This window comes from Haliotis cracherodii, unplaced genomic scaffold (assembly GCF_022045235.1).
Source record: "Haliotis cracherodii isolate W230 unplaced genomic scaffold, xgHalCrac1.p SCAF_13, whole genome shotgun sequence".
In the NCBI taxonomy this organism is placed as follows: Eukaryota; Metazoa; Mollusca; class Gastropoda; order Lepetellida; family Haliotidae; genus Haliotis; species Haliotis cracherodii.
The window spans coordinates 37,175,908-37,290,833 of NW_027266268.1; the positions used below are offsets into that span (position 1 = coordinate 37,175,908).

Sequence of the window (114,926 nt, forward strand, 5' to 3'; positions counted from 1 at the left end):
GCCAACTGTAAATATATTTTAAGCTAAATATGCAATAATTCTAAGCACGTGCATTTTGAATCACGTGCAAGAGTTTAAATGAGGCAAGGATATCGTAGCACGAACTTAAAAATGATTCTCATTTATTACGAATGTACAGCGTGGAATTTCCATGCAGCACATTTGTGAGTTTTCATTCATTTATTGATTTATTTTAACTTAAGGTGTTATAATTGATTACGCAGTATTTGGTTACTTTGATGCTGTATTTTAAGGCAGATAACGCACACGTACCTGGACATTCGTTATAAATAGACCGCCTCCGTGGTCTAGTGGTAGAGCGTCCGACCGCAGAGCGGAAGGTCTGGGGTTCGATCCCCGGCCATGTCTTTGTTGTTACCCTGTCTGGCGCTCGGCATTAAGGGGCTAAAACAAGGACTGGTCGGCTCGGAGTCAGTATACTGTGTCTGAGTGGGGTATTCATGTTAAACTGCGGCATGGTATCTCAGTGCGCTAGCACTATAAATCGGCATCAGTCCGGACTAGTATAGGCAGGCACATAGCAATATTCCAGCTGAATGACGTAGGTCTGTAAATAATCGAGTATGGACAAGACAATCCAGTGATCAATATCATGAGCATCGATCCATGAATTGGGATACGATGACATACATCAGCCATGCTGAGGTCAGAGCCTGACCTGGCGCATTATAACACTATGTAAGCAGTATGTAAGGCGTATGTAAACAGTATGTAAGGCGTATGTAACCAGTATGTAAGCAGTATGTAATCTATCAACATGGTGACGTTGCCCCGTGAGGTGTATACGTAGTCATGTAAAATCATTAAGGAACAGACTATATATGTATACTTTGTCAATCCTTCTAAATAGCATGAAGGGGGCACGGGTGGCCCAGTCGTCTAAGACGCCGCGATTCGCTGTGCAGAGTTGCGTCCCTTGGGCGCGCCAGAAACCTATGATTGTGGTTTCGAATCCCGGTTCGCCCCAATTATGTTTCTAGGTTTGTCAGCACCATGCCCATGCTTGTGGGTTTCACCGAAGTGATAAGCGTATGAGACCCGCATCACTTCGGACTTTCCTCCCACATTAAGCTGACAGGCCATGATATAACTGGGATAATGTTAAACCCAACTCACTCACTCTAAATAGCATGACGCAAACGCTGGATCTTGTTTCATAAAGAAATCTAAGCGATAAAACGATTGTAACTTCCATGCCCTAACATTGACATTCAGCTGGAACTGGAGCCAGGTGATATGATGAGACATTAACACTTATCTTTAAACTTATAAGAAACTACTTGAATACAATTCGGCATTGGACATTCGAGAATTTATGATTATATACAATAAAACGCGACATAAACAACGGGAGAACTCGACCTTGACACACCCCAAGATAGCCAAATCACAAAATTGCCGACATTTAAAATTTTATGAGTCTTTATTCTCAAGGGTGCGGCCCTTTACAAAGGGGGCTCAAATAGATGCATTGATGGCCGTTAAAAGTTTGAGTTTTATTTCAATGATTCAAGAGAATACATGTACATTAGATTCATAAAGGTGAAATCCAAGCCCTCGTTGGCTATTTAACGACGGACTCCATTGACATAAGCCGGTACTCGAGGTGGAGTGTTTACCGGGGCTGGGTTCTGAAATATTACCCCCCGGGGTAGGGACATACTTGGCACCGTGCACATAAATACCTTCATTGTTTAACAAAGAAAGAAAATATTTGTTCATCTCTCACAACACATTTTGAGAAAAAATAATGACTTGGAACTAAATATTTCACCATTTATGTTATTTCATAAAGCGTGGTAGTACGGTCAATTATCGATTTGTGTATGTACAAATATATGATAGTGTTTATATGTTATGCTGTTTATATATACAGTCATGCGTGTGTCTGTGGGCGGCGCATGGATATTTTCATATATTGGTGCACGCAGTAAATATTGACCTTTGAGAGAGGTAGTGTTTTTTGGGCCTGTGCATCTGTCCAACGAAAATAACGGTAATGCGTGAGGTTTGTGTTTTAAGCAACATGACGACAATATGTTTTATTATACATTAAAAAAACTTATATAATATACTGTACCAGGGGTACGCTTCAACGAAGTCTGAAAATATCTACCAAGCTTGTTTGGGGGACAGAGACCGAGAAACAGGTCATGATATTTTTTTATGACTCAACTACATGTAGTTTATATTGTATGGTCTACTCAATATTAAGGTTATCCCGGGGCTTCGATGCATCCCAGAGGGTAATACATTCATTCGTAACGCCGTGCGACCGGGTTCGACTCTTTACTTTGATACAGTATCATCCCTCACGATAATGAATAATGTTGAACGTTTCGTAAAAATAGCTCTCTCACGAACTGACCTATTCTCTCTCTCTCTCTCTCTCTCTCTCTCTCTCTCTCTCTCTCTCTCTCTCTCTCTCTCTCTCTCTCTCTCTCTCTCATGATCAAGAGAGAGGCTTACGTGTTTATCTGTACAAGAGCAACCAATCGGATACTATGTGGCGGGATCACGTACAAACATGCGCAGTTGAATTTACGTGCAACACGTAGGAATACGCCCCACCAGACACCATTCAAATTATCCGTGACAAACATGTGAGTTTTTATACACACGTCTCTTTGTATGACAGAATGTTGTTGCGGCTTATTTCTTGCAGTATTACCGTTAGTTCTGTCAGTGTTTCATTCCTACCGTCAAAGTTGGATGCAATGTCACTGCACGGCGCCAGCCGCCTTGCCTTATTTTTTCTGGGTTTGAAAATGTTCCAGGGGCATGGTGACATCGGGGACTGAGTAATCGTTTGGAAAAACGTAAACAAAATTTTAAAAGAAATCTTATCTTTGTTTCATACATGTATAGTGGTAGGGGTACATACGAAATATTTAGTTAATTACGATAGTATGTTTTAAAACAAACCTAACTGGACATTATTACACAAAAACCTTTATGTTTGTCCCGGACAATGATCGAAGGGAGTCAAGGTCTGTCCTGGCGAAAGGCGGGAAACGTTGACCGATTTTCCGTGCAGGACAGCGTGAATAATTGACGTGTAAGACAACGTACAGTATGATTAGCATTTGGGAGGTAACTCTTATAGGGAAGTATAGTTCATGCTTATATTAAACAAAATACACACTCACAACGTTGCGAGTGTAAAATTTAACAATATGTCCATGTCTCCACTGATCTCGTTTGTTATGGGTGTGAGAATATTACACGGAGCATGGGGATGAGTTATCGTTGGAAAGACCTAAGCAAAATTTTGAAAGAAAATCATAAGAGGGAGACATGTCCCAGACCGGTTTACCTGCCCTAGAGCGCTTGCGCTCCACGCCTGCAGCCGGTAGGAGGCAAAAGGCAGGGTACCAGTCTAGCTCAATCCGACCTTTTTCCCCAATACAGCCTTGGGTGGTGAAACGTTGACCCATTTCCGTAAAGCGGGTCTGCCTGTTGAAAGGGTCGGGGACAGGCCTACAGCATATCGCTATGCCGGAAACGTTGACCCAGTTTCCGTGTAGCGAGATATTAGCACTTTTGGACAGTGTGAATATTTGATGTGTCAGGCAACAGGAGTAAACATATTAGCATTAGGGAGGTACCATTAAGTAGGGAAGTATGGTTCATGGTTAAAAATAACAAACGCACTCACAACTTTCAGGGTTACAATGTCTGCATGTCTCACCAGATTTACTTAGTACAAAACAATATCACAACAATGGAGCTATTACTTTGAAAAGATTAGTTATGAATTTTACCATATTTGTACCACTGTCAGCAGCATCATGTATACCACTTGTCAACTTAATACCCCTTGTTCCTTGAAAACAATAACAAATGTTTCAGGAAGTCATTGTTGTGAAAACATATTACTAGTTTTGTTTTCTACTGTCATATTACATTGATATACGGGGAACGGGTGGCCCAGTCGTCTAAGGTGCCGCAATTTGCTGTGCAGAGTTGTGTGCCATGGGCATGCCAGAAATCTATGATTTAAGGTTCGAATCCCGATTCCACCCATTAATGTTTCTAGGTTTGTCAGCACCATACCCGTGCTCGTGGGTTTCACCGAAGTGGTAAACGTCTGAGACCTGTATATCACTTCGGGCTTTCCTCCCACATAAAGCTGGCACGCCGTGATATAACTGGAATAATGTTAAAAGCGGCGTTTAACCCAAATCATTCACTCACTACATAAATATACAGATTGAATTGAGCCATATTCTTGTTCCTGATACTGAAGGCACCACAAACAAATTACAATTTGTTTTATCTTCTGGCTTACACATGTGCGCTTTATGACATGTATAGGTAGGTATGCTACAAATATTCTTTGCGCCGTGTTGATCCTCAGGATCAAAGTTATCTTATACGATGAACAGTGATATTTGACTATTGCTGTTTGTGGTTTTGTGTAGCAAAGCGTTCATAAAATCAGAATGTCAAGGGAGATAACTATATCTTTCAACCATGTCAATATGACAATCTTGAATGTCTCGGAGCAAATTCAAATAAATCACCAGCTGTTGTTTTTTGGCAATGGAGGGGTTCACTGTTCGGATATAGTGTTTGCTTGTAGTTTAAAGAATTACACCGAGTCCTTCTACATAACATTAAATCTTTCAATGAAATCACCTCTGTGAGCCTTTGACCAATTTCAAGTGTTTAGGGAAAAATGTATTTTTATGGCCCACGAAACGGCAACTTAATCATAGATATGGAGGTCACAAGAGTATGTGTATACAGATATATATACCAAGACATATGTTGTCATAGTTACAGGAAACTTTGTAACAATTTGACTACTTAAATATCTCTGCTTCACAATTCGTTTTTATTATGTACATTTTTAATTCCATATTTTTTAAACTGCATAGTTTTCACATGGGTTGACATCATTCAAGTACAAAGGCTGTATTAAGGATGTATTAATCAGCAGTGGAGTGGATTTGTAAAAATATTTATTTTTCAAACAATGCATGTCAACTGGACCAACTTTTCACCAACTTGCTATGGTCGCATGTGGAATCAGCATTTGCTTTGAAATATTGTCAGGCTCCACGTTATTTTTTTAATGATGATGAAAGATAAAATCATAAATGACTATATACTATTAATATTTATAGGGACATTGTTGGGCTAGGAAAACCGAGTAGTATTTACGTTTTGTAAATATTTTTTGAATAGCAGCTTTTCGATTGATCCAGTGTGGGGCACAACCCCCACCTCCCCCACCTCCCCCAACACCACCACCACACCCCACCCCACCCCACCCCACTAATACAAAACACACATTCTATCACCAAATAGACAAACACGTGTAGACAGTTGATGGTCATATTTAATTATATGCATGCCGTAATATCCTTATGTTTCAGAGTTGAAACATAAGAATGGCTGAAGGCACGCACTCCTTTCCCCCCGACTTCGTGTGGGGCACAGCTACGGCGTCATATCAGATAGAGGGAGCGTGGGACCAGGGCGGTAAGTGTGTGCCAGATACAGGGGACCAGTACGGGGAGAGTCTAAGATAGAGGGGACCAGGGCGGTAAGTGTGCGCCAGATAGAGGGGACCAGTACGGGGAGCGTCTAAGATAGAGGGGACCAGCGCGGTAAGTGTGCGCCAGATAGAGGGGACCAGTACGGGGAGTGTCTAAGATAGAGGGGACCAGGGCGGGGAGTGTGTGCCAGATACAGGGGACCAGTACGGGGAGTGTGTCAGATAGAGGGAACCAGGGCGGGGAGTGTGTCAGATAGAGGGGACCAGTACGGGGAGTGTGTCAGATAGAGGGGACCAGGGCGGGGAGTGTGTGCCAGATACAGGGGACCAGTACGGGGAGTGTGTCAGATAGAGGGGACCAGTACGGGGAGTGTGTCAGATAGAGGGAACCAGGGCGGGGAGTGTGTCAGATAGAGGGGACCAGTACGGGGAGTGTGTCAGATAGAGGGGACCAGGGCGGGGAGGGTGCGCCAGATACAGGGGACCAGTACGGGGAGTGTGTCAGATAGAGGGAACCAGGGCGGGGAGTGTGTCAGTTAGAGGGGACCAGTACGGGGAGAGTGTCAGATAGAGGGGACCAGGGCGGGGAGTGTGTCAGATAGAGGGGACCAGGGTCGGAGTGTGTCAGATAGAAGGGACCAGGGTTGGGAGTGTGTCAGATAGAAGGGACCAGAGCGGGGAGTGTGTCAGATAGAGGGGACCAGGGTGGAGAGTGTGTCAGATAGAGGGGACCAGGGCGGGGAGTGTGTCAGATAGAGGGGACCAGGGTGGAGAGTGTGTCAGATAGAGGGGACCAGGGTGGAGAGTGTGTCAGATAGAAGGGACCAGGGCGGGGAGTGTGTCAGATAGAGGGGACCAGGGTGGAGAGTGTGTCAGATAGAAGGGACCAGGGCGGGGAGTGTGTCAGATAGAAGGGACCAGGGCGGGGAGTGTGCCATATAGAGGGGACCAGTACGGGGAGTGTGTCAGATAGAGAGGAGTGTTTAAGGTGGAAGGGGTCAGGACAAGTAAAGTAGGGGTGACCGTTGGTCTGGAAATCACTATTGAGATAACTATTGATATTGAAAGAAACTATTGTGATAACTATTGGTATCGTAAGCAACTATTGCGATAAATATCGATAGTTTTCAGTGTATCATTTCAGATGGATTTTAGAGTTGAATTAAACTTTGGAACTGAAGTTTCCTTTGAATGTGATAACCATAAGACTTCCAAACACTCGATTTTCAACCCACGTTTGTTACAAACTCCTCTTGACTGTCACCCTTCGCCATTTCACTTTAAGAAAGAGCGGTTGCTAAGCATCAAAGGCAGTTAACTCTTATCCTCACGGCTGCCTTCGCGAGCGTGTTTCGGTGACTCAATCGCATAATATGGTAAATACTAGGGCTGCAACGATACAGGAAGGTCACGATACGATACGCATCTCGATATTCTGGTCACGATACGAATCTCGATACGCAATGATAAAAAAAGACTTAAAGCATGTCAAGATTGAACCTTTCATGATTTTGGAACAGTCAAAATTATTTTAAAATAACAAGACTACTGAAGTTGTTAAGCTTCAAAGTGGAACTTTCTCAAACTTTCCTTCAAAACAATTCAAAGGTCAAACACCAGAAATAATTAATGTGCTTCAAAGAATTTTTATGCAGTGGTCGAAGAAATTGTACCTGAAATTATTGTTTTATCAGAAATAATATATTCCAATATCGTGTTACTTTAGTTGCAGCTTTTACTATATATATATATTTATAATTATAGGAACCACAAGCGCAGCATTTTGGTACTGGTGATTGCTGTTACAGGATATTTTTACGTGTGGAACAATTTGACCAGTCACCGTAGGGACTTTTCGCGCTGCATGTATTTCGATTGCGAAAACGTTTTGTTGACATATATCAGCCAAATTGCCACAAATATGACTTTTAACGAGTCAAAGTATGGCATTTTTAATTATATATATATATATATATATATATATATATATATATATATATATATATATATATATATATATATATATATCCATTCTCTAGCAACTAAAGTTCGTTTCAATGCGTCAAAAACTGTAATCTGACCGTGGTTGCTGTATCTCTTCACACACGATTTCACCTAACTTAATGAAAACAATATTAAATGAAATTTTGAATAAAATTAATAAAATATATAACAAACACAAGTCCAGATATACAATGAACACATTTTAATAACATATAGTATAATGGTGGTATTGAATTGCGTACGTCAGTTCGGATTTGCTGATTGGTATTTCCGGTGTTATGTGCTTGCGGGGATCAGCTGATAATGTTTTCTGAGATTGGGAAAACATCCATCAGTGTAAATCCTGAGCTTATTAAAAATGTAAGTACGTTTTATGCGTTACCGCGCGCTGTAACCAAGTTAGCGGTGTATTGAAAGGCACAATAGCGAGGAAACGCTGTACTTGAGATTTGCGTTCGTATCGTAGTCGTATCGATAAATGGGCCCACGTTTATCGTATATCGTATCGTGGGTCAAGTATCGCGATGCATCGGAATATCGGTGTATCGTTTTACCCTTAGTAAATACAATCGAAACTATCGATATTCCTAACTGAAATCGATACTATTGATCGGTAACAGATTTAACAATCGATTTATTGACTTTACGTGCTAACCAATAGCAATATATTGATATTTCGATTTATCGTGACGCTCCTAGAGTAGAGTATCAGTTGAAGGGGACAGGGCGAGAAGGGTATTCTCAATGTGCAGATGTATGATGTTTCAGTCTGATTTGGCGGAATCCACCAGGTTTGGCATCCGTTGGTTTTCGAACCCTGGAATCGTGAACACGCGGAATATGTCCGCCCTCTCGGTCACTGTAAGTACTTGTTCCTATTGTTCCTAATTTAATTTCTTGCCGTTATCCCAGGTAAGGGCCTGAGTATTTGGGACGTGTTCACCCACGACGGATCCCTGATGCAGGATAAGGGCGCATCCGGGGACGTGGCGTGCGACAGCTACAACAAGTACCCGGAGGATATTGCCCTGATGAAGGACTTGGGGGTGAGTCTGACGCGGAAGAGGAGGGGAAGGAAGAGGGGGACTGTAATGGTACATAAACTGGGAGACAGCGGCTGTGTTAATAATACAATGGAAGCAGACCAGTGATATACTTACCTGCGTTGGCAGGCTCACGTCATGCTATTTTACGGCCTATGCAGAGGTTAACTTTATCGAGTAAATCGACCAGACAATCCAGTGATTGGCATCATGGTATACGCTGACACTCAATCAGTGCAGTCACCGAATCTGACCTACCTATCCACTTAGTGGCCTCTCGGCTGCTGGATACCTATATTTTAAGCTGGAATTAAATGGGTTTTTAACATTATCGAACAACAGCTTGATCGTTCCATGGTGGCAAAATACTAAGATATTTAAAACAGTCAGATCTAGCCGTAACTGAAAAATTGTGCGGCGTTAAACAACAAACGAATATAAATATTTCTTACCATCCCTCTCGCACTCCAGAACTTACCCCTAATCCACTCACTCGTTCTCTCACTCTGTCACTCCCTCCGACTCTAGGTATCCAGCTTCCGGATGTCTCTAGCCTGGCCGAGAATCATCCCTGACCCTATCTCCGGGGAGGTGAACGAGGAGGGCGTGGCCTTCTACAACCGTGTGATCGACGCTCTCCTGGATGCGGGCATAGAACCGTCCGTCACGCTGTACCATTGGGATCTCCCCCTCACCCTAGAGGAGAAGCTTGGAGGGTGGGCCAGTGAGGACATCATACCATACTTCGTCAAGTATGCTCAAGTCTGCTTTGACAGATTCGGGGACCGGGTAAGGTTACAGCTACACTGCCACTACAGCTCCAACTACAGCTAATACTACAGCTACCACTGAGTGCGAAATCTGCACTTCCGGAAGCGCTCGTTAAGTCTCCAACATCACCATTACGATGCTATAGTATAAACCAGACACACAAATTGTTGGAGTGCAGAGTGCACTTGTCCAGTTTCTACCAGGGCTAACATGTATAAATAACTTTGTACCTTTGCAGGCAGACTAAGTTTTATTTATTAATTTTCACAAGCTACTATAGGACTGTCCAATGGTCACGCATTCTCGATTATCCGGTACTATCTCTCAAATCTGTTTTGATAATTACTCTGGGCCCGTAGATTTTTTTACACAGCCTCCAGCGCTTCGATCTCCGAGTCCTGCCTTTTTAAAGAAGCGGCCCGCGGTTGCAGCAGGGGTTCTGAGTATTTGTACTAATAGAGTAGAGACGTTATACCCTAGATAAGAACCCGTGGTGCAATCTACCAACAGATGGCGCTGGGTCCTTTTTACGGGCTTGGCGGAAATAGCCGAACGTGAGATTGCCCGTGGTGATTACAATCACTATTTTGGTTTGGAGGTCAACTCGGGGCTTTGACCTGAATGCATGTGTGGCACCATACTGAAACGAAATGCATCGTTCACTCCACTTAACACAGCCAAAGTTGTCTAACACTGTCAGCTGAAATGTTGTTCATAGCCAGCAGAGTAGCTGGGAAGTGGTGTAGGGGAGGTAACTCGTGTAAACCTCAACCCGTTCGCAACTTAACCTGGTAACTGCGAGTTTAAAGCCGATGTAGCATTATTTCAATTGTAGTGCTGCTTGTCAGCTAGATGTGGGAGGAAAGACCAAACTGATACAAGTCGGAAGTGTTTGCCCTTTGGGAAAACCACTAACACGGTATGGTGCTGACAAAACAATATTCGTGACCAGGTTGACCAACCCTGCCCACCAAATTCCAACGTCTGTGATGACTCGGCCATCTGTGTCCACAGAAGTTTGGATGATGCTCCCGTTTGCTCAGCATCACTTTCTCTTGTTCCAGGTCAAGCTCTGGATCACTTTCAACGAACCCGACATCTTCATCGACCACGGCTACGTCCTGGACTGGCACGCGCCGGGCCGAGCTGACTTCAAGGATATCGGGCCCTACCCCGTCGCCTTCAACGTCGTGCGGGCCCACGGCAAGGCGTACCGACTGTACGACGAGAAGTATAGAGCTACACAGAAAGGTACCGACTGTAGACGAGAAGTATAGAGCTACTCAGAAAGGTACCGACTGTACGACGAGAAGTATAGAGCTCCACAGTAAGTACCGACTGTGGGACGAGAAGTATAGAGCTACACAGAAAGGTACCGACTGTACGACGAGAAGTATAGAGCTACACAGAAAGGTACCGACTGTACGACGAGAAGTATAGAGCTACACAGAAAGGTACCGACTGTACGACGAGAAGTATAGAGCTACACAGAAAGGTACCGACTGTGGGACGAGAAGTATAGAGCTACACAGAAAGGTACCGACTGTACGACGAGAAGTATAGAGCTACACAGAAAGGTACCGACTGTACGACGAGAAGTATAGAGCTACACAGAAAGGTACCGACTGTACGACGAGAAGTATAGAGCTACACAGAAAGGTACCGACTGTATGACGAGAAGTATAGAGCTACACAGAAAGGTACCGACTGTATGACGAGAAGTATAGAGCTACACAGAAAGGTACCGACTGTATGACAAGAGCTATAGAGCTCCGCAGGAGGAACCGACTGTACGACGAGAAGTATAGAGCTACGCATTTAGGATCCGTATCAAGCTGTTATATATCTAACTTAGACCACGATGATATAGCTGTGATATGTCTAACTTAGTCCACAATGATAAAGGTGTTATATGTCTTACTTAGACCACGATGATATAGCTGTGATATGTCTAACTTAGTCCACAATGATAAAGGTGTTATATGTCTAACTTAGACCACGATGATATAGCTGTGATATGTCTAACTTAGTCCACAATGATACAGGTGTTATATATCTAACTTAGACCTCGATGATATAGCTGTGATATGTCTAACTTAGACCACGATGATATAGCTGTGATATGTCTAACTTAGTCCACCATGATACAGGTGTTATATGTCAAACTTAGACCACGATGATATAGCTGTGATATGTCTAACTTAGACCACGATGATATCGGTGTTGTATGTCTAACGTAGACCACATTGATACAGATTTTATATGTCTAACTTAGTCCACAATGATATAGCTGTGGTATGTCTAACTTAGTCCACAATGATATAGCTGTGGTATGTCTAACTTAGACCACGATGATATCGGTGTTATATGTCTAACTTAGACCACAATGATATAGGTATTATATGTCTAATTTAGTCCACAATGATATAGGTATTATATGTCTAACTTACACCACGATGATATCGGTGATATATGTCTAACTTAGACCACAATGATACAGGTGTTATGTGTCTAACTTAGACCACAATGATATAGGTGTTATGTGTCTAACTTAGACCACAATGATATAGGTGTTATATGTCTAACTTAGACCACAATGATATCGGTGTTAAGTTAACAATTATATCTGATGTCATTTGTCGGACAATAGTATCACTGTTGTACGGCATGGATCATTGCTCATGTTATCAACCACTGGTTTGCAATGTCAAGGCTGGATAACGGACGGGCTTCTGTAGTAGAGCCAGAGTAGAAAAAATATACATTAACCCACTCTCTCTTCCACGAACCAACAGGCCGGATCGGCATCACCTTGAACTGTGACTGGTCGCAACCTAAAGACCCATCTAACCCGGCTGACGTGGCGGCCCGACTGCGCTACTTCCAGATCAAAATCGGACTCTTCACCAACCCCATCTTCGTCAACGGCGACTATCCAGAGGAGTTAAAGGAGCGAATCAACAGTCGGTGTGAGCCGGGCAAGTCTCGTCTCCCCCAGTTCACAGAAGAAGAAAAGGCTTATCTTAAAGGTAGCATTCCCAACAATTGCACCACGAGAAAGGTGTTATATATATTTCATTTAACTTTGAGCTTGAGAGGAAAGCAATCTTTTATCGGATGCTTCGTGGAACGGATGTCTGTTGCTCCGCTGCTCTGCTGCTCTGGCTGTCGGAGCACAGGAATCATTGCATATATATTTACTTCTCTGTCTCAAAAGTAAAAATGAGTTAGACCGTGTAATGATTTGTTTAAAGGCTACTGTTGAGTTCCATCCGGGATTCGAACCCACACTGTCAGGGTGAAGCACCAACTCGCCAAAAAGTCAGCGATCTAACCCACTCAGCCACCGAGGCGTGCCTTGGAAACGCCAGAAACCTATGATTGTGGGTTCGAATCCCGGTTCGCCCCGATTATGTTTCAAGGTTTGTCAGCACCATATCCGTGCTGGTGAGTTTCACCAAAGTGGAAAAGGTCTGAGACCTGGTTCTCTTCGGGCTTTTCTCCCACATTGAGCTGACACTCCGTGAAATAGCTGGAATACTGTTAAAAGCGGCGTTAAACCCAACTCACTCACTTTCTCACTATATCCACAGGAAGCAGCGACTTCTTCGGTCTGAACTACTACACGACCCGACTTGTCGCCTATAAGCCAATGGAGGACAAGCCTGGCTTTCTGGGAGACAAAAGCTTTGAAGGTTTAACAGACCCATCATGGCCACGGTGAGTCTAGTGTGGACTTGAGATTGAAATATTGGTAATATAGCTGTCATATTGCTGACTATTGTGTGACAATGAAGGCGTCAAAACCACCACCATATTCAGCAGAAATCTCTGCTAAAAGCAGAGTCCATTGTACGATTCTGACTGTGCCAAGAGCATGTGTTTATGAATCACTTCGCAAAGTAATGAGCATGGCCTGCCTCACTGGTGGCACCCGTCACAAACACATGCAACGACAAAAACACAGAAAGGTATGGTACAAGTCAGAATAGGTACAATGTATCTCAGTGAGCTAGCATTATAAAACCGGCATCATTCCGAGCTTGTACAAAAAGCTCAATTACAGATATATACATGCCCACACATTAGTGCAATGATCTTGAATGCGACGTTAAACCCCATTTCAACCCAATGAGCCAGTCCTCACTCATCCCAACCCAACCCACCTCGCATTAGTAACATGAAACACCTCGACCGCCTCACCTCACCTCGTCTCGCCTCACCTCACCTCACCTCGTCTCACCTCATCTGGCCTCGCCTCACCTCGTCTCACCTCGCCTCGCCTCACCTCACCTCGCCTCGCCTCACCTCACCTCGCCTCGCCTCGCCTCACCTCGCCTCGCCTCACCTCACCTCACCTCGCCTCGCCTCACCTCACCTCACCTCGTCTCGCCTCACCTCACCTCGCCTCACCCCACCTCGTCTCGCCTCACCTCACCTCACCTCGTCTGACCTCGCCTCGCCTCGCCTCACCGCACCTCGCCTCGCCTCACCTCACCTCACCTCGTCTCACCTCGCCTTGCCTCGCCTCACCTCACCTCACCTCACCTCAGTAGTAACATTTAACACTTGCACCCCAGGGCGGTATCCAACTGGCTGTACTCGGTCCCCTGGGGGCTACGGAAGCTGCTTGGGGCCATCAAGGAGGAGTTCGGTGACCCCGACATCTACATCACCGAGAACGGCTTCACCACGGAGCCAGGTGTGCTCCAAGATCCAGACAGGATCAAGTATCTCCGGGAACATCTGACAGAAGTATCAAAAGGTGCACGTTGATTTATTTCATTTTTCGTTGGTTGTATGAATATCCCAAATTCATTGTTGACAGACCCGTAGAGATCCGGGGTAGAATAGGTCTTCAACCAACGCTTGCCGTAAAAGGCAACTATGCTTGTCGTAAGAGGCGACTAACGGGATCGGGTGGTCAGACTTGGTTGATGCATGTCATTGTATCCCAATTTCGTGGATCGATGCTTATGATGTCAATCATTGGATTGTCTGGTCCAGACTCGATTATTTACAGACATCCGTCATATAGCTGTAATATTGCCGAGTGTGGCGTTAAACAACAAACAAAACAAAAAACACCATTGCTGTTCAAGGTGTTATGTTGATCCTGATGCCAGTGCTAAGTCCCCTGTGTCTCTATCCCCAGCCATCATCGAGGACCAATGCCGTGTCCGGGGGTACTACCTGTGGTCGCTGATTGACAACTTCGAGTGGCACCAGGGCTACAAGGAGAGATTCGGCATCTACAGCATCGACTTCTCCGACCCCGCCAGGCCCAGGACACCCAAAGACTCGGTCGCCTTCTACAGACAAGTTGTCAAGACAGGGAAAGTATAGCGATGCGTCGGTGCTCGGACATTTTACCTTTGAATTGACCTCCAGTTCTACGCAAGACCAGGACGTATATATATCGACGCTGGCCACATCGTTTGTGCACGTGATCGGTCACATGACCCACCAGTTTTGAAATATTTCTGAAGATCTGCAAGCGGTTGTAGATTCCGAGCCGATAATCAAACAGACATACAGACTGAATTTATTCAGTATTTTTAGGCTTCTGGCCTACAACATATATCACAGTAATTTAGTATGAATCATGCTTAGTATTGAAGCAGCTATCATGGATTTTGTTTTGTTTGTTTTGAATCATGATAGTAGTAATAACTGCTTGAATAAACATGGCATTTACAGTTCACATTTACAGTTTACATATATAGTTTACATAGATATTGGGGAATGCCTTATCTTATGTACCTGACAAAGGAAACGTCAAGGCACAGCGCTATATCATTATCAATATCAACACAAGCGTTATTTGAATATAAGACATCAATGCATGAGAATAACCAGTCTTGATTATCCGCCAAAACAGATTCAATTTGGCGAAAAAAGAAAAGGGCCAGACAGCTGTAAAAACTATTTGAATGGACCACTGGAATCCAGTGATGACACCTGGTGTCTCTAATTTGTTACATGACATGGTCAACATTCTTGTACAGTTTGATACTGTTAACGTTCCATTGCTACATAAAAGCGACAATACCCTTTCCACATTCATAAGAAATCTGCTAAAACCAGAGTCAATTGTACGATTCCCACTATCATTAGCATGGAATTCATCCTCCACCTGGTACATGTTGTCAGCATCACAATAGATACACATCCTATCAGTGTCGGTGGAATGACTCCAATTTAAAACTATTTCATCTAAAACGATACAACACGGTTCTATGATATGACGGAAGGTCTGAAGAAAGATAGCTTTCAACATTCAGCATTGACTGTCCTTATAATTTACATTTCAAAGAAAGTTCTACAACAGGACAATCTTGATAGCGACAATGAGACAATATTCAGCAATATTCCAGCTATATGACGTCGGTCTGTAAGTAATCGAGTCTGGACCAGACAATCCAGTGATTGACATCAATGACATCGATACACGCAATTTGGATACGATGACATTCATCAACCAAGACAGCGAGTCTGACCAACCGATCCCGTTAGTAGCCTCTTGCGACAAGCATATTTGCCTTTTACGGCAAGTAGCTCCAATGTAAATGGGTAGATCTACAAGATGCTTCTGTCTTGCCTCATCCCATGAGCAACACAGATGATGTACAGAGATTCCATTCATTGTCCACGTATATCTACATGACACCAAAACAGATACCATCAAAACTGTTTTCAATATTGTCCGGTTTGATTCGGATATGATTTCAAATGGCACTGTACTATAACTGTTAGCCATGTGTTTTATATGTGTGACCGACAGTCACTGGACGTGCTAGATGAATCTATTGGGATTCTTGATCGTGTAAAAGGTAATCATTATATACAGTGTCCTTCTTGTCCTGTGACGAGATGTTCTTTGTCATCATGGTCCGAATTCTGGAAGCTGTACAGGGTAGGCAACGTCCTTTCATGGACCCAGGAGCCGTGTCACAGTGTCAGATAACACACCCAACCGACCCCATCATGCGTCCGTATGCCACTACCTCGACACACTACATCAATAGGTTAATTTGACAAGCCACCTCGACACTCCACTTAGAAACACAGCCTGGACACACGACCTCGAAAAGTAGGGCTCGATTCCCCAGTGAGAAACACCGCCTCGACACGCCGACTCGACACACCACCTTGCCGCACCACCTCGACACATAACCTCGACACATCACCTCAATAAGTAATCTCGACAAGCTACTCGACACTCCAATTTGAAACAACGTCAAAAAGCCACTTCGACAAACCGCCTCGAAATACTACCTCAAACACCACCTGGCAGTGACACCGCTATAAGTTACCACGATCAACCACCGTGACACACGGCTTCGACAAGTAACCACCTTACACCACCTTAACACGCCAGAAACCACCTTCCGGACCACCTCGACACATTGCCTTGCACTAGTCCTTCTTCCTCTGAAGTTCGGCCCGAGACGTCAAGACCAGAAGAACATCAATGCTTCAGACATGGTGACTCGACTGAAGATGAGGGTACTTCAAGGTCACAATGGAGGGTGGTTAATACCTGTATGTGTGACCACCAAGGCAGATCTAACTGTGAGCTGGATGATTTAGAAGCATGCTCACACTATCGATCACTGGTCACCATCAGCCAATAGCAAGACTGAATATAACAGAACAACTGCTAAAGACATAGCTGAGGCTTTCATTGTACCACATCCCGATTATATCTCAACCGTCATGTGTGCATAGTTGACTGGTAAATATAGGTCTCCATGAACATAGTGCAACTTGCCACTCGCGCATGTGCAAAGCTGATAGTCTGACATCACATGATGCTCTCTGTCACCATATTTCACGGTGCCAGGAAGAAAGGAACGAGTGATGACCTGACACTCCATCTCCGTCTTCCGCGTAAGCCTTCTCCTCCCCAACACATATTTTATACTCTGGAAACTCCCCATCCGAAACTCCGGCATCCTCGACACTTCCACAACTCCCCTTAAACCACACATCTGGCAACGACAGATTTGCACACCGGTCTTCACTGTCAAAATCAGAGCCTCGTAGGGAGAAGTTGCTTGCTCTTAGCTCTTGTTTCTTGCTCATGGAATCGTTTTCTGATTTCTCATCAACGAGCGAGGTGTTGCGGACATAGGCACAAATCCCATCTACTGATGATGAACTTGAGAAGTCCACGCAAATGTTGATACTGTTGTCCCGCGAGACATCATCTCCTGCGATGACGTAGGTCAAGAGGTCTGTACCCACTGTCTCGTGTGTCGTTCCCAACTCAGTGTTGGACCCGATTGTCTTAGCTTCATCACAATGCCGCACCTGTGGAAAAAGGTAGTGATGTTATTATATCAGTCAGTACAATGCATACACTGGTCATACTGATACAAGGCGGAGGGGTAGCCTAGTGGTTAAAGCGTTCGCTCGTCACGCCGAAAACCCGGGTTCGATTCCCGACATGGGTACAATGTGTGAAGCCCATTTCTGGTGTCCCCCGCCGTGATATTGCTGGAATATTGCTAAAAGCGGCATAAAACCATACTCACTCACTCACTCACATACACTGGTCATCCTAATACAGGACGGACGGGTAGCGTTTGCTCGTCACACCGAAAATCTGGGTTCGATTTCTCACATGGGTGCAATGTTTCCTTTTCTGGTATCCCCCGCTATGACTTTGCTGGAATATTGCTAAAACAGCATCAAAACCACACTCACTCACCCATGGTAATATATATAGGGGGTGAGGTGAGGTGAAATGGGGTTTATCTTCGCGTCCAAGATTATTGCACTTATATAGCGACGTGCATGTACCTGTGTGTGTTTGTGTGGCTGTACTAGTCCCGACTGATGCCGATTTTAAGTGCTAGCTCACTGAGATACTATGCCGTAGTTTAACATGAATACCCCACTCAGACACATTATACTGACTCCAAGCCGACCAGTCCTTGTTTTAGCCCCTTAATGCCGAGCGCCAGACAGGGTAACAACAAGTACCATCTTCTAACGTCTTTTTGTATGACGCGGTCGGGGATCGAACCCCGGACCTTCCGCTCTCCGGGCGGACGCTCTACCACTAGACCACGGAGGCGGTCTGATATATATAGGAAACACAAAGTATTACCTTTATTGTGTTAGCTGTGGCGGTCTTCGGCAAAGGGTTCATCGGAGGTAGAAAGCGACCCTGTTCTGGGTTCAGGTGGCCCTGGACATACAATACACATCTTGTAAGTGAGATTGAGTGAACCGCATCGTGTTATAAAATGATGATATAAACATAAAGAAAGTACTCTAGCAGTAATAACATCCATGCTCAACACCAATTTTTGATCGATGTATTTCTTTCTGTGTGTCACAGTCGCAAAAGGCGCCGCAATTCGGTGTGCAGGGTTGCGTCCCTCGGGCACGCTAGAAATCAAGATCGTGGGTTCGAGTCCCGGTTTGTCCCGATTATGTTTCTAGTTTTCTCAGCACTGTACTCGTGCTCGTTGGTTTCACCAAAGCGGTAAACGTCTGAGACTGCATCACTTCGGGCTTCCCTCCCACATTCAGCTGACACTTATATAACTGGAATGCTGTTGGCGTCGAACCCAGCTCATTCAACGACTAAACCAAGCCCTTATCCCAAGTATCCCAGTACTAAGGAAGTTTTGTATGAATTACATGTTCTGCCAATAAATACATACCGTGTTGTTTATAAATGTTGGTAGTTGGATTTGAATCTTGGCGAACCATTTCTTCCTTCTGCAGTAGTATATGGAACTGAAAGCATACATTAAACATATCGTATATCGTTCCCATCCACAACAGCAGCATAAGGGACGAAACAGTACTTAGTATTGTGTACTTCCAGTATGAAGTATTGGACATCACAATAACTTCATGTACCTGATGAACTCCGGACGGGCATAGGTTTAAGGTTGTTGGAGACCAGGACCCACTTGCACAAAGCGATCTTAGCGCTAAGATGATCGTAACTCCCATACATTAACATAGGCTTACGATAGTCTTAGCGCTTAGATCGCTTTGTGCAAGTGGGCCCTGGAAAGCTGAGTGACTTGAGTGAGTAGGGTTTAACGCAACTTTTAACAGTATTCAAAATATATGGCGGCCGAAGATATATAGGTCTTAGACTTTACCCACCTTGGTAAAACGCATAAAGACAGGTTTGCCAGGCTGCTGACCAACCAAGAAACATCATTAGGAAGAACAGGGATTCGAACACACACTCATATGGTTTTTTTAACACTTATTTGGCACAGAGCTAATTGCGGCGCCTTCGATGACTGGACCAAACGTGGATGGTATTGATTGTAATGGCCATTGGGCTAGTAAATACAGAATTGACTGAAGCAGTTGGTAAACCACTTTTAGCGTATGACAGTGAGTTAGTGAGTGAGTTTTGTTTAACGCCGCATTGCACAGTATTCCAGTTAAATCACGGCGTGTCAGCTTAATGTGGGAGGAAAGCCCGAAGTGATGCAGGTCTCAGACGTTTACCACTTCGGTGAAACCCACGAGCACGGGTATGGTGCTGACAAACTTAGAACCTAATTGGGGCGAACCGGGATTCGAACCCACAATCATTGGTTTCTGGCGTGCCCAAGGGACGCAACACTGCACAGCGAATCGCGGCGCCTCAGACGACTGGGCCGACCGTGCCCCTAGTTTGTCAAGAAAAACCCTGGAATGTGTGTCGGACGACCAGGCTTTGTGGCTTGCCTTGCGTGTCATGGCACCCGATAGCGTGGAACAGTGAGTTTCAATCCAGACCCAATTCTTCAGGTCTTAGACGTTTACCACTTCGGTGAAACCCACGAGTACGAGTATGGTGCTGACAAACCTAGAAACATACTCGGGGCGAACTGGGATTCAAAGTCACGATCATAGGTTTCTGGAGTGTCAAATGCACGCAACTCTGCACAGCGAATAGCGACGCCTTAGACGAATGGGCAACCCGTGCCCCGTCAATGAAGGACATTCTCCGATAGGTAAACAAGGTTGAGACTTACGTTATTAAGATGGCGGCTGCCACTGTGGAAGAACTGACTGAGACTCCAACAATTACTTCAGACGGAACGAGAGCTGCACAACAAATCAGCATCAGTTATTCATGGACATTAGTATGCTTTGTCACCGTGCGTTTCAGCATCGAGACTCTTGCGTATGTTTTGTATTACACCTGACATGCTCGCACGCACGCACGCAAGCACGCACGCGTGTGTGCGTGTGTGTTTGTACAAGTCCGGATTAATGCCTGTTTGCTGAATGCTATACCTTCTACCCCACTGAGAAGGGCGGCAATATGCTAACTATTATTATCATTATTATTATTATTATCATTATTATTATTATTATTATTATTATTATTATTATTATTATTATTATTATTGTCCTTGTTGTCAAAATACCTATCGAGCCCGGGATGGTGACATTCCTTGTAACCCAGGGTCCTTTGACGCCTCCCCCTACAGCTCTGACGCACACAGTGTACATGGTGGATCCTCCCACCTTCAGGGCAACGGAGTCGCTGTAGCGCTTTGCCGTCACGTTCACAGCTGCAATGGCAAATATCGGCCAATACCAGTATCTCATACGTCAACCGATCACGTACACAGGTGGCGTTGCTTGTCAAATTTTCTCCAACAGGATTCGAGACGAAAGATGCATGCTTATTGTCAAGATCGACCAATTTCAATTTGATTTTGATAAATTAGTTTATGTCCCTTCTATCTGACTCCTAAGGTATCTAAGCAACAAAAGTTCGTTTATTCAACTCATGACGTAAAGATGACGTCGATGAACACTTGGAAAAAGTTATGTGCTTTTGTTATTTACTCGAAAACTCGTATTCGCGATATTATTATGAATAAATATGTATTTTTCGGATTAATATACAATTCACACATTAGCTATTTTAAAGCATTTAGTAAAATTAAGTTTTAAAGAGACATTTCCTCAAGGTAGCGCTCCTCACACACACACACACGCACGCACGCAAGCACGCACGCACGCACGCACGCACGCACGCACGCACACACACACACTAAAACTCTCTCATGTACATGTACGGCCACTCTCACACACAACACAATCTCAATCACACACTCACACACACAAATGTGCGTGGTCTACCCAAAATAAAATCACAAACACGGTATGTTTACCTTTAATAATTTACTTTAACAACCAAATCATCATGTTTTCATGGTACGAGGGCTGGCTGAAATGTTCTAAGCCTAAGTGGGATGTCTCGATCGGATTGAAACAAACTTTTGCCACCAACGAGTACAATCATTTAATGAATCATAGACATAAGAACTGCAACTGTAGTGTTATTATTGTCTTTGTACCAGACCATCTTGTGAACCTTGAAATCACCAGAAATGGCTGTAGGGCAGTCATCCAGTACCTGCAACTGAAAGGGCTAACTCCAACACAGATACATGCTGACATGGTCTCCACTTTAGGGCATGATGCCCCTTCCATTTCCACTGTAAAGAAGTGGGCTGCGGAATTCAAGCATGGCAGAGAGAGCCTTGACGATGACCCGCGTCCAGGAAGGCCTTCAACAGCAACCATTCCGGAAAACATTACCCTGGTGCATGACATGGTGATGGCTGATCGACGATTGACCACTCGACATATTGCCAGGGTTGTGGGCATCTCTCGTGAGAGGGTTGAGCACATTATCACGAACGAGTTGGGAATGACAAAAGTTTCTGCAAGAAGGGTGCCAAAGCTCTTGACAGCGGATCAGAAACGTGTCAGATTCCTGACGTCCCGTGACAATTTATGCCGTTTTGAAGCAGATCCCGATGATTTTTTGGCCCGATTTGTAACCATGGATGAGACCTGGATTCATCACTTTCAACCAGAAACCAAAATTCAGTCTAAACAATGGAAGCATCCGGAATCACTAGCCCCCCAAAAAGCCATGTCAGTTCCTTCTGCTGGAAAGGTGATGGCTTCAGTCTTTTGCGATCCAAGGGTATTCTGCTGATTGACTATCTTGAAAAAGGCCAGACTATCAATGGGAGATATTATGCTGACCTACTGAGACAGTTGCGTGAAGCTATTAAAGAAAAGCGACGGGGAATGCTCACTAAAGGAGTCCTGTTCCACCAAGACAATGCTCCTGTTCACAAATCGGTGGTTGCCATGTCAGCGATCCATGATTGTGGCTTCGAACTCATTGACCATCCCCCTTATTCTCCGGATTTGGCCCCGTCAGAGTTCCACCTGTTTCCCAAAATGAAAAAGGAACTAGCCGGTCGCCATTTTCCTAGTTATGATGGCGTCATTTCCGCTGTGAATGACATTTTTAGGGTGGCTGAAGAAAATTTCATCTTGACCGGCATCCAGGCCTTGCAGCATCGCTGGCAAAAATGTGTAAACCTGGAAGGGGACTATGTGGAGAAATAAATGAAAACCATCGACTTGGTACGGGTCTTTCACAGTTAGGCTTAGAACTTGTCAGCCAGCCCTCGTAGGTAACATTTATGGGAGAGGAATTTCTGTTTAATATTTTAAAAAGTGAGTGGCCGACCCAGAACACACACACCCTCCCGGATCTCCCATCGGTTTCACTGCCGTGCACACAGACACGCTTACACTCTCGCTCACACTGGCTCACATTCTCACACACAGACACTCTCACACGCACACTCACATACACACTCACTCACTCTCTCACACACACTCACTCACACGCACATTCACACACACATTCTCTCTCACACACTCTCATACGCACACTCACATACACACTCACTCACTCTCTCACACACACTCACGCACACGCACATTCACACACACATTCTCTCTTACACACTCTCATACGCACACTCACATGCACACAATCACACAAACACACTCATATACACACTCACTCACACGCACATTCACACACACACATTCTCTCTCACACACACTCTCACACGCACACTCACATACACACAATCATATACACACTCACAAACACTCACATACACACTCACTCACACGCACACTCACACACACACACACTCACTCTCACACACACTCACATACACACACATATATACACACTCACGGACGCACACGCATATACACACACTCACACACAGATATACATTGCCCGAGATACTCACGACGAGTGTTCTCACAACGTCCCGGCTCACTATTCCCAGATGTAACTGCAATATTAATAAACTCTGGCCTGCCATAGTTCACCACACACGGCACGCCCCACGTCACCAACACCGATGTCCGCGTCACTGTGCTCACGACGACGTTATTGACGAACGGAGCTGTGAACAATACAGGGGAAATAGAACACGGGTATGTGATTGATGTATCGTTTCAGAGAAAGAGGAGAGAGAACTCCCAGTGTTTAATAGCGATGTCTTTCACAGCTGATTTATGTAGTTACCCTGAAATTATTTTGTCAATTGTTTTTCATTTCTGCTGCTCATTTGACTCAAATCAAGGACAAATGTAACTTATCAGGGGCCAATCTGTGTGTTGCAAATACTGTATAAAACATGTATCACGAAGATACAATCGTTTAATTTACGTCATAAAATGACATCACGTTAAATAATTAAAAATGTTCAAGGCGACACAAGATCAAGACTACCTTAAGACAATACATATTACGCCACTAGATTTTTCCACTTCAGAACATCTTATGTCTTCATCACATCGGACTCACTCACTTATATTCCGTCGTCTTATCACAGTATATTTGTAATTCAATGAGGTGAGATGAGGTGAAATTACAAGATGATTGCACTTATACAGCGACCTGCATGTGTGTGTGTGTGTGTGTGTGTGTGTGTGTGTGTGTGTGTGTGTGTCCGGGCTAATGCAAGCGTTATAGTGAATACCACCGAGATACCATGCCACAGTTTAACTAGTCCGGACTTAAGCATGTATTTTAGTGCCAGCCCAGCGAGATACCATGCCGCAGTTTGACGAGTACGGACTTAAGCATGTATTTTAGTGCCAGCCCAGCGAGATACCATGCCGCAGTTTGACTAGTACGGACTTAAGCATGTATTTTAGTGCCAGCCCAGCGAGATACCATGCCGCAGTTTGACGAGTACGGACTTAAGCATGTATTTTAGTGCCAGCCCAGCGAGATACCATGCCGCAGTTTGACTAGTACGGACTTAAGCATGTATTTTAGTGCCAGCCCACCGAGATACCATGCAGCAGTTTGACTTGGATACCCAACTCAGGCACAATATCCTGACTCCGGGCCGACCAGTCCTTGTTTTAGCCCCTTAATGTCGAACGTCAGGCAGGGTAGCAACAAGTTCCTTCTTTTGACGTCTTTTGGCATGACGCGGTCAGGGGATCGAACATCCGACCTTCCTCCATCCGGGCAGGCGCTCTATCCGCTAGACCACTTTATCAATTACATTATTACCTACATTAACCAAACTGAAATAACACGAACATCCATGTAGGCGGTCTCTTCCAATGAGACGTCAGTCAAACAAAACACACTATATACATATGATGACATAAAAGTACCTTTGAATTTTTGGAACTTGCAACGATTCCATACAATTCCACTATTTATTCCGTCCGTTTCCATGGAAACCCCAAAATGCCAGAGGCATGTACTGCAGGCGGTGAAGGATTTTTCCCCGACCGCCACCTCAACGCCGTCTCCTGCAGCATCCTCATCAACCCTTGCTTGGATACTTTTCTGCAACACGTACATCATGAAATAGATTGATACCAGATCTTCACGGACATAAATCATTATTACGTGTGACGGATTTGTTGATTTTCGCTTCTTCTAAACGTAATCCAGTGAGTCTGATTTCTTCTGGAAAGGGTCATGATTTACATCCGGGTATGTTATCCTGTGGTAAATACTTGTGGTTTCCAGGGACCCCAGCTTCTTTGACAGGCATTTAGAAGTTGGAGAACTAAGTAAGGGTAAGATAAGACATATGGATTGACCCCAGGTTGTCAAGAAAACCACTGGAATGTGTGTCGGGTGACCAGGCTTTGTGACGTGCCTTGCGTGTCATGGCACCCGATAGCGTGGAACAGTGAGTTTCAATCCAGACCCAATTCTGTACAGGCTGCCCTGAAAGACCTGGAATAATGCCAACTGAGGAGTAAAAAAAATGTTCAGGTCCTTTACTCAGGTCCAGGGTCAGGTGACGGTGCCATAGCTCAGTCTATAGTTCTGATGTGGCGAAATCGGCCTATGTTGTTCTAGGTTATCGGCCACAATGCCTTTACGATAGCGCAATGACCAAATAAGGATATGTCTACATACAACCCAAGGTGAAGGTCTCACACGTATGTCACGTGATGTGTAAACTTACGTCGTCGTATGTCATTGTTGGCGTACGTGGTAAACGTCTATTCACTTGAACAAAACAATCTTAATGTACTGAAAAACTTTGAAAACGTATATTCGTAATTTTGAATAAGAAGTATTTGCTGCTAAAATTGATTGCTGACCTTCGAGTTAGAGTTGATGGTGCGTTGCTTATTGTGTATCAGTAAACTTTATCGAACAAATGAAAATCTGTGTTAAATTACACGGCTTCAGCGCGATCGTCTTAGTTTAAACTGCTATACTTCAGTACCCTGGACTGTAGCATTCCACATCTCTGTAGAAACGTATGACAGTACATCTTCTGCGGATTGAGCCCCCAACCCTCTCCACCTCCCACCTCCCTCTATTTGGACTCCGTCTACCCACGCTCGTTCTCTCTTTTCTCAAAATGTTCTGTAGCCCCCTTCCTCACCCCTCCCATCATCTACCCTCACCCACAACCATAGCACCCCTATGCAACCACCCCTCCCCAACCACCACCCCATCCACGCCCCTACCCCACGATTTGGGCTTCGTGCCTGTTCTCTCTTATCACATTAACTCGGCCCCGTCCTGTATTCATCCCCCAAATACACCCACCCTCATCAACCTCATCCCCCTTACCGAATTCCAGACCCCACCCCATCCCGGATCCAACGATCATACATACCGCTCCACCCCCTCTCCATCCTCTAGCCAGCTCCGGGGGCACGGGTGGCCCAGTCGTCTAAGGCGCCGCGATTCGCTGTGCAGAGTTGCGTCCCTTGGGCACGCCAGAAACCTATGATTGTGGGTTCGAATCCCGGTTCGCCCCGATTATGTTTCTAGGTTTGTCAGCACCATACCCGTGCTCGTGGGTTTCACCGAAGTGGTAAACGTCTGAGACCTGCATCACTTCGGGCTTTCCTCCCACATTAAGCTGACACGCCGCGATATAACTGGAATACTGTTAAAAGCGGCGTTAAACCAAACTCACTCACTCACTCACTCTAGCCAGCTCCAACTCTACCACGACGCAACAATCTTACAATCTTGTGTCCTCGCTGTTTCTTTCCTTATTCAGTCACACCCCCACCCCCCACCCACCCCAACCCCCCAACCCAACCACCCTCCCTCTTGCCCTCCTCCTTTACCCCCACCCAAGCCCCGCTTCCTCTGTTAGTTTTGGTCTACTGAAACCAGCTGTTGCCTTCATTGTAAATATTCCGGTTACCGAGATATAGGATCACGTCAACAAATGTTTTTGTGCTCTATCGTCGCAGCGGGTTGAGTCAATTTACAGTACGATGTACTCTGTCATGAAGCGTTGGATCAAATTTGAGATGAGCTTATCTTTGTCAAGCAAAATAAACAAAAAATGATGCAATGTATAAATCTCAACTTACACATCTACTCCATCCTCTGTCTCGCTCTCCTACCCCCTACCCGCTTCGTCTTCCCCAACCGTCTACATGTACAAACATGTGAACCCATCCAACTGTCACCCCTATCTTCACACACACACACACACACACACACACACACACACACACACATACACACACACACACACACACACACACACACACACACACACACAAACACACACATACACACACACACACACAAACACACACACACACACACACACATACACACACACACACACACACAAACACACACACACACACACACACACACACAAACACACACACACACACACACACACACACACAAACACACACACACACACAAAAACACACACACACACACACATACACACACACACACACACACAAACACACACACACACACACACACACACACACACAAACACACACACACACACACACACACACACACACGAGCTTCTACCTTATCGTCTACTCTGGCATTTACTTGAACCCCAACCAGCATTACTCAGTCTATCTTACTCATCTAACCCCATCGTCTACCCCTATCGTTTTCTCAAACCCAATCCTCTAACCCACTAACCATTCAACATATGTATTCGTATCTTTCACCATCCCATGCCATGTTGAGATTCAGAGTCAGAATATGAAACTTAGTCTACCTGACACATTCAGCTAGGTCACACATTGCAACTGCCTGACCCTCATAGTGACCGGATCTTTCGACTCGCAATAGTACTGGGCCTGGCCAAGCCAGACAACCTCCCCGCTCTCCCGTTTCCCTTCCCTGCCCTCACCTCCACTCCCCTCCCCTCACATCCTCGCCTCCAGTCCCCCCCCCCCCCAACCCCCACCTACACCCCCACCCCACCCAACTAACCCATCCCCCGACCTGTGGTCCGCTTTGAACAAACATACTTTGTGAAAGGTTATGCTCAATCTCGCAATGATTGGGAATGAGGGTGGTTTATCCATCTTATCGACCTTTGTGATTTTTCAATACTTCCGGCCAATATATATAAGACAGTTACTGACCTCACAAGATACATAGCCTGGACTGGTAATTTCGCCGTAGCACCAGTGTAGTCGTACTGTAGATGTCGCCCCGTCGACGACCGCATCCCAGTAGATGTTGCAGATACCAGTACTGTCGAGGACGGATTCTACCCATCGTGCTGTGTTCTGTACTGAAATGTGTCACACAACGGTCAGGTGCTACGTTCACGAAGGTGCGTTGTGTATAATCACCCTATTGTGTCTACAAGACGACTACATCGTACACGACATCCACACAGCGTTTGTACTAGACAAGATCGTGCACAACATCAACACAATGTTTGTGCAAGACGACTACATCGTGCACGACATCCGCACAACGTGTGTACAAGACAACATCCTGCACAAAATCAACACAATGTTTGTACAAGACGACTACATCGTGCACGTTAACACAACGTTTGTACAAGACAGCATCGTGCACAACATCAACACAATGTTTGTACAAGACAACTACATCATGCACGACATCCACACAGCTTTTGCACAAGACAACATCGTGCACAACATCAACACAATGTTTTACAAGACGACTACATCGTGCACGACATCCACACGGCTTTTGCACAAGACAACATCTTGCACAACATCAACACAATGTTTTACAAGACGACTAAATCGTGCACGACATCCACACAGCGTTTGTACAAGACAACATCGTGCACAACATCAACACAATGTTTGTACAAGACAACTACATCATGCACGACATCCACACAGCTTTTGCACAAGACAACATCGTGCACAACATCAACACAATGTTTTACAAGACGACTACATCGTGCACGACATCCACACGGCTTTTGCACAAGACAACATCTTGCACAACATCAACACAATGTTTTACAAGACGACTAAATCGTGCACGACATCCACACAGCGTTTGTACAAGACAACATCGTGCACAACATCAACACAATGTTTGTACAAGACAACTACATCATGCACGACATCCACACAGCTTTTGCACAAGACAACATCGTGCACAACATCAACACAATGTTTTACAAGACGACTAAATCGTGCACGACATCCACACGGCTTTTGCACAAGACAACATCGTGCACAACATCAACACAATGTTTTACAAGACGACTACATCGTGCACGACATCCACACGGCTTTTGCACAAGACTACATCGTGCACGACATCCACACGGCTTTTGCACAAGACAACATCGTGCACAACATCAACACAACGTTTGTACAAGACAACATCGTGCACAGCTTCAACACAATGTTTGTGCAAGACGACTACATCGTCCACGACATCCACACAACGTTTGTACAAGACAACATCGTGCACGACATCAATACAATGTTTGTACAAGACGACTACATCATACAGGACATCCACACAGCGTTTGCATAATACGACTACATCGTGCACGACATGCACACAACATTGTACAAGAAGAGTACATCGTGCACGACATCCACACAGCGTTTGAACAAGACGACTACACCATGCACGACATCCACACAGCGTTTGAACAAGACGACTATATCGTGCACGACATCCACACAGCGTCTGTACACCATACCAACACCGTACACGGCATCAACACATCGTTAGTACAAGACATCGTACACGGGGTCGAAATTGCTCTGATAATACTTGAACTATCATCATCGGCGACAGGGAGCAGGGTTGTATAGAGTTGCGTCCCTTAAGCGTACCAGAATCCTGTGTTCGTGGCTTCGAATCCCGGTTCGCCCTAATCATCTGTGTATGTTTACCAGCACCATATCAATGCTCGTGGACCTTCATCACTTCGGGCTCTCCTCTCACTTCCAGCTGACACGCCATGATACAAGTGCAATGCAGCTCATTAGGGAATTAAAACAAACAATCCACTCATTCCGCATTGGATACACCATAAAGTACAAAAGCATGTTCAGTCCATTCAGTATACGAACATAAAACTGACTCACTCTTAGATACAGCAGGTATATAGATCTGGGCTGTGTCTACGACGTCGGAGTAGCCCACATCCGTCCAGGCCTGCACCGACATCAGATACTTCACAGACATGCTGAGGTGGGCATCGACGAGTGTCGACACACTTGTGTTGGGGACTCTCTCTTCAGCCACTAGTGTCCTGTTCGTCCCGGGTTGAATCTGACGGACCTGCACGCTAAAACCTCTGATGATCCCGTGCTGCCGGTCACGAGGGATGGCCTGTGTGCACAACATGACATGAGAATGGGGGGACCTGGGTGTGTAATAAAAATATATAAAATAAATAAAATATGTTATGGTCTCTGGTACGTGGTACTGACTCCAGCAGAAACCAATCGGTATATGGTTTCTGATACATGGTACTGACTCCAGCAGAAACCAAATGGTATATGGTCTCTGATACATGGTACTGACTCCAGCAGAGACTAAAAGGTATATGGTCTCTGATACATGGTACTGACTCCAGCAGTGACCAAAAGGTATATGGTCTCTGGTACATGGTACTGACTTCAGCAGAAACCAATCGGTATATGGTCTCTGATACATGGTACTGACTCCAGCAGAGACTAAAAGGTATATGGTCTCTGGTACATGGTACTGACTTCAGCAGAAACCAATCGGTATATGGTCTCTGATACATGGTACTGACTCCAGCAGAAACCAATCGGTATATGGTCTCTGGTACATGGTACTGATTCCAGCAGAAACCAAAAGGTATATGGTCTCTGGTACATGGTACTGACTCCAGCAGAAACCAAAAGGTATATGGTCTCTGGTACATGGTACTGACTCCAGCAGAAACCAAAAGGTATATGGTCTCTGGTACATGGTACTGACTTCAGCAGAAACCAATCGGTATATGGTCTCTGGTACATGGTACTGACTTCAGCAGAAACCAATCGGTATATGGTCTCTGGTACATGGTACTGACTTCAGCAGAAACCAAAAGGTATATGGTCTCTGGTACATGGTACTGACTCCAGCAGAGACTAAAAGGTATATGGTCTCTGGTACATGGTACTGACTTCAGCAGAAACCAATCGGTATATGGTCTCTGATACATGGTACTGACTTCAGCAGAAACCAATCGGTATATGGTCTCTGGTACATGGTACTGACTCCAGCAGAAACCAAAAGGTATATGGTCTCTGGTACATGGTACTGACTCCAGCAGTGACCAAAAGGTATATGGTCTCTGGTACATGGTACTGACTCCAGCAGAAACCAATCGGTATATGGTCTCTGATACATGGTACTGACTCCAGCAGAAACCAATCGGTATATGGTCTCTGATACATGGTACTGACTCCAGCAGAAACCAATCGGTATATGGTTTCTGATACATGGTACTGACTCCAGCAGAAACCAATCGGTATATGGTCTCTGATACATGGTACTGACTTCAGCAGAAACCAATCGGTATATGGTCTCTGGTACATGGTACTGACTTCAGCAGAAACCAATCGGTATATGGTCTCTGGTACATGGTACTGACTTCAGCAGAAACCAATCGGTATATGGTCTCTGATACATGGTACTGACTCCAGCAGAGACTAAAAGGTATATGGTCTCTGGTACATGGTACTGACTTCAGCAGAAACCAATCGGTATATGGTCTCTGATACATGGTACTGACTTCAGCAGAAACCAATCGGTATATGGTCTCTGGTACATGGTACTGACTCCAGCAGAGACTAAAAGGTATATGGTCTCTGATACATGGTACTGACTCCAGCAGAGACCAAAAGGTATATGGTCTCTGATACATGGTACTGACTTCAGCAGAAACAATCGGTATATGGTACATGGTACTGACTCCAGCAGAAACCAATCGGTATATGGTACATGGTACTGACTCCAGCAGAAACCAATCGGTATATGGTACATGGTACTGACTTCAGCAGAAACCAATCGGTATATGGTACATGGTACTGACTTCAGCAGAAACCAATCGGTATATGGTACATGGTACTGACTCCAGCAGAAACCAATCGGTATATGGTACATGGTATTGACTTCAGCAGAAACCAATCGGTATATGGTACATGGTACTGACTCCAGCAGAAACCAATCGGTATATGGTACATGGTACTGACTCCAGCAGAAACCAGTCGGTATATGGTACATGGTACTGACTCCAGCAGAAACCAATCGGTATATGGTACATGGTACTGACTCCAGCAGAAACCAATCGGTATATGGTACATGGTACTGACTTCAGCAGAAACCAATCGGTATGTGGTACATGGTACTGACTCCAGCAGAAACCAATCGGTATATGGTACATGGTACTGACTCCAGCAGAAACCAATCGGTATATGGTACATGGTACTGACTCCAGCAGAAACCAATCGGTATATGGTACATGGTACTGACTTCAGCAGAAACCAATAAGTATATGGTACATGGTACTGACTTCAGCAGAAACCAATCGGTATATGGTACATGGTACTGACTCCAGCAGAAACCAATCGGTATATGGTACATGGTACTGACTTCAGCAGAAACCAATCGGTATATGGTACATGGTATTGACTTCAGCAGAAACCAATCGGTATATGATACATGGTATTGACTTCAGCAGAAACCAATCGACATATGGTCTCTGATACATGGTACTGACCCCAGCAGAGACCAAAAGGTATGTGGTCTCTAACTTCAGCTTCCAATGATTTGAACTCAAGTTCAAGGCCGTTGTGTGTGTTTCGACTCTGTTTTCGGCTCGTGTCGGCGACCATTGTTGACAGTGGCTTTAGATGTGGATCAAGGCCGATATTTTTTTCGATTTAAGTGACAAGTGGCAGAATGGTCCATGCAATAGGAGAACAGCCTATGACCGATGTTAATTGATGCGGGATGTCATGTCACTGTAGATAGCAAAGAGGGAAAATAATTGTGGCCATTGTCTCTCTGCCTCCGCCGGACCGTTCCGCAATTCACAGAGCGAATAGAGTTACTTCCCTTTATATACCTACACTTGTAACTAAATCCCCACTACGTACAAAGGAATACTTAAAGCTTAAGCAAATAATTAATATGCTCTTGAACGCTATGTGAACAACTTTTCAACAAGACAAAAATTGTCCTCCTGACACCGCGTACACATAAGGGATTAATGGACTGTACTGGCGTACATTAATTCACTGCCAGGTACCTCTCTCATTGTAGTGAGTGGGTGAGTATGGTTTTACGCCGCTTTTCGCAATATTCCAGCAATATCATGGCGGGGGACACCAGAAATGGGCTTCACACATTGTACCCATGTCGGGAATCGAACCCGGGTCTTCGGCGTGACGAGCGAACGCTTTAACCCCTAGGCTACCCACCGCCCTTTCTCCTTGTACAGATAGTTGGATTCTAAGACGATAAATGGTAACAGCTCAACCTGTGTAATCTATCTACAGTCCTATAATAGCAAATTTCGATGTGTGTTACGATTTAGATCACAAACACCACCCACTTGGGTTCAAATTTAAACAATCGTATTAAACAAAACAGTCAGTTTGTTTGTTTGTTAGTTTGATGTTCAACGCCACACTTAGCAATAGTCAAGTTATATGACAGCGGTCTGTAAATAATCGAATCTGGACCAGAGAATCTAGTAACCTATATCATGAACAACGATCCACGCAATGGGATACGATCAACCAAATCAGCGAGCCTGACCACCTGATCCCGTTAATCGCAAAACAGTAACTGTACTTGTAACTGTGTATGTATCGAACTTGAAACGATGCTTGCTGATTTTGTAAACCTCAAACATGTTTTTTTTAAACTAAAAGTCCTTTCTATTTTTTTCTTTTCTCTCCTAACTAAACTAAAATGCTTTTGTAAAGTATTATTTTCTCTGCTTGTTGAACTCAAACCCTTTTGTAAAGTATTCTTCTCGCTGCATACACTTTAACCCTACCTGCCAGTACACTCCGATCTTCCTCCACGCACCTGCTGGTACTGAGGTGAAGGACCCAGCTTGTATTACGGGCGGTGATGGTCCTGAAGATAAAAGGCCTCAGAAGGAGTCATCTTCTCAATTAAAGGATGCGACATTGATATTCGGGTAATCGGAATGAGCATTAATCTACGACATTGATTAATCAATTAATCATCCAACGACTCAATAACTAATGGGTACGTTTGTGTTGTGTTGTCAATCGATGCACTGACAAAAACGATGATTAATGCATGTCATGTCAGAAAATGAATAAATCATCTTGTTATCTGACACTATTGTGCATGGTTGTGTGACTGTCGTTTCACACTTCACTGTATGTAGTGACGGGGAAAACGCTACCTCAACAAGTGATTATCTGTAATCAAACCAGTTCAACAACGATCGTTTTGAATAAAAGCAGCCGATCAATAAAAAATTGTCAAAGGAAACAAAAACACAGTTCGTGTCGTGTGAACGGAAAGGGTTCATGATAAAGGTGTTTGAGATAATACAATCTTTATTAATTAATCTTTATTAAAAACAACGATTATTTAAAACCACGACCTCAAGAAGGAAAGAACCATAACTCAAGAAATGATCTCCTAAAGAGGTATACAGCAATTAATGATCACCTAAACAGGTATACAGCAAGCAATGGTCTCCTAAACAGGTATACAGCAAGCAATGATCTCCTAAACAGGTATACAGCAAGCGATGATCTCCTAAACAGGTATACAGCAAGCAATGATCTCCTAAAAAGGTATACAGCAAGCAATAATATCCTAAACAGGTATACAGCAAGCAATAATCTCCTAAACAGGTATACAGCAAGCAATGATCTCCTAAAAGGGTATACAGCAAGCAATGATCTCCTAAAAAGGTATACAGCAAGCAATGATCTCCTAAAGTGGTATACAGCAAGCAATGATCTCCTAAAGTGGTATACAGCAAGCAATGATCTCCTAAAAAGGTATACAGCAAGCAATGATCTCCTAAACAGGTATACAGCAAGCAATGATCTCCTAAAAAGGTATACAGCAAGCAATAATATCCTAAACATGTATACAGCAAGCAATGATCTCCTAAAAAGGTATACAGCAAGCAATGATCTCCTAAACAGGTATACAGCAAGCAATGATCTCCTAAAAAGGTATACAGCAAGCCATGATCTCCTAAACAGGTATACAGCAAGCAATGATCTCCTAAAAAGGTATACAGCAAGCAATAATCTCCTAAACAGGTATACAGCAACCAATGATCTCCTAAACAGGTATACAGCAAGCAATAATCTCCTAAACAGGTATACAGCAAGCAATGATCGATCTCTAAACAGGTATACAGCAAGCAATGATCTCCTAAAAGGTATACAGCAAGCAATGATCTCCTAAACAGGTATACAGCAAGCAATGATCTCCTAAACAGGTATACAGCAAGCAATGATCTCCTAAAAAGGTATACAGCAAGTAATAATCTCTTAAACAGGTATACAGCAAGCAATGATCTCCTAAACAGGTATACAGCAAGCAATGATCTACTAAAAAGGTATACAGCAAGCAATAATCTCCTAAACAGGTATACAGCAAGCAATGATCTCCTAAACAGGTATACAGCAAGCAATAATCTCCTAAACAGGTATACAGCAAGCAATGATCTCCTAAACAGGTATACAGCAAGCAATGATCTCCTAAAAAGGTATACAGCAAGCAATGATCTCCTAAACAGGTATACAGCAAGCAATGATCTCCTAAACAGGTATACAGCAAGCAATGATCTCCTAAAAAGGTATACAGCAAGCAATAATCTCCTAAACAGGTATACAGCAAGCAATGATCTCCTAAATCGGTATACAGCAAGCAATGATCTCTTAAACAGGTATACCACAAGCAATGATCACCCAAACAGGTATACAGCAAGCAATGATTACCTGAACAGGTATACAGCAAGCAATGATTACCTGAACAGGCATACAGTGAGCAATGATCTCCTAAAGTGGTATACAGCAAACAAAGATCTCCTTAACAGGTATACAGCAAGCAATGATCTCCTAAAAAGGTATACAGCAAGCCATGATCTCCTAAACAGGTATACAGCAACCAATGATCTCCTAAACAGGTATACAGCAAGCAATGATCTCCTAAACAGGTATACAGCAAGCAATGATCGATCTCTAAACAGGTATACAGCAAGCAATGATCTCCTAAAAGGTATACAGCAAGCAATGATCTCCTAAACAGGTATACAGCAAGCAATGATCTCCTAAACAGGTATACAGCAAGCAATGATCTCCTAAAAAGATATACAGCAAGCAATAATCTCCTAAACAGGTATACAGCAAGTAATGATCTCCTAAACAGGTATACAGCAAGCAATGATCTACTAAAAAGGTATACAGCAAGCAATAATCTCCTAAACAGGTATACAGCAAGCAATGATCTCCTAAAAAGGTATACAGCAAGCAATAATCTCCTAAACAGGTATACAGCAAGCCATGATCTCCTAAACAGGTATACAGCAAGCAATGATCGATCTCTAAACAGGTATACAGCAAGCAATGATCTCCTAAAAGGTATACAGCAAGCAATGATCTCCTAAACAGGTATACAGCAAGCAATGATCTCCTAAACAGGTATACAGCAAGCAATGATCTCCTAAAAAGATATACAGCAAGCAATAATCTCCTAAACAGGTATACAGCAAGCAATGATCTCCTAAACAGGTATACAGCAAGCAATGATCTACTAAAAAGGTATACAGCAAGCAATAATCTCCTAAACAGGTATACAGCAAGCAATGATCTCCTAAAAAGGTATACAGCAAGCAATAATCTCCTAAACAGGTATACAGCAAGCAATGATCTCCTAAACAGGTATACAGCAAGCAATGATCTCCTAAAAAGGTATACAGCAAGCAATGATCTCCTAAACAGGTATACAGCAAGCAATGATCTCCTAAAAAGGTATACAGCAAGCAATAATCTCCTAAACAGGTATACAGCAAGCAATGATCTCCTAAATCGGTATACAGCAAGCAATGATCTCTTAAACAGGTATACCACAAGCAATGATCACCCAAACAGGTATACAGCAAGCAATGATTACCTGAACAGGTATACAGCAAGCAATGATTACCTGAACAGGCATACAGTGAGCAATGATCTCCTAAAGTGGTATACAGCAAACAAAGATCTCCTTAACAGGTATACAGCAAGCAATGATCTCCTAAACAAGTATACAGCAAGCAATGATCTCCTAAAAAGGAATACAGCAAGCAATGATCACACAAACAGGCATACAGCAAGCAATGATCTCCTGAACAGGTATACCGCAAGCAATGATCTCCTGAACAGGTATACCGCAAGCAATGATCTCCTGAACAGGTATACCGCAAGCAATGATCTCTTAAACAGGCATACACAGATATAAAGTATTGAATAGCACGCACCAATTGCAGATACATAGCCCGCATGGGTCATCCTAGCACCGACACGCAGAGCCTGCAGATAGGCAAGGATCGCTCAAGCAGATAAACAGCAAGCAGTAAATACATCAGCAGGTTTAGTGCGAGCTTGTTCCATCCAGGTACATGTTAAATATGGAACAAGTACGTAATACCTTAAGGTACGTGCATAGATTCATGCATGGAACACAGAGGTGAGGTGAGGTGAAATGGGGTAAACGTCGCGTCCAAGATTATTGCACTTATATAGCGACGTGCATGCACGTGTGTGTGTGTGGCTGCTTGTACTAATCCGGACCGATGCCGATTTATAGTGAGTAGATAACTTTGAATAACTACCCATCCACACATCCACATTTGATGACGTCACAAGTGCACCTAGTAACCTCACGTGACTGATGACGTCACATAACCTTGACCTTTGGGGGGGGTGTTGTCAACGTCATTGCCTCATTAATATGCAGAATAACTCATTAATATGCAAATGTATGCATGACGTCACAGGTCAGTTAGGTTAATAAAGAGTCAACTGACCAAATACAATCATGCAATTAATGACTTGACCATTCGTTAACCGTATAACACGGGATAGTAATGAATGTCCCTATATGGACATGATACTACGACCGGGCTTGGGTTGGGTCTTGACTCACGCGGAATGGAATGTCATTGTGAGACCATTTTGGCGGGAGAACATGTGGTGAACATTTGAACCTTTTGCATTGATGACATTTCTCTGTGCACATTAGGTGGCGGGCTATGTGTGGTAATATTTAAAAGCCCAGGAACAGGTTCATGTAGAAAGATTTCCCGATATTCAATTACATTCATTAAGGGTCAACTGACCAAATACAATCCTGCAATTAATGACTTGACCATTCGTATCTAAAAACAAGATGGCGGACGTTGCCATGAACGCTCACGGGCTGTCACGTGTCCTCGGTTTGAATCTCGCGCCTGACCTACAAATCAGTTCTATGAGGCCCCATTCCACATCTCAGGCTACGTTGATCCATACCTGCAATAACTCATTCATTGTGAAATATAATCATGACGTCACAGGTCAGAAAGAGTAATGAGAGGTCTGTTGTTCCAATGCAAGAAGGAAATGTGTTAATGAGTCCTTCATTAAGTGAGAACAAAGCGTAGTAATGAGTGTCCCTATATGGAAGTGGCTACTACGAGGTTCAAATGTGATTCACGGGGAAAGGAATGTCATTGTTAGACATATTCCATTGACGCATGTATTTCGTGTAGTAATGACTGTCACATGTGGCAAAGAGGGGTGTGAGTTGAATTTCCATAGAAACCACATGTCCAGTTCTTAACTCTTCTAGTGTTACCTCTTATAAGTTCCTTTTAACATTCAGTTGCCATGACAACTATATAACAAAATAAGGGTTAACAGTCTTGACTCCTAGCTAGAGGTCAGCTCGGAGAAATATAGAGTTGGTATCGCGTAACCCGTGTGTTGAAGACTGTAATGTATGCCGGTCTGGTCTAAGACGTTTTAATACTGTAAAATTCTATTCTTTTTTCTAAAAGATGTTTGAGTTCAAAATGTCGGTTCAGTTTCCTATTTCAATGGAAAAAATACTCGTTTAACCCATACCCAGAATCATTTTCATGAGAAAAAATAGAATGAAATAATGTAGTTGAGTGGATAACTTCTGAGAGATAAGATTACTTGAGCATTCATTAACAAAGAACGATGGATAGTAATGAATATCCTTATATGGAAACTTAGGTCACCAATCCCTCATTAAAATGCCAGATAACTCATTAATGTGTAAATGTAGAAGTGATGTATCAGGTTAATTAGATGAATACAGGGTCAACTGACCAGATGCAATTTACTTACATTAACAAAGAACAATGGATAGTAATGAATATCCTCATATGGAAACGTGACATCGCAAGCGAAATGGAATGTTATTGCGACTGAATTTTGCCGCCTTTTTGCACCTTTTCTCCATGCTCGTTCGGGGGGCTGCGTCTGCTGAGATTATCAGCCCAGGAATAAGAGTGTGATCTATGTCAATATGTGTTATAAAACTCAACGGTCGTGTTGAGGGACTGACATTTTCACTCTAACCTTGCTGACAGTATTGAAGACTGAATGAATGAGGAGAATGGAGGTCACGTGCTGCTGTGTCAGAGTCGTCTTAGGTGAGTAAAAATTTTAATCGAAATATTTTTACAAATTATTTACTGATATGTAATTAGTTACATTGAAATCTTTTTTCTTTCTTTCTCATCTGTCTACCTCTAATGCATATTTGTGTAAAGCATTTTTGTAATGTTACGTTTGCATTTGTACACCATGCTTTTGACAAAATAATTCAGATTATTTAACAGTTAAACTTAAAACAGATTTAACTAATCCATTTGTAGAGTTTAATACCCAACAGAAATCAGATATAATTCTTCTTCTTTTTGTTGTTGTTGTTGTTGTTGATAAAACATCACTCGTTAAACATTTTACAAAGCAAGAAATAGAATACTCATAGTGATTTTATGAAAATTTACTTTTTATGAAATGTAACAAAGTGATTTCTGATACACACTATACTTTGTTGTGCGAGCGGCGCACAACTTTTGGGTACATGCTATGGCATTGCGATTCCTTGCTGTAGATGTTATAGTCTGTTTCTGCATGATGTATGATGTGTATGGAAAAAACCCTTGATTTTATTTATCATTGTGTTATCATGAGTCCAACGAATTCTCATTTAGGAAAAAAAAGAGTACATGTACAAATTCAATATTCCCTTTGTTCAAGGATGTGTGCACCACAAATGGCGTCCCATTGAAGAACCATCATATTGAAGAGACATAGTGATGTAGTTACCTTTACCTATGTGCTCTTTAATAAAGTCAGACATCGATCAATGTATTCTTATATTGTCTTTTTTTATCTCTTTTTACAAAACAGTTACGATTAATCTTAAGGTTTTAAAAAGGTGTTCTTAGCATAATGTTAGTTAACCATTGTCATGATAAATTTCTATGACTCGAGATAAAGTTAGAATATTCTGAATTTAGCATGATTAGCTTTTTAAAACCTTAAGATTAATCGTTTGGTGTATTGTGTCCTCTGTCAGTGGTCAGGAATATAACCCGATGATCAATTCAACGCAAGCTTCACCAAGTACATATTCGCTGGGGAGTCACGTGATCACCTTCTTTACAACGCTCAATGGGCATAGTAATATTTCCATATTTAGTTAGTGTACTATGTACACAGTTGACGACGCATCTAACAGTAGATCATATTGCTTATATGGTAACAAGTGAGGTTTATTTTACAACAGTCCGAATGAGTTGGTATATGTTATACACATAACACCTTGTTTTGTCAGTGTCGCTGTTTTGTGAAATACTGACTAGAGAGCCTCCTGAAATTGAGGTCACCACATGCCATTTATCGTGAGCCTGCTTATGAATGGAGGGGGTTGGTTAACCAGTGCTCCACTCCGTTGTAGAAAGTTCACATATGGTATGAGTTACTATACACATGCTATTCAATAAAGGCATGATGAATACTAAGAATATCAGGATCTAATTTTGTAAAAGAACAACACTAATTATATGAAAAAACACCAATTCGCCTGTGTGAAATTTACAATCATATCCTTTAACTCTGCATAGCACGAATTTGCAAAATCATTGTGTAATATTTCATGGTAGTTTTAACTTCAAACTGACCATGTAACCATTGTTTGCTAGATACATATTATAATACCGCGATAGCTAGCCAACGGAATGGTCGTTGCCTGTTAACTTGGAAGTCAATTTGATAATTATTGGAAATTAACTGAGAGCATGGGATGTTAGCTGGAAACTTCACCTCTGTGTGTTATAACAAAATCAAGTGGGAAACATGATATTCGGTGGGAGAATACTGTGTTTTGCACGAGAAATTAAAGTCGGAGAGAGGATGTCTTCCAAAGTATGTGTCTATTATGCCTGATTCAGAGTATTTTTAATTACAGGTGCAACCAACGAACGACTATTTCACGAGTTGAAATTCGAGCATTTTACTTCAAACACTGCCCGAATGCATCTGACCCTTGACCTACTTACAGTATGAGTGTATATTCGTGTTAATTTGCAGTGATAAGAATAATTTTCGTTAATTGTGTTTATGTCTAATATCTTCCAAAGAGTATGTAGAAGTCAGGAGATCATCTCAGCAACATGTGCATGATTTTCATGTGCATCTTTCCCTAGTTTAGTTATCGAATAGCACTTGTACATCCGTACATACTTTTTTGGATTTAATAAATATATCCATTTCGATTTTGAACGAAAAGACTAATGCGAGTTCGTCTGCAAGTCGGAAAATTTTTAAAATCCATGCTAAGTGTTATACATTGTATTTTACCAAATCAAATTTCTTAAGTTTATTGATACCAATTATTGTATATTTTTTTCTATTATTTTACCATGTCACATCACAGCGTTCATTACCTTTAACTCAAAACCTCTTGCAGCGAATATCACAAGGTTGATTGACTGTTTTGTATCAGGTTGGGTATATGTTAAAAAACAAACAAAATGACAATACACTCACATCAATAATATTTATTCGTTGCGTGTATACAAACGTGATTAAACAATAATATTTAACACTAAACCGTTTTACAAAGATTCCAATTTTCTAACGTCTCCGGGCACGCAAGATTCTCATTTAAATATAGTTCTAAAAGTTTAACCCCTTGAGTGCCAAGCTGGACATTTGTTCGTTTTAACAATCAAATTTCAGCCTAAATAGGCTATTGAAAACCTATCCTGTGACAATTTGTTGAAAAAAGCTCCTTTTTTGTAAATGCTGACGTCAGAGCACCTCGATAGAAGTTGGATAGATATATGATGTGAATCTGTACGGAGGGGCGGTCGGATAGCTGATTGGTTAAAGCGTTCGCTTGTCACGCCGAAGACCCGGGTTCGATTCCCGGCATGGGTACAATGTGTGAAGCCAATTTCTGGTGTCTCCCGCCATGATATTGATGGAATATTGCTAAAAGCGGCTTAAAACCATACTCACTCACTCACTGTAGGTTCACAGTTCTCGTTGAATTGAAGTGTTAACAGTGTGGTTTTACTATGAACAAGTTCGTGTTAGTAACTGTATGACACTAAAAAAAAAAATAACCAAAAAAACCACAAGCGAACTGTCGTGTGATCGGCTTGTAGAGATAATTGCTTTCCAGAGGCATATTGACCATATGTATGACATCATAGAAATATGAATTAAAACAACAACAAAATGTAAACTGTAATGAAGCTTTTATTAACAGCACATGGTGTTGACTTTACAAGTGTAGAGTTCGAGTGATTTCAACGATTTACAAAATGATTAAAAACCTTGACGGCTCAATGATTTTAGAAAAGTTTTAAGTGTTTAATCTCGACATGAAATACACCACTCAGATGCACCTGATGGAGACGACCATCTTTGTCACATTTATAGATGTTTGCGTCCCGGAGGTCCCAACTTGACCGGTCTCCTGATGTATACGACCAGGCGTTTCTTTGACGCCAGGGAGCTGTCATTTAGAGAAATCTGTTTTGACTTAATGACAGGTCCTGTTTTCAATACATGGATAAGTCCAAATCTTCTTCCTTTACCTCGACTCGGTGACCGATTCTTCCGTGTCATTGCTTTGGGTAACACAAAATCTCAACTGAAGGGTTGTAACACGAGAGCAAGGTTTTTATTCTTGCTCGCTCTGCTCGTCATCGCCATCATCGGCGGCTGAGATAGTTTCAGTGTCACTATCTGCTTCAGGTATGTCTACACGAGTCAGAATGTCTTTCATCACAGTTTTCGTGAAACGAGCGATCTTGTTTTTGATAATAGATTGATCAGTGCCAGGATCCATATCGCTCAGGCTGTCTAGGATGGGTTGAAATAGAGGCGCCTGTCTAAAATATTGGGAGAACTCTATGACACTTTTGAGACTGTCGGTCAATTCGCTTTCCCACATCTGTTTCATTTTTCTGTCAATCCATTCTTTTGTTCGACCCTGTTGTCTGTACTTTTTCCTCTTGAGTTTCATTGCCTCGTGCTTGATGTTGTACACACGATTCCAGATGCGTTGTAAACCAACATTTTGCCACTCCTCCGCATCCACGTCGGTGTTTGGCGGCTTCCAGCTACGACGTTTGACAGCGAGACCTCCACCTTTCTGTTCAGGAAGTCGTTCCTCATCGTCGTCACCGTTGTCGTCACTCTCGTATCTGAGACATTTTCTTTTGCATTTCAAGTTGTTGTTTGCTGGACACCATGATCTAATATGTCGCTGTAGATCGTGCATATTGTCTATCAATACGCCGCAGTCAGTACACGCAGTGGCCATGGTAAAAGGTCCTGTGTCGTCACTCGAGATGGATGCTGTTTCAACGTCGTTGTCGTCAGAGCTTAGAGACCTTTCTTTCGAAATGTGATCAGCACGAATGTCAGGAGCTGTCTGCACGTCTAATGCTAGAGAGACATCTTTTACCCGTTGTTGTTGTTGTTGTTGTGAAGCACTGTGATCAGGTTGATTGTCGCTGGTTGTCAAGACGTTGACATGTAATCTATTCTTCTCACTTGTACCGGGTTTGAGATCCACTGTAAGGTGTCCATGAGGGGTTTCAACAGCCCTTTCATAAAGAGTCATAAATTTACCAATGTCTTCAGGAAATATTCTTCTGGCGAATAACTTCACCTGCTGTCTGTCCACTGGCGAATTGAAAAGTGTGACATAATGAGAATTTAGAGCAATGTCCCTAGATTCCTTACCTCTCGGGAAGAGGTTTTGCAATAGCAAAAATATAATGACATTTTTGTGGTGGGAGGTTTGGGTAAACAGACGGGAAATCCGATTGTCATTCTTTGCTTCAGACAAAAAGTCATCCAACACCATCATGTTCTGATTACAGGCATCGAAGAAGTTTTCATCTTCGAGATTGTAAGGTATTCCTTTCACAAACCGTACTTGAGGTAAAGTTTGAAGAATGCTATCGTAAAGCGTTTGCCACACAGTATTACACCAGACAATACAGTCAGGCAGGGGTTGAACGAATCCACGACGTAATAGGTTGAAGACAAACACCGACTTTCCACATCCACTGGGTCCAACAACGATGCTATTGGAGGGTATAAGGAACTTGAATTGTCCGTGTCGCTGGTGTTCCCGAGATGAAAGCAAACGTGGAGATATTTCCTGATGAGGAGGAGGAGGGTGTTTATCGGGAAGAGGAGGAGTAGGAGGAGTAAGGTGTTTATCCAGAGGAGGAAGAAGAGAAGGCGAGTCTTGAGTTGATCTATGCACCTGCTTCTGATGTCTCTGTAGATTATCTTTTCGCGCAAAACTCTTGCCACAGTCTGGACAGTTGGTAACCTCCATAGTGAACAAATACAAGTGCGCGATAAGAGGGTCTGAACCATTCTTTAATACCCTTCACCCATGCAATGCTTAAAGACAGCTTGGGTTCATTTCACAGCAGCTTTTTATTTTCGACACAGGTTTCCTGAGGAGTAGGTGTAGGAGGAGGAGGAGGAAGAGGAGGAAGAGGAGGTGTTGGTTGTGGTGGAGGGTGTTTATCCAGAGGAGGAGGAGGAGGGTGTTTATCCAGAGGAAGAGGAGGAGGAGGAGGAGGAGGGTGTTTATTCAGAGGAGGAGGAGGAGGAGGTTGTTTATCCAGAGGAGGGGGAGGAGGGTGTTTATCCAGAGGAGGAGGAGGAGGGTGTTTATCCAGAGGAGGAGGGTGTTTATCCAGAGGAGGAGGAGGAGGAGGAGGAGGGTGTTTATCCAGAGGAGGAGGAGGAGGGTGTTTATCCAGAGGAGGAGGAGGAGGGTGTTTATCCAGAGGAGGAAGAGGAAGAGGAGGGTGTTTATCCAGAGGAGGAGGAGGAGGAGGGTGTTTATCCAGAGGAGGAGGAGGGTGTTTATCCAGAGGAGGAGGAGGAGGGTGTTTATCCAGAGGAGGAAGAAGAGAAGGCGAGTCTTGAGTTGACCTGTGCACCTGCTTCTGATGTCTCTGTAGATTATCTTTTCGCGTAAAACTCTTGTCTCAGTCTGGACAGGTGGTAACCTCCATAGTGATCAAATACAAGTGCCCGATGAGAGGGTCTGAAGCATTCTTTTATTTCCTTCAGCAATGCGACGCTTCAAGGCAGGTCGGATTCGTTTCACAACAGCCTTTACTTTCGACACGGGTTGCATTTTCAGTATAGTCATTTTCGCTTTCTTGGTTGTCATCTTTTTCTTCTTAGATGCAACCAGTCTCTTCGGTGACCCCTTTGATGCCATTGATTTTCTCCAACATGTTTTTCTCGACTTGGTCTTGCTATGCTTTGTGAAAATGACTGTAGGTCCAAATATATCCTCTGAAACTCTCTTCATTTTGAAAACGGACGTCTTATCTGTCAGCAAGGTTAAAGTGTAAATGTCAGTCACTCAACACGACCGTTGAGTTTTCTAACACATATGGACATAGATCACACTCTTATTCCTGGGCTGATAATCTCAGCAGGCGCAGCCCCCAGAATGAGCATGGAGAAAAGGTGGAAAAAGGTGGCAAAATTCAGTCGCAATAACATTCCATTTCGCGTGCGATGTCAAGTTTTCCATATGATGATATTCTTTACTATCCATTGTTCTTTGTTAATGTAAGTAAATTGCATCTGGTCAGTTGACCCTGTATTCATCTAATTCACCTGATACATCACTTATACATTTACACATTAATGAGTTATCTTGCATTTTAATGAGGGATTGGTGACCTAAGTTTCCATATAACGATATTCATTACTATCTATTGTTCTTTGTTAATGAATGCTCAAGTAATCTTATCTCTTAGAAGTTATCCACTAAACTACATTATTTCACTCTATTTTTTCTCATGAAAATGATTCTGGGTATGGGTTAAACGAGTATTTTTCCATTGAAAAAAGGAAACTGAATCGACATTTTGAACTCCAAACATCTTTTAGAAAAAGAATGTAATTTTACAGTATTAAAACGTCTCAGACCAGACTGGCATACTTTGCAGTCTTCAACACACGGGTTTTGCGATACCGACTCTATATTTCTCAGAGCTGACCTCTTGGAGTCAAGACTGTTAACCCTTATTTTTTTATTTAGTTGTCATGGCAACTGGATATTAAAAGGAACTTATAAGAGGTAACACTAGAAGAGTTAAGAACTGGACATGTGGTTTCTATGGAAATTCAACTCACACCCCTCTTTGCCACATGTGACAGTCATAACTACACGAAATACATGCATCAATGGAATATGTCTAACAATGACATTCCTTTCCCCGTGAATCACATTTGAACCTCGTAGTAGCCACTTCCATATAGGGACACTCATTACTATGCTTTGTTCTCACTTAATGAAGGACTCATTAACACATTTCCTTCTTGCATTGGAACAACAGACCTCTCATTACTCTTTCTGACCTGTGACGTCATGATTATATTTCACAATGAATGAGTTATTGCAGGTATGGATCAACGTAGCCTGAGATGTGGAATGGTGCCTCATAGAACTGACTTGTAGGTCAGGCGCGAGATTCAAACCGAGGACACGTGACAGCCCGTGAGCGTTCATGGCAACGTCCGCCATCTTGTTTTTAGACACGTGTTGTTCTACGTTTAACGAATGGTCAAGTAATTAATTGCATGATTGCATCCGGTCAGTTGACCCTTAATGAATGTAATTGAATATCGGGAGATCTTTCTACATGCACCTGTTCCTGGGCATTTTTTTTAATCCTACCACACATAGCCGGCCACCGAATTTGCACAGAGAAATGTCTTCAAATCAAAAGGTTCAAATGTTCACCACATGTTCTCCCGCCAAAATGGTCTCACAATGACATTCCATTTCGCGTGAGTCAAGACCCAACCCAACCCCTGGTCGTAGTAACATGTCCATATAGGGACATTCATTACTATCCCGTGTTATACGGTTAACGAATGGTCAAGTCATTAATTGCATGATTGCATCTGGTCAGTTGACCCTTTATTAACCTAACTGACCTGTGACGTCATGCATACATTTGCATATTAATGAGTTATTCTGCATATTAATGAGGCAATGACGTTGACAACACCCCACCCACTCACCCAAGGTCAAGGTTATGTGACGTCATCAGTCACATGGGGTTACTAGGTGCACTTGTGACGTCATCAAATGTGGATGTGTGGATGGGTAGTTATTAAAAGTTATCTACTATAGTGCTAGCTCACTGAGATACCATGTCGCAGTTTAACATGAATACCCCACTCAGACACAGTATACTGACTCCGAGCCGACCAGTCTTTGTTTTAGCCCCTTAATGCCGAGCGACAGGCAGGGTAACAACAAGTACCATCTTTTAACGTCTTTTGGTATGACGCGGCCGGGGATCGAAACCCGGACCTACAGCTCTCCGGGCGGACGCTCTACCACTAGACCACAGAGGCGGTCATGGAACACAGACACCTGAGCACATACAACACAGTACACACAAGCAGAGAGCAGAACCTTCAAACAAGAAGCAAGAAAATAGCAAGAATCAGCAGTGCTGGGAGACAACACAACATGAGCACTCACTGTCTTCAGGCATGAACACTGTTGTCGATGTCGGGTCACTGGTGTACCCTCCATGTAGCGGCCGTGACGTCACCGACACCGTCACACTGCTGAAGGGGGGCACGTCGGATACGACGACCCAGAATGTCTGTCGGTCTATACGTCCCGGAACAAGCACCTGAATAAAAAGGGGAAGCCAATAAACAGGTGCACCACAGACGTTATAATGTGATTGATCTACCCTACATTGTCCTATATGTATATTTTTCATATTGAACTCACACGGAACAACAAACGAACGTCTATTGTACATTTAACAATTAGAAATAAATCTGAAATAAACACTATTTATATAAGTACAAAAGGCGACGACATATTTGTTAACACTGAAAGTAGTACCTATCTCACGTGTGTTTAGCCCCTGGATGCCACAGGGACGTATATGTCCCTCCTCTTCAACCCTCACTTTGAAGTCGAATAAAATTCAAAATACATCACGCACACAGATACACTTCAAATGTTTGAATAATGTGGGACATTCCCTTTTCTGTGATATCATCCACTGGTATTTTAGGCCAAGCAAAAGTATTGAAAATGACCTCTGAAAATTAGGTACATCGTAAATGTCGCTATTTTTTACACATTACTAAATCACCACTCACGGCGTTATTTACAGCATGTTTTGACATCTTAATTTGGGATATTTACACAGAGAAATGAATTTCAAAAATAGCATATTAGTGATCACGAGTATCTGTCTTTTATGAAATCACCAATGATCATTCCAAAACGTCGCCGATAACCCTAGAATCGTTTAGAATGTTTTGGAAAATAATCCTCGCACAGTACTTTTATTGGTGTACGATAAGAAACGGAGAAATTTACTGTTTTTCAACGCAGGTTTAATATTTGCAGTTAAAGTTACACCATCAAATGGGAAATTTAATATTCTCCACCTCTGCGTAATTTTATAGCCAGAGGCAGATCCAGTGCCGCGTGAGGCAATTCTCGCACATCCTTCACTTTTCCGATCTTAGGATAATGTGCGTCAGAAAGAAAACCTCGGCATCAAGAGGGTTAAGAAAAATAGTTTGCTCTACCCCTATGTGTCGTGTAAAAAAGTATAGTTTTCCCAGGACTATTATAGTTAAAGCACGCGGGCGATTGCGTTACTATAGTTCAGGGAGAAACCATAGCTTTCACACTACCTATGGCGGTAGAGAAAACTTCGTTACATTTCTAGGATGTCGAACTAAAGACTAACATTTTATTGTATCGAAGATACGTTGAAAATCAAATGTGTAATAAGCGACGTCGTAAATTGAAAATCCTCTAACAGGGCTAACTGACGAGTTATAACCCGCAAATGCCCCCAATCTTACATTAAGACACTGAGACAACTTGCGTTCTAAAAATAACAAAACACCCATAAAATAGTTAGTTCAGGGTTAAATAGGTCTTATTATCGGTTCATAGTGCTACTCTAAAAATTCCAATGCAGCAATAAGTTTGATTAAATTGTAACTTATATAGATTTCGTCAGTCTAATCACCATTTTACAAATGTATTGTGGGGCCTAGCTAACCCATGTAAACATAGCCGACATTCAGAGTCGCTGGTTCTTGCGAGTTGAGGTGTTTTCTGTCACTTATATTTCCACCACTAAGACTTCAGCAACGGCAAGCCATGAAATGGAGTGCTTAACGAATTGAATACACGACGTCACAGACCATAAAGTCTATGACTATGTGATCCTGCCACCGACGTGAATCGACAGTTTGAGATGTGATATGACATCTCCGTGAAACGAGCATGAATGAGAAAGACTGACAGCGGTCTTTTTGTTTGACTCCACATGTTGCAACAGGTGTACGCGTGGTTTGAAACATTTCAAGGATTAATCATTCCTGATTTCGTAGGGCACCATCGCTCACTTGGCCACCTTTTCGGCTCCTGTGAGACGGACACCGTGGTTTGTGTGTCTTTTGAATAAACCCGCGGCATGAGAGACGGTTGACACCATCTTGCCATATATCTTCCCAGGAAAAATATTCCAATCATCCATGACATTGACGATAGATTGTTCCTAACTGTCGTTTGTTACAATGAGGTATCAAATTTCCGATTGATACCTCTAAACTAAGCCTTTTCACACACAAACGTGCGTATGTATACATCGATAACCTACATATCAACCCATGAAAAAATGGCTGCCGAAAACCTATTAGAACTGTACACGGCCGCGAAAGGAACATTATCGGGTGTTTTGGGTGACTTTTTGACGTCCCAGAGCTTAATCCTGACTGGTCGGGTCAGCTGCGTATTTGTCCCGACAAGACCTGCTGCTAGCCTGTGTTAATCGCCTGTCACAAGTACTAACGCTGTGCGAGGCCAACAGTTAAACAGTTAATGGACCCGGGAAGATCCAGGGTAGAATAGGTCTTCAGCAAGAGGCGTAAGAGGCGAGTATGCTTGTCGTAAGAGGCGACTAACGTGATCAGGTGGTCAGGCACGCGGACTTGGTTGATGCATCTCATCGTATCCCTATTGCGTGGATCAATGCTCATGATGTCAATCACTGGGTTGTCAGATCCAGACTCGATTATTTACAAACCGCCGTCATATAGCTGTAATATTGTTGAGTGTGGCGTTAAACAACAAACAAACAAACAAACCGTTAATTGCTCACTTAATTATACTTGCGTATATTGGTTTGGCTTGTTTGTTATTGCATCGTAGTAATAAATCCAATGCGCCTTAATTAAATCTACATGTCTATTCCTATATTTTTCGACTTCACGTGTGTGTATTTATGCCCGCTCTGATGCTATTAACGATTACTGTCTTCTTGTGACTGGGCTTCTTACAGGGTGTTACGCTGGAGTGGGTGGTCTAGTCGTTAGTTAAGCCCCATGACAAATATCATACCCATCTTTTACTCATATGACAGCTGAACATGATCGACTTCAAAAGGAGTAAATTGTCCGTACAAGATATGATACTGAATTTCAAACTGCTACATTTTATACTATCGCTCATCTACCACGTAGACTAACATATAGTCTCTGAAATGAACATATCATACAGAAAATAAAAATCTAATAAAAAGGGAGCCCAGTGATTCTCTTCATTTCAGTAATCTAGACTTGCCAAACATTATAGACTTGCATGGGCTGTATTTGATATAAATGTATCAGGGTCTGTAATACAGACTAATCTACCACGTAGTTGACATGAATACGAGGAAATCATTGCGTGACTACAGATCCTGGATACGTAGCGCAGTTCATTAAAAAAACCAAATTCACAATGCCTCAGTGCCCGATATCGAAAGATAAGAGATGACATTGCAGTCCACCTGCTGTGAGCCAGCTGTGACGGTGTACTGCACATCGACACCGGAGAAGCTGGCGTCAGTCCATGTCACATTGAGACACGTGCTGTTTAGTATCAAAGCTGACACATTCTCTGCTTGATCCGGCTTCACTGAAATTAAAACCAGGAAGGTCAGACAGAATTACGTTTTAAAGAATCGATCTGAATGGCCAGTCGGCAGCTTGAAAAACCACATTTCCTGACACAGGGCAATTAGCAGCTAGGCATCGTTGTGTATAGACAAGACAGAGTGGAATGCCAAATATATATGTCGGTTACGTGGCGTATGATCCACATTCACCTCGTAAAGTGAGTTGGGTTTAACGCTGCTTTTAACAGTATTACAGTTTTATCACAGCGTTGTCAGCTTAATGTTGGAGGAAAGCACGAAGTGAAGCAGGTCTCAGACCCACGAGCACGGGTATGGTGCTGACAAACCTAGAATTATAATCGGGGCGAGACGGGATTCGAACACACGACCATAGGTGTCCGGCCAGCCCAAGGGACGCAACTCTCCACAGCGAATTGCGCAGCCTAAGAGTTCTGGGCCACCCGTGCCCATATCACATGAACATTTTGCTCATGTTATCAGGATTCTGGTTCTACTCGGCCAGACGATCGAATATGCGCTTTTTGTCCGGTTTAAGAAAATATTTAAACTCGTTACTATTTCTGAAACTAATAAAGTATGGAAAATGTGGACAGACAGACACACACACACAAACTCAGACACAGACACACACAAACACAGACACAGACAGACACACACACAAACTCAGACAGACACACACAAACTCAGACAGACACACACAAACACAGACAGACACATACAAACTCAGACAGACAGACACACACAAACTCAGACAGACACACACACAAACTCAGACAGACAGACAGACACACACAAACTCAGACAGACACAAACACAGACAGACACACACACAAACTCAGACAGACACACACAAACTCAGACAGACACACACACAAACTCAGACAGACAGACAGACACACACAAACTCAGACAGACACACACAAACACAGACAGACACACACAAACTCAGACAGACACACACAAACTCAGACAGACACACACACAAACTCAGACAGACAGACAGACACACACAAACTCAGACAGACTCAACCAAAGACAGACACACACAAACACACACAAAGACACACACACATACATGCATACATACACACACGCACGCTGGCACGCACGCTGGCACGCACGCACGCACGCACGCACGCACACACATATACATACATACACACACACGCACACACATACACACACTTGGCGAAGTTAACATGACATACTCTATAGGATTACGTTCAGCGGGAAGTTGGGACAAAGGGACTCTCTTCCCCGAGAACCAGCGCGGGAGGAACTGATTATGATGGATTCAGTTAAAGACATCCGTAATCTCAGGGGTTCCCTTTGTGCTGCAGCCAGTCTGTCACGAAATAAACACTTTTTAATTGCTCATCATTGTGTTTCTAACATTATGCCCGTGTAGCCGTGAATGCACACTGTGAAGATCCGAGTTACAACTCATAGAAGCCATGCTTGTCGTAAGAGGCGACTTACTGATGCATGTCACCCAGACTCGATTATTTACAGACCGCCGTCATATGACTGGAATATTGCTGAGTGTGGCGTCAAACAACAAAGAGACAACCAATTAAATACAAGATGCCAGATGCTTTAAGTGGGATAAGGAGCGCTGGGGTAACCTTGCGGTTAAAGCGTTCGCTCGTCACGCCGAAGGCCCGGGTTCGATTCCCCTTATGGGTATCAAGTATGAAGCTCATTTCTGGTATGTCCTTGTCCTGATATTGCTGGAATATTGCTGAAAGTTGCGTAAAACCTTATCAACCTACCCACATAATTACAATATGTTGTAGCACCGTCATGGGAATATACAGATTTATGAGGTGAGGTGAAATAGGGTTTAACGTCGCGTCCAAGATTATTGCACTTATATAGCGACGTGCATGTGTTTGTGTGGCTGCTTGTACTAGTCCGGACTGATGCCGATTTATAGTGCTATCTCACTGAGATACCATGCCGCAGTTTAACATGAATATCCAACTCAGACACAGCATACTGACTCCGAGCCGACCAGTCCTTGCCCCTTAATGCCGAGCGCCAGACAAGGTAACAACAAGTACCATCTTTTAACGTCGTTTGGTATGACGTGGCCGGGAATCGAACCCCGCACCTTCCGCTCTCCGGGCGGACGCTCTACCACTAGACCACGGAGGCGGTCTACAGATTTATGAACTTACCAACTAGAATCGGTTCCACTTCAAACGTCCTTGTCGCGCGCCCAAAGCGGTTGGTGGTATTCACGCGGAATGTGTGACGCAGAGCAGGGAAGAAGACGTTGGTGTTTCTGTTGTTGTTGTTGATGAGAAGAATACACTTTTTAGAACTGTTACAAATAGCGTACACTCCGCCCCGACCGCTGTCAAATACAAACATAATTATTGAAATGTTATTGTGAAATTATGGTGTTATACTTGATTCTACCATGAATTTGAAAAATATTTGACGGGATTGATCAAACAAATTAAGGTATCAAATCCCAACAACCACCTCTAGATTGAAACAACCGAAAAAAGTATTTCTAAGTTATTGTTCGTAGGCATGTTTCAACAATTGTATCTACAACTAGAGGATACAAAATAATGCACGTTCGATTCTAAATTCAACTTAACGCGGTTTAATCTAAAGGTAACCCATAGCTCTAAATGCAACATGTATTAAGGAATTCAATTTGTGTCTAGTTGTGTTTTCTTTGTGTGAAAATGAGAAAAACCTCGGAAGAAAACATTTTTTGTAAAATAAAGTCCGACCGACCTCATCAATTTTTAGGAAAATGTGCATGAGCAAAATAATTGTGCAACCAAACGACCACACTCATTTTGTTCGGGACCACATTATTGTGCAGCAGTTTTTAACAGTCCTAAGATGCAATGGCAACGACGTTCATCTAACAGTCCTAAGATGCAATGTCAACGACGCGCATCTAACAGTCCTAAGATGCAATGGCAACGACGTGCATCTAACAGTCCTAAGATGCAATGTCAACGACGTGCATCTAACAGTCCTAAGATGCAATGGCAACGACGTGCATCTAACAGTCCTAAGATGCAATGGCAACGACGTGCATCTAACAGTCCTAAGATGCAATGGCAACGACGTACATCTAACAGTCCTAAGATGCAATGTGAACGACGTACATCTAACAGTCCTAAGATGCAATGTCAACGACGTTCATCTAACAGTCCTAAAATGCAATGTCAACGACGTTCATCTAACAGTCCTAAGATGCAATGTGAACGACGTGCATCTAACAGTCCTAAGATGCAATGGCAACGACGTGCATCTAACAGTCCTAAGATGCAATGGCAACGACGTGCAGCAGTTTGGCCTCTGCGTGTGAGTCGAGGGATCACGAAGGCGGTTATCTCACCGGAAAATAATCTGCTACATTATTGGTCTAACAATGGGTTGTTTATGTGTATAACATTGGCTCAGCTGTTATGACATATTCCAAACTCTAATGTTTATGTCACACGGGCAATGTATGAAAAGGATGTCATACATCAAAATAAATTTTAATTTTTTTCTATATTTTATCAAAATTTAATGCATAGTGGGCCTATGTCTTATATAATAATATAAGTGATCCAGCAAGGAACATATCGTGGAAATATTTACGGACATGTGTAGCGTAACAATACTAATCTGGGTTTCCTTGTAACAAGATATTTATCATACATGTGGTATATATAGCACCACTGACAAATAATGGATTTTCTTCATATATCACTGGGAAATGCAAATGTCCATTTGCAGTTTGAAGCACTGATGTCAAAGGTTTTTTTGTGTTCTTGGTTTTGTTTTTTGAAGCGAAACCGCCTGATAAAACACATATGACAGCTGTATTCATCATGTTGGGCTTTCAGGGTTTGTATTCACTGTCTTCCTCAATAAACCGTGAACATACACAGCCTTATTGCGATGTCATAGTGCCGTGAATATACACAGCCTTATTGCTATGTAATAGTGTCGTGAATATACACAGCCTTAATATGATGTAATAGAGCCGTGAATATATACAGCCTTAGTGCGATGTAATAGTGCTGGGAATATACACAGCCCTAATGCTATGTAATAGTGCTGTGAATATAAACATCCTTAATGCTATGTAATAGTGCCGTGAATCTATACAGCCTTAATGCTATGTAATAGTGCCGTGAATATGCATAGCCTAGATGCTATGTTACAGTGCCGTGAATATGCACAGCCTTAATGCGATGTATTAGTGCCGTGAATATACACAGCTTTAATGCGATGTAAAAGTGCCATGAATATACACAGCCTTAATGTGATGTAATAGTGCCGTGAATATACACATCCTTAATGCTATGTAATAGTGCTGTGAATATACACAGTCTTAATGCGATGTCATAGTGCCGTGAATATACACAGCCTTACAGCCTTAATGCTATGTATGAGTGCCGTGAATATACACAGCTTTAATGCGATGTAAAAGTGCCGTGAATATACACAGCCTTACAGCCTTAATGCGATGTATTAGTGCCGTGAATATACACAACCTTAATGCGATGCAAAAGTGCCATGAATATATACAGCCTTAATGTGATGTGATAGTGCCATGAATATACACATCCTTAATGCGATGTAATAGTGCCGTGAATATACACATCCTTAATGCTATGTAATAGTGCCGTGAATATACACAGTCTTAATGCGATGTCATAGTGCCGTGAATATACACAGTCTTAATGCGATGCCATAGTGCCGTGAATATACACAGCCTTAATGCTATGCAATAGTGCCGTGAATATACACAGCCTTAATGTGATGTAATAGTGCCGTGAATATACACAGCCTTAATGCGATGCAAAAGTGCCATGAATATATACAGCCTTAATGTGATGTGATAGTGCCATGAATATACACATCCTTAATGCGATGTAATAGTGCCGTGAATATACACATCCTTAATGCTATGTAATAGTGCCGTGAATATACACAGTCTTAATGCGATGTCATAGTGCCGTGAATATACACAGTCTTAATGCGATGTCATAGTGCCGTGAATATACACAGCCTTAATGCTATGCAATAGTGCCGTGAATATACACAGTCTTAATGCGATGTCATAGTGCCGTGAATATACACAGCCTTAATGCTATGCAATAGTGCCGTGAATATACACAGCCTTAATGTGATGTAATAGTGCCGTGAATATACACATCCTTAATGTGATGTAATAGTGCCGTGAATATACACAGCCTTAATGTGATGTAATAGTGCTGGGAATATACACAGCCTTAATGCTATGTCATAGTACCGTGAATATACACAGCCTTAATGCGATGTATTAGTGCCGTGAATATACACAGCCTTAATGTGATGTAATATTGCCATGAATATACACCGCCTTAATGTGATGTAATAGTGCCGTGAATATTTACATCCTTAATGTGATGTAATAGTGCCGTGAATATACACAACCTTAATGCTATGCAATGGTGCTGGGAATATACACAGCCTTAATGCTATGTCATAGTGCAATAAATATACACAGCCTTAGTGTGATGTAATAGTGCCGTGAATATACACAGCCTTAATGTGATGTAATAGTGCCGTGAATATACACAGCCCTAATGCTATGTAACAGTACCGTGAATATACACAGCCTTAATGTGATGTAATAGTGCCGTGACTAAACACAGCCTTAATGCTATGTAATAGTGCCGTGAACATACACAGCCTTAATGCGATGCAATAGTGCCGTGAATATACACAGCCTTAATGCTATGTAATAGTGCCGTGAATGTTCACATCCTTAATGCTATGTAATAGTGCCGTGAATATACACAGCCTTAATGTGATGTAATATTGCCGTGAATATACACAGCCTTAATGTGATGTAATAGTGCCGTGAATATTTACATCCTTAATGTGATGTAATAGTGCCGTGAATATACACAGCCTTAATGTGATGTAATAGTGCCGTGAATATACACAGCCTTAATGCGATGTCACAGTACCGTGAATATACACAGCCTTAATGCTATGTAATAGTGCCGTGAATATACACAGCCCTAATGCTATGTAATAGTGCCATGAATATACACAGCCTTAATGGGATGTAATAGTGCCGTGAATATACACAGCCTTAATGCGATGCAATAGTGCCGTGAATATACACAGCCTTAATGCTATGTAATAGTGCCGTGAATATACACATCCTTAATGTGATGTAATAGTGCCGTGAATATACACAGCCTTAATGCTATGTAATAGTGCCGTGACTAAACACAGCCTTAATGCTATGTAATAGCGCCGTGAACATACACAGCCTTAATGCGATGCAATAGTGCTGTGAATATACACAGCCTTAATGCTATGTAATAGTGCCGTGAATGTTCACATCCTTAATGTGATGTAATAGTACTGTGAATATACACAACCTTAATGCTATGTAATAGTACTGTGAATATACACAGCCTTAATGCGATGTAATATTGCCGTGAATATACACAGCCTTAATGCTATGTAATAGTACTGTGAATATACACAGCCTTAATGCTATGTAACAGTACCGTGAATATACACAGCCTTAATGCTATGTAATAGTACTGTGAATATACACAGCCTTAATGCTTTGTAACAGTACCGTGAACATACACAGCCTTAATGCTATGTAATAGTACTGTGAATATACACAGCCTTAATGCTATGTAACAGTACCGTGAATATACACAGCCTTAGTGCTATGTAATAGTGCCGTGAATAAACACAGCCTTAATGCTTTGTAATATTGCCGTGAATATACACAGCCTTAATGCGATGCAATAGTGCCGTGAATATACACAGCCTTAATGCTATGTAATAGTGCCGTGAATATACACATCCTTAATGTGATGTAATAGTACTATGAATATACACAGCCTTAATGCTATGTAATAGTACTGTGAATATACACAGCCATAATGCTATGTAATAGTGCCATGAATATACACATCATTAATGCTATGTAATAGTACTGTGAATATACACAGCCTTAATGCTATGTAATAGTACTGTGAATATACACAGCCTTAATGCTATGTAATAGTGCCGTGAATATACACAGCCTTAATGCGATGTATTAGTGACGTATGTCGATTTGAGTGAGGTAATGAAATAGAGTTACTGTTTATAACTGATGATATTCACATGATCTCTTCTCCATGCAATGAACCCTACCACTGCGTGATATTAAAGCAGTGTGTGGAGTAGATGACGCAAGCCAGTGGGACATGTTTCAGGAGAAATCTTGCCAAATGAATGTAATTTAGGGCTCACTGGAAACAGCCCGTTTAAACTAACGGCCATAAGTATTCGAGGGCGATGGAGGAACTTCGGGAGTACAAACCGTGAAGTATTGACGACGGTCTGTTTGTAAATGTTCAGCTAAGAGATCGCGATGCGTGGCCTACCTGTTTTTGTACTCTATCGTCCATCGCGTCTGAAGCTTCCTTGGTGTCTCGTGCACGTGTGCGTCACACTCAAGTCTAACCTGGTTGTAGGAGACGCAGCTGATGTTGTACGCCGCAACTGGAGGTGCTGTGAACACAGCAAGTAATTAATACAATCAGTTTCCCTTGCAGTGTTTTATTAGTTTAGAAAGGTCAGGCCCATGCGCAAGTTTACTATGTGGATTCACATCTACAGTTCGTGCAAACTCCTTAAAGTCACGTCCTTGAAATGAAATATATAAATCAGTGGAAGTGAACTGGCTATTTGATGGCTTTCGAGCAATATAAAATTATCGATATACCTGACGCTCATGTTAAACTATTTGACCAAATTACCTTGTTTTGACTTTACCAATCCTAGCAGAAATTCCGATTCATATGCAGAAAGAAAGAAATCAGCAAGAAGGGTACAATAGGTGCCCATGGGGACGCCTACTTCTTGCCTAAATGTGTTTACTCAAAATTGGAGGTCGTCACTAGATAACAGTACACGTTACGACGTCTATAAAACCTTTAAATATTGTCTAACACCAGAGGTTTACCTGCATACTATAACAGACAGAAAAATTAGAGACAAATTTATTAAACTTAGGCTAGGGTTAAATGATTTGATGTGCAACAGGGGTCGCTTCTCCTCTATTCCTAAGGATATGCGTTTTTGTCCATTCTGCGAAAACTATATTGAAAAAGAATTACACTTTTTGTTTATATGTCCAATTTACGACAACCTAAGATTGAAATATATGCCTGATATCACTAAGAACCACTATTCCATGAACAAAATATTATCTTTTAATGGTATCCCTAGTCAAAAATTAACTAAGATATTACAATTCATCTCTCAAACTCTACAAATGCGTAGTAAATTACTTAGTAAATCCGATATGTCCAGAAATAATTAGTTGTTTTGAAACTTTCGCATCTAGATCAGGAATATCTATATTTTATTTTTGTCTGTTTGTTTCCACTAGAAATGAAAATACATTTAAATTGTCAAATTGTCCTGACATGATGAGTATATTACTGATAGATCCTTTTGTATTGAACGTCGTGCTATGGCTGAAAGCCTTTGCGACGTAAAACTTCATGTTTCATGAGGAAGTCCAGGATTTCACATATTCCCTCGCTTTCTCGAAGTTAACACATCCTTCACATATTCCCTCGCTTTCTCGAAGTTAACACATCCGAGATGTGTGAAATCTTGAATAAAGTCCCCCTCATCTATCTTGAAGTTTACCCACCTGATAGCTACATTCAATGAAGAGAAATGAGGGTGATTATTGCGATAGAATACAAGTCTCGAAGCGAAATGCATGTTCCTGGAGAATCAATAATTGTCAGTCTTCTGGAAAATAGACCGGGACTTCTTCGTCCATTCACCGGGGATGTTAGAAACGACTGGTGTTTGCTTCCGCCTACCGCACCGTCAGGCTTATATATCATGATGTATACTACTCAACATTTGATAGAGATATGTGTGTCCAGGTCGGTGCTGAATGTGCTGTTTGCTTTGATATGTTGCCATTTGGTTATCTTAATATTGTTTTGAAATTGATGAATGTTCAGCTTTTGGCTAATTAAAACCATCCAATTGAAAGAATTCATTTCCCACTATCTCACGATCAACTCAAGACACTGGGTGTTTTGTTTACAACCTAAAGTTGGAATATTTATTTTGGATGATCAAGAGAATATCAACCTCGGTTTTTTTATATCAAATATATCAACCAACACTCAACAGTATAAATTAAAAACTTAACGACTCGTGTTGATATTATGATTACGAGAGACTCGGGTGAGATTCTCTTTAAGTTCAAAATGCATTACTTCCTTACAGTTTGAAACGCCTCAGTTGCTCCGTCACACGTGTGCTTATAAACCCATAGATTACGTTTTAATGGACCATGTTGCACATTTGATATTTTTTATCAGAGGAATAAGTCATCCCGAAAAACAGCAGGTGTTAAAAATTCATTTGCGGGGAGAAATACAACAGCACCTCAATGTGATGTATTTTAACGTTGTTCCATTCAACGCTGTCTTTATTTATAGCTTGTAACTACTTAACATGAATACGCTTTCTTCACATCACAGTGCGACACATTACCGTAGAAACCATAATAATACCGACTATTACTGTAAAACGTCGTGTTGTCTTCACAATAAGAGGGCGATTTATTTTCTTAAATCTAAAATAATTTTACAGCAATGTTTAAGTTACTAACGACTATTAAATCCAATGGATGAGGAGTACAAAGCTCAATCAGCCAAACAGGTGACAGAAGCGGCAGGTGAGAGAAGGGCTAGTTCGAATTTTGGGTACAACATAGTTGGTGTTTCTCGACAATGTGTTACAATGTGCGAAATCTGATCTCATTTCTGGTGATATTACTGGAACGTTGATATAAGCGTCATAAAACAACACTCACGTACTGACACTGTGACGTCATATAGGTTGCTTCACAATGAGTTGTTTGAAGTTATGATGTTATGTGGTTTAGAACTAAACTCTTTTTGGCCTGCTTCGATTTTCTTTGGGTGAGGGGTCACGGGTGGCCCAGTCGTCTAAGGCGCCGCGATTCGCTGTGCAGAGTTGCGTCCCTTGGGCACGCCAGAAACCTATGATTGTGGATTCGAATCCCAGTTCGCCCCGATTATGTTTCTAGATTTGTCAGCACCATACCCGTGCTCGTTGGTTTCACCGAAGTGGTAAACGTCTGAGACCTGCATCACTTCGGGCTTTCTTTCCACATTAAGCTGACACGCCGTGATATGACTGGAATAATGTTTAAAGCGGCGTTAAACCCAACTCACTCACTCACTCACTCACTACTTTGGGTGACGGCTTATGTTTCTTTAGGATGCCGCTGACAGACCTAGAAACATAATCAAGGCAACCCGGGATTCGAAAGCAGGATGACAGGTTTCTGGCACACCCAAGGGACGCAACTCGGCAATTAGATGAGTGGGCCACCCGTTTCCCCCATTATATAGACTTTCTCACATGACGTGTAAGCAGGACGTTATGGTAAGTATGGTATTTCTGCTTGTTATGCATACCATAGATCAATTGTAGCATACTTACCACCAACAAAAATCCGTTTTATAGCTAGGGCGGTGGTATTGGTGACGCAATACAACTTCCCCGCGTCGCTTAGAAACAGTGACGGCACCGACAGCGTTATAGTGGCATTGTCCTCCACCGACGTCGTACCACGCTCCGCCGCTGATGTAGGCTCAGACTCGAAGCGGAGGTCGTAGACAGTGTAGTCATTGGTTTTGAGTTGACACTTGAAGACAGCAGGGTTGCCAATGCTGTATGCAGTCGCACTGGCTGTTATTACTGGAAACAAGACGGACACTTCTACACACGACTAACAATGTAATACACAAAGTGAGATTAAGTGAAATAGCTATGAACGTCGCGTTCAAGCTTTTGACGCCTACAGAGCGACGTGCATGGCGACCACACACCCACCGCCTGCTGTATTACGTATATTATTTAATTGTCCTGTATTAGGAACTTCTGTCAATCAAAACTCAGTATTTCAGGGCTCACTTAAGAGGTGCATGTTGATATAGCGGGTTAGAAGAGGTCTTCAACAACCCGTGCTTGCCGTAAAAGGTGACTATGACTCGGAACAGGCGACTAACGGGACCGGGAGGTGAGGTTCGCTGACGTGGTTGATGCATGTCATCGTACCCCAGCTGCATCATAAAAAACAAGTGGCACGGGTGGCCCAGTCGTCTAAGGCGCCGCGATTCGCTGTGCAGAGTTGCGTCCCTTGGGCATGCCAGAAACCTATGATTGTGGGTTCGAATCCCGGTTCGCCCCAATTATGTTTCTAGATTTGTCAGCACCATACCCGTGCTCGTGGGTTTCACCGAAGTGGTAAACGTCTTAGACCTGCATCACTTCGGGCTTTCCTCCCACATTAAGCTGACACGCCGTGATATAACTGGAATACTGTTAAAAGCGGCGTTAAACCCAACTCACTCACTCACTCATAAAAAACAGGTTCCATCCTGGTCCAAAAAGTTGAAACATAGATCCATTAACTGGTCTAAATACCTACAGTCTCAGATCTCAGATCATGATTTTACTTGAATTGATGATGTAGTTCTGTAATAGGAATATGTGCACATAATCTTGAAGTTTGATGACGTCACGCCAAAGAAAGCATTACAAATTACACATAGCACAGAGAATAGTGATGTTATATTGTAAGGTATCGAATGTGTTCTGAGATCGCTGTTGTTTAGAAAAGTGAGGGTTAATCAGACACAAATTTAACAAGCACTTGGTGCATATAGACATAAATATTAGGTTGCACTTTTCAAGAATAGGTTGCCCTGGTGCATGAAGACATAAATATTAGGTTGCACTTTTCAAGAATAGGTTGCCCTGGTGCATGTAGACATAAATATTAGGTAACAGTTGCTCTTTCCAAGAATAGGTTGCACTGGTGCATGTATCAGTTACAGTAAACAGTTAGTTGTTCCACATATTTTCAAATCATAAATTTAGAATTTGTGGAATCTTCTGATCAAAAATAAAAAAACTGACATTTGAATACAATTAATGCCTGTTCAGATTGTGGTGCCATGGTGTCTTTGCCACCATTCATATGAGTTAAGAAACCAAGGATGTTTTTTTCATACCATGAATCAATCTCGACATGACCTAATATTTTATTTTTTTCAAATTTTCTCAGTGCCCCCCTGATTAGCATTATGCTGTAAAAACTGGTTGATACGTTGTTTCCATGAATGACATTGATGGAGGAGTGCCTTAGTATTGTAAACATACTGAACGGGTGTTATATTCTATTTAATACCCCAAATGTAACTTGAAGAGCTACGAGTATAAACAACGAGTATAAGCATAAACAAACAGTTTCAGTGCCCTCTGTGGAGTAACTGTGAGAAAGGTCAAGGTTACAACGGATGCAGACCTAAATCACAGAGGAAGTCAGAGATGCCATGGCGCTGTAAAACAGAGTTTCCAGTTTAACGAGGGTCCACAGTCAGTCAGTCTGATGCCTTGAATGATTGAAAGGTGATGTGTGCACATTGTGCAAATATCTGAAATATGTGCTCATATTTTACCCCTGGGGTCATGAATATACTCATCATACCTGCTTCGGTCTTCCTGCGAGATATCATGAGCCCCAACCATGGACAGCCTATCGTGATGATGATGACGGAGGTGACGACAGAGCGACACATAGTGGACAGACACGGAAACATCTGAAAAAGAAATTGCTTGAGCTATCAATTAACATTTTTGGAAAGCATTTCCAACTTTGACTTTTACTGCAATACCCGATGCAATAACATATCTTAATTTGTATCATGTTTCCGTGGCATTTTTGTCAGGTGAACAATTGACTTGCCTTTGCACGTGTTTGTGACAAGTACCACTGGTAGGGTTGGATACGCTCACCTTTTCTCGAACACCCATGTCGGAGACCGGAATTAAATTAAAACAGAAATGCAAAATGTTTGTTTCTTATTGTGAAAGCATGTTTAGTTTATGAAACCCACACAGACAAAAACGATATATGAACTAATTTCTAAAGCAACTATGAAAGATTTGTTTTAATTTTGAGCAAAGCAACCCATATTGGCATTGCTACTATGGTTTCAGAACCATTGGTGCTGAGAAAAGACTATTTCGGCGCATGCGCACCATTAATCGAAGAAACATATTATCAATATGTCGCATTGTCGCGTTATTGCGAATATTATCGCCTTTTTTTACACATTTTAGATGGGGCGACAATGCAACAACGCGACACATTCTGACCTTGAACAATGTCTCTTTTTCCCGTTGTCGCCCTTTGGTTGCATAAAACAAAATGATTCAAAGCGCGACAATGCGACAACGCGACAATACGACAACTGGCCAAAATGTCGCGTTGTCACATTGTCGCGCTTTGGTTAGATTTGACACTTTTTGCTTACTTTTGTTAGGGCGACAATACGACAATATCTCTTCTAGGATTCCATAGTTTTGCACTTCAATGAAACCACGAACTGGGATACGATATGATCATCAACACAACGGTTCATTCAAAGATTTGGTGCAGAATCAGGTTCTTCTCTGTGCAAACTAGGCATAGGATGTCTTCACTTAAAACAACACATCCGAGGTCTCAAGCATAGAGCGGGAGGTCCGGGTTTCGATCCCTGGAGGCGTCATACTAAAAGACGCTAACCAATAGCACGCGTTGTTACTCTGCCTAGCGCTCGGCATTAAGGGGATAAAACAAGGACTGGTCGGCTCGGTGTCTGAGTGGGGTATTCATGTTAACCTGCGGCATGCTATCTCAGTGGGCTAGCACTATAAATCAGCATCAGTCCGGGTATATGCAAGAGTAACATTATCACTGTAAATATCCATCCAGATTATATACCCCCGGGTATTTCCATAGACACATATCCCGGGAAAACTGTCCTGATGATACATATCCAATGACAATTTCACAAAGGGAAAATATTTTGCAGAGGCATGAAATATCCTATTACACAAGAACGGCGTATATACGAGCAATAAGTTTCTTTCACCTTACCACCTCACTATACAGAATGAAGTGATGGCTGTAGCGAGACCTATTCTCTCGCCCAATCATCACATATTCTTTTCCCACAGACGCTGTAGTGGTGACATGTTTGGAATACCAAACTTTATATACACCAGTTCACGCCGATGCATGGAGAAGGGAGTACGGGGCATGACGCCTGATTCCTGTACGATTCTTGGCCACTACTTACCTCTCGGCCTCCGCTCTCTCCACAGCACAGTGTTCAGACGACAGCACTCCCTGCCAGGATATTAGATAGAACGTTGATCACACCATCATCCTGCTCGACGGACCATCACTCCGCGGATTACGTTACGTCCAACGCTTTGTTAACCGACGTGAAACTCAGCCACGTGGGATACCAGGACCCACATAAATCACACATACAGCGCAGTAACATGATTCGGCTGTTGACACGCAGAGTGTACGTGAATTAGCGTGTATCCATTGATTTTTTTCAATAGAATGTCGAATCGGTAAATTTCTTTTTACGACCTATTTTCCAATTCTACCCGCTAATTTTACTTCAGTTCGGCAAAGACACAAAAAGTGTCTGTGGAAGGAGGAACTATACCACTATTTGCAAGTACTTACTGCAAATTATAATAACACATCCTTCCCTCACACACACACACACACACACACACACACACACACACACACACACACACACACACACACACACACACACACACACAAACACACACTGTGTGCAATGGACAACCTGATATGTGACCAGGGTGCAAGAGTGACCGGTGTGCATGAGTGACCAGGATGCATGCGTGAACAGGGTGCATGAGTGACCAGGATGCATGAGTGACCAGGATGCATGAGTGACCAGGATGCATGAGTGACCAGGATGCATGCGTGACCAGGGTGCATGAGTGACCAGGATGCATGCGTGACCAGGGTGCATGAGTGACCAGGATGCATGAGTGACCAGGATGCATGAGTGACCAGGATGCATGAGTGACCAGGATGCATGAGTGACCAGGATGCATGCGTGACCAGGATGCATGAGTGACCAGGATGCATGCGTGACCAGGGTGCATGAGTGACCAGGATGCATGCGTGACCAGGGTGCATGAGTGACCAGGATGCATGAGTGACCAGGATGCATGAGTGACCAGGATGCATGAGTGACCAGGATGCATGAGTGACCAGGATGCATGAGTGACCGGGAGACATGAGTGACCAGGATGCATGCGTGACCAGGGTGCATGAGTGACCAGGATGCGTGAGTGACCAGGATGCATGAGTGACCAGGATGCATGCGTGACCAGGGTGCATGAGTGACCAGGATGCATGCGTGACCAGGGTGCATGAGTGACCAGGATGCATGAGTGACCAGGATGAATGAGTGACCAGGATGCATGAGTGACCAGGATGAATGAGTGACCAGGATGAATGAGTGGCCAGGATGCATAAGTGACCAGGATGCATGAGTGACCAGGATGCATGAGTGACCAGGATGCATAAGTGACCAGGATGCATGAGTGACCAGGATGCATGAGTGACCAGGATGCATGAGTGACCAGGATGCATGAGTGACCAGGATGCATGAGTGACCAGGATGCATGAGTGACCAGGATGCATGAGTGACCAGGATGCATGAGTGACCAGGATGCATAAGTGCCCAGGGTGCATGAGTAACTGGGGTGCATGAGTGACCAGGATGCAAGAGTTACCTGGGTGCAGGAGTGACTGATGTACAAGAGTAAGGTGGAGTTTTCATGAATAAGTGTGTGTGTGCATCAAGGCGTAAGGTCATGTGAGTGTAAATAAACGTTAAAAAGTCTCAGTTTTATATCATAAGTTTTAAACTTTTATCGACGAGTGGTGATATATTTGATATCTAGAGAAACGATCAAGGGTTAAATTCTATTTATAATCCAAAGTCATTCTTCCAACCTTTTCAGTTTGTAAACAGTAACAACCAGTATCTTGAGTGTAAAAGGGCGGTCGGGTAACCTTGTGGTTAAAGCGTTTGCACGTCACGCCGAAGACCAGGGTGCGATTCCCGACATGGGTACAATGTGTGAAGCCCATTTCTGGTGTCCCCCGCCGTGATATTGCTGGAATATTGCTAAAAACGGCGTAAAACCATACTCACTTGAGTGTACAAGGTACAGTTTGGGATGATAAACAGAGTTAAGAGATCGACCAGCTAGAGGTAAGAGCCGACCAAACTGATCACGTGGTCAGGTGCTGTGATTTGGTTGAGTGCGTGGCCTCGATCACTGGATTGTCTGGTCGATCATTTACAGGCCGCCACCATTAAGCTGAAATATTGCTGAGTGCAATAAACAAAGAAACGAAAGTTATGCACGAAATATTTATTGTTGGTACATGTGCGCTTCGTGTATTATCCACGTCGTCACAGAGAGGTCAACTTTACCCACTGGACGACAAACTCTGCCTCGTCTACGACACCGTCGTCTGTGGAGAAACATAACTACATCACCAACAGACATCATCTCTTTAAAACAGTAGCTCACCTATAAGGGTAACGCTATTTTCAGGGCATTATCTTTGCAGAAGCCCAAGGTCTCCTATTAATTGCCCGACGAAGGAGGGCTGTTGAAAAGACCGAGGGCTTCTGCAAATGATGCCCTGAAAAATAGCGTTACCTATGTAGCTCAAATGGTTGGAATTTGTTATCAAATAAATAGAAACAATATCAGTTTCGAAACATTTACTGCAATCAAAACGAATGCCACTGACCCATTTTACAAATATGGAAATGCATAGAACAAACCAGATGACGTCACTATTGAACATGACGTCACCTATCCCTATCCTATGACGTCACCTAACAACGGGCGTGATAATGGCCCGTCGTCAAGAAATATGATAATTCTATCCATTTCAGCTATAATACATATTATACAACATAGAATCATTAATAACTAACTGACTTAATGCAAAACGCCAATGCCCGAGAATAATCAGCCTCGATTATCTGCATATCTGCCTAGATTCCATTGGGCGTAAAAGTCAAAATTAAATGAATGGATGAATGAAATTCAGTGATGATACCAGTAGACTACACGAGTTGCTCTAACGGTAGCACATGTCACCTCGAAGATACGGGGTAGAATAGGTCTTCAGCAACCCATGCTTGCCGTAAAAGGCAACTTTGCTTGTCGTAAGAGGCGACTAACATGATCGGGTGGTCAGGCTCGCTGACTTGGTTGATACATGTCATCGTATCCCAATTGCGTGGATCAGTACTCATGATGTCAATTACTTGATTGTCTGGTCCGGACTTGATTATTTACAGACCACCGTCATATAGTTGTAATATTGCTGAGTGCGCCTTTAAAAGACAAACAAACCAAACCAAACATGTCACTCACACGATTCGTGTTTGTTTAACACTGCACCCAGCATGATTCCTGCAACAAGTCGCTGGTCTGTAAATAATCGAGTCTGGGCCAAACAATGCAGTGACACGATACAGCTATAAATGTTTTGTATATTATACAACCATTATTTTGCATCTTCATTTTTACTTATTAACTTTAGACTTTGCATGAATAAAGTCCTCGCTCTGTGACAACTAACGACAGCCCCCTGTGAAGATCCGGGTTAGAATTTGTATTCAGCAATGCACGCTTATCGCGCTAATTATACAAACACGAGTGTGTTCATGTCCTGTAATGTATACTCTAGTCTAGGTTGAAACACTGCTGTGAAGCTGTTTGTGAAACCATCAGGAAAATAAGTCATAAAAAGATGTAAACCAAAAGATAAATAACATATTGTTTTCGTCGGATTAATTTAAGTGAGTGAGTTTGAGTTTTAACGCCGGACAGTATTCCAGTGACATCACGGTATGTTAGTTTCACGCGGAAGGAAAACCGAAGTGATGTAGGTCTTAGGCCACTTTGGTGAAACCCACGACCACACGAGGAAAACAGTTAGTGGTTACTGTGAGGAGGTATCCATGTCTGTGAGACGTACACGAGGGAAACAGTTAGTGGTCGCTGTGAGGAGGTATCTATTCCTATGAGCCGTTCATGGGTTTTGTAATCCTTTCGCTTCACTGCTTAAAATATATAGCTAATTATACGAACACGAGTGTGTTCATGTCCTGTAATGTATACTCTAGTCTTGTGTATAGTCGAACCTGGCTGTCCTTAAACCAGTTTACATTACGCAGGGAAAGGTGGGGTTCACTCATAATTAAATCACTGGAGTGTGGTATGAAGTTCAGAATAGCACACTACATGGTAACAAGTCGGAGACGATATTGAGCGGGTCAAAAGAGATTTTTCTTGTCTTATGTATTCAATGAACTTTATGTACAACTACAGTGAACCTTTATAACGAACTCAAAGGGACCACTCGTTATAACCGTAGTTCGTTATAAGCATATATACAGCATATATACAAAAAATGGCCGGGACTAAAAATATGGACGTTATATCGGTCTGTTCGTTATAAGCGTGTTCGTTATAAACGTAGTTTACTGTATGGGCAAACAAAGTCGCGGTGTCTCTGTACTTGCATATGGTAATTAGTTAGCAGTAATCGAGAATGGTGCATGTAACGTTGATAAAACAAATGTCATCCTGACGTCCTGCGGATAAAACCCATGGCATCTTAACGTCCTGTGGATTTAACCCATGTCATCTTAACGTCCTGCGGTTAAAACCAATGTCATCCTAACTTCCTGTGGATAAAACCCATGTCATCTTAACGTCTTGTGAAAATGACACAAGTCACGTGAACATAACACAAGTCTTGTAAATGCCTTTAAATCCCCTATACAGCCAAGAAGGTGAATTGTTGCTATGAACATTTGTAATTTGTTTTAGTCTGGGTAATACTCCATTATTATATTGACGATGTCATGTTACGTATCGGGGCAACAGTCGGCAGACTAGAATAAACGTTTCCTCTGTGATGTCTTATGTCTGCTTTATTCTTTTCATTTACTTTTTAAGAGTGAAATTGAATATTCCTCCGAAACATACATATCCATTACGATGTAGGTATTTTCTATATCAAATTACACATACCAAAATATCCCCATGAACTCGAGCTCACGGACCGCCTCCTCGGTACAGTGGATAGGGTACAGGGTACAACCACACATGCAGGCACGCACGCACACACGCACACACGCACACACGCACACAGCCGATCGCGCACGCTGCTTATAAATGCAATAATCTTGAACGCTAAACCCCAATTCACCTCAGCTCATCTCGAGCTCAAGTATCACGACATGTGAGAGGATGCAACGTAATGGACCCGTCAGTATCTGTATTATGGCCTGTTAGTAACAGTTGTCTCGAACTTTGGATAAATCGACTTATATATATTCGATTATTTTCCTTTGATCCACGTTACTGTGGCTCTAATTCCTGGTGTTTGAACTTACCGTTTCTATCAAACATCTCAAATATATACTTGAGATCGCCGTCAGCGGTGATCCTGTCGTCCTTGTTGACGTCGATCTTGAAGAAGAAGGGGACTGCGTTGACAAGAGAACCAATGTCATTTTGGTACCACGTTAAGAGAAACTCGTCACTTGTCACCTGACCGTCACCTGATAGAAATACACATGTATTTTGTGTAACCTGACAGTTGATATGAAACTCACACGTGGCCTTTAATACTCGTATACCTACAAGATACTTTGTACCATGGATATTGATTGTACCAATTGGATGTCTGGGGCATGGGCGGCCTATTGTCTGTAGCACCGCGTTGCTATGCAGAGTTGCATCCATTAGGCGTGACAAAATCCTATGAGATTGGGTTCGAATCTGATCGCGATTATGGGTTTGTCAGTACTATACCCGTAATCGTTGGTTTCACCAAAGTGGCTAACGTCTACGAGCTGCACCTCCTTGGTGTCACTCACTCACTCACTCACTCACTCACTCACGCACTCATGTTTTGATGTAGCAATAAAGGCGGTTATAACAAGTCCATCAGGGTACCGTTAATGTCGGAATTATTCAAGAATCTCTTTAAGTCATCAATTTCGATGGAGTTATTTCCCCTTGTAAGTTCTTCAAAAATCTTCCTGGCGTGTTTGCTGTCCACGGCAACCTGATCCATATGGTTCCTGGAAGTGAGACACATACCTTGGTGAGACACATATGCAAGCCTGGGTGAGATACGTACCGGGGTGAGACACATACCTGGGTGAGACACGTACCTGGGTGAGACACATACATGGGTGAGACATGTACCTGGGTGAGACACGTACCTGGGTGAGACACATACATAGGTGAGACACATACATGGGTGAGACTCATACCTGGATGAGACACGTCCCTGGGTGAGACACGTACCTGGGTGAGACACATACCGGGGTGAGACACATACATGGGTGAGACACATACCTGGGTGAGACACGTACCGGTGTGAGACACATACCGGGGTGAGACACATACATGGGTGAGACACATACCTGGATGAGACACATACCTGGGTGAGACACGTACCTGGGTGAGACACATACATGGGTGAGACACATACCTGGGTGAGACACATACCTGGGTGAGACACATACCTGGGTGAGACACATACCTGGGTGAGACACGTACCTGGGTGAGACACATACCGGGGTGAGACACATACCTGGGTGAGACACATACCTGGGTGAGACACATACCTGGATGAGACACATACCTGTGTGAGACACATACATGGGTGAGACACATACCTGGGTGAGACACATACCTGGATGAGACACGTACCTGGGTGAGACACATACCCGGGTGAGACACGTACCTGGGTGAGACACATACATGGGTGAGACACATACCTGGATGAGACACGTACCTGGGTGAGACACATACCTGGGTGAGACACATACCCGGGTGAGACACGTACCTGGGTGAGACACATACCCGGGTGAGACACGTACCTGGGTGAGACACGCACCTGGGTGAGACATGCACCTGGGTGAGACACATACAGAGGGCAGAACAGAGGCAGTCCCTGTTTGCAAAATGAATGTAACAATTTTATAAACACTCCGATACATAGTTTTCCTCTATTTTTCTACAGGTTTTCAAATTATCGGAGAACAATGTATGTTGCAAAGAATTATGCATCAATGTTGCATTGTGTTTGTTTGCGATTTCTAGCCATTACTTGTTTTGTACTATAATAACATTGAGACTGCTCCCGTCTTGGGACAAGGATGTGCAATACGCTTGACAAAGAATGATTGAGTCAAGACACAGTATTCCAGTTATATCAGGGCATGCCAGTTCAGTGTGGAGGAAAGACGGGAGTGACGATGTTCTGGTGAACCACGAAGAACGCTTACAGTTCAGATTAACATGTACGAATGTGTTAGCCTGTATTAAAGAACACTGTGTCTCGGCCATAGATAAACAGTAAAGAACGTACAGACAACGCAGTGTTAATTTACGAATAAGGGTTGGGTCCCCGGGACATCATTATAGCTACTTGTTCGCCCCTAGTGCCAGGCATGACCTGTGGGTAGATTATCAACACATGCATGTCAATGAGCCAACATCCCTCAAAGGAGACAAATCTGCACGATGTATTGACCATTTTCAAAACAACTCTTGAGGTTGTTACTGGAAACAATGTCCCTATTAATCCAACAGATCATTGTATGAAATACCTGACATTATTAAACAAAGTGGTGTGTGGTCGACCCGAATAAAACTTGCTATGACTTTCAAGTAACCGGAACCTGGCTTCCTTTTAAGAATTAGGAACATAATAACTGCCTAATACAGCGCAAATCCAGCTACCGTAACGAATGTAATCGGGGAATTCCGAATGTCAAAGATTAAAGCCGCGCCATTATATTGTTGAAATGCACTCTTGCATCTTCAATCAAATGGGAGTTTGAAAAAAAGAATATCCGTATGTACCATTTACGAAACAATTGGTAAAGAAATGAAGCCCAATTCTTTTAGAAAACTGACATTTGATTGGCTCAATAACCCACTCATACTCGATTCAGGTTTCGCTGTGAGATCTCCAGATCGTGATGCAGGGAGGTGTATTGTATCGGAGTACATTTGTAAGGAGTTTGGTATAACTCACGGATCAGGGTGATGTGTTGGCTGGGTGTGGGGATTCGTCTTGTTCTGTCGCGGCATGATCAAAGCTGAACTCGAGACAGAAACCACACAGAGAAGGGACCAGCTGAGGATCTACAAAAGGGACATTACAAGAACATTATTTTCAGTTCTAAATGACACAACCGCCATTACCAGAAAAGATATTATCTCTATGTGACAAGAGTGTATCTCTGTGTGATAAGATGGTATCTGTGTGTGACAAGATTGTATCTCTATGTGACAAGATTGTATCTCTATGTGACAAGATTGTGTCTCTGTGTGAAAAGATAGTATCTGTGTGTGACAAGATGGTATCTCTATGTGACAAGATGGTATTTCTGTGTGACAAGATTGTATCTCTGTGTGACAAGATGATATCTATATGTGACAATATGATATCTCTATGTGACAAGATGATATCTCTATGTGACAAGATGATATCTCTATGTGACAAGATGGTATCTGTGTGTGACAAGATGGCATCTCTATGTGACAAGATTGTATCTGTGTGTGACAAGATGGTATCTCTATGTGACAAGATGATATCTCTATGTGACAAGATGGTATCTGTGTGTGACAAGATGGCATCTCTATGTGACAAGACCCTATCTGTGTGTGACAAGATGATATCTCTATGTGACAAGATGGTATCTGTGTCTGACAATATGATATCTCTATGTGACAAGATGGCATCTATATGTGACAAGATGGTATCTCTATGTGACAAGATGGTATCTCTATGTGACAAGATGGTATCTGTGTGTGACAAGATGGTATCTGTGTGTGACAAGATTGTATCTATGTGTGACTAGATGGTATCTCTATGTGACAAGACCCTATCTGTGTGTGACAAGATGGTATATCTGTGTGACAAGATTGTATCTGTGTGTGACAAGATGATATCTATATGTGACAAGATGGCATCTCTATGTGACAAGATGGTATCTGTGTGTGACAGGATGATATCTCTAAGTGACAAGATGGCATCTCTATGTGACAAGATGGTATCTCTGTGTGACAAGATTGTATCTGTGTGTGACAAAATGGTATCTGTGTGTGACAAGATTGTATCTGTGTGTGACAAGATGGCATCTCTATGTGACAAGATGGTATCTCTGTGTGACAAGATGGTATCTCTGTGTGACAAGAATGTATCTGTGTGTGACAAGATTGTATCTGTGTGTGACAAGATGGCATCTCTATGTGACAAGATGGTATCTGTGTGTGACAAGATGGTATATCTGTGTGACAAGATGGTATCTGTGTGTGACAAGATGGTATCTGTGTGTGACAAGATGGTATCTCTGTGTGACAAGATGATATCTATATGTGACAAGATGATATCTATATGTGACAAGATGATATCTCTATGTGACATGATGGTATCTCTATGTGACATGATGGTATCTGTGTGTGACATGATGGTATCTGTGTGTGACAAGATGGTATCTCTGTGTGACGAGATGATATCTCTATGTGACAAGATGATATCTATATGTGACAAGATGGCATCTATATGTGACAAGGTGGTATCTCTATGTGACAAGATGGCATCTATATGTAACAAGATGATATCTCTGTGTGACAATATGATATCTCTGTGTGACAAGATGGTATCTATATGTGACAAGATGGCATCTCTATGTGACAAGATGGTATCTGTGTGTGACAAGATTGTATCTGTGTGTGACAAGATGGTATCTGTGTGTGACAAGATGGTATCTCTGTGTGACATGATGGTATCTCTATGTGACATGATGGTATCTGTGTGTGACATGATGGTATCTGTGTGTGACATGATGGTATCTGTGTGTGACAAGATGGTATCTCTGTGTGACGAGATGATATCTCTATGTGACAAGATGATATCTATATGTGACAAGATGGCATCTATATGTGACAAGGTGGTATCTCTATGTGACAAGATGGCATCTATATGTGACAAGATGATATCTCTGTGTGACAATATGATATCTCTGTGTGACAAGATGGTATCTATATGTGACAAGATGGCATCTCTATGTGACAAGATGGTATCTGTGTGTGACAAGATGATATCTCTATGTGACAAGATGGCATCTCTATGTGACAAGATGGTATCTCTGTGTGACAAGATTGTATCTGTGTGTGACAAGATGGTATCTGTGTGTGACAAGATTGTATCTGTGTGTGACTAGATGGTATCTCTATGTGACAAGACCCTATCTGTGTGTGACAAGATGGTATATCTGTGTGACAAGATTGTATCTGTGTGTGACAAGATGATATCTATATGTGACAAGATGGTATCTCTACGTGACAAGATGGTATCTCTGTGTGACAAGATGATATCTCTAAGTGACAAGATGGCATCTCTATGTGACAAGATGGTATCTCTGTGTGACAAGACTGTATCTGTGTGTGACAAGATGGTATCTGTGTGTGACAAGATTGTATCTGTGTGTGACAAGATGGTATCTCTATGTGACAAGATTGTATCTGTGTGTGACAAGATGGTATATCTGTGTGACAAGATTGTATCTGTGTGTGACAAGATGGTATCTGTGTGTGACAAGATGGTATCTCTGTGTGACAAGATAGTATCCCTGTGGGAGATTCATCATTGTCCAATGTAGAAATATATCTTTTATGGTATCTCAGTGGGCTATGACAAAAGAAACGGAAAAGTTCGGACTCGTAATAGAGGCCACGCATACATAGCCGCACACACGTATATACACGCACGCACGCACGCACGCACGCACGCACGCACGCACGCACGCACGCACGCACGCACGCACACACGCACGCACGTACACACACACACACACATTCATGTCGCTATATAAGCGAAACAATCATAAACTCAAAGGTCAGTTGCAGACATCATATCAGGAAAGAATAGGTCTTATCTAGAATATAAAAATATTTTTAGTGGACGAAAGATTTTCTTCGTATACCTAACACCATCATTCCATGTGAACGTCGGCTTGGGTTATTGTCTCTGTGGCGGTATGTGGATATAGGTGGGAATGAAATCAGCAAACACTAGTACTAAATTTGGTCTGACAATGCACAATTGTTTGTCATCCATTGGATATATTCGCAGGAATAATCATGAAACATTTCCTGAAACTTGTTCAACTGTTTCCGACATGTTATTGAACCAGCTTCGTTTGTTTCAGTTGACGTCACAACTTGCACAGACAAACTGCGGCCTCAAGGTTAAGACAGGGCGTTCGTGTACAGAGCATTACTGGCGTCTGGTTGTGACATACAGTACTTGAGATTAGCATGAACAATGGGAAGGCGACCTGAACTGGTTAAATGACAGCCGAGCAGTTTTAAGCTTTCCAAGTAAAGTATTTCAACCAAGAAACCAGCAGCAAGTGTAATGTGGGTTTGTACTTACAGACATCTTGTTGACTTAATTCTAGTTCATTGGTGACGTTTTGTGCATGTTTGTGCAGACTTTCCGGATGTGAAAATGTGGCGCAGCACACATGGCAGATAGCTCGTGGCTGATAGCGTGGAGTTGGCAGATGGTTTCTCTGTTAGTTTATAGTGGACTGTGCCAGCTACTGACAGTCTTTGCCAACAGGTTAATAATAGTGTGGTAGTGTGAGTTTGTGAGTGTTTGTGAGTGTGAGTGTGTGTTGTGGGCGTGTGAGTGTGAGAGATAGCATTTGATTGTGAGTGTTTTTGTAAGTGAGTGTGAGCGGGTGCCTGAGCGTGTGCGTGTGAGTGTTTGAGAGCGTGTGCGTGTGAGTGTATGAGAGTGTGTGTTAGACTGCGTGAGTGTGAGTATGTGTTAGAGCGTGTGAGTGCGTGCATGTGAATGTGTGAGAGCGTGTGAGTGTGAGTGTGTGTTAGAGCGCGTGAGCGTGTGCGTGTGAATGTGTGAGGGTGCTTGTGAGTGTGTGAGTGTATGGGAGTGTATGTTAGACCGTGTGAGCGTGTGCGTGTGAATGTGACAGCGAGTGAGTGTGAGTGTGAGGGTGCTGTGAATGTGAGTGTGTCAGTGTATGAGAGTGTGTGTTAGAGCGTGTGAGAGTGAGTGTGTGTTAGAGCGTGTGAGCGTGTGCGTGTGAATGTGTGAGAGCGTGTGAGTGTGAGTGTGAGGGTGTTTGTGAATGTGAGTGTGTCAGTGTATGATAGTGTGTGTTAGAGCGTGTGAGAGTGAGTGTGTGTTAGAGCGTGTGAGCGTGTGCGTGTGAATGTGTGAGAGCGTGTGAGTGTGAGTGTGAGGGTGTTTGTGAATGTGAGTGTGTCAGTGTATGAGAGTGTGTGTTAGAGCGTGTGAGTGTGAGTGTGTGTTAGAGCGCCTGAGCGTGTGCGTGTGAATGTGTGAGAGCGTGTGAGTGTGAGTGTGAGGGTGCTTGTGACTGTGGGTGTGAGAGTGTATGGGAGTGTGTGTTAGAGTTTGAGTGCCTGTGAATGTGTGAGAGCGTGTGTGTGTGAGGGTGCTTGTGAGTGTGAGTGTGTGAGAGTATGAGAATGTGTATTTGAGCGTGTGAGTGCTAATGTGTAAGCGTGTGAGAATGAAAATGCTTCTTAGAGTGAGTGTGAGAGAGAGCGTGTGAATATGAGTGTAAGTGTGATCGTGTGCGGGGGAGTGAGATTGAGTGTGAGAGCGTGTGAATGTGTGTGTGTGAGAGAGAGAGAGAGAGAGATGGAGAGAGAGAGAGAGAGAGAGAGAAAGATCGTGTGAATATGAATGTGAGTATGATCGTGTGCGGGAGAGTGAGGTTGAGTGTTAGTATGCGTGTGCGTGTGAGAGAGAGAGAGAGAGAGAGAGAGAGAGAGAGAGAGAGAGAGAGAGAAGATCGTGTGAATGTGAGTGTGAGTGTGATCGTGTACGGGAGAGTGAGATTGAGTGTTAGTATGCGTGTGCGTGTGAGAGAGAGAGAGAGAGAGAGAGAGAGAGGGAGAGAGAGAGAGAGAGAGAGAGAGAGAGAGAGAGAGAGAGAGAGAGAAAGATCGTGTTAATGTGAGTGTGAGTGTGATCGTGTACGGGAGAGTGAGGTTGAGTGTTAGTATGCGTGTGCGTGTGAGAGAGAGAGCGGGTGTGAATGTGGTGTGTGGTTGGGTATGAGTGTCAACGTGAGTGAGAGTGAACGTGAGTGTGTCAAGGAGAGTGAGAGTGAGGGTGTCACAGAATTCTTACATTTTCTGAGAATACAACATACACTCGCTCTCTCGCTCTTTCTCACCAACACATGTGCACTCGCTCTTCCTTTCAACCATCTCTCTCTCTCTTTCTCTCTCTCAATCTCTCTCTCTCTCTCTCAATCTCTCTCTCAATCTCTCTCACACACTACACACCAGAACATACATTGTAACCCCCCATTGTACCGCCAAGTAGAGCACCTGTTTGAATTTGATTCCCCACGTATTAAGCCAACATGGTGAAAAATATACTGAACAAAACAAGATAAGGATCCTTCCCATTTGATGGGATATTATTTTGTAGTGAAGACTGAGCACACAATGTCATAAAGATATGCCAAAACAATATTCATGACCCTAACCTTTTTTGTTCAGTATACATCACGTCAACGCCAGAGAATAACCAGTCTCGATTATCCGCCGAAAAGTTCCACTTGGCGTAAAAGTCCAACTAGTGGTGAAAAGTATATGAATGAATCACTGATAATTCGCGAACAGCCTGCATTCAGTTACTTCAACAGGTGCTGTAACTGTAACAATCAACAAGAAACTACAGGAAGAAAGGTTTATTTATGATGAAGATTGTTACTGCCATGATGTTCAGGTTGCGAGACTTGACCACACGACGGCAAATTCAGCCTCACTGACCTTCCCGTTAGCTGCAATAAGAAAAAGGATGAGGAACGGTATATAGGCGGACCATATCGCCTGCAGCCATAACAGCCATACAACGGAGAACATTACTTTTTTGGCATACTTCTAACAGTACAGCCTTTGTCACTTTGGGATTTGGGACTTTGCTTGAAAATGTTTCCTCAAGTTTTACAACACAAATCGGTCGTGATGCTGGAAATTCTGGCATAAAACGTGTTTTGGGTATATAACTCTTGAACTTTTGCCTTCTTCTGCCAGAACTTAACCTTATAAACCTTTCTGTCAGTAAGATAAACCAAGAACTGATGGACATGGATTTAGCCCGAATATGGCAGACATCTATCCAACTACGTGTTCCTGCAGCGACACGGATTTAGCCTGAATCACAGAAACTCGCTATGCCTACAGGGACACATGGATTTAGTCTGAATCACAGACACTCGCTATGCCTACAGGGACACATGGATTTAGTCTGAATCACAGACACTCGCTATGCCTACAGGGACACATGGATTTAGTCTGAATCACAGACACTCGCTATGCCTACAGGGACACATGGATTTAGTCTGAATCACAGACACTCGGTGTGCCTACAGGGACACATGGATTTAGCCTTAATATCACAGACACTCGCTATGCCTACAGGGACACATGGATTTAGCCTGAATATCACAGACACTCGGTGTGCCTACAGGGGCACATGGATTTAGCCTGAATCACAGACACTCGGTGTGCCTACAGGCACACATGGATTTAGCCTGAACATCACAGACACTCGCTATGCCTACAGGGACACATGGATTTAGTCTGAATCACAGACACTCGCTATGCCTACAGGGACACATTGATTTAGTCTGAATCACAGACACTCGGTGTGCCTACAGGGACACATGGATTTAGCCTTAATATAACAGGCACTCGCTATGCCTACAGGGACACATGGATTTAGCCTGAATATCACAGACACTCGGTGTGCCTACAGGGGCACATGGATTTAGCCTGAATCACAGATACTCGGTGTGCCTACAGGCACACATGGATTTAGCCTGAACATCACAGACACTCGCTATGCCTACAGGGACACATGGATTTAGCCTGAATCACAGACACTCGCTATGCCTACAGGGACACATGGATTTAGTCTGAACATCACAGAAACTCGCTATGCCTACATGGAAACATGGATTTAGCCTGAATATCACAGACACTCGGTGTGCCTACAGAGACACATGATTACGTACAATCTGTATCGAAGTAGCCGAAGACCCGGTCAAGGTCCGGGGTGGCTGTCAGGACGCCGTTGTTGTCGGTGTCGGCGCGATGGAACATGTACACTGCAGCCTGGAGGTTGCCCAGCTTCTTCGTCTGCCAGTACGACGTGAACTCCGTCTCCGTGACGCGCCCATCACCTGCAGACATCAACCTCTTGTAACGCCGGCGACTCACATCCATTACAATGGGGGCGGTGGGGTAGCCTAGTGGTTAAAGCGTTTGCTCGTCGGGTTCGATTCCCGACATGGGTACAATGTGTGAAGACCATTTCTAGTGTCCCCCGCCGTAATATATCTGGAACATTGCTAAAGCCGGCGTAAGACCATACTCACTCATACATTGCTATATTGCATAAATACATATTGATAAACTGCAACACTACCTATAGTTAATTCTTAGACCTGCATCACGTCAGACTGCCCTGCCACATAAACTGATATAACTGAAATGATGTTAAAAGCGGCGTTAAACCCAACTCACTCACTCACTTACTCACTACATTTAAGAACACAGACCACTTGTTTATCATTTCCTTAAAACTTATGACTGCATCTTAATCACATACAGCTGGATGAGTAAAATGCATATTGGTAAACTTGGGAAATAATCAGTGTGAACAATGAAATATGTATAAACTGGGTAATAAGTACTGCTGAACTTAGAAACGTGTGTTGTTAAACTAGCGCATATACCTGGACCATATATATATGTCTAAAATGGGAAAACTGAGCTTATAGCTAAACCTGCAAATACGTGTTTCTTATCTGTTGAATACGTGTGCGTATTGCTACACTGTTCAATACGTGTGCGTGTTGCTGAACTGTTCAATACGTGTGCGTGTTGCTGAACTGTTCAATACGTGTGCGTATTGCTAAACTGTTCAATACGTGTGCGTATTGCTACGCTGTTCAATACGTGTGCGTGTTGCTGAACTGTTCAATACGTGTGCGTGTTACTGAACTGTTCAATACGTGTGCCTGTTGCTGAACTGTTCAATACGTGTGCGTGTTGCTGAACTGTTCAATACGTGTGCGTGTTGCTGAACTGTTCAATACGTGTGCGTGTTGCTAAACTGTTCAATACGTGTGCGTATTGCTACACTGTTCAATACGTGTGCGTGTTGCTGAACTGTTCAATACGTGTGCGTGTTGCTACACTGTTCAATACGTGTGCGTATTGCTAAACTGTTCAATACGTGTGCTTATTGCTAAACTGTTCAATACGTGTGCGTGTTGCTAAACTGTTCAATACTTGTGCATATTGCTAAACTGCTCAATACGCGTGCGTATTGCTAAACTGTTGTTAAATTAGGAAATACGTACAGCTCAACTTGGTAAATAGGAGCGACAAAACCCTTTCCCTTATAATAAGAAATCTCTAAAATTGGAGTCCATTGTCCGATTCCGATTACATTATAAGATGTTGTTCGCCAAAAGGTGAGCTTAAAGACATGTTATTTAACTGATGAAATGCGCTTTGCTAACAGGGGGAACTACCCACATGTATTACTTAACTGATAAAATGTGTATTGACAAACTTGGTAATACATGTACATATTACTTAATTGATAAAATGTGTATTACCAAACTGGTTAATACATGTATGTATAGCTAAACTAGGTAATACATGTCCGTATTACTGAACTGGGTAATAAATATACGTATTACTAAACTTGGTAATACATGTATGTATTGCTAAACTGGGTAATACATGTCCGTATTACTGGACTGGGTAATAAATATACGTATTACTAAACTTGGTAATACATGTATGTATTACTAAACTAGGAAATACATGTACGTATAGCTAAACTAGGTAATACATGTCCGTATTACTGGACTGGGTAATAAATATACGTATTACTAAACTTGGTAATACATGTATGTATTACTAAACTAGGTAATGCATGTACGTATTACTGAACTGGGTAATAAATATACGTATTTCTAAACTGGGTAATACATGTACGTATTTCTAAACTGGGTAATACATGTACGTATTACTAAACTGTGTAATATATGTACGTATTGCTGAACAGGGTAATATATGTACGTATTGCTGAACAGGGTAATATATGTACGTATTGCTGAACAGGGTAATATATGTACGTATTACTGAACAGGGTAATACATGTACGTATTGCTGAACAGGGTAATACATGTACGTATTGCAGAACAGGGTAATACATGTACGTATTGCTGAACAGGGTAATACATGTACGTATTGCAGAACAGGGTAATACATGTATGTATTGCAGAACAGGGTAATACATGTACGTATTGCTGAACAGGGTAATACATGTACGTATTGCTGAACAGGGTAATACATGTACGTATTGCAGAACAGGGTAATACATGTACGTATTGCAGAACAGGGTAATACATGTATGTATTACTGAACGGGGTAATATATGTACGTATTGCTGAACAGGGTAATACATGTACGTATTGCTAACTGGGTAATATATGTACGTATTGCTAACTGGGTAATACATGTACGTATTGCTGAACAGGGTAATACATGTACGTATTGCTGAACAGGGTAATACATGTACGTATTGTTGAACAGGGTAATACATGTACGTATTGCAGAACAGGGTAATATATGTACGTATTGCTGAACAGGGTAATACATGTACGTATTGCTGAACAGGGTAATACATGTATGTATTGCTGAACAGGGTAATATATGTACGTATTGCTGAACAGGGTAATACATGTACGTATTGCTAACTGGGTAATACATGTACGTATTGCTGAACAGGGTAATACATGTACGTATTGCTAACTGGGTAATACATGTACGTATTGCTAACAGGGTAATACATGTATGTATTGCTGAACAGGTTAATACATGTACGTATTGCTAACTGGGTAATATATGTACGTATTGCTGAACAGGGTAATACATGTACGTATTGCTAACTGGGTAATATATGTACGTATTGCTGAACAGGGTAATACATGTATGTATTGCAGAACAGGGTAATACATGTACGTATTGCTGAACAGGGTAATACATGTACGTATTGCTGAACAGGGTAATACATGTATGTATTGCTGAACAGGGTAATATATGTACGTATTGCTGAACAGGGTAATACATGTACGTATTGCTAACTGGGTAATATATGTACGTATTGCTGATCAGGGCAGTACATGTACGTATTCCTGAATTGGGTAGTACATGTACGTATTACTAAACTGGGTAATACGTTCACGTATTACTAAAATAGGTTATACATATACCCATTGCTAAACAGGGTATAAAGGTGTCGCCCAACTTTGGAAATACAAATTGCTAAATTTAGGCGATACGAAGTGTTCAGCTGTGAAGCTGATTTTATATTCTTTGTAAGAAAACATTCACTGGTTCTTACAATCTTTCGTGTTTTCGTAATGCAATCTACAACACTGACACATGCGCACCGTTGCCATCAAATGCTGTGAAGATCTGCTGCACCTCTGTCTTTGTGAGAACACCATCTGTAACATTGCTGTTGGCTTCGGCCAAGTGGAACAGATGTCTGGCCTCGTTCAGGTCCCACAGGGGGGGACGACCTGGGTGTCCGGCCACCCTGAAAAGACACTACGGGGATGAGGTAATGCATCATGGATCACGCGCACATGCACTGACTTTGAGATATCACCCGCTGAATGTCAGCTCGATCGGTCTTGGTTTTAAATATTCACTACCTTCATTATTCTTAACCATACTAGACCAGTCTCAGACCATCATCAGACCCTGACCACTCAGCCTCACCCCTCACACATTCACCACTCCCATCTATACAGCCTTACCCCCCAGACATTCACCACTCCCATCTCTACAGCCTCAGACATTCACCACTCCCATCTCTACAGCCTCACCCCTCAGACATTCACCACTCCCATCTCTACAACCTCACCCCTCAGACCCTCACCACTCCCATCTCTACAGCCTCCGACATTCACCACTCCCATCTCTACAGCCTCACCCCTCAGACATTCACCACTCCCGTCTATACAGCCTTACCCCTCAGACCCTCACCACTACCATCTCTACAGCCTCAGACATTCACCACTCCCATCTCTACAGCCTCAGACATTCACCACTCCCATCTCTACAGCCTCACCCCTCAGACATTCACCACTCCCATCTCTACAGCCTCAGACATTCACCACTCCCATCTCTACAGCCTCAGACATTCACCACTCCCATCTCTACAGCCTTACCCCTCAGACATTCACCACTCCCATCTCTACAGCCTCCGACATTCACCACTCCCATCTCTACAGCCTTACCCCTCAGACATTCACCACTCCCATCTCTACAGCCTTACCCCTCAGACATTCACCAGTCCCATCTATACAGCCTTACCCCTCAGACCCTCACCACTACCATCTCTACAGCCTCCGACATTCACCACTCCCATCTCTACAGCCTCACCCCTCAGACATTCACCACTCCCATCTCTACAACCTCACCCCTCAGACCCTCACCACTCCCATCTCTACAGCCTCACCCCTCAGACATTCACCAGTCCCATCTATACAGCCTTACCCCTCAGACCCTCACCACTCCCATCTCTACAGCCTCCGACATTCACCACTCCCATCTCTACAGCCTCACCCCTCAGACATTCACCACTCCCATCTCTACAACCTCACCCCTCAGACCCTCACCACTCCCATCTCTACAGCCTCACCCCTCAGACATTCACCAGTCCCATCTATACAGCCTTACCCCTCAGACCCTCACCACTCCCATCTCTACAGCCTCAGACATTCACCACTCCCATCTCTCCAACCCACCATATATCCACCCGTGAAGACCCGGAGTAGAACAGGTCTTCAGCAACCCATGCTTGTCGTAAAAGGCGACTATGCTTGTCGTAAGAGGCGACTAACGTGATCATGTGGTCAGGCTCGCTGACTTGGTTGATGCATGTCATCGTGTCCAATTGCGTGGATCGATGCTCACGAAGTAAACCACTGGATTGTCTGGTCCAGACTCGATTATTTACAGACCGCCGTCATACACCTGGAATATTGTTGAGTGCGGCAACAAACCACATATCCACCCGTCAGGCTGTAACCCCCACTCCACCCCACCCCACCCACACCCGTATTACCGCCCACTGAAACCCCTTCACAGCGCAAATCCAATATCCTTGCTCACCTTCAGCTGAGTGTCGCTAGTTTGGTATTTCATATTCAGGTAACAACTTACTCTGCCACAAACAGACACACGCCAAGAAAGAAGAGGGACATCATCACTGTAATAAACAAATATCAATTTAAAACAACGATCCTCCCAGAAGCATCTATAATGGAATATGAATCGACGCTGTCGAACCGGCAGATCACATTATGACCGCAAGATTTGCCCAGATTAGAATGATGGATGGACGATGAATCGTGGACAGATGGATGAATGGAATACAGATCGCTATTTACATTTATTTGAATAATAATAATATTATATTTATGTCAAAAATAAATATGTTAGCACCTGTATATTTTAAATAGAAACAATTGATCCCGATACCAAAATCACCACCATCACCCTGAAAATCAAATTGTTGTTTTCTAATGACATAACATTGTCTTTTTATCAACGTATGCCCTTTTCCGTGTACTGTACACATTATATTTTGTTTTGCTTCTTTAAGATCGGTAAGTTATTCTTTGTAAACTTCTAACTTGGCAATATTTAAACGAAATTTCCTTTTACCATATGGCGACATGTTCTTCTTCCGCCGTCTTACCTGTATCAGTCAGTAATTGTGGACGTGGATCGTCTTATCAAGTGTTTTATTTATTAGATCCGCATGTGGCGTTTTCCTCGTGCAATCTGTGACAATGAACAATATGACATGTTGATAAGAGGTTCGCTGTTCTTGAAAGACCACGGCAGCTGTTTTTGTTATTCGCTATTGTGCGAGTATTTCACAGGAAACACAAAACATGAGGAAAATAATAATCAGTTTAATGGTGAAAGGCTTAGCATATATAATTATCTTTTTCTATTCATCTCGACCATCTCCTCATTTCTATCCTCAGAAATTCACCTCAACCCTTTCTACATCTCTACCCCACCACTATCATATCACCTATCTCTACATTACTTCCTCGGAATATCACCGCTTCCGTCTCAACATCACACCCGTCAGACCATCACCCTCCCATCTCTCTACTCCACCCGTCAGACTGTCAACTCCATCATCTCTACAGCCTCACCCCTATATCCTTATAGCCCTACCCACAGATGCTCCAAATCTGTACATGGGTACATTCCAAGTCCCTGTGAGCGAACAATAGCACAGCTCACGTTGCTGATTGTAAATAACAGGGGCGGTCGGGTAGCCTAGTGGTTAAAGCGTTCGCTCACCACGCTGAAGACCCGGGTTCGACCCCGACATGGGTACAATGTGTGAAGCCCATTTCTGCTGTCCCCCGCCGTGATATTGCTGGAATATTTCTAAAAAAACTGCGTAAAACCAAACTCACTCACGCCAAATCTGTACATTCCACCCTATTAGACGTTCATCCATTCCCGCCCTGACACCAAACCCCTCCAACCATCACCTCTCGCTTCCCTATACTCCTACACATCTTACCTTCCCATCTGTTTATCAGACCGTCATACATTCTGTGAATAATAAGAAGAAGGAGAAGAAGAAAAAATACCACCCTAACCTCTCAATCTGTACCTCACGAATGGATTTTGAGGTCACTGGAATGTATTGACATCCCCAAGCGACTACTTGTTTTACTCAAGTATTTAATTAATTGCTGGTCAACTCAACTTGAGATGTATTCGCAGGGGCTGTTGGTGACTTCGGAAGCCATTTCTATTAGAAGAGGAATATTTCAGGGCGATTCTTTCGGTCCTTTGCTTTTCTGTTTATCACTGAATCCTTTAAGGTTTTTGCTGAGCAAAGAGGAAGGTTATCACCCGGGACCTCCTCAGCACAGATCCCCAACACCCCTCACTCACCTCCTTTACATGGATGACCTGGAACTTATTGCCAATGGAGGATCTACACTAAAAAACAGGTTATGCTTGTCGAGTCCTTTTCTAATGCTATCGGCATGTCCTTTTGACTCGACAAATGCAACATTCTTCATTTGAAACGTGGCAAGGTAGAAGAGGGAGGATAAGTCAGTTTACTTGGAGGAGGAGTTATTGACCATCTCGTGGGAGGTCAGGACTATACGTACTTAGGGATGCAGATTAGGGACAAACTCCAGAATGCCCATATCAAGGAAAACCTTCGGGCAGCGTATAAATATAGACTTAAGAAAATCTGGAGTTCAGAGCTGAACGCTCGCAATAAAGTCAAAGCAACAAATACTTATGCTGTGTCGTCCTTTCGTATTATGTTGGTGTTGTTGATTGGACCAAACAAGAAATTCAGGGTATTGACACCCTCACACGAAGAATCATGTCAGACAATAGATCCCACCAGACTCGCTCTTCCCTCAATCGCTTATATTTTACCAATCATTATGGGAGGACGTGGTTTGATTAACGTTGGGGCTCTTCATGATAGAATTGTTTTAGTGCACTTTTGCACACATTTATTTGTCTGATGATCATCTTGTGAAGCATGTCAAGACTCATGATGAAAACAAGGCATTCCACAGTTTTCTAAAACGAGTCAAGGATGTGGGACATAATCTCAATGTCAGTGTTGATTTTGTTGATGGTTCTGTACTGCTGGACGGTACAGAAATGAGTATCAACCAAGCGAAGTGCCATATCAAATCGGTCCGGACTCAAGGAGAGGCTTTCTGAACGACCACTGCATCGAGTTTATATGCAGTGTGTTGAGAGGGACAGCAACCCTGCAGCGTCCTTCGCTTGGATGAGGTCGTCTAGCCTGAAAAGTGAAACAGAAGGCTTTATGTTGGCTGCTTAGGACCAGTCACTTCCCACTCGAAACCGCCAATGTCTGATTTTGCATCAATATGTTAATATGAAAAGTAGATTATGTAATGAATATAATGAGACTCTCCAACACATTGTCAGCGGTTGCCCAGCTTTGACACAAACACAGTATCTTAAACGACATGATGGGGTGGCTCGATCATGTTATTACCATCTTCGCCATGCTTGTGGTTTTGACACAGAGGTCCATCCATGGTACGACCCGAAAAGTTCTGTGTACGCTTCCTGGGAGAAGTCCCATTCGCTGTCTGGGCTGCGTGTAGAGGGGGCAAGGGCCCTGAGCTGATGAAGTTTAATAGTGACAGGCGTCGCAAGTACGCGGTATGACGAGGGTCTTGTTGTACCCACATGACCTGTATAACTTCAGGAATGAGCACGTCTTTCTCTGCAGATAAGAGAACGAGTTTGTTTGTTTCAAACTTGCATGTTTTAGACATATGGTGAAATAATCATGTTGGGTCAGACTTAAGAAAGTTTTCACCCGTATTTGATTGATGCTTAAATGAAGCAACTAAGAATCGGCTATTCCATTGTGATGATACAGGTATCATAGTTGTGTTTGAGGTTTGCAGTGTTTCGGGGACTGTTTTCAGCCTACTAACTTTTTGATAACCTCTTATATCTTTTGGTCAAACCCAAGTGTACTGTTAAATTTCGTTGTCCCTTTACGTTAACAAAATCATCCCTTTGCGCTCCTTTTAGCCGTTCCTGTTGAATTGAAGACGACCGAAGTTCAAATGTACTGGTACAAGAAACAGACACGGTTATGTCAACAATTTGAACATGTCTTATTTCCATGTGACATGTCAAATAATGCCATATTTGAGGCCTGAGTGTTAACTGACGAAGATCTCTTCAAAAATCCCGCATCAGCACAGTTAACTTTTGACTTGACTCTTATCGATATGTCCATTCTCTTCTACTCTGTACTGGGTTCAAAAGCTCCATAAGTATCTGTATAAAGAGAGAGATATATTGCTGGGTCCAGTAAATGTACCACTAAATCCCTATAACGAAGGATTCAATGTAATCATTAGCACAAGCAAGGAAGGACCAGGTGGATTCTTGAAACCTCAAAGGCAGGACATTTTGTAATCTCAGGAAGGAACCAACTTCAATTCTGATTTTCCAACTTCGTACACAAGTGTCAAACGACAAACTTTAGGAAAAACGTCATACCTTGATCCACAGGGGATTGGTTAGTAATCGTGGTGACCATAGATAATGTCTGTTGATGTTTACTGAGAAAACAAAACAGTAAACTACGTTCATAACGACCATCCGTATAACGAACGGACGGATATTACGAACTGATTTAGGGCCAGTTTGCTGTATATGTGCTGTATATATGCTTATAATAAACTACGGTTATAACGAATTAAAATTAGTGGTCACTTTGAGTTCGTTGTAACCGTAGTTTACTGTATATTAAATGCTGGACTTCCTCGTTGATAAGATCTATGTAAAATGTAGGGATAAGGTAAGAAGTAGGCATCCCCACGTGCACTAACTGTTCTGCCCTTCTGGTCGATCTGTTTTCTTTATAGGGGGGCCTTCGGGTAGCCTAGTGGTTAAAGCGTTCGCTCGTCACGCCGAAGACCCGGGTTCGATTCCCGACATGGGTACAATGTGTGAAGCCCATTTCTGCTGTCCCCCGCCGTGATATTGCTGGAATATTGCTAAAGCGGCGTAAAACATGCTCGCTCGCTCGCTGTTTCTTTATAGGATTTCTGCTTGTATTGCAAAATCAAAACAAGGGAGATAGGCCAAGAAATTTAACTTAAGCTTCAGGTATAAAGATGATCTGATATCGTACAATAACCATCAAATAGCCAGTTCCCTTACTCTGATTTAGAAACTGAACTAGAATGGGTGAGACCAGTGACCGCCTCATCTGTTTCCTATCTAAAGATACACAATGACCGACCAAACTCCCCACAAGACTTTAAGACAAGAGGTATGCCTTCAACTTCCCAGCTCCATTCCGCCCAACACACAAACACACAAATCAATTTGTTGCCCCTAACACTTACAAAAAACATTATCCATCATGACCGACAATGGTGTATGAACCCGGTAAATGACATAATACAAGAGATCCAATGTGTTTCTTTCAAAGATAATGGGCTAGATTTATCCTCACCCGTAGTTGAATGTTACACTCGACTACCTCATCTGTATGGGAGTGTCAGGGTAACCCAAGTATCCCAACGTTAGTGGCGTCAGCAGCAGCTGGTTAAGTAACCTCTCTCTTTAAGCAGTGACACGTCAGAGGTTGTCTTTTCAAAAACTAGCAAGCACCTGGCGCATTTAATCATGTTAATCATGTTTTTAATAATGAAGTTATTTTGTCCCCGCTGTTCTTCACCTATGTAGTGGTGTCTCTCGTTCCCGCGGCAATGTTCATCACTACCTGCATGTCTGTATAGGTTGTGTGTCACGATGGGGAGGCTCCCAGGACGCGGATACAGGGGGGGGGTGGGGGGAGAGAGAGTGCGTCTGTGTGTTGTGGGAGGGAGGGGTGGTGGTGTCCAAAAGGTCAGGAACCCTCCCCCCTCGAACCCACCCATCACCACCCTTTGGAAACCCAAATGTAGTATGTTGTGTTGGCAGTAAAATTATCCGAGAGAAAGTTTTGTCTCCATTATATTTTGGACCCCTGTCTTGTAAAAATGCTAGATCCGCCCTTTCTAAGTCTCTTCAAACTGGGATTATGCATGACATGGCCAAGTGACAGAAGAACAGCATTATCAATCCTGTTGCAAAAATTGTTCACACTTTGAAAATAACGGATCGATAAAACTTCTGATTACCTGAACTAACTTCCTTGAGAGGTTTTGAGAAGTTGGAGTCCTAAGCAAGGATAATACATGTGGATGAACAACTTCTTTATTACAATTTATTACGTTTCGCTGTAGGTTCCAACATAGAAACATCACTTGCTTGATAACGGTGTTAGAACCTACACCGAAATGTCGCTCTTAATTGTATTAAAGAAGTTGTTCATCCACATATCTTATCCGTACTTACCTGAACTAGTTTGTCAGCTTGTCTGTGCATGTCAATGACCTTTCAAATTGAGCTGAGCACAACTTTGACCACCGTTGCTGTAACGGTTTATATACTGTGAAAATATGACATCGATGTTTAGTTTGTCTAAATAGAAAGGGTTTGATAAATGCAGAACTTATAATATTGCCATTAGAAAAGTTCTTTCTGTAGGATCCTTCTTTCCTGGAGACGCAATGTACCGTAAGTACCCAAAAAATAATCTTCCCGAGGCAAGAGCGTCCACTAGCCTTTTTATCAAAGTATTGTAGAAACAAGGCCTTGATATAGGCAAGAGGACGCGCGTGCCTCGGAAAGATGCAAAAAATGGGAACACCCTTTCTCTTCGTATTTGTGACGATATAAGATGAAAATGCTATTTCAACTATGACAATTCTTATATACCAGACAATATTTCATTTGTTTTGGACATTTACCAAGCTTAATCTATACCGTTAATTGATCACTTTGGTTTGAATATTTCAAGCAAACAATTTCAATTACAGAACAAATTATAAATCATGAAATGTGTTGCAAATGTACATGTTGTTATTTTTGTGGTTTCTGTGTTTATTTAGCGTGATGGCCATTTCTTTCATTTTTCCAGAAATGAATATTTTCATATCACAGAAAACAGAATAAATGAGTTTTTGAAAATACTTTACTTTTTATTCTCATAATTTCCATATTTCAAGGATGGTGGCCATATCTTCAGGATATGCTCCAGTTATGACGTCAGACTGGCCCAAACGACGACAAACTCGGGTTCGCTAACTTTTCCGTTATCTGGAAATACACAGCAATACTGTAGAAGAACTGTAGCCGATCACTACATGAATGCTAATCTTCCACGAAGAAATGTTGTAATGCTGCTGTGATTATTGATCCCGAATGCAGGAAACCCAACCTGTTCTGAGATAAAGGGATGGTCTCATGCGATGCCGCTCACTCACACACTCATGACTGAAATTCACTCACAAAAGCACACGTTGCCGATGTAGGTGAAGGTTAACTGGTTAACTGTCTATAGGTGTGATAATAACATGTACTGCTCGTATGGCGCATTCCACATGCGCCGTCAGTTTAAGGTTGGGCCGTCCGGGCCAGCGCACCTAGCGGGCTAGTGAAGGGAACATAAATTGAAAAGGATCGCCCATTTCACTCGGTGTGAGTGATTGGAGGATATTTTATGACGCATCACGTATCCATGTCAGGCCGCTGAACAGTGAGACGCAGGCACGGTGCTGTTCCCAAGACAACGTTCACACTGAGCGTTCAAAACAACCGACTAGATCTACTTATGCCCTAAACACAAGGGGATATCTCAGTGTATCGGGAACATTGTGAGCATTACGTGTAATATTTGCTGACTAAATGGCGTCATATAGTCAGAGGGGCGATTGGGTAGCCCAGTGGTTATAGCGTTCGCTCGTCACGTTGAAGACCCAGGTTCGATTTCCGACATGGGTACAATGTGTGAAACCCATTTCTGTTATACCCCGGGTGGGATATTTCTAAAAGCGGCGTAAAACCAAACTCATTCACTAACTCACTCACTCACTCACTCACTCACTCACTCACTCACTCACATAGTCAGCATTGGCTGAATGTGAGGGTTTGAGTGATAAAGTTTGAGATTAACGCGCTTTGAACTGTATTTCAGCAGTATCATGGCGTGTATACGGGCCATAGACGTTTACACTTTGGTAAATCATACGATCACTGATATGGTACTGACAATCCTAGAATTAAGAATCCCAATCACGCGAATTTGGGATTCGAACCAAAATCATAGGATCATGATACGCCTTCGTGAAGCACTAACTGCAGAACGAACTGCGGCGCCTTAGATGGGAGGCATTCCATGTCCCTGTGAGCGAGCAATAGCACAGCTCATGTTGCTGATATAAGGGTAACGCTATTTTTCAGGGCATTATCATTTGCAGAAGCCCGAGGTTTTCCATTAACTGCCCGACGAAGGAGGGCAGTTGAAAAGACCGAGGGCTTCTGCAAATGATAATGCCCTGAAAAAGAGCGTTACCGTTATTATAGCTAAAATGGATGGAATTTGTTATCAAATAAAAAGAAACAACAACCACGGTTTTGAAACATTTACTTCAATCAACACGAATGTCACTGACCACATTTTCAGATATGGAAACGTCATAGAACAAACCAGATGACGTCACTACAATTCGTGACGTCATGTTCTCTACCCTATGACGTCACCTAACAACGGGCTTGATAATGGCCCGTCGTCAAGCAATAAGAGGGCATTATCAAGTTACAGTGGCCCGCTCATTTCTGATAGCGTGCGGGTGGTTTAATGATAATTCTATCCATTTTAGCTATAACTGTAAATAACAGGGGCGGTCAGGTAGCCTAGTGGTTAAAGCTTTCGCTCGCCACGCCGAAGACCTGGGTTCGATTCCCGACATGGGTACAATGTGTGAAGCCCATTTCTGGTTTCCCCGCCGTGTTATTGCTGGAATATTGCTAGAGGCGGCGTAAAAAACATACTCAGTCAGTCAGTGTAAATAGTGTCAGAATCACACCAACCGGACACAATGAGCCCCACCCCATTTAACTTTGTTTGTTTGTTTGTTTGTTTGTTTGTTTGTTTGTGTGGGTTTTTTGTGTGTTCGTTTGTCTGTGTGTTTGTTGTTTGACGCCGCACTCAGCAGTAGGACAGCTCAATGACGGCGGTCTGTAAATAATCGAGGCTAGACCAGACAACCCTGTGATTGACATCATGAGCATTGACCTACGCAATTCGGATACAATGGCATGCATCAACAAAGTCAGCGAGCCTGACCACACGACCCCGTTAGTCGCCTTTAAAGACAAGCATAGTCGCCTCTTACGGCAAGCATGGGTTGCTGTAGACCTTTTCTACCCCGGATCTTTACGGGTTGGGGCAGCAAGAACAGTGTGACTTAAGTGTACTTAATTCGTCATAGCTTGGGGAGTTGGTATTCGTTGTGTGCCTCTATAACAGTTTATCATAATATCTACCGTCGAGGTCGAAGTAGCTGAAGACCCTGTCCATGTCGGGTGTTCGGGTGATGAAGCCGTTCTGGTCGGTGTCTGCGCGGTGGAAGAGGTAGACGGCGGCCAGGACGCTGCCGAGATTCCGACTCTGCCAGTGGGCAGTGAACTCCGCCTCCGCGATCGTCCCGTCACCTGGGGATAACAGTAACAGTAACAGTAACAATAACAGTAACAGTAACGTATCAAATGAGTACAGGTTATAATATAAGTGAGTGAGTGAGTTTTGTTTAACGTCGCTTTTAACAGTATTCCAGTTATATCACGGTGTGTCAGCTTAATGTGGGAGGAAAGCCCGATGTGATGCAGGTCTCAGACGTTTACCACTTCGGTGAAAACCCACGAAAACGGGTATGGTGCTGACAAACCTAGAACCGGGATTCGAACCCACAATCATAGGTTTCTGGCGTGCCCAAGGGACGCAACTCTGCACAGCACCTTAGACGACTGGGCCATCCGTGCCCCCGGTTATAATATAAGTGCAGTGAGTGAGTGAGTTGGATTTAACGCCGCTTTAAACAGAATTAAGTTATATCCCCGCGGGTGAGCTTGACATGGGATGAAAGTGCACTTTGGACCAACGATCCCAGGTATTAGGCTAGCATACCGAGGTTCATAACTGGATTCAAGCACCGGCAAGCAGATCTGTGCACGGCTATGGGAAGCAACTGCACATCGAATATCAATGAGCCACAAAACTTCACGCTCTTGATCGACCCGGATATGGACGTGATATTCTTGATCCGGATGTAGGTTTGTATCACTGAGTAAGAAGGATGCTGTAGGTTTGATATCACTTGTCTCCCCGTAACTAGACTTGATATTACTTGTCTCCCCGTAACTAGACTTGATATCACTTGCCTCGCCGGAACTAGACTTGATATTACTTGTCTCCCCGGAACTAGACTTGATATTACTTGTCTCCCCGGAACTAGACTTGATATTACTTGTCTCCCCGGAACTAGACTTGATATTACTTGTCTCCCCGAAACTAGACTTGATATCACTTGCCTCCCCGAAACTAGACTTGATATCACTTGCCTCCCCGAAACTAGACTTGATATCACTTGTCTCCCCAGAACTAGACTTGATATCACTTGTCTCCCCAGAACTAGACTCGTTATCACTTGTCTCCCCGAAACTAGACTTAATATCAATTGTCTCCCCGGAACTAGACTTGATATTACACAGCCAACCGGAAAAACGCTTGGTTATCAACAAGAAATATAGTACCTTTCATCTGGCATTAACACAGTATTTTGTCAAGATCACGTGAACCAATCAGATCCCACCATTCTGACATGGGAGTAAGATAATGTCTCCAGTGCTCACCGTTCCCATCAAATGCAGTAAATATGTCAGCGACTTCCAGCTTTGTGAGAAACCCATCTGCTGTCCTGTTCATTTCGGCAAGATGAAACAACTGCCTGGCCTGAGTAGGGTCGACGAGGGGGGGACGCTCGGGGTGGCCCATCACCCTGCCGGGGGACAACAACACCCACAGGCTCATTACAACATAATGACAAGCATTTAGGAAATAGTGTCCAATTCATACATAACATAATGGAAATAGGAACTAAAACCATTAAATGCCTCTACAGAACGTGTTTACTTGAAATACATCACGGATTTGTAGCCACAACGCTCACCCATTATCGCTAATTTTTAAGCAACGAATCAAGGAACGGTTTGGTTGCAGCGAGAGTGACGTCATCGACGTCTTAGGCCAATGATTGCCGCGTTTACTTTGTACAAACGACAATGGTCTCATTGGGTCCGTCTTGTGGCTGCATGTTCTACACATTGCTTCCCTAAATGTGTAGATCGATGCTCATGATGTTAATCACTGGATTGTCTGGTGCAGACTCGGAATATTGGAATATTGCTGAGTACGACAAACAAACACCACCGACATATTGCATTAATTTCAGGCAATGGTAGGGTTCGTACAAAGAGTGAGTGAGTGAGTATGGTTTTACGCCGCTTTTAGCAATATTCCAGCAATATCACGGCGGGGGACACCAGGAATGGTCGTACAAAGAAGCATAGTGAAGTTGACTTAGGTGAAACGGGTTTTAACGTTGCATGGATTTCTAAGTACACTGATTCCGAGCCGACCAACTCTTGTTTTATCTGCTTAATGCCGAGCGCCATCTTGTAACGTCTCTTTGACATGACGTGCCCGGGTATCGAACCACCGACCTGTCGCACTCCTGGTAAATATAACAATATAAGGCCATACAGGAAGTCTGCTCACCCCAACGTCAAAGCTGAGATGACAACTATACTCAATATCCCGGATAGACTAATCTGAAAGTAGAATGTCATGAATTAAGGTCATAAATATGAGATGGAGTTTTCGGCCCGTGAAGATCCGGGGTAGAGTAAGTCTTCAACAACCCAGGCATGCCCTAAAAGGCGACTATGCTTGTCGTAAGAGGCGACTATGCTTGTCGTAAGAGGCTACTATGCTTGTCGTTAGAGGCGACTATGCTTGTCGTATGAGGCGACTAACGGGATCGGGTGGTCAGGCTCGCTGGCTTGGTTGATACATTTCATGGTATCCCAAATGCGTGGATCGTTGGTCATGATGTCAATCACTGGATTGTCTGAATCTAGACTCGATTATTTACAGACCGCCGTCATATAGCTGGAATAGTGCGGTACAAGTACAACAAGTACCATATTTTAATGTGTTTTGGTATGACCTGCCAGGGATCGAACCACCGAACTTGCGCTCTCCTGGTAGACGCTCTATCCACTAGACCACAGAACCGGTCCCGTAAACACAAGAGATAAACTCATCTCTCGTATTTACATTGTAAGTGTGTGTGTCTGTCTGTGTCTGTCTGTATGTGTGCGCGTGTGCGTGTATGTGTGCGAAACGAACGTGACTGTTATTATTTTAATTTAGCACTTCATCCTTTATGCGATGAAGCAGTGTGCTGTCTTCCCTTGTGTAAGATCTCAACAACCTTGCAAACCAAAGTACTGAAATGAACCTGATTGTGCTTATTTCTTTAGTGGACGTTTACTGTATTTGATAGCTGAATATGACCAGCGCACCTGTCAGTTTCACATGCCTACTAGAACTTCTGATAACCTGGAATCTACAAACTGAGATAGTCATATCCACACGTGGAATACACCAACATCTCGTCTATCCGAACCCCATTAATCCGAATTAGCGGGGTTTCGTTGTATGTCACAACTATTCGATTCAAAAGCTTTGTATTATTTGGTTGACTTCTAGATATTCGAACGAAATGGCTTATCTTTTTATTCGTGAGGTATATACTCACCGCCAAAAGAAATGTGAATACCATACATGTTGGTTAATATATAAAGACTTACTCATATTGAAGAGATGTTACATGTGCATTGGTTCGATGCTGATGAACGCATCACATGTGACGTTATAGATCCATGACACGAGATCACCATTTGCCTCGTGCAGGATTAGATTTGGTTTGGAAATCACGTACATCATATCGCGATAAGAATAAAGGCACTCTGTGGTAACACATGACTGATTGTTAGTTATATCATTAATTGGTACACATCTCTTCATAACGTACATATTTCTCTACATGTTTCCGTGGTCCGCGTTTCTTTTGGCGGTGAGTGTATTTGTTGACAAACCTTACAGACTGGCATCCTTGTGTGCCTAGCAAGGTGTACGGACCTGGGTACGGCCCGGCTGGGTATATAATAGTTTACACTTGACAAAAAGATACTGACTTTATTTCTTGTGTACAAATAAACTTCATACGGAATGATTTTCTAATTTCTAAACAAATAGCAAATTGTTTTCAGCTTTATTGTAACACACATCACACATCTCTTAGTGAATGTATTTGTACTTACAGATGTATAAGTAAACTGTTTTATTCCAACTGAGGTTATAAATTCTATAAAGAAAATGTCCACTTACCATGCTGTCGGCGATGTCAATCTGTTATCAGTGTCACGTGACCACTTCCACAAATAGCAGGGTCGCTGCTCCTTTACATCTGTCGATGTATTCATACCTACCAGAATATCACGAACAACGCAATGCCATGTTCAGTCATTTGTTGACAATAAAACACGAATCCATATGTGTGTGTGTGTGTGTGTGTGTCTCTGTGTGTGTATGTGTGTGAGTGTGTATAAGTATTCGTATGCGGAATATATAAATCTATGTGTGTATATGTAAGTGTGCGTGCGTGAGTGTGTGGGTGTATTTGTGCGTGTGTTTATGTGTGTGTGTGTACGCGTGTATGCGTACATGTGTGTGTGCGTGCGTGCGCGCGTCCGTGTATGTGTGCGAAACAAACGTGACCTATTATTTTAATTTAGCACTTCAGCCTTTATGCGATGAAGCAGTGTGCTGTCTTCCCCTGTGTAAGATCTCAAGAACCTTGCAAACCAAAGTACTGGAATGAACCTGTCCAATCTGGGAAGTTAGTGATTGTGCTTATTTCTTCAGTTGACGTTTAATGTATTTGATGGCTGAATGTGACACAAATAGCAGGGTCGCTGCTCCTTCAGATCTGTAGATGTATTCATACTTACTAGAATATCACGAACAACGCAATGCCATGTTCACGTTACACACAACCAAATGTTTTCCCATAGACTTCTATAGTAACGTTATATTTTTTCAAGCATTCAACAGCTATAACCTGTACGTGTGTGCACAGTTTGGCCTTAGAGCAGCAATAAAAACATAAAAAATGACTAGCTTAGCCAGCGCCTTTTCCGAGTACCGGAAGCTAAACACACCACCCCTAGTTTTGCACCAAATGTCACCTACTTGAAAATAGCTGTGGTCACATTCAGCATCAGTCATCATGTTGCAAAAGACAGTACTAAATATAGAAAAACATGGTCAGTTTTAATAACTGGATGGATGTACATTTGAAAGACATAAAAACCTTGCAGAATATCCTCCAATCACAGCCTGCAGATATCTCTCGATCTGTACTGAAGGCACCCTACGAAAACCGCACTGTCCAAACTGGTTCTGATTTGGTGTAGTAGAAACTTCAGCCATTCCTTGACGATAAAACACGAATCTCCTGCAATTGTCTAGTTTGAATCCATATACCTCAGTATGAGAACCAGTAGCTGTGATTGTGGAGAGACATAAGACCCCAGGGGATTCCGGGTTAGAATTGATCCCCAGCAACCTATGCTGGTCTGAAGAGGCAGCCAAATGGATCGGGTGATCAGATTCGGTGACTTGGTTGAAAGCATTTCCTGGTACCCCCGACGGCGTAGATCGTTGCTCACAATATAGATCACTGGATTGTCTGGTCCAAATTTCATTATTTACAGGCCTACGTTATATGGCTGGAATATTGCTGAGTGTGGCGTTAAACAAGGAACACAGAGAGATAGTCATGAGAATTTCGTAATGCATGCTGGGTTTATGTTTCTTCTAAGAGCATACTGTAAGACTTTAAAAGTTTGAAAGCCTCAGTCGAAATAACACATTCACTCATCCTTTCCTGCTTGGAGTGAGGTGTATAAACGTACATGTAATAACTGGTCATTTATTATAAGGGGGATGGAGAGTTGGATTAGACTGAATTATAACCTGCTTACCACCACCCCCCTCCCCCAATATTTTAGTTCACCTTCCCAGATTCTTGTAATATATTTTCATGCCCTTCACCCATAACATATGACCAGTCCGACCATAATGTTGAAATGTATAACTTTTTCATTTGAGAAAACATAGAGCTGTGTCATTTTGTCATGGCAATTTTGGCGACCCCCTTCTTTTGCCGTGTTATTTGTTCATGACCCCCGAACACCATAATCCCGACTCCCACCCTCAAACCCACCCCCACAATGATGTCTCCCTTCCCTCGTGACATGGGTGGAGCTCACACGAGACAATAATGTCTCCCTGACCTCGTGACATAAGTACAGTCTCCCACTAGACAATGATGTCTCCCTGACTAATGGCATGAGTAGAGCTCACGCTAGACAATGATGTCTCCCTACCTAATGGCATGAGTAGAGCTCACACTAGACAATGATGTCTCCCTACCTAATGGCATGGGTAGAGCTCACACTAGACAACAATGTCTCCCTACCTAATGGCATGGGTAGGGGTCACACTAGACAATGATGTCTCCCTACCTAATGGCATGAGTAGAGCTCACATTAGACAATGATGTCTCCCTACCTAATGGCATGAGTAGAGCTCACACTAGACAATGATGTCTCCCTACCTAATGGCATGGGTAGAGGTCACACTAGACAATAATGTCTCCCTACCTAATGGCATGAGTAGAGCTCACACTAGACAATGATGTCTCCATACCTAATGGCATGAGTAGAGGTCACACTAGACAATGATGTCTCCCTACCTAATGGCATGGGTAGAGCTCATACTAGACAATGATGTCTCCCTGCCTCATGGCATGGGTAGAGATCACACTAGACAATCATGTCTCCCTACTAATGGCAAGGGTAGAGCTCACACTAGACAATGGTGTCTCCCTACCTAATGGCATGGGTAGAGCTCACACTAGACAATGATGTCTCCCTACCTAATGGCATGGGTAGAGCTCACACTAGACAATGATGTTTCCCTGCCTAATGGCATGGGTTGAGCTCACACTAGACAATAATGTCTCCCTACCTAATGGCATGAGTAGAGGTCACATTAGACAATGATGTCTCCCTGCCTAATGGCATGAGTAGAGCTCACATTAGACAATGATGTCTCCCTACCTAATGGCATGAGTAGAGCTCACATTAGACAATGACGTCTCTCTACCTAATGACATGGGTAGAGCTCACACTAGACAATGATGTCTCCCTACCTAATGGCATGGGTAGAGCTCTCACTAGACAATGATGTCTCCCTACCTAATGGCAAGGGTAGAGCTCATATTAGACAATGATGTCTCCCTACCTAATGGCATGGGTAGAGCTCTCACTAGACAATGATGTCTCCCTACCTAATGACAAGGGTAGAGCTCACATTAGACAATAATGTCTCCCTACCTAATGGCATAGGTAGAGCTAACACTAGACAACGATGTCTCCCGACCCAGATGACTGACTTCGCAGGGGCTTGTAATATAGAAGAGATACTGCCGATTCATTTGTCCAACCCCCGTCACCTTCTCACTCACTCACTCATCAACTCAGGGGCCAGTCCCGATATTCAATACTGGTATACCACTACATGACTAAATACTGAGTCGTTCCATTGATATAGGATCGTTCGCATCGATTAAACAAATATTGAAAAAATTCATTTAGAGACAAAAAACGTTTATTAAATGTACAATATACAACTGTGTTATCAGGGGACATAACTCCTACTTTCCTATTTGGACTGGGATGAGCGTGAGGTCTCCCCACTGTGTCAGGAACTCATTCACGTCAACGAAACCGTCACCTGAAATAGATATAGTTTGATTGTGAGACACTACAACACGGCAACGACATTGGGTGACTCACTCACTCACTCACTCACTCACTCACTCACTCACACACTCACTCACTCATTCACTCACTCACTCATACGCTCACTCACTCACTCACTCACTCACTCACTCATGTCAACGGAGTCATCACCTGAAATATACATGCTTATATTTCGTTTCTATAACGTTTAATTTCACAGATAATATTGTTGCAATGTTAAAATCACATCCAACATTAGTTTAACATTAACAATAACACCGTGTAGGGCACCTAATAAATACGATACACAGAAACTAGTATATCACATTGTGCACCTAATACTAGTACATACAATCCTAAGAAACAATCATTGTATAAGGTACAATGATTAGGCATACGTACAAACATGAGTGATCTCAACCGACACAGACACACATAAGGTGCAGGGGTCTCAACATACACAGACACACATAAGGTACAGGGGTCTCAAAATACACAGACACGAAAAGGTACCGGGGTCTCAACATACACAGACACACATAAGGTACAGGGACCGCAACCTACACAGACACACATAAGGCACAGGGACCTCAACAGACACAGACACACATAAGGTACAGGGACCTCAACAGACACAGACACACATAAGGTACAGGGACCTCAACAGACACAGACACACATAAGGTACAGGGGTCTAAACAGACACAGACACACATAAGGTACAGGGGTCTCAACATACACAGACACACATAAGGTACAGGGGTCTCAACAGACACAGACACACATAAGGTACAGGGGTCTCAACAGACACAGACACACATAAGGTACAGGGACCTCAACAGACACAGACACACATAAGGTACAGGGACCTCAACAGACACAGACACACATAAGGTACAGGGGTCTAAACAGACACAGACACACATAAGGTACAGGGGTCTCAACATACACAGACACACATAAGGTACAGGGGTCTCAACAGACACAGACACACATAAGGTACAGGGGTCTCAACAGACACAGACACACATAAGGTACAGGGGGCTCAACAGACACATATGAAGTACAGCGGTCTCAAGATAGACACACATAAGGTGCAGGGACCTCAACATAGACACACATCAGGTATGGTGCAGTGATTTTATCACAGACACTGGGTCACCGCAAACCAAACAAAGTTAAAGGTACAGGGACTAAATCAAATCGGAATCCATTCTACGCGCGTGCATCTATTGCACGTGTTTCAGGATCGTCACTGTATGTTTAAAACTGAACAACATTAAAAAAGCAAAACTCACTGTCCATGTCGAAATACTGGAAGATGAAAGGTAAATCAGCCTTGGTAATTTTGCCATCGTCATTTGCATCAGCTGCATCGAAGAGGGCGGTCGCCTCTGCCGTTGCTCCCAGCTTATACTTGGTAACCCAGTCAATCTCGAACTCCAACTTTGTGATCTCCGTGTCATCTACAACAGACGGGAGGATATCCACCCACATGTGTGTCAGCTAGTACTATCGTCTACAACAGACGGGAGGACATCACCCACATGTGTGTCAGATAGTACTATCGTCTACAACAGACGGGAGGACATCACCCACATGTGTGTCAGCTAGTACTATCATCTACACCTGACGGGAGGATATCCACCCACATGTGTGTCAGCTAGTACTATCATCTACAACAGACGGGAGGACATCACCCACATGTGTGTCAGCTAGTACTATCATCTACAACAGACGGGAGGATATCCACCCACATGTGTGTCAGCTAGTACTATCATCTACACCTGACGGGAGGATATCCACCCACATGTCTGTCAACTAGTACTATCATCTACAACAGACAGGATGACATCCACATCATGTGTGTCAGCTAGTACTATCATCTACAACAGACGGGGGGACATCACCCACATGTGTGTCAGCTAGTACTATCTATCATCTACAACTGACGGGAAGACATCATCCACATGTGTGTCAGCTAGTACTATCTATCATCTACAACAGACGGGATGACATCCACATCATGTGGGTCAGCTAGTACTATCCTCTACAACAGACGGGATGACATCCACATCATGTGGGTCAGCTAGTACAATCGTCTACAACAGACAGGATGACATCCACATCATGTGGGTCAGCTAGTACAATCGTCTACAACAGACAGGATGACATCCACATCATGTGGGTCAGCTAGTACTATCCTCTACAACAGACAGGATGACATCCACATCATGTGGGTCAGCTAGTACAATCGTCTACAACAGACAGGATGACATCCACATCATGTGGGTCAGCTAGTACTATCCTCTACAACAGACAGGATGACATCGATGTGTGTGATAGTGTACAACATGACGATGTGTGTGGTAGTATACAACATGACGATGTGTGTGGTAGTAAACAACATGACGATGTGTGTGGTAGTGTACAACATGACGATGTGTGTGGTAGTGTACAACATGGCGATGTGTGTAGTAGTGTACAACATGACGATGTGTGTGGTAGTGTACAACATGACGATGTGTGTGGTAGTATACAATATGACGATGTGTGTGGTAGTGTACAACATGACGATGTGTGTGGTAGTATACAATATGACGATGTGTGTGGTAGTATACAATATGACGATGTGTGTGGTAGTGTACAACATGGCGATGTGTGTAGTAGTGTACAACATGACGATGTGTGTGGTAGTGTACAACATGACGATGTGTGTGGTAGTATACAATATGACGATGTGTGTGGTAGTGTACAACATGACGATGTGTGTGGTAGTATACAATATGATGATGTGTGTGGTAGTGTACAATATGACGATGTGTGTGGTAGTATACAACATGACGATGTGTGTGGTAGTGTACAACATGACGATGTGTGTGGTAGTGTACAATATGACGATGTGTGTGGTAGTATACAATATGACGATGTGTGTGGTAGTGTACAACATGACGATGTGTGTGGTAGTGTACAACATGACGATGTGTGTGGTAGTGTACAACATGACGATGTGTGTGGTAGTATACAACATGACGATGTGTGTGGTAGTGTACAACATGACGATGTGTGTGGTAGTGTACAACATGACGATGTGTGTGGTAGTAAACAACCTGACGATGTGTGTGGTAGTGTACAATATGACGATGTGTGTGGTAGTATACAACATGACGATGTGTGTGGTAGTGTACAATATGACGATGTGTGTGGTAGTGTACAATATGACGATGTGTGTGGTAGTGTACAACATGACGATGTGTGTGGTAGTGTACAACATGACGATGTGTTTGGTAGTATACAACATGACGATGTGTGTGGTAGTGTACAACCTGACGATGTGTGTGGTAGTATACAACATGACGATGTGTGTGGTAGTATACAACATGACGATGTGTGTAGTAGTATACAACATGACGATGTGTGTGGTAGTGTACAACATGACGATGTGTGTGGTAGTGTACAACATGACGATGTGTGTGGTAGTATACAATATGACGATGTGTGTGGTAGTATACAACATGACGATGTGTGTGTAGTGTACAACATGACGATGTGTGTGATAGTGTTCAACATGACGATGTGTGTTGTAGTGTACAACATGACGATGTGTGTCATAGTGTTCAACATGACGATGTGTGTGGTAGTGTACAAGCTGACGATGGGTTTGGTAGTATACAACATGACGATGTGTGTAGTAGTATACAACATGACGATGTGTGTGGTAGTATACAACATGACGATGTGTGTGGTAGTATACAACATGACGATGTGTGTGGTAGTATACAACATGACGATGTGTGTAGTAGTATACAATATGACGATGTGTGTGGTAGTATACAACATGACGATGTGTGTAGTAGTATACAACATGACGATGTGTGTGGTAGTGTACAACATGACGATGTGTGTGGTAGTGTACAACATGACGATGTGTGTGGTAGTATACAACATGACGATGTGTGTGGTAGTGTACAACATGACGATGTGTGTGGTAGTGTACAACATGACGATATGTGTGGTAGTATACAACATGACGATGTGTGTGGTAGTGTACAACATGACGATGTGTGTGGTAGTGTACAACATGACGATGTGTGTGGTAGTATATAATTTACAACCTAGTTGTCAACAACAAGATCGTGTGCTTACTGTTGGCGTCAAAGAAGAGGAAGATGGCTTCCAATTCAGCGGGGGTAAGTTTGCCGTCCTTGTCCTGGTCGACGGCGTTGAACAATACCACCTCCTTCTGGGGCTCAGAGTTGCAGGACACCAAACTGAAGAACAGAACCCAGTACCAGCATCAGTGATGTGTAAAGACAGATCAACAAGGACAGTTCCATCCTTTATCTGTTGACATGAAGCCGGTTGAATTACTATTGTAAATATCTTGATTCCAAAATATATTCTATACTGTGCTACTGACACAAAGTTAATACCTACCCGATTCTTTCATATTACAGTAAACTACTGTTATAACGAACCTAAAGGGACCACTGATTTTTGTTCGGTATAACCGTAGTTTGTAATAAGCATATATACAGCAAATATACAGCAAATGTCCAGGACCAAAAGACAGTACGTTATATCCGTCAGTTCGTAAAAAGCATGTTCGTTATAAACGTAGTTTACAGTACTATGGTTAATCTGTGATCGTCTTAACTTTGTTTTGGAAGTATATACTTTTACGTTTGAAGACCTACCCAAGAAGGACGAACGACGTCACAGCTGTCACTAGGAACTTCATGATTGTTGGCTGCAAAAAGACAGATCGATTATTGAGTTGACTGAACTAACAATAATCAATTTAGACTATGTAATGTATACGTTGGTCATGATTGGAAAGCTGTGTCCGACGATTGGCCTTTTCAGTAACACTCATACTCTTCCATTTCGCCACGGGAAGCATTTCCAATGCCATTACATTCTTCCTGATACGGGGGCACGGGTGACCCAGTCGTCGAAGGCGCCGCAATTCGCTTTGCAGAGTTGCGTCCCTTAGGCACGCCAGAAACCTATGATTGTGGGTTCGAATCCCTGTTCGCCCCGATTATGTGTTTTAGGTTTGTCAGCACCATACCCGTGCTTGTGGGTTTCCCCAGAAGTGGTAAACGTCTGAAATCTGCATCACTTCGGATTTTCCTCCAACATTAAGCTGACACGCCCTGATATAACAGGAATACTGTTAAAAGCGGAGTTAAACCCAACTCACTCACTTACTCACTCACTCACTCACTCACTCACTCACTTACTCTTCCTGGCACCACGAGTCCTAACTAGCATTCTATTTCTAGCATGACATGATATTTATTTTGGATAAATACGATAATCCAAACCGTAAAATTTGATATCAAGATCCGATGAATATGCAAATGAGGAACTACTTTTTATAAGCTGCATGCATCGATACACTTGCTCAGTACAATGTTGCCTAACGCCACGCAGTAGGTGTACATGAGCATTGTATTTATACGGTATTTTTAAAGTTCTTTCAGCGAGTGAATATTGTCTTGAACATTGATTATTATAAGAATGACATTATACGGTAAAGATATTATTACCCTCGTGTGTTTCCGCATCGTTAATATCAAAGGCTGGCATGATGTATTATTATGCCTCAAAGGGAGATTGACCAATCAGAGAGCAGAACTACTGACCCCACAATACCCCATATACCGTCAAAAAAAATCCAAGATGGTTGATACTGACCTTATATGAGACCGTATACCGTTAGTAACAGCCATCTTGAACTTTGCAACACCCACCTGACATATTTCACATGGAAATGCTGGTACCGAAATTCGTTATTTGACTTTTTTTGTGTTTTAATATCATTAATTGCGATGTGCAAGGACATTAATCTGTTTTTAGATCACATTCGTGACTTTGTTGATAAAGATTATAGTTTATTCAATTAACATCAATAAATGTTGTCAAAAAAAAAAAATTATAGTTAAAACTCTGCTAACCTAATATGACACCGTATGCGGCAACTAAAGACACCATTTCTAATAATATGTGCTTCCAAAAAACTATCTTCACTAATACGGAAAGACACTCATGTTAATAATCTCTCTATATTTCATCCTCTTTGTTGAACGCGACCGCATGTCCCCATACCCTACCCCCTGCTTGGTCCGTTACACTATGATAATGACGATGAACGTATCATCGCGGAGTAAAATATTAATTTGAGAGTACTTCTTTCTCGAACCCAGTCGCTAGGAGATTTCAACTACTTATTTACGTATTAAATGTTAATGGTTCAGGCAATATAAGTTTGTTTGTTCGTTGTTTAACGCCGCACTCAGCAATATTACAGCTATATGACGGAGGTCTGAAAATAATCGAGTCTGTACCAGACAATCCAGTGACTGACATCATGAGTATCAATCCACGCCATTGGGATACGATGACATGCATCAACCAAGTCAGCGAGCCTGACCATTCGATGCTGTTAGTCGCCTCTTAGGACAAGAATAGTCGCTTTCTACGGCAGCATGGGTTGCTGAGGACCTTTTCTACCCCAGATCTTCACGAGTCTGGCTATATAAATGGGTGTGGCAGTATGACAAAAACCTAAAACTACTTGGAGAGCGTAGCCTTTGTTATTCTCTGTCGTTGGCAGTTCATATTTTCTTAAATTCAACAACATAAACACACAGCGATACACTGCTAGATGATGGTTATGTCCCCCATTCAGTATCATGATGTAAATATACGCCAAACATCCTCTTCATAATTTATAGATTATGTAAATTGAGTTCATTTGTGAGAATATGAGAATATACAAACTTCAAACTACTATTCGTACTATACGCTACCACATTCTCTTTTACACATCTTAGTTCTAATTTATATAGACCGCCTCCGTGGTCTAGTGGTGGAGCGTCAGCCCGGAGAGCGGAAGGACCGGGGTTCGATCCCCGGCCGCGTCATACCAAAAGACGTTAAAAGATGGTACTTGTTGTTACCCTGTCTGGCGCTCGGCAAAAAGGGGCTAAAACAAGGACTAGTCGGCTCGGAGAGTGTATACTGTGTCTAAGTTTGGTATTCATGTTAAACAGCGGCATGGTATCTCAGTGGGCTAGTCCTATAAATCGGCATCAGTCCGGACTAGTACAAGCAGCCACTCAAACACACACACGTACATGCACGTTACTATATAAGTGCAATAATCTTGGACGCGACGTTAAATCCCATTTATTTAAATACCTCTAATTTATAGGTATTGGATATTTTTTTGAAAACATGGGTTTATCTCCAGAGTATAATCCTTAAGTTCTTTATATGCTTTTTACCAAGGCTATGATCGGTTGGTTGGTTTGTTGTTTAACGCAGCACTCAGCAATATTCCAGCTATATGACGGCGGTCTGTAAATAATCAAGTCTGGACCAGACAACCCAGTGATTAATATCATGAGCATCGATCCACGCAATTGGGATACGATGACATGCATCAACCAAGTCAGCGAGCCTGACCACCCGATACGGTTAGTCGCCTTTTACGACAAGCATAGTCATCTGTTACGGCAAGCATGGGTTGCTGAAGACCTATTCTACCCCGGAATGTTCACGGGTACAAAGGCTATGAGGTCATACAGAGAGTGTCATGCCCTACCGAGGCTAGCAGGCCCTATGTACGGTACCATGCCCTACCTCTGCTATTCGGTCCCAGCATGATGCCCGACCTAGTTTATCAGGCCCGATATAGAATACCATACCCCAGGTTATCACGTCCAATATATAAAGAGTCTTTCACATCCAAGGTTATCAGGTACCATTTCCTACCTAGGCTATGCTGGCTCATTTAGTGTGACAACCTAGCTTATCACGTTCTACATATAGTGAGTGAGTCAGTGAGCTCGGTTTTACGCCGATTTGAGCAAAATTCCATCAATATCACGACGGGTACCATTAATATCATTGCACCAATGTCGGGAATCGAACCCGGGTCTTCGGCGTGACGAGCGAACGCTTTGACCACTAGGCTACCCGACCGATATGTACATATAGAGTACTATGCATTTAACCAGCGTAACAGGTATCAGTGACAAGTTATACCTAAGTTATCAAGTTGTATACGGTGCCCTACTTTGGGTATTACACTGTAGGTCCTATATAAGTACCACGTCCTCTGAAGAACACAATCCAATATCCAGCGTAATCTGTCGTATTCTTTATATTTCAACAAATCCGATTAACAGCATCTGGCAAAATGTTTTTTAAAGCTTTTATATTTCCCATTTCCCATTTCTGTATATATATAAACAAAACATGATCATTTTAAATCCGTCTACCGGGCAAATTGATACTTGTGTACTGACCGCGAGCCGAACAGTCCTAATGTATCCCCTTAGTGCTTGAACGACAGGCTGGAAACAACATGTGCGATCTTTTAACGTCTTTTGGTATGACGCGAAGGTGGTTCGAAACCCGACCTTCGCTCTCTTGGCAGACGCTCTGTCCACTAGACCACGGAGTTGGTCAAATACGAAACAGTAGGTCTTGTGTTCATTATGAGTTAATCAATCTGGCCTCACAAACAAAATGCAATCGGTAACAATTCTAGTTCACAATCAGCAGGGGGCACGGGTGGCCCAGTCGTCTAAGGCGCCGCGATTCGCTTTGCAGAGTTGCGTCCCTTGGGCACGCCAGAAACCTATGATTGTGGGTTCGAATCCCGGTTCGCCCCAATTATGTTTCTAGGTTTGTCAGCACCATACCCGTGCTCGTGGGTTTCACCGAAGTGGTAAACGTCTTAGACCTGCATCACTTCGGACTTTCCTCCCACATTAAGCTGACACGCCGCGATATAACAGGAATACTGTTAAAAGCGGAGTTAAACCCAACTCATTCACTCACTCACTCACAATCAGCAAATCCTGAGAGTTAAGGGACGCAACTCTACACGGCGAGTTACAGCGTCTTGGCCATGCAGCCCTCCCATGTCCCCGACAAATAGAAACATGATTTAGGATATGCTGTAAGAGTAAAGTCCATATGGTTTTATCAGAATACGCTTGTCGTTCAGGATAAATATGATTAGCACCTCGTTTTGTACTTACTCAGAAACAGAGTGAGGTAGTTCTATGTTAAAAGAAGATAAGCCTACAATTCATAGGGAAAACGGATCCGGTCTTATTCAGTAATGCTAAGTATACGGTAGAACTCCTCAGCCATACTTACCTTGAACACAGACGCGGGTAAACTGTCTCTCAGTAGCCCTTGCCACAGTTCAAATAACACCTGCCGTGACTGCCCCGGTTGTATGGAGACCAGCCGTGTCAAAAATATGCTGATTACAAAAAAAATTACAATTTTTTTTTTAAGTTTCAAAGTGCACTGGCTTATCTGCACGCTAAGGAGTTTGGCAGTTGTTGCCTTCCGTACACCCAGATAGTGCCGACTTCGTGCACGTGAGAACACTGGAGGAAAGTTTTGGGATTATTTTTTTTATTTTGCTCTACACGCATGTAGTACGAAGGGATTCTTAACAGGACATATATTGAAACAAATATATCATAAGAAACATATTTCTATTAATTATAGAAATATAGAATATATTTCTATCAAAACATATAATATTTATAGAATATTTTTTTGTATTAAGTATGATTTATGAACATTTAGAGAGGTGTTAATGATAACATTATCATTGGCGAGTTGCCATTGATGGTAAATTTAGGTAGAAGATGCGGTATAGAGTACTGTAATAGGCAGTGCAGATATTGTAATTTACAGGAAATTGAAGATGAGTTTCATTTTATGCTTGTCTGCCTATGTTACAGATATTTAAGAAATAAGTATTTACCTATTTATTACTCTTCCAATCCTACCTTATTTAAATATAATACTCTATTATCTTGTAACCGCACTAGTATTGTAACTAATTGTGTTAAGTATATACTGGAAGCACTTGCAATCCGAAATACTGTCACTTAATACCCTCTGTCATCTTCCTCATACTGTATTTTTCAATGAGTATTTGTACGTGGGCCTATGGCCTTTATACTGAAATAAAGAATTGAATGATAACATTGTGTTGCTGAAATCAAATTATTTCAAAACAATCCCAAAAGAGATTCTTCTTTCAGCCTTTAGGCTTAGTTTCAATGCCTTCGCCAAGACAAACATCAAAAACCACACATACATGAGTGATAATATATCTCGGCGTTGTATGAATTAGAGTATGACCAGACTGTGGTAGTCGCTATCGGGGTACAATGACACACAATCAGCCAGTCACACCTTGTCACAGACAACAGTTCCGTCAGCTGTGTTAGATCCACGGGACCCTATCTAAAGACTTGTCCTAAGATGGTTGTTTTCTTTCGGAGTCAGCAAAATGGCGGTTTTCTGTTATCGAGTAATTGAAGTGTTGTGATGTGTGAAATGGGGTTTAACGTCGCGTCCAAGATAATTGCACTTATATAGCGACATGCATGCACGTGTGTGTGTGTGTGTGTGTGTGTGTGTGTGTGTGGCTGCTTGTACTAGTCCGGACTGATGCCGATTTATAGTGCTAGCTCACTGAGATACCATGCCGCAGTGTAACACGAATACCCCACTCAGACACAGTATACTGACTCCGAGCCGACCAGTCCTTTGTTTTAGCCCCTTAATACCGAGCGCCAGACAGGGTAACAACAAGTACCATCTTATAAAGTCTTTTGGTATGACGCGGCCGGGGATCGAACCCCGGACCTTCCGCTCTCCGGGCGGACGCTCTACCACTAGACCATGGATGCGGTCTCGAATAACTGAAGTGTGGACCAGACAGTGGTTGACATCATGAACAACTCCTATGCCTTTGAGGTCCGATGACATGCAATGAACCAAATCAATACCAATATAGTCTAAGACAAGCAATTGGCTACTTTGAGATCCATTTCAGTCGAGTCCTCTTCAAGTCCATTGGACCCGTGAAGATCCGGGGTAGAATAGGTCGATACTCAGGATGTGAATCACTGGATTGTCTGGCCCAGCCTCGATTATGTACAGACCGCCGTCGCATGGCTGGAATATTGCTGAATATTGCGTTAAACAACAAACAGACAAAACAAACGAACCATCTGCTCCTGAACTGAGTTTCTTTTCATATCATCACACGTTAGCTTGTCGCGAAGATCACGACTCAGTAAAGACATCTGTATCAACCTTTCACGAATTTGTTTGGATGGTATTCTTTTCAAAATTGGAGTTTCTTGATTATCGGCAAATAGAGCGCTCACTTTGTCACCGATCAAATACAAACGATACACACAGCGATAAGAACAGTGAGTACACCTTGTGACGAAGCGTTACAGCCTTAAATGTCGGGAACATCAACGACACGGGATTCAAACATTGTACCTTCAGTGAAATCAAACCCAGCCTTATATTTTACGGTGGGCACAATCACGACTTGACCCCCAACCGCCCCTCAGACTCGACAGGTAGGTGAATGGTTAGGGTGCTTTCTCTACCTGCACGTTGCCTTGGTTCTACCCTCCAATGAGAAGACATCTCTCACGTCACCAATCGCTATGGCTGCCTCACTCACACACAACAAGTCAGTGCAAGCATACTATGACCTGCCGTCCTACTCACTGAACAAAAACAGAACTGCATACATAAGACCTTTTCGGGTAACACTGCTTTGGAGAGTGATATTGTTTGTTTGTTTGTTTGTTTGTTTGTTTGTGTGTTTGTTTGTGTGTTTGTTTGTTAAACGCCGCACAGGAATATTCAAGTTGTGTGACGGCGGTGTGTAAATAATCGAGTCTGGACCAGACAACCTAGTGATTGACATCATGACCATCGATCCACGCCATCGGGATCCGATGACATGCATCAGCCAAGTCAACGATCCTGACCACCCGATCGATGGTCGCCTCTTACAACAAGCATAGTCGCCTTACCACAAGCATGGGTTGCTGAAGACCTACTCTAACCCGGATCTTCACGCAGTGTGTGTCTATTTCAGTATGTGTTTTCTTATGAGTAGGTGAGGTGAGGTGAAATTGGGTTTAACGTCGCGTCTAAGATTATTGCACTTATATAGCGACGTGCATGCAAGCGTGTGTGTGGTTGCTTGTACTAGTCCGGACAGATGCCGATTTATAGTGCTAGCTCACTGAGATACCATGCCGCAGTTTAACATGAATACCCCACTCAAACACAGTATACTGACTCCGAGCCGACCAGTCCTTGTTTTAGACAGGGTAACAGACAGGGTAACAACAAGTATAATCTTTTAACGTCTTTCGGTATGACGATGTGCGTGGTAGTATTCAACATGACGATGTGTGTGGTAGTGTACAACATGACGATGTGTGTGGTAGTATTCAACATGGCGATGTGTGTGGTAGTATTCAACATGGCGATGTGTGTGGTAGTATACAATATGACGATGTGTGTGGTAGTGTACAACATGACGTTGTGTGTGGTAGTGTACAACATGACGATGTGCATGGTAGTATACAACATGACGTTGTGTGTGGTAGTGTACAACATGACGTTGTGTGTGGTAGTATACAACATGACGTTGTGAGTGGTAGTGTACAACATGACGATGTGCATGGTAGTATACAACATGACGTTGTGAGTGGTAGTGTACAACATGACGATGTGCATGGTAGTATACAACATGACGTTGTGAGTGGTAGTGTACAACATGACGATGTGCATGGTAGTATACAACATGACGTTGTGTGTTGTAGTGTAAGTTACGTCCCTCAACTGTATCAGGATCCCCTGCTCATGATCGAATCCCACCTGTGTCAC

The 114,926-nt window shown here is 42.8% G+C and overlaps 6 protein-coding genes across 7 annotated transcripts; 1 reads left to right on the top strand and 5 right to left on the bottom strand.

The window, feature by feature from the left end:
• Positions 1-2,566: 2,566 nt before the first annotated feature.
• Positions 2,567-15,025, top strand: LOC139459292 (lactase-like protein). Its single transcript, XM_071240745.1, has 9 exons — positions 2,567-2,624; positions 5,406-5,511; positions 8,444-8,577; positions 9,103-9,363; positions 10,410-10,596; positions 12,141-12,374; positions 12,939-13,065; positions 13,926-14,110; positions 14,501-15,025. The coding sequence occupies exons 2-9, from the start codon at positions 5,421-5,423 to the stop codon at positions 14,689-14,691; spliced, it is 1,410 nt and encodes a 469-aa protein (XP_071096846.1). The 5' UTR covers positions 2,567-2,624; positions 5,406-5,420; the 3' UTR covers positions 14,692-15,025.
• Positions 15,026-17,169: 2,144 nt separating this feature from the next.
• Positions 17,170-65,852, bottom strand: LOC139459294 (cytokine receptor-like). Its single transcript, XM_071240746.1, has 17 exons — positions 65,762-65,852; positions 64,123-64,234; positions 62,070-62,327; positions 58,946-59,072; positions 53,708-53,886; positions 51,399-51,526; positions 48,062-48,218; positions 33,990-34,072; positions 30,052-30,298; positions 28,096-28,247; positions 24,862-25,039; positions 23,472-23,630; positions 20,751-20,897; positions 20,352-20,424; positions 19,026-19,101; positions 18,464-18,544; positions 17,170-17,661 (listed from the first exon to the last, which is right to left on the bottom strand). The coding sequence occupies exons 2-17, from the start codon at positions 64,232-64,234 to the stop codon at positions 17,170-17,172; spliced, it is 2,649 nt and encodes an 882-aa protein (XP_071096847.1). The 5' UTR covers positions 65,762-65,852.
• Positions 65,853-67,892: 2,040 nt separating this feature from the next.
• Positions 67,893-77,134, bottom strand: LOC139459295 (uncharacterized). The gene is made up of 5 exons (XM_071240747.1): positions 77,035-77,134; positions 73,627-73,736; positions 71,529-71,656; positions 70,964-71,131; positions 67,893-68,010 (listed from the first exon to the last, which is right to left on the bottom strand). Exons 1-5 carry the CDS (start codon positions 77,038-77,040, stop codon positions 67,949-67,951), a joined length of 474 nt encoding a protein of 157 aa, XP_071096848.1. The 5' UTR covers positions 77,041-77,134; the 3' UTR covers positions 67,893-67,948.
• Positions 77,135-79,342: 2,208 nt separating this feature from the next.
• On the bottom strand, positions 79,343-86,532 carry LOC139459296 (uncharacterized). 2 transcript variants are annotated; one of them, XM_071240750.1, is made up of 5 exons: positions 86,467-86,532; positions 85,929-85,974; positions 84,146-84,294; positions 80,687-80,854; positions 79,343-79,450 (listed from the first exon to the last, which is right to left on the bottom strand). In XM_071240750.1, the coding sequence occupies exons 2-5, from the start codon at positions 85,970-85,972 to the stop codon at positions 79,392-79,394; spliced, it is 420 nt and encodes a 139-aa protein (XP_071096851.1). In that variant the 5' UTR covers positions 85,973-85,974; positions 86,467-86,532; the 3' UTR covers positions 79,343-79,391. The 2 variants fall into 2 exon arrangements, with proteins under 2 accessions (XP_071096851.1, XP_071096849.1); XM_071240748.1 differs by having other exon boundaries at positions 86,433-86,496.
• Positions 86,533-92,347: 5,815 nt separating this feature from the next.
• LOC139459297 (uncharacterized) lies at positions 92,348-98,738 on the bottom strand. The gene is made up of 5 exons (XM_071240751.1): positions 98,683-98,738; positions 97,006-97,058; positions 96,081-96,226; positions 94,716-94,883; positions 92,348-92,486 (listed from the first exon to the last, which is right to left on the bottom strand). Exons 1-5 carry the CDS (start codon positions 98,683-98,685, stop codon positions 92,428-92,430), a joined length of 429 nt encoding a protein of 142 aa, XP_071096852.1. The 5' UTR covers positions 98,686-98,738; the 3' UTR covers positions 92,348-92,427.
• Positions 98,739-102,012: 3,274 nt separating this feature from the next.
• Positions 102,013-111,420, bottom strand: LOC139459298 (insoluble matrix shell protein 5-like). The gene is made up of 5 exons (XM_071240752.1): positions 111,348-111,420; positions 106,862-106,914; positions 106,311-106,435; positions 103,463-103,630; positions 102,013-102,156 (listed from the first exon to the last, which is right to left on the bottom strand). The coding sequence occupies exons 2-5, from the start codon at positions 106,903-106,905 to the stop codon at positions 102,077-102,079; spliced, it is 417 nt and encodes a 138-aa protein (XP_071096853.1). The 5' UTR covers positions 106,906-106,914; positions 111,348-111,420; the 3' UTR covers positions 102,013-102,076.
• Positions 111,421-114,926: the final 3,506 nt, after the last annotated feature.

Coding starts and splice junctions, on each gene's coding strand:
- LOC139459298 (XM_071240752.1), bottom strand. CDS start 106,905: ATGAAGTTCCTAGTGACAGCTGTGACGTCGTTCGTCCTTCTTGG. Junction 106,436..106,861: donor ACGTCGTTCGTCCTTCTTGG/GTAGGTCTTCAA, acceptor TCTGTTCTTCAG/TTTGGTGTCCTGCAACTCTG. Junction 102,157..103,462: donor CCAGTATTTCGACATGGACA/GTGAGTTTTGCT, acceptor TATCTATTTCAG/GTGACGGTTTCGTTGACGTG.
- LOC139459295 (XM_071240747.1), bottom strand. Junction 71,132..71,528: donor GAATAATTCCGACATTAACG/GTACCCTGATGG, acceptor TATTTCTATCAG/GTGACGGTCAGGTGACAAGT. Junction 68,011..70,963: donor TGAGATGTTTGATAGAAACG/GTAAGTTCAAAC, acceptor GTTTCTCCACAG/ACGACGGTGTCGTAGACGAG.
- LOC139459294 (XM_071240746.1), bottom strand. CDS start 64,234: ATGTTTCCGTGTCTGTCCACTATGTGTCGCTCTGTCGTCACCTCCGTC. Junction 20,425..20,750: donor CACCATCCCGGGCTCGATAG/GTATTTTGACAA, acceptor TTTGTTGTGCAG/CTCTCGTTCCGTCTGAAGTA. Junction 18,545..19,025: donor CAACATTTATAAACAACACG/GTATGTATTTAT, acceptor TTGTATGTCCAG/GGCCACCTGAACCCAGAACA.
- LOC139459296 (XM_071240748.1), bottom strand. Junction 84,295..85,928: donor GTGTGTCTGTTTGTGGCAGA/GTAAGTTGTTAC, acceptor GTGTCTTTTCAG/GGTGGCCGGACACCCAGGTC. Junction 80,855..84,145: donor CACAGCATTTGATGGCAACG/GTGCGCATGTGT, acceptor TGATGTCTGCAG/GTGATGGGCGCGTCACGGAG.
- LOC139459292 (XM_071240745.1), top strand. CDS start 5,421: ATGGCTGAAGGCACGCACTCCTTTCCCCCCGACTTCGTGTGGGGCACA. Junction 8,578..9,102: donor CCCTGATGAAGGACTTGGGG/GTGAGTCTGACG, acceptor CTCCGACTCTAG/GTATCCAGCTTCCGGATGTC. Junction 14,111..14,500: donor TCTGACAGAAGTATCAAAAG/GTGCACGTTGAT, acceptor CTCTATCCCCAG/CCATCATCGAGGACCAATGC.
- LOC139459297 (XM_071240751.1), bottom strand. Junction 94,884..96,080: donor TACTGCATTTGATGGGAACG/GTGAGCACTGGA, acceptor TGTTATCCCCAG/GTGACGGGACGATCGCGGAG. Junction 92,487..94,715: donor CAGCTACTTCGACCTCGACG/GTAGATATTATG, acceptor GTGTATTTCCAG/ATAACGGAAAAGTTAGCGAA.